Source organism: Panthera tigris, chromosome B1, assembly GCF_018350195.1.
Source record: "Panthera tigris isolate Pti1 chromosome B1, P.tigris_Pti1_mat1.1, whole genome shotgun sequence".
NCBI lineage: Eukaryota > Metazoa > Chordata > Mammalia > Carnivora > Felidae > Panthera > Panthera tigris.
The window spans coordinates 7,157,058-7,278,953 of record NC_056663.1 but is presented as its reverse complement, the minus strand read 5'-3'; the positions used below and the strand labels follow the sequence as shown (position 1 = coordinate 7,278,953).

General features: G+C 43.0%; 4 protein-coding genes across 13 annotated transcripts; 1 reads left to right on the top strand and 3 right to left on the bottom strand.

The window, feature by feature from the left end:
• Nucleotides 1–3,045: 3,045 nt before the first annotated feature.
• DEFB109B (defensin beta 109B) lies at nucleotides 3,046–20,275 on the bottom strand. The gene is made up of 2 exons (XM_042982889.1): nucleotides 20,016–20,275; nucleotides 3,046–3,251 (listed from the first exon to the last, which is right to left on the bottom strand). The coding sequence occupies exons 1-2, from the start codon at nucleotides 20,104–20,106 to the stop codon at nucleotides 3,046–3,048; spliced, it is 297 nt and encodes a 98-aa protein (XP_042838823.1). The 5' UTR covers nucleotides 20,107–20,275.
• An 8,215-nt stretch (nucleotides 20,276–28,490) lies between these two features.
• Nucleotides 28,491–94,390, bottom strand: DEFB108B (defensin beta 108B). The gene is made up of 3 exons (XM_042982771.1): nucleotides 94,355–94,390; nucleotides 87,235–87,311; nucleotides 28,491–28,650 (listed from the first exon to the last, which is right to left on the bottom strand). The coding sequence occupies exons 1-3, from the start codon at nucleotides 94,388–94,390 to the stop codon at nucleotides 28,491–28,493; spliced, it is 273 nt and encodes a 90-aa protein (XP_042838705.1).
• Nucleotides 45,023–76,825, top strand: LOC102972458 (zinc finger protein 705A-like). 7 transcript variants are annotated; one of them, XM_042982887.1, is made up of 10 exons: nucleotides 45,286–45,624; nucleotides 52,726–53,007; nucleotides 53,276–53,346; nucleotides 68,865–69,039; nucleotides 70,857–70,893; nucleotides 71,485–71,570; nucleotides 73,388–73,514; nucleotides 74,241–74,336; nucleotides 74,822–74,904; nucleotides 75,349–76,825. In XM_042982887.1, exons 6-10 carry the CDS (start codon nucleotides 71,559–71,561, stop codon nucleotides 75,991–75,993), a joined length of 963 nt encoding a protein of 320 aa, XP_042838821.1. In that variant the 5' UTR covers nucleotides 45,286–45,624; nucleotides 52,726–53,007; nucleotides 53,276–53,346; nucleotides 68,865–69,039; nucleotides 70,857–70,893; nucleotides 71,485–71,558; the 3' UTR covers nucleotides 75,994–76,825. The 7 variants fall into 7 exon arrangements, with proteins under 7 accessions (XP_042838819.1, XP_042838821.1, XP_042838820.1 ...); XM_042982886.1 differs by lacking the exon at nucleotides 68,865–69,039; XM_042982888.1 differs by lacking the exon at nucleotides 70,857–70,893.
• A 2,023-nt stretch (nucleotides 94,391–96,413) lies between the features above and the next one.
• Nucleotides 96,414–116,976, bottom strand: LOC102953395 (zinc finger protein 705A-like). Of its 4 annotated transcripts, XM_042982882.1 has the most exons (7): nucleotides 116,878–116,976; nucleotides 110,867–111,005; nucleotides 110,253–110,338; nucleotides 108,838–108,964; nucleotides 107,571–107,666; nucleotides 107,228–107,295; nucleotides 96,414–96,797 (listed from the first exon to the last, which is right to left on the bottom strand). In XM_042982882.1, exons 3-7 carry the CDS (start codon nucleotides 110,262–110,264, stop codon nucleotides 96,792–96,794), a joined length of 309 nt encoding a protein of 102 aa, XP_042838816.1. In that variant the 5' UTR covers nucleotides 110,265–110,338; nucleotides 110,867–111,005; nucleotides 116,878–116,976; the 3' UTR covers nucleotides 96,414–96,791. The 4 variants fall into 4 exon arrangements, with proteins under 4 accessions (XP_042838816.1, XP_042838814.1, XP_042838813.1 ...); XM_042982880.1 differs by lacking the exons at nucleotides 107,228–107,295; nucleotides 116,878–116,976 and adding an exon at nucleotides 114,827–114,866; XM_042982879.1 differs by lacking the exons at nucleotides 107,228–107,295; nucleotides 110,867–111,005.
• Between the last annotated feature and the right edge of the window lie 4,920 nt (nucleotides 116,977–121,896).

The window sequence follows — 121,896 nt, the reverse complement described above, 5'->3', positions numbered from 1 at the left end:
TGAATGGGCTGGAGAGTGGGATCTGCAGGCTAGTTATTGAGATCCATGTGTTGGTGGCTGTGAGTCCTGCAACTTCTCTTTGTCCTCATGTGCCCCTGGATGATGTGTAGATCCCCTCAGCATGCTGGGTGGGTCGAGACATAAATGGACCTGTCAGGCAGTGCCCCCAAAGCACTGGGAAGCTGTTGCTCACTGAACTACCTCCCCTATGAGAGAAATCAGAGGCTGAGGGCATGTCTCTCCATGCTGAGCTCTGCCACCTTGAAGCAGGGACGACAGGTGACAGGTAAAGCATAACTCTCCTTACCCTTTTCCATATGGCTGTTGTCACATTTTGTACAACAGTGGCATGCTACAATCTCTCATTGGGGCTCCAGAGCTCTCAGAAAGCTATTTTCATCCATGGCTGATGTTTCAATCAGTGTTTCTGTGGAAAGACAAGATCTGGGACCTCTTGCTCTGCTGTCGTACTTCCTGAACTATTTATAATGATCCCTTATAGTTCAGTATTCCTAGTCCAGTATTTAGAGCCTGAACGTAGTTGGAAACATGCAACATACACACACCCTCTGTCTCATGGAAGTTAGTCAACATATTGACTTGCTAAGCCAGGTGGGACATGTTCAACAATCAGAAAGGTTTAGACAGGATGTGGAGGCCTGGTGTAAGTTTAATATCAGAAGAATGTTTTGATTAAAATGATTTAAAACGTACCAAGAGACAGAAGATGTTATTACTGTACACGACTAATTAAAAGATACTTATAGGGAGATATTCATGACTTAGGAGATTATTCTTTCATCAGCAAGAGAGAACTAGGTGAAAGGTGGGCCGAATATATCAGTCTGTCCAGCAGCTTTCTGGAACCGGCCTCCAGGTTTCTTTCCTCAGGACTACAGAGTCTGATCATCTCGCATTGATGGCAGTTGTGATGCGGCCAAAGCCTATTGTTCTTACAAGGTTGTGAACTCTTTCCCGTGTATCTGTAAGGGTTTTATCTTTCTCTTGTAATCCTCCTCCCCCCAAAACTATGATTCCATCTCATTAAGATTCCATCTCATTAAGTCTCTTGGGTTTTTTCCTTAGTTATATGAGATGTAATGGTTCTAGGATAAATCAGAATAACAGGTAGTTTGGGTCGTCTCTAGCATGCCACTTCCGAAGTGTAAATAATGGGTGCCATACTGTTTTAAGTGAATTAAGTCAGATTAAGGGTGTCTTCTAAACTATTAGGCTGTGGAACACTCACAGGAAATTAGTCTAGTTGAGGAACAAATATTGTGCACCCTATTTTGTGGAGTCTAGGTATGGATAAGTAACATAGGATTATATTGACTTGGCTGAGAGGCTGTTTATCATATCACCCCCCAAAAAGGCCTAGTCTTTGTAAAATAAATGCAACTCAGGTGTGGTGCTTATCCAGTTCATCCCTGAATGGTGGAGAGGAGGGAAGGAGGAAGAGAGAAAGACAGAGAATCAGGGTCTGTCCCTGTTTACACAGTGAACAGATAACCTGTCTTATGTCTCCAATGTTTTAAGGTCAAGTTGGCCATAACGTGAGTCAAGACTATACCAAATGATTGTAGAAAACGTCCACACTCCACCAATGAAAAAACAAAACCAAAGAAGACTTCATAAATACTGCATTAAAGAAGAAAGAAGGGGGGTCCTACTACCAAACCATATCTATTTAGTTATCAAAATTTTCTACATGAGTGAAAAGGAAAACTCCTCCTGAGAATCTGCTTTGAGTTATGTAATTGGGTTGACATCTTCCAACACTCGGGACAGGAAGGTGAGACCTCATGACACTCGAGATGAAGACGAATTTATAGTCAGAAGTTATGCAGCATCAGGGGGTGCCTGGGTGGCTCAGTCAATTCAGCATCCAACTTCAGCTCAGGTGGTGCTCTCACAGCTCTTGAGTTCGAGCCCCTCATTGGGCTGTGTGCTGACAGCTCAGAGCCTGGAGTCGGCTTCAGATTCTGTGTCTCCCTCTCTCTTTACTCCTCCCCCACTCATGCCCTGTCTTTCTCTCAAAAAATAAACATTAAAAAAATTTTTTTTAAAGTTATGCAGTATTAGAATGTCTATTTAGAAAGGGATACTGACAGCACACTCTCAAAAGAGGTCACTATATTTTTACAATAAAATGTTTAGGTCCTATGAAAAGGAGTTATTTATCTTAAGGAGTAATAGCTGGAGACTCTCTAAATGATCATGATGTTTCTTGACAGGAGGGAAGCATAAACGTCTCTTTGTTGGTTGAGGTTTTACCTTTTAGTGTACATAATACACATTTTTGTTAATCTTCAAGCTCTCATTTTCTCTCCTTTCTTGTTTTCATTTCCTTCCAATTATCTGCCATATAGTGAAAATCCTTGTGTATTATCCCAAAATGATTTTCTCCTGCCCCATTCCAATTTTCCACCTTTGCCCAAGCCACAGCTCTTCCCACCCCTGTTATTTTCTGTATTTCCTCTGTATTTTGCCTGTGCATTTTCTTTGTAGTCTCTGTGTGTCTAATTACATTTTGTATAACTGTATCTTCAGGTTTTGTTAACCTTTTGGTCTTTTGTGACAAATTCAAAAAACATTTTTGTTACATAAATGGGCTTTCTCACTTAAAATTTAAAAAAAAAATTTTATGTTTATTTTTGAGAGAGAGAGAGAGAGAGAGAGAGCATGAGCAGGGGAGGGGCAGAGAGAGAGAGACAGAGAATCTGAAGCAGGCTCCAGGTTCTGAGCTGTCAGCACAGAGTCCGATGAGGGGCTTGAACTCACGAACCATGAGATCATGACCTGAGCAGAAGTTGGGCGTTCAACCAACTGAGCCACCCAGGCACCCTGGCTTTCTCGCTTTTAAAGAGATTGTGTGAATCTGAAGATGAGTCACAAAGAAGTAGTATCTGGAGATTTGAAACCCATATTTATTTGTTTTTATTGACAAGGGATAATAGGAATTGGTAATAAAGCTGGAAGCGTTTATGTATATATTCCAATGTTTTAGATGCAGAAACTTTCCTTCTGATGCTTTCCCTAGTTTCATTTCAATTTATGCTTAAGGGGTGCTTGATAATCTGAATAGATAAGTGGGGTTGGAATTGGAACCAGAATCCACCAAGATCTACAGCACTTCCATCCTCTTTTACAGGCTCCAATCTGATCCTCTGTGATTTTGCAGATGTCTCTTCTGCAAATGCCAGACAGATTTAGACAATGGTTTTCAGCAGAAGCCATACCACTTCTTACTGCAGAAGAAGAGAGGCAGTGAAATAATTAGTTCACGAGTGGAGTGTAAGACCCTGAGCCCTGTCACGTGTGAGGGTGGACGTATTCTGGCGGGACCAGTTCTGTGTGCAGAAAAGAAGCTGGACAGAGGACCTATTCAATTGTCCCATCACCTTCACTGTCCTTTTCTACCCAACAGCCCAAATGTTAACAACCCCCTCCTTCCTTCTCTCATAAGTTCCTGGCATTGCTAGTTTTTGCTTCAGTAAGAACTTTGGTAAATGTCAAACTGGAACAAGGGGGTGGGCAAAAATACATGTCAACATAAAATTGTGAGGAGGCAAAAATTAAGCAAGAGAGTTTATATGGGATCAGAGAATTGTAGTTTGGGGTACACAGATTTGAGTGGCAACTCAGAGAGTGTCCTACTAGGAAGCAAAAGTTCTTAAAGCAAAAAGGTTTTTTTATTTTTTTATTTTTTTAATGTTTATTTATTTTGAGAGAGAGAGCATAAGAGAGTGCACAATTGGGGTAGGGGCAGAGAGAAAGGGAGACAGAGAATCTGAAGCAGGCTCTGCACTGTCAGCACAGAGTTCGATGTGGGGCTCAAACCCACACACTGTGAGATCATGACGTGAGCCAAAATCAAGAGTCAGACGCCCCACTGACTGAGCCACCCAGGTGCGCCTAGAGCAAAAAGGTTCTCAAAGCAAAAAGGGAATGCGTTATATACGTCGTTCACAAAGAATTTTTGATTGGTGTTGGCGGCAGCAAAGCTGATCTTGACTGAATATGGCTGGTTGCTAAGGCCATCACTAAGCAAAATCGCGTTCTGTAGCCAGGTGTTCGGGCTGAGTCCGTGGAATATTTGCGACTGGCCCAGATCAAAAGTTTACGGCTCCGCAGGTGAGGGCGTGCATACAGCCCACCTCCTAAAGGGCCTCCCGGCTCCATTTTAAAACCCCTTAACATAAGTGACCCCATTTCATTTCCCTTTCACATATATGTTCTAAACACACCGATTCCTTTGTTGTTGCTCCTTTATATGGATCTTCGACAAATATTTGCTGAGCATCTTCCGGTCACCAGATATTTTTCTTTGCACTAGCAACAGAACAGTGAAAATGGAAGAAATGTTTCTTATTCTTACAGGACTTAACTTCAGTGAATAAAATCTGACCATGCAAAATTAGGTTGCTAAGCTAATTTAGGAAAGCGGTGTTTAGAACAAAATAATACAGTAACTGACCAGATATCGTCTGGAGGATGCAGTTAATGGAACGGACAGAGAGAGGCTTTCTGAGGATGTTGCATTTGAACTGAGGTCTGAATGATGGGTGTGAAGAAGCCAAGCACGTATTCGTGTGAGGGCATGTTAAGCATATAGAATAGCTAGGTCCCTTCCTTAGTGTATTGGAAAAACAGAAAGACCTGTGTAGGTGGAGCACTATGGAAAAAAAAAAGGTTTGGTAAGAAATGAGATGAGATAAGACAGAATGAAGATCATGTGTGGTTCACAGGCCAGAGTAAGCTTGCAGGTTCCTGGACCTGATGCAACAGCTGCCTTAAGAATCTGTATGCCCATTCTCCTTTTAAAATGTTGTTTTTTACTTGGGGCACCTGGGTGGCTCAGTTGGTTAAGTGTCCGACTTCAGCTCAGATTATGATCTCACAGTGTGTGAGTTCAAGCCCCGCGTCGGGCTCTGTGCTGATAGCTCAGAGCCTGGAGCCTGCTCTGGATTCTGTCTCCCTTTGTCTCTGCTCCTCCCCCACTAACACTCTGTCCCTGTCTCTCTCAAAAATAAATAAACATTAAAAAGAATTTTAAATGTTGTTTCTTTACCGTTCCCATCTCCTTCTTTCTCCTATCTGTTTAGCTCGGGGGTAAGGTGAAGTTTCAGGAAAACAGATCGTGTGGATCTGTGGTGGTACTCGTCTATTCTACACACACCAGTTGACTCTAAAAAGCTGAAAATTTGTCATCATGTCCAGGCCATTCTTTTCTCCAGATGACTCACATTAGAGCCAAGTTAATTTAATAGGAAACTCTCTAATGGTAGAGCTGATGACCTGGCAGTACAATACTCAAAATCACTGTCCAGTAGAAAAGCCACCTAAGGAAGAGGTAGGAGAAGACAGTTAATAGCTCCAATTGGTTTCACCTCTGTATTGAGAATTTGCATAGTGTCAAGGATTTCCCACCCATGATGTAACTGAAGGTCCATTCAATAATGAATAGATCCCATCAAATAAGAATTTTTCAGTTGTCACATTACTTTTATTTATATTTGCCTATTGAGGCCATTCCTAGCTAAGAATGGTAAGACAGTATTTTTAGATTAAAATTTGGTGATAATGTCCCTGTTTACTGTAGCAGAATGACATATACAATATACCCAGTGGATCAAGTAATTTAAATATGTATTTGGAAGGAGAGAATTGAAAAGAAAATCAACATTGATTTCTGATAAACATTATTTTAAAAATAGGAAGAGGAGAATATTACCTTAACCAAATTTCGATTCATCTGAACATAAAAAATATCCATATAGCACTTCATAGTAAAATACTAGCCTTAGTCCCATGAAAATCAGAAGGCAAAGAAGAATGTCCACTGTTGATAGTGTATTAATATGTGGTAGGGGAACAGCCCCTTCCTCAGGAATGTGGTGGAGGCCTTCTCAAAACAAAGGAAGGCAACGTAGCCCAATCAACTCCTATACACATATCCATAGCTCTGACACAACTCAGTAACTTTGCCTGTGTCCATCCAGACTGTATGTCTGTATGTGACATTCCTCACGACCCTGTGACGTAGACCACCCAATCAGATAGCGTGTCTGTATGTTACCATGGGCGGGAGACAAAGAAGTAGAAATTGTATGAAAGGCCACACCCCGCTGCATTCGGGGCTCAGCCTTTTGATTCTTAGCCCACTGAGCCTGTGCTAGCACGAATAAAGCTGCTTCCTGGAAGGAAAGGCCTTGATGTCCCATGAGAATCCTGCTACAAATAGAGTTCTGAAATTTGTGGACAACACCATCAGTGATAAGAGGTCAGTGATGACTTGAGCATACTGGTTTTGCTCTCCTTCTATTCCTCCCCAGATGCTATTGGAATTATGTGGGTAGCATTTTGAAAGAATCTGTAGGAGTGCCCCAAGGCACAGAGTACCATCAGTACATCAGAAACAGAAGTTCCTGGAAGATGCAGAACAAATATGATGAGACTGAAAGAACGATTTAGGCTTTTGGCCACAATTGCAAATTAGATACTCTCAAGTGACTGCCGTCATGAAACAAATGGATCGTAGTATCTCTGAAACACCGCTATTCTTGAAAGTGGTAGGCCAGTGTCCTAGACTACTCACTCCTTCAGGAAAAACAAGTCTTCGAACTGAAGCTTGAGCAGTGGGGCTCTGCACTGGTCGGCTGGCTGGGGTGGGGTTTCTAGAAGGTCATTACTACTATCAGCAGTGCTGACGGCGGTCCTTACTCCTGGAATAGCAGCAGTGGCAGTTTGTTAAGCCTGCAGCTCCTGCACTGAGAAGATCATGGAGGAGGTTTCATGGTGGTAGCTTTGGATGGTAACAGAGACACATTCTCAACTTAGATCCATAGGATACTGGTGGACTAAGGACAACCAATGACTTCACCATGACATGATCAGCAAGGTAAGGTACCATGAGCAAAAGTGAATGAAATAAACAACATATTTGGGCCCTCAAGGACTAAAAGTATTGGCATGACCAATGTGACAAATAATTAAACATCTATGTATCACATTGTTTAAAGAAATAAAACCTACTATCACAAAGCTGTACGAGCAACAAGGAGGTAATATAGATGATAGAATAAGTGGGCAGTTTCAAAAAATAGAAACTTCTAGAAGTGAAAAAAAACTTTTTTGAAAAAAGAAATGAAGGTATTAATGACCAATTATTAGACACAAGTGACAAGAGAATTAATGAATGAATAGATACATCTAATTTATTTACCCAGAACTTAGTACTGATACACAAGGTCTCACATTTATTAAATTAAAAGCCGAGACAAGAGAGGAATAAGAGGAGGAAGTCTTAAAGAGATTCTCTGGAAATGATGGAAAAAATACAAATCCACAGATTCAAGATAAAAAAGCACTCCTAACTGATAATATAAAAGAGATTCACATTAAGTTATAAAACAAAACAAATGGTAGATCATAAAAACTTTGGGGAAAAAAAGGACAAAACACTTAAAATGAAATTAAGCCTCTGACTCTTAATTTTGGCACAGGTCATGATCTCACGGTTTGTGGTTCGAATCCCACATCAGGCTCTGTGCTGACTTGGCTGAGCCTGCTTGGGATTCTTTCTCTCTCTGCTCCTCCCAGGCTCACACTCACTCTGTTTCTTTCAAAGTAAATAAATAAAAACTTAAAATTAAAAATTAAAATAAAAAAATAAATGATAAGCTATGGCAGTAAAGTGAAAGTCAAAGAAGATGGACTGTGAGAAAATACCTGCTGGGATGGAATTGTGTTCTCAGACATGCTTTCTTTCCAGAATAAGGATAACATTTACAGATTCACACATAAAGACTGAAATGACTCACCACCAATATATCTACCTCTAAGGAAGTTCTAGAGGACATACACTATGAAGAAAGAATTTAACACAGACAGAAGGTGGCCTCAGAGCCAAGGTAGAATTCTAGTAAATACCATGAAATTGATGACAGTAATAATAATACTCTCCAACATAGGAGGTTTGAAAAAGGACAGGAGTGAACTTCTACTTCTGTTTAGGATGTAAAACGTTACAAAAGGAATTGCTCTTTTCCTGAAAAAGAGAGCAAGCTGGATAATTCATAGATCACAGTTTGTTAAAAGCTCAGCCCAGAGCTGAGTGCTCAGAGAAAGCTAATTAACTAAAATCCAAAGTGATAAGGCCCTACTGAAAGGGGAGGGAGTGACATCACCACGGTGGGGGTGTGGGAGAGCCCAGCTTCCGTCCCCCCATGAAGATGAACAATTAGCTATCTGTGAGCAAAAACCACCCTGGAAGAGCTCTGCCTGTGCACTCAAGAAGCCACAGAGCAAGACAGCGAAACAAAACCCTGAGAATAACGTACACGAAGGGAAAGAATGGCATCAGATTACTTGTGCCATCCCATCCCCAAGGTCAGCATGCTCAGCCCCAAGGGGGATGTCCCCATCTAGAAAGAGCCCCCCTATCAGGGAAGGGAAGAGGCAGGTGAGCCACAACTTCCCTAGCCTTTGGGGGGCCTCCTGAAGGAGCTGTTTCAGTTTTACCCCACCCAGACTGGCAAAGCCGTGATGTGTGGAGGTGGCTAGGAACAGAGGAGAAAAGCAGGGGCTACCATAACCACCACATGCAGCTGGTGACTGCTGTCCCCAGTGACTTGCTCTGCCAGGACCCCAGCAACTTTTGCTATAGAAGAAACCAGTGGCCAGAAGAAACAGAACCCTGAAGTTTCACCGGGTTTTCACCCCACAGAGGTCCTTGGTCACTGATGCCAGCCACTGAGTCCCTTCCTACTCCTTCCCCTGCCCTGCCCTGCCCTGCCCTCACCAGAGCTGGGAACCTGCACCAGCATCCAGCCTAGGCCTCTGTGGCTTCTCTAGTGCAAGACATTAGCGTAGACCCCCACAACTGACCCCCATGCCACGTGTGCACTTTGAGGCTGTGCATTTGCACACCTCTGGTCCGATGCCTGTTTTTGGCCTCCGTTGCTGTGTCCGCTGATGGTGAGATCCTGCAGTCATGAAAATGCACGCCAACAGTCAAGGGCCCCACAGCAGCTTACAGACCTGGATTTGAAAAGTTGAAAAGGAGGGGACACTCCCAAACTCAATTGACAAGGCCAGCATTATTCTGACAACAAAGCCAGATAAGAACACTTTAAGAAAACTACAGACCAAGGGCGCCTGGGTGGCTCATTCGGTTGGGTGTCTGACTTTGGCTCAGGTCATGATCTGACAGTTTGTGAGTTCAAGCCCTGCATCGGGCTCTGTGCTGATAGCTCAGAGCCTGGAGCCTACTTCAGATTCTGTGTCTCCCTTTCTCTCTGCCCCTTCCCTGCTCATGCTCTGTCTCTCTCTCTGTCTCTCTCTCAAAAATAAATAAACATTAAAAATTAAAAAAAAAACCTGCAGACCAATATTCTGGATGAAGATAGATACAAACATTCTTAACAAAATACAGACACACTGAATTTAACAGCACATTAATAGGATCATATACCATGATCAAGAATGACTTTTCCTTGGGATGCAAGGATGGCTTAGTTGATGCAAATCAATCAATGTGCTATTCCCCATTAATAGAATGAAAGGTAAAAATCATCTGATTATTTCAATAAGTGAAGAAAAAGCATTTGACAAAATTCAATATCTTTTCATGTAAAAACACTCAATGAATTGGGTGTAAAAGTAACATACATAAACATAATAAAGGTCAAATATGACAAACCCACAGCTAACATCATACTCAGTGGTAGAAGTCTGAAGTCTTTCCCTCTAGATCAGAAAACAAGCAAGGGTTTCCACTGTCAATACTCCTATTCAACATAAGTACTAGAAATCCTTGCTAGAGCAATCAGGCAAGAAAAAGAAAAAAAATGGGTCCAAATTGGAAATGAAGAAGTAAAATTGTCTCTGTTTGCAGATGACATGATATATATATGATCTATATAATTAACTCAAAATGGATTAAAGACTTCAGTGTAAGACCCAAAGTTGTAAAAGTCCTAGAAAAAAACAGGAAAAAATTTGCCTTGACTTTGGTCGTGGCAGTGGTTATTTGGATGACACCAAAAGCACAAGCCACAAAAGCAAACATAAACAAGTGGGACATTAGCAAACAGAAAAGTTCCTACACTGCTAAAGAAATATTCAACAAAATGAAAAGACTACAGAATGTGAGAAAATTTTTGCGAATCATGTATTTCATAAGGGATTAATATCCAAAATATATAAGGAAGGCACATAACAACTCAAAAGCAAAAAAAGAAACCCCTCAAGTAATCCAATTAAAATATGGCAGAGGACCTGAATATACATCTTCCCAGAGTAGACTACCAAATAGCCAGCAAGTACATGAAAATGTGCTCAACATCACTCATCATCAGAGATATGCCAATCAAAACCACAATGAGATGTCACCTCATACCTGTTAGAATAGCTATCATCAAAAAGACAAGAGATAGTAAGCACTGGTGAGGAAGTGGAGAAGACATGGCCCACTGGTACATGTTGGTGGGAATGTAAATTGGTGTAACCACTCTTCAAACAATTAGAGAACTACCATACGATCCAGCAGTCTCACTTTTGAGTGAAGGAGATGAAATTACTGTCTTGAAGAGATATCTGCATTCTTATGTGGATCAAAGCATTATTCAATTCACAATAGCCAAGACATGGAAACAATCTAAGAGCCCATCAATGGATGAGGGATGATGGATGAGAAATCTGTTGTGTATATAAATATCGAATATAATTCAGCCAGACAAAAAAGAAATCCTGCCATTCATGACAACATGGATGGACCTTGATGGCATTATGCTGTGTAAAATTAGAGAAGGACAAATACTGTATGATCTAACTTATATATGAAATCTAATATCAATCTCATAGAAACAGACTGTGGAATTGTGGCTGAGAGGTGGGGAAACGGGAAGATCTTGGTCAAAGTGTACAAACTCTAAATTATAAGATGAATTAAGTTCTGGGGATGTAATATACAGCATGGTGACTATAGTTAACAATTCTATATTGTATACTTGAAAGTTGTTAGGAGAGTAGAGATTTAATGTTCTCATGGGAACAACAACAAAATGGTAATTATGTGAGGTAAAGGACATTACCTTACCATGTGTGATAAACGATTCACAATATTAACGTGTATCAAATCATCACATTGTTCATCTTAAACTCACACAATGTTATATGTCATTGACATCTCAGTAAATCTGGAAAAATTAAAAATTAAAAGAAGTAAAAGGGAGGGGGCCCACATGTGTTTTTATGTGTGGATGCACGGAAAGAGGAATCAGCCCCTTCAGGAGATAAAAAGGAAACAGCTGAACTTCAAACAAATGTTTAAGGTCTGAGTGTGGGCTTTTGTAGCATTATGGTATCACTGGGTCCCAGATACATCAGACTCACTCTTTTGTCATGCCATTCCATTGAGTGTTTTTTAGAAAATCGGGTGGAGAGCAACAGGTCTGTGACCTGTTGGAGGGACAGGCACGTAGGGGCTACTGAAATTTGAACCCGAGCAGAATTGTGAAGTCTCACCCTAAGGCAGAGACTTTGTCCCTGAGACAAAGTCTTGCCCTGCCTCGTACAAGGCAGCAGCTGTGTGAAACTGTAGAGGATGTGGGGAAGGTTAGAGAATTTCCTCACAGGTACACAAGTAGAGAGTCTAATGCAGTCTGATGCATGGCAGGGCAGGGATGCCAAGGGAGATTCTGGAGACACTCTGACCTTTCACTGAGTATGAAGCAGCTTCTGTCCAAGGCTAGACATAGACAGGAGCCCTGAGGGGGACCTCCTAAGGTGCACATGTGGAGGCCTACTGAGGGTGGAGGGGATGCATCAGAGCCAAGAGTAGGTCCATGGAGTGCCAGCTACGGCACCCTGTGATGGGGGAAAACTGTATGGAGGGATATCAGGAATTCAGATTTGGATATGTTACCTTTGAAATTAAACCAGAGATAGAAATTATGCCATTGGATATTTGTTACAAGTCTGGAGTTGAGAAGAGAAGTCCAAGAGGAGAATTTAAAAGGATGGGACTAGCCCCAAGGAGTAGATGGGGAGAGGGAAGAGAAGAGGCCCAGGAACTGAGAGCTGGGTCTCCCCAATATGGCGAACACTGGGACAAGAGGTGGGAGTAGCTAAGGAAATGGAGGAGGCAGGTCCAGGCTGTGAATCAGGTGAATGCACTACCCCGGAAGCCAACTGAAGAAAGTATATGATGAAGGAGTGAGCGACCATCTGTTTTAAATGCTGATGATTGGCCAAGTAAAGTCACAACAGTTGGTGACCATTAGATCCAGCAATGTGGGGACCCTTGGTGACCAGCAAGCACAGCTCACATAGCAGGGAGAGGGTTGGGAGAATGTCTGCTCAGAATATACTTAGGGATTCGAGAAGAAGGACTGGAGGTGGAAAATGTGGATGACTATCTTGAGGTGCTTTACTACCAAATGGAGCAAAGAAAGAGGGTGCTAGCTGGCATTGGAAGAAGAGGGGAAAAAAAGTTTGTTGTTTTTTTTTTTTTAATAGGAGAAAGAACAGCATGCTTGTATGCTAACAGTAACAATCCAGCAGAAATAAAATTGATGATATGAACATGAGGGAAGAATTGCCACTAGGGATTGGTTTCTAAATGCACAAGAGGGAATGGGACCCAGTGTGCAAATTCATCCTACCCTTTCCTTTTCTCTGGCTGTCTGGGGCATCTGCTGTGATTTCAGCCTGTTCAATCCTGAGGTGGTTACTTTAAGTATGTCTCATTTTTTCTTGATCAGTGTCCCCAGATTATTAGTCTTTAAAACACCAACTTTTTGTTTTGGTGATTCTTTTACCTATTTGTGTCTCTTTCATGTGTTTCTCTAAATTCTAACTTACCTTCATGTAGCTTATTTCAGTGTAATTTACTTGGTAATTTTCATATTGATGTTTCCTTTGATGCGTGCTTTTTGTAGAAGTATATTTCTGCATTTCCAAATATTTATATTTTTGTTAATGATTTCTGGCTTAAACAAATTAGGTTCAAAGAAGTTGTTCCCCAATTTTGCAAAATTTTACTATTTTATTTTTTTCCAGCTTTCCTGAGATAAAACTGACATATAACATCGTGTAAGTTAGAAATGTATAATGGTGATTTAATATGCTAATAATTTAGATTTTTTAAAATTTTGATGCTTGCTTTATGTTTGAGTGTATGGTCATTTTTATAAATTCTTTGGCTGAACTGAAAAATGTGTATTCTGTAGTCGGATGTAGTGCTTTCAGATTCTTTCTGAGAAACCCGAGGGAAGCATCGGTTCCATCTCATTGGTTTGTAGATGGCCATCTTCTCATTATGTCCTCACACTGTGTTCCTTCTGTATGTGCCTGTGTCCAAATTTCCTCCTCTTTTAAGGACACCGGTCATATTGGCTTAGGTCCCACTGTAATGACTTCGTTTTAACTTAATCACTACTGTAAAACCCCAGTCTCCAAATATGCTCACATTCTGAGGTACCAAGACTTAGGATTTAACATACGCAATTTTAGGGGTGCCTGGGTGGCTCAGTTGGTTAAGTGTCCAACTCTTGCTTTCGGCTCAGGTCATGATCTCATGGTTCATGGGATCATTCCCTGTGTTGGGCTCTGCACTGACAGCGTGGAGCCTGCTTGGGATTCTCTGTCTCCCTCTCTCTCTGCCCCTTCCCCACTCACATGTTCTCTCTCTCTCTCTTTCTCTCTCTCAAAACAAACAAACAAACAAACAAACAAACAAACACCAGGGGCTCCTGGGTGGCTCAATCAGTTAAGCATACGACTTTGGCTCAGGACATGATCTCACAGTTTGTGAGTTCAAGCCTCATCTGGGGCTCTGTGCAGACAGCCTGTGGAGCCTGGAGTCTGCTTCCAGTTCTGTGTCTCCCTCTCTCTGCCCCTCCCCCACTTGCTTGCGTGTGGGGGCTCTCTCTCATAAATAAACATTAAAAAAAAACTTAAAAGATGCATTTTTGGAGGGACACAATTTAGCTCATAACACTCTCCTTTTCTTTCTAACCTTTATGATTGCTTACATTGTAGGTGTTTTTGTTTGTTTTTTGTTTTACTTTAGTACCATGTAGTTGAGTTTATTTTTAAAATAAGCACTGACCATCTTCGATTTGAAATAGAAAAGTAACCTGTTTGCATTTTAGTGTCATCACTGATATATTTGAGTTTATTTCTACCATCTTTCTTTTCTGTTTGCCTAGTCTCTGTTCCTTTTCTCTCACTCAATTTCTCTTTTCTACTGGATTGTTTTTAAGCATCACATTTTTTTATTAGTTGGGAAATTAAGCCTTTGTCCCCATTCTTAGAGTAGTTCTCATAGAATTAAAACTTATATTCTTGGAGTGCCTGGGTGGCTCAGTTAGTTAAGCAACTGACTCATCATTTCAGCTCAGGTCATGATCTCATCGTTTGTGAGATGAGCATGGAGCCTAGGCATGGAGCCTGCTTAAGATTCTCTCTCTCTCCCTCTCTCTCTGCCCCTCTCCCCTGCTTGCTCACTCTGTCCCTCTCAATAATTAAAAAAAAAAAAAAAAAAATATATATATATATATATATATATATATATGGTCTTAATATAGCAAAGTCTAAATTTAATCAAAATATTTACCCTTAAACAATACAATGACTTTACAGCTTTGTCATCATCATTGAACTCCTCCCGATTATTTACTTTTGTTGTCAACTATTTCAGTTCTACTACTGTTTTTAATTCCTACCACTTTCAAACACTTAATGGGTTTCTAAATTTGTTCACCCCAGTTTGAGAAGAGTATATTTTCACCTAGTAAAGCTGAGGATTCATATCATAAGATTCCATTCTATCCCTAAGATGGTGCTCCAGGGAAACCAAGACATATGTGAGAGAATTTTTAGAGTAAGATTGTTTATAATAGCTAGCAACTAGAAAAAAAAAGAAGAAATTTCCATCAAGATTGCAATAGTTAAGTGTGTCATTACTGTTGTGTCAACTGCAAATAAGAATAGTCAAGTGTTTTTCATTTCTAGTTCTTCTACTTCATTCATTTTCTTGTCTTATTGATTTGTCATTGTACTTTATAATAATTATGAGCATCTGTATATAGACAGGCCATTACCTATTTAGCTGTGTTTTGATTGATGGGAATCAGGTATGGGATCTCCAATCTTTTGTTTTTATAGATAAAGTTGTGATGATTAACATTATACACATGCTGCTTTCATATAGATGATACATATATATATATATATATATATATATATATATAGGTGATATATATATATAGATAGGTAGATATATATATATATATATATATATATATATATATATATGTGATATATTCCCATGGGAATGGATTGCTGGGTCTAAAGCATTTAAAAATTTTGTTGCCTGTTCATCTTTCATCATGTAAAAAAATGTTTAGATTCCAGTACTGTTCACTTTTCATTACTTCTGTTTTTGAATGAGATGGGTTTTTCCCAGACCTAAAGCTTTGTGTGGCATTATGTGCCAGGAATTAATTTGTGTTAACTCTTACTTTTATTCAGACCAATAGAGATAAGCAAGTATAACATTACTCACAATACAATGTCTCTCTTACCCTTCCAGATTCACCTATAGATTATGTATTGCATATATATAGCTTTTTTACACCATTCTTGGTTTAATCTGAATTATCTGTTTGTCAAGTCCACTATTGGCCCCTGGGATGCTCTCACTAATAGCCCGTGAATTCTGTTTTTGTTTTGCTAAGGAATGTTTTTGAGTTTGTTCTTAGGGTGTGCCCTTACCTTCTAGAAGTGTTCTTTGCTGGAACCTCATAAGAAATGGAGACATATGCCTCTTTTTCTCACATTCCATCTATATCCTAGTTTACTTGAAGATGCTATTTTCAATTCTTTTTCTCATTCATGTTGTTTTTTGGTGATTTCTAAGCAAAAATGATGGGAATGCTGAAAGTCCTTTTATAGGCTCCATTTATTAGAATGTTTGTCTTACACTCTCTCAGGAACCTCCAGAAGGTCTTATATTTATTCTTAGAAGAATAAGCTATCCTCAGTTTCCAGGTTATCTTCAATTTCTTCATTAGTTTTATAGATACTTCTCTTTAAAGGACTGGAAAATGACAAGATGGATCACAACTCTTGTTAGCCTTATGTGAAATAAGAAAACAAAAAAACTATCCACACTCTTTTTCTTGTTTATTCAGTGTTTACTTATTATTATTTATTGAGCATGTATGTTTGACTATATAGTTCATTCCTGATTGAACTGCTAGCATGAACCACATTTTCTTCTAAATAAGAGTTCATTTTCATACCAATCAATTTGACACTCAGAATACTAGTTTTTGGGTTACTCTGAAGGACTCCAGAGCTGTAAGCAAAGGGAAGAAAGAGACTGGCACACTGTCACAAACAGGGGACTGATGTTTGTGGGCAACGAAAATGGTGAAAGCATCCCAGCTTCCACATATGTATATTTCCATGAAAACTTATGACCTCCCCATTTCCTTCACCCCCAGCTCTTGGGAACCACCAGTCTACTCAATGCTTCCATGAGTTTAACTTTTTAGATTCCACATATAAGTGAGATCGGGCAGCATTTGTCTTTCTGTGTCTCACTTCTGTCATTTGGCATCACGTCCTCAGGTTCCTCCATGGTGTTGAAAATATATGGATAAATCTTCATGCTGTACACCTTAAATATATAAATCTACACTTGTGTATCATACCTCAAGAAAGCTGGGAAAAACTTGTAAAAATAGCCTTGATGACCTTATTTTAGTTCCAGCTTTACCAAATCTTCGGGTGGCATGTGATTTCTTGAAAGTCTTGTTGCTGTTAGTTGACATGGTTTGATGTTCACCAGCTCAATATTTTAAATTCACTGACAGGCTCCTAGCAACTTTTCTCCATTTGCTCAGTCTGTGTGGTGTTTTTTCTGGTTGTTTCAATGGTATTCTCTTCCTTTCTCTTCTCCGATTCTGTCTTATTCTCTCATGTCCTTACTTCCATTTTCTTATCTTCTCTATTTTGTCTTCTCTTTTCATGCTACTGGCTTCCCCTAAGCATTACCACATACCCCTGAAGATATAGGCACATATTACAGAACAGTGACATGACTCATGCAGGGATTTCACATCTGAATATCAGGCCCATGTCTTCAAGGTTATATGCTTCTACCTGGAAGATGCCTAGGTTCCTAAAACTCAAGATGTTGAATCTGGTCCTCATTCTGTCCTTGTCTGAGCCTCAAAAATGAAGACACATGAAAACATCCTCCTCACTGTATTTTCTTTCTGGATTAACACCCTTTGACTTTATCCAGGAACCCAAGAATTATCATTCCAGAGCATTCATTTATTCATTAACTATAATCAATGATAGCTCTTTCACGTTCCCTCCACGTGTCCCTTCTCTTCATCCAGAGTTATTGCTCAGTTGTATTCTCTTACAGGTAAAGTCCCATGATCATTCCCTTTTAGGCTGCCCCTTCCTGTTCATCTTCATTTCTTAAAGAGATGTTTCTAAGGGTAAATGAGTCTGTCCATTCCATTATCAGAGCCACACAGTACATGGCAAGCCCCTCCTGCCCCAGCACGTGGCGCTCTGTAGGCTGCCTCTGATTCTCTTTGCCAGCCTTCAGTCACAGTCACTTTGCCTCAACATCCCTGCGTGCTGAACCTGTAATACACTGTGACCATCACATCTTGGTGTCTTTACTCATATCCATTCATGTGTCTGAAGCCCCCTGCAGTCCTCAAATTCACTTTGCAAATCATCTTTCATTTGCAAGCATATACAATCGTGATTTCTTGTTAAATCAATGTGGGCTTTTTTTGTACTTTGACTAATCTCACAAAAATAATTCATTCACTTCCTGTCTAACCTCGTGTTCCGAAACATCTATGCTTTAACTTTTCACTTATTTTGTAATAATTTTTTTTACATTTTTATTATTTTTGAGAGACAGAGCACAAGTGGGGGAAGAGCAGAGAGAGAATGAGACACAGAATTAGAAGCAGGTTCCAGGCTCTGAGCTGTAAGCATAGACCCTGATGCAGAGCTCAAACTCACAAACTGTGAGATCATGACCTGAGCAGAACTCAGGCGCTTAACCGACTGAGCCACCCAGGTGCCCCATGGATGTACTCTTCTTGATTCAGCCTATCCTTAGAGTTGTCAACAAATTTAGCAAAGGATAAAAAGAGCAGTGTGTGGACAACATGGGAGATTAACATTGGAAACTCCATCAAAGCAGGAAATATGTCCCTATTTTTGTCACAGTATAGTTCCTCAGTGGACACGATAGTCCACTTGATATATTATTACCTAATATGAAATTTAGAACAGTGCCTGGCAGTTAGTATATCCTAAACAAATTCTCCTTTAATGTCAGAAGAAAGTATTTCCAAGTGCAAACATACTGATTATTTTGTCTGATATGTGTTTTCTTTTTTTTTTTTAAACATTTATTTATTTATTTTTGAGACAGAGAGAGACAGAGCATGAACGGGGGAGGGTCAGAGAGAGAGGGAGACACAGAATCTGAAACAGGCTCCAGGCTCTGAGCTGTCAGCACAGAGCCTGACGCGGGGCTTGAACTCACAGACCGTGAGATCATGACCTGAGCTGAAGTCGGCCGCTTAACCGACTGAGCCACCCAGGTGCCCCTGATATGTGTTTTCTAAACATGCTTGGTCCAATTGATAGCAGCTCATCTTGTATGGCATACAAATTATTTAAACTCTTTCCACATAGTTGATTATCAGCCTCTGCAACTCTGACATATTCTTTTCAGATGCATGTATGAATACTTAAATTATAGAATTGTGAAGTATTTCTATGGACCTCAGTCATCTCATCTGAAAATGATGAGTTTGAACCTGATAACCTAAAAAAAATTTTTTTAATGTTTTATTTTTGAGAGAGAGACAGAGAGACAGAGAGAGCAAGCACGAGTGACAGAGGGGCAGAGAGGAGGGAGACACAGAATCTGAAGCAGGCTCCAAGCTCCGAGCTGTCAGCACAGAGACTGACACAGGGCTCGAACCCATGAACCACAAGATCATGACCTGAGCTGAAGCTGGATCTCCTTAACCGACGGAGCCACCCAGCCACCCCTGATCCTGATAACTTTTAATTTCCATCTTAGCATTAAGGATTTATGATAGCAGAGCATCTCCTTTGGTGTTACTGTCTCCATTTCCCAGCTCAACCATTTCTTCCACACAGCTTGTGGATGAGCACTCCAAAGGATGTGCTCCTCCTACTTGCTTCATTTTGGGGACCAGATATATGCTTTGGCACCTATATTCTTTAGCAGATATATGCTTTGGCAGACCAGTATTCGGTCTTCTCAGTAACCCTTCCCTGGGGACTGTAATCCTCTTTCTAAAACCCTATTCTGGGTCTATGCCATTTATGCAGAATGACCCTGTGGCCAGTTTGGCTGGGATAGTCCTAATTTCTGTCTGCTCTTGTGATACAGTTATAACAGTGCTCCATTTGCTTTATTTTCCAAAAGTGTCTGTTTTGGATGAGAAAAAAAAAAAGACATAAGATCAACCTAACCTTACTTTTACAACTATGAACATACCTCTCCCATAATGAGAGCTGTGTATCGTTACTTCATTTTGACTCTGAATTCTTTTGGGAGCCAAATACTTACATGACAGATTCCCCCAAGAAACACCCTTAGCACTAGATCTCATTGATGGGATTCCATCCTTCTCTTCCTCTGACCTCGTGAGTAGATCTAATGGTAGATGCCTCTGAAATCCAATCCTTTTAGATCTGCCTGTCTATGAATCAATTGTCATGCCTCACCAAGGTGTCCTAAGTACAGAGTAAGGATAAACAGAATGTGACTGCATCAGGCAAAGGAATTGTCTCTTTCCTATTTCACCGCATTATCATCATACTAACGAAGCTGTTGATATCAGGTTTATGAATCTTGTCTGACCTGCCAGATAGCTTTCTAGATAGCAGACCTGAGCAATTAGCCACCACCTTACCTGGGGATAAGAGTGTCAAAAAGAGGAGTGTGAAGAGAAACACATGGAGTCCCATGGCTGAACGACCAGTGAAGAAAAGAGGCATCGACATGCTTAGAGCCTGGGGTTGCTGAGCCGGGCAGATCCATGGCTATTTATGATGCTTCCTGGGCCTGTGGTTTGTTCTTGGTTAGTAGAGCCTAACAAAAAGGGAATAAGTCAGGCTCCCACAGGAAATCTCCAGGGCCAAAGTACACAAAGGTGGTGAAACTCATGGACGAGAAAGCAGAAGGTCATACTGTCCATTTCCCACACACTGAGGACTTCCTCATTGTCAGCTCTGTTCTCCAGTAGGCTCCATGCATGCATGCATGTACAATCATCGATCATGCCTTATGTATCTGTGATGCATCAGGCAGTACAGCAAAACCCAGGGCTACACCAAATCCATCACAATCAGATAATGGGAGATGGAAAGTTAAGTGAGTGTGGGCAGTAGTCTAGGTAAAGGACACAACCCAGAAGAGACGGTGGTTATTTTATATAAATCAATAGTATTAGTTTCTACCAAAGGGTAGGAGAGGGGAGGGGTAACGAGAATGTCAGGAAAGGCTTCGTAACAAAGGTGATACGGAGCATGCTTCAAAAGAGTTCCGTGAAGCATGCTCTGTATCACCTTTGTGTTTCATCTTTATAGCAACACTGTTATGTTGAAAGCATAATCCAATCTCTTTTTATATGTTATATCCTTTTAACTTTTTAGTATTTTTAGTATTTATTTAAGTATTTGTATTCTAATCAAAACCTGAAATTGAATCTAGAAAACACGGAAAAGCATAAAAACATTAAATTGCTTGGAATTCCACTACTGAAATTCAATCATAGCTTAAGATTTTAGGAAATTTCTCCCAGTATAGGTATCCTTTGCTATCTTGGCAGAATAATCACTATGATAATTGTACTTCATTTTAAACTACATTGCACTCTGTAGATAAAAATCTACTCTGTTGGATACTATGATTTTCAGCTCCTCTGATGGTGCCCAGTGACCCCTGCCTCCTTTTCTTCATGCCTTTGTGCAGTCTCCTTTCCTCAGAGGAGGCTGGACATGGGAATAGGATACCGCAGAATGGATGGGATATTACTTTCCAGATTGGGTTACATTTTTTCCATCTTGGTTACCCTCTCTAACCCTTATTCTGGCTTATTCAGTTGCTCTGAGTAAAGCAGCTGCCATATTCTGAGCTGCCTTATGAAAAGACCCTTGTGGCAAGGGACTGATGACTCTAGCAATTAGCTAATGAAGACCTGGGCCCTGTCAACAATGACATAGGTGAGCTTGGATGCAGATTCCTCCCATGCACTCACAGTCCATCCTCCGGGTGAACCCCCAATCCGGGCCAAAAGCTGGACTGTGGGTGCATGGGGGCCTCCTCAGAGCCCTTGAGCCAGAGGCACTCACCTGAGCCTCACCACATAAATTGTTTACATAGTAAATTCTTGTTTTTTCAGGCTTCTAAGCTTGGGGTAATATGTTGTGCGACAATAGACAGCTAATAATACAACAGTGCATCTGTCCTCTGGCAAAAATCCTTTCATAGGGCATGAGTTCAGGTGTGAGGATGCCATACATGTCACAGTTGTGTTTTGGGTCTTTTCCAGCCACGCGTTAAAGAGGGGGACGTATAAAAATATGTAAAATCGCCATGCAAATGACCCTATCAACCTTGTGTACAATTAGGCATCTGAGTGTGTGTGTGTGTGTGTGTGTGTGTGTGAGAGAGAGAGAGAGAGAGAGAGAGAGAGCGCACGATGGGATGGGAGAGAGAGAGAATAAAGAAATACCATCAGGAAAAAATGATTGGTTCAGGAGTGTTCCCTGTGATAAAAAAAGCATTGCTGTTTCTTTTTCAACTTTATGTTCGTTGTTGAAAGAAGGAAGAACAATGAATACTCCATGATAAAACTGTAAGAGACATTTTAGATCTTGCTGAAAAAAAAAATCATTGCTATTGGTAATAACCAGAATAAGGAGGTGAGCAGAGACAATGACAGTGGTCAGTTACAAAGTCCATTTCATGTCACCAGGAGCTATATAATCACAGGGAAAGAAAGCACACAAATACCCATTTAACAGCTTTTGCTTCTTTGTTTCTTCTCTTTGCTTCATTCAGAGATTCAGACAGATCAGCGCTTATGGCCAACTGATTCTGAGCCAGCAAGAGCTATGAGTGCCAAATCCACCACATTTTTGGATTTGAACCTGGCGGATCTCACACATTTTCTGATTCCCTCCCAGTGTGGCCATTTCACTTTTGCTCGACTCCCCCTCCCTTAATCCAACCATGACTATTGTCTCACCCCCCTTCTCCCACCACCAAACCTCACTGAGCCACTGACTATTTAAAAATATTGTCTTGTTTATTTTTTATCTTGCTAAATATTATTTTCATTCGTTCTGTACCTTTACTGCACTGTTTTATTCTTCATTTACACCCCAGCACATATTGATTGTGGTGTAGAAGGAAACACAATTCCTGTAAGATTTTGTTGTGTTCTGTTACATATATGGACCTACCAGTGTGTCATATGTTAAATAATGAGGAAATTGACGTTTTAAGTCCTTGAAATTGTACTAAAACCCTTGGCGGATGTTTAAGTAGATATCGAAGAGGATTTTAGTGATGCTCTTCTGCTAGTGGAGAAGCAAGAAACACGAAAATTATGTTTCAGTGGATACACTGCAGAGCACAGTCACCATCAGAATTGTTATCACATTCAGTTGAATAACATTTTACACTTTACATTATTTTACATCATAATCCGGTATAGTATGTAAAAATGTTGGCTTCTCTGCTAGGTAAACCAGTATAAGGAAGATTTTCATTATCATTTCCTTTCTGGTTATTAAGAATGTTCTTTAATTATTTTATGCTTTCTTACCTTAGTGTTCATTTCGTTATTAAATTCCAGTTACACTGCATGAGGATCAAATGTACTTGTCTGTGCTATTTTCACTTAGAACGATTGGGGATCTTGGGTCAGTTCTCCTTTATGTTCTGTAGAAAGAGAAATTGAGAGGCGCCCCATTGGCTCAGTCAGTTGAGTGTACCACTCTTGATTTCAGTTTGGGTCGTGATCTCAGTTTGTGAGTTCCAGCCCCACATCGGGCTCTGTGCTGACAGCGTGGGGCCTGCATGGGATTCTCTCTCTCTCTCCCTCTCTCTGCTGCACCTCCCCAGCTTGCTGTCTCTCTCTCTCTCTCTCTCAACGCAAATAAACTTTAAAAAAGAAAAGAGAAATTAAATTATATCTCACATTGATAATGTTTAGAGTTGAACATATGTTTTCTAGATTTTACTTTACAAACTGTTGTTTTAGATCCTCTATAGTCTTAATGTATTTTTCACCTACTTGATCTATCAATTGTCAGTGATGAAATACAGCCTCCATTACGCTTTGTCTCTTTATCCGTTAGGCACCTAGACCTGTCTGACAGATTTAGAGGATGACGAGTAAGTAGCAGCAGCAACAGAAGGGCACAAGTAGTAGCCGTGACAGCAGGACTTATAGGAGCTGGGATTCAGGTGACTGGAATATACTAGTATTTTGAACAAATTTAAAACCAGATTGGTTGCACAGGTAAAGAAGGGCTCAAGAGAGGGCTGAGGTTACCCAGAGATGATGGCAGGCAGCAGGTGCTACCCCGCAGGGGGACACCAAAATGGAAGGAACCAAGAGCCTGCAGAGGGGTCTCCCAGCTCTCCAGCTCCTGAGGACGGACATGCCGCCCAGATGTCGTGGGCATCCTTGGAGCTCTGAGAAGAGACTTCTCTTCCTATGGAAAGGGGACAGGAACTAGCTGTTGCTGGTGTCTCTGTGTGGGCACGACGAGGTTGGCTCTGGCCGTGCCCTAACAAAGGGGACACTGCAGCTGAGTGGTTAAGGAAGCTCTTCCCCTCTTCTCCAGGCTCCAGCCTCCTCCCCCTCCCCAGTGCCTGATGTTTGTTGTGACTCAACTGGAAGCAGGTCAGCAAAGGAGTCTGGGAGGCGTAGTTTGCCAGCCGCTGTCCCAGCGTCACCGGATCACTCTGGGACACAGTGGTGCCACCGCAGAGACAGCATTCCACATTTTGAATAGTGATAATTTCCTCTGATGTGCAGATGTTTTAAGTGATTATGTTGTACACTCATTTATAATTGCTTGGATGCATTTTTAAGTCATCTAGGGAAACAGAGTTCCACGGCATCACACAAAAGATTAAGCATGGAACGGGGAGTGAATTCATCAGATTCGTTTGGACAATCAGACCTGATTCTGGTTGGGCCAGGAATCTGGTAGGCTTAGGAAACAATGGAGAAGCGAAAGCAAGGGACAAACAGTCTGTAAGAAAAACTATGTTAATAATGACGCTGGAGTGTCCAAAAATTTCTTTCCTATGCTGCGTGCCCATGAATTAAAGGCTATGCCTTTAATTCAGAAGAATAGATGTGGGAGTGGGTTGGTGCCTCATACCTACTTACAGGTGATCTGGGGTCTCCTAGGGAGGCCAGGACGTGCTCTTGAGGCAAGACATTGATCTTCTTCTGGTTCTTCTCATTGCCTCAAAGCCTATAGCAGTTTTTCAACCTCAGCACTGTCGACATTTGGGGACAGATAATTCTTATTGCTCTGTCTTCAAGGTCATCCCTGTCCACCATAGGGTGTTTAGTATCATCCCTGGCCACCGGCCATTAGACACCAGTAGTGCCTTTCTAATGGTCAGAACTACAGTGTCTCCAGACATCGCCAGTTCTGTGTTGGGGCCAAACCTTGTCCTGTCAGGACTTCTGGTTTATGACATCTAAATCCTCATGCAAGGTTTGTTTTTCTCTGGCTGTTTGGACCAATTCTTAGGGCTGAGGCTTGGCTCTAGCGTTATCAGGGTGCAACTGACTTTGAAAGAACCTAGGAAGAAATGAAAGTTACATGAATGTATCCGGAGCGGGGCCTCACGGGATGCTTTGTCTGCTACCCCGTTATCAGTGCACAGGGCTTTATACTTTGGACTGTGAGAGAGAATGAGGTGGGTTCTCTGCATGACTGGACCTCCTCGGGGTTGTTGTCTGCCCCTGTAGTTGAGCCAGGCCTCAAGAATCCAGGGAAGTTATGGGGATAGAAGCTGTGGTTACTCTGGAGGACCATGTTCTAGGTGGACAAATAAAACAGATTCTTATAAATGAATCCTATCATGGCACTGCTGCTTAATGAAAAGGAGGCACAAGTTATTAGAGTTATGTAAAGGGAACAGCAAAACTCTAAGACAGGAAGACATGATATTTGCTCTGTTGTATTTTAAGTCAGAATTATTGGGCTATCCCTTATACGCAGTAAAATTTTATTCATTAAATTTAGTGTACATTTCTTTCTTTTTTAAGTTTATTTATTTTTATTTATTTGTTTTAATTTTTGTTTTTTGAGAGAGAGAGACAGAAAGACAGAGTGCAACAGGGGAAGGGACATAGAGAGAGGGAGACACAGAATCCAAAGCAGGCTCCAGGATCCAAAATGTCAGCACAAAGCCTGATGTGGGGCTCGAAGTCATGAACTGTGAGATCATGACCTGAGCCATGCTTGGATGCTTAACTGACTGAAACACTCAGGTACCCCTATTTATTTTTTTTCTAGTAATCTCTGCACTCAACATGGGACTCAAACTCATGACCCCGAGATGAAGAGTCACATGCTTTTCTGACTGAGCCAGCCAGGCATCCTGAAATTCAGGGTACATTTCTATGAGTTTTGAAAAATGCATGTAGTCGTGTAACCAGCATCACAATCATGCATTGGATGGCTCCCTTACCTTTCTTCCTCTCTTTGTGCAGTCAACGGCTCAGGCCTCCAGCCCTTGACCACCGCTTATCTTTCTGTCCATATGGTTTTGCCTTTTCTTCTTTCTTAAGTTTTGGTAGTTTGTTTCTTTAAAGGAATTTACCCTTTTCCACCAAAGTTGTTGAATTTAATGACATAAAGCTATGCCCAATAAGACCTTCTTATTGATCCAAGATGTGTTCCTTTCTTTTATTACTGATGTTGGTCATTTGTGTTTAGTTTCTCCCTTGACTTTCTCTCAGATCAGCACATAAGGGGTTTGTACATTTTATTGATCTTTCCAATGAACCAGCTTTTGATTTCATCTTTGCTTTCTGTTGATTTTCTGTTTAATAAATTTTTCTTATTATCCTTATTACTCTCCTGTCTTTCTTATTTTAGATTTTCTCTTCTTTGGCAATGTGAACATATGGATGCTACAATGTATTTCAAAATGCTAATTTAGCTTTATTCCACACATTCTGATATGATGTGCTTTCTTTTTTACTCAGTTCAAAATGCTTACTCATTTTTATTCAGAGTGCATTGTTTAATTTCCAAATATATGGGAATTTCCCCAATACTGAATATTGGTTTCTACTTTACTTTTGTTAGGGTTGCAGAACATACTTTGTATGATTTCGATAATTTTGTTTATCAAGACTTGTTTTGTGGTTTATATTGGTAAGTGCACACTTAAAAAGAATGTTTGGGGCACCTGGGTGGCTCAGTTGGTTGGGTGTCCAACTCTTGATTTTGGCTCAAGTCATGATCTCATGGTTTGTGAGATCGAGTCCCATGTCAGGCTTTGTGCTGATGGCATAAAGCCTGCTTGGGATTCTCTCACCCTCTGTCTCTGCCCCTCCCCTACTCACATGCACTCTCTTTCTCTGTCTCCCAAAATTAAATAAACAAACTTAAAAAGAATGTTTATTCTGTGGTTGTGTGAAGTTTTTAAATAATATTAATTAGATTAAGTTGGTGGTCATCTTATTCAGATCTTTGATATGCTTACTGAATGTCCTCTCATGTTACTGATAACCGAAAAAGAAAAATTTTTATTGAGATATAATTGATACATAACATTATATTCGCTTCAGGTGTACCACATAATGATTCAATGTATGTCTGTATTGTGAAGTGGTCACCACAGTAAGTCTTATTAACATCTGTCAGCACACACAGTTACAAAGTTCTCCTTGTGATGAGAACTTTTAAGTTTTACTCTTTTAGCAACTTCCAAACGTGTAGTAGTCGAGTGCTGTACATGACACCCTGAGGGCTTATTTATTTTATAACTGGGGGTTCATACCTTTTGACCCCCTTCATCCATTTCACCACACATCCCCCAACCCCTGCCTCTGGCAACTGCCAGTCTTTCCCTATATCAATGAGTTTGTTGTGATTTTTTTTCTTTGAATTACACATATAAGTAAACTCAGATGGCATCTGTCTTGCTGTGTCTTTCTGAATTATTTCGCTTAGTGTATGTAATGCCATCAGGATCCATCCATGTTGTCATAAATGGCAGGGTCCCCTTATTTTCGTGGCCGAGTAATATTCCATTGTGTCTGTGTGTGTATGACATTGACTTCATCCATCCATCCCTGGAACCTGTGAATATGTCACCTCACATGGCAAAGGAGGTTGCCCTGGAAGCTGGAACTGAAGATCCCAGTCGGCTGATCTTAAAATAGGGAGATTGCCTGAAATTATCTAGGTGGGCCCAATTTAATGACACGCCTCCTTAAAAAAGGGAAGGGAGAGGCTGAAGGTTAGTTTTGAGTGTTAGGATGTGAGAAGGATTAAAGCCTGGTGTTGGCTTTAAAGATGGGTGAAGATGATGGCCCATGATGCACAGGGACATTCCACCATTGCTGCCCTAACCATGGAGGAAGGGAGCCGTAGAGCTTCCAGAAGGGAACTCAGCCCTGCTGATACCTTGATTTTACCCCTTTGAGATCCACGTCCATGGATCTCTGGTTAGATTCTGACCGACAGAGCTGTCAGATAATGAATTGTTTTTGCTTTAACAAAACAAAGATCTGTGGTAATTTGTTAGAGCAGGCAGAGGGAGCAATGCAGTGGCTTACAGGATGGAAGGAAAGCTGAATGGCCATGCCCAGTGAAAGTGGGAACTTGAGAAATTCCATGGATCTCAGCCAGAAGCACATGGACAGGCCAGAGCGCTACCTCTGGAAAGAATGTAGAAGAGGTTGTCTTGTATCTGGGTGCTGCTCTGTCTGGGAAAATTTCCTGTACGTTGCCTCTTTGTCAGGGAAGAGATGCCATGAGGCTGCATGGAAGGAGGTAATGCATTTTGCCAGTGGGAAGGGGAGCGGTGCCCCCAGATGCTGGGTTCAGGGGCAGCAGTGCCTGGCAAAAGATAGGTATGATCACAGCTCCCCCACCCAACCCTGGTCACTTAACTAGAAGCTTGTCCACACCCGACAGAAAGATGGGGACCAAACAGTAATGGAGTGAAAATGTACAAGATGAACTTTTGAAGTTGGTCTTGTGCTTGCTAGTTTTGCTTTATTATTTACTGAGGACTCCATAAGAATCCCTGTGAAAAGACAGAAAGAGAGAGAGAGCACAGAAGAGAGAATAAAATGTCAAAAGAAACACAAAGCTTCAAAAAGAATTCATCTTTCCTTGGGTGTTGTAGGCTTGATGAAGGGCTCATTCCCCACAGGCAGGCAGCATGTTAGGCCATTTAAACATTGCCTGGCATGGACTTCTTTTTCAAGGCAAAATTCCTGGCAGGAGCCATTTGGGCGCTCACAGATCTCCTTGAATTTGCCCCTGGCTGTGCAGAAAGGAGGGTTATTGTAACTATTTATAAGACTCCCTGAATTAAAAACAAATTTTTTTTTACTATTTATTTATTTTTGAGAGAGGGGGAGGGGGGCAGAGAGATAGGGAGACACAGAATTCGAGCAGGCTCTAAGCTCCGAGCTTTTAGTACAGAGCTCAGCTCGGGACCCAAACCCATCAACTGCAAGATCATGACCTGAGCTGAAGCCCGGATGCCACCCAGGCACCCCAAAGGCATTTTTCTTACTTTTTTAAAATTGTTCTTTGCTAGTGAATCTTGTAGATTGCACAATGTCATATCTAGCTTTTTGCTTTCAAAACAGAAGCTAGAGTCACCATGCACACAAAAGAAGATCTGGTCTGCTTAGTCAACTTCCAGGTGAGGAAATGAGGCCAAGGGAAAAAGAAGCACCTTGGCCAAGCTCGATGATTGGGCGAGGGCGGGAGCGGGACAGAGGTGGAGCTGTGTTCTCGGCCCCATTGTATTTCCCCTTCATGCTTCCACTCGGTACCCCCCTCCCCTCTCCTGGCTCCCCAAGGAAAAGCTTCAGTCCCGCTGCAAACGACCCCTGAGGGCAGCAGGAGAGATCCCAGTGCACCCAGCACAGGTATCGGAAACGGGTTTGCCTCTGCTTTTCTAAACACAACACTACTTTCCTTTCTTTTGGTTGAGTGACTGAAAACAAAACAAAAAAGAATTAGTTTTCAAAATTTGGAAGCTGTAAGACTTCATTTCCTATCTTCCATGCAACCCATCTGGTTAGTGAGGATGACTGCTTAGTAAGTACCAATCAGACGGGTCTGTGGCAACGCCACGTGGACATTTTAAGCTGAAGTTCCCAGCTCTGTGTGCTCCTGAGTTAATGTCCTCGGATATGGCTTCACCTCTCACCAGGTCCGGGAGTCCGAGAAAGGAGGCAGGACCGTGGAGCCCTGGCGGGGAGGAGGTGAAGACCAAGCCTTGAGTGACAGCTCCCTCCTGCAGCCTGGGGGAGGCCCTCACTTTTTTTTTTTTCCATATATGTAGTTTATTGTCACATTGGTTTCCATACAACACCCAGTGCTCATCCCAAAAGGTGCCCTCCTCAATACCCATCACCCACCTTCCCCACCCTCCCACCCCCCATCAACCCTCAGTTTGTTCTCAGTTTTTAAGAGTCTCTTATGCTGAGGCCCTCACTTTTCACAGCCTTGACTTTTCCTCTATAAAATACAAACAATAGACTAGAACATCGAGACCTTGTCAACGACAAGGTATCTGCACCTGTCATACATAGCTTCTCTGCTCATTGTAACAAGGATAAATGCTCTTTTGTTTTGATAAGAAAATACTTCTGCATCATTTAAAAGAATACTTATTCTGGGGCGCCTGGGTGGCTCAGGTCATGATCTCGCAGTTTGTGAGTTTGAGCCCCACCCCACGCTGGGCTCTCTGCTGACAGCTCAGAGCCTGGAGCCTGCTTCAGATTCTGTGTCTCCCTCGCTCTCTGCCTCTCCCTCTGTCTTAAAGATAAACATTAAAAATAAATAAATAAAAGAATACTTATTCTTCCCTTTAAATAAGAGAAACATTTTCAAGTTAATTCATAATGAGCTCAGCCAGGCTTTTACATATTAGCTCTTCACAGTGGGATGGAGTAGCTTGACCCCAGACCCAGAGGTATGATTCCAGACTGTTGTTCCCGCCCAAACCCTTGTGCGTGTGGAACGGTGGATATACTTCACACACATGCACACACACAGATTATTACTAAGGGCAAGATGTAATGAAAGCCCTGGAGAGACAGCCTCAGACACTCCCAGTACCATACTGCTGCCGTGATTTTCCATCCAAAGCCTGCTTCTGCAGGGCGGGGGTCCTGAAGCATTCCAACCTTGTGTTGCCTTTGGCTTTTGTCACTCGTTTGGTCATGTCTTATTCCTCTCCCACCTCTCATTTAGGGAAGCTCTCCTTCATCCTGTGCCACAGCTCTGTTTTGGGGCTTGGTGACTCTCTCCTGGGCTATACAGCCACCAAAGTGACTGGCCTGTGACTTCTTGGGAATCAGGGGCCATCATATCTTCCTTGGCATGCCTGTTTCCTGGTAAGGGCCTCCCCTACTGTGGGAGCCTGACAATATCTGATAAACTGGACCGGCTTCCCACCCCCAGCCTCTGCGCACCCGAATCTCGCCCCCGCTGCTTCCTCCAGAGTAGCTCTCCTGGAACCGAGTTGCAGCCACTTTATAAGCCGTACCCTCCCCACCAACCTAAAGTACTGTCTACCTGTTCGCAGTAAGCAGTCCCTTAAAACCCAGGCTTCGCTGGGGAAGTCGGGATTCACCGAGACTAAGCGTGCCTCCCATTATATTTTCTGGTGGAAATTTTGGGAAGCATCCTTTTGCAAACAACATAAAACGCAGGAGTCAACAGTTCCCTGACAAATAAGAGGACAGCCCAGCTCCTCTTATCTCTGCCTGTTTTCCTATCCCTTCCCGATCCTCGAGGCCCCGAATTGTCAGGAGCAGATGACAAGACATTCCACTTGATGGAGAGCACTACGTTGCTCGTGCCTCCTTGGAGCTACAGGTCCCGAGTTTTAGGGAATTTAATGATCCATTTTGGGTATCTGGCCACTTCCTTGGGTGAAAGCGAGGCGTGCCCATCCAATTACATGTCTGTGCAGGGCGCCTCACACCCGTGACCCATGTTTGCACGCTGAATGCAGGAAGATACACTCCACTGGGGTGTCGTTGCTGATGCCTGTGTTTAAGTTTAACTTTGTAAGACTAGATGTCGGAAAGGGGGGAAAAAACTAGGGGTTGGGGTGGAGCCTCAAGGGACAGAGTCAAGCACAGGACACCAGCAGCACTAAGGAGCAAAGGATTGGACATTTCTGAGACCAGAGTGAGCCTTTCGAGGAGACCCCCTTGCTCATCCCTCTGCCAGGGCCCATACAGCTCTGGTGGGGCTTTTACGCCAGTACCTTGGAATACCCTGGACTTTTGCTGCAGGTAGGTAGAGGACCTTGGAAACCAACAATTATTAGAAGAATGCCCCATTTGGGGGGTTATGTGGATCTAGAAAATACTGGTAAACTTGCCTAATTAAATCCATCTTCAGTGGTGGAGCAAAGAGGGTTTCAGACACTTAAAGCACCCCGACTTCCCTTCATCTGACTGAGAGCTGCTAGTGGGGACTGATGAGTCAGGTGACTGCAGGTCCCAGCCACAGGGTCCTCCGGTTTCCTGCGAGCCCGCTGCTCGGGGTTCAGGTGACGGCGATTTTGCTCCAAGTACTGGATCCCCATAAGGTCTCAGGCACTCGACTCTTACCAAGACTTCGGCAAAGTTTCTTTTGTTACCTGGTAGAACTTGGCTCATAGACAACGGTAAAGAGGAGGGCTGGAGAGAGGAGAAAGCTTGGCTTCATTTCCGAGAGGCAGAGAGGACTTCCGTCTGCGGCTCTCCAGCACTGGCAGAATGTCTTTGGATGATAAGCACCCTTCTGTACCTCATTAGGGATATTCATGGACCCAGGTGTTCTACGCATACACAATTGCCTTCAAGGGAAGACTGGGCATCCTTGTTCGGTCGGACACTCAGTTCAGTAGCAGGACGTGGGTGCACCGTTTGATCAGAAAAGCTTATTAAATGGGGACAGAAGCTCCAAACACCTTGGTGGCAGATCAAAGTGTAGGAACAGAGCCATCTATATCAAGTTACAAGGAGAAACCAGTCGGGTTAGTGACTAGCCATTTTGTCGGTGAATGCTGCCCGGGCTTTCCTAATAATAACCACTTCGCTCGCTCCTGGTCTGAATGCTCTCGGTGCCCTGCTCCTGGGACGGTGCTTACCACCCTGTGTGTTAGTCTGCTGAACACACGTGTACCTCCCCCACGAAGGTGTGGGCTTCTTACTTGTGGGGATCACACTATGCTCCTCGAAGCGTGGATCACATGGTCATTTACTTTCAAACGCTCCTCATGAAATGGAACAATGCAGGGCAGTGACATGCCACTGAACGTGGAGACACAGGGTCTGGATGGAGGTGCTGGATCTCCAGACCTGCTACTGACTAGGTGTATGGACGTTGGCAGAAGATTGTCTTCCTCGGATGTCCACAGCGCCTGTACAGATCTGGGTCTGTTGAATCCACATCGGGGGTCTCTTAATCATTATTGTGTGTGCGACTAACAGGGAAAGTTGCCGTTTAATGTGAACGTGTAGATGCACTCTCAACATTTTCAGTGTGGTAGGGTGGGGTGGAGCCTGGAAGTCTGCTTGAACAAGGCTCCCTGGTAATTACTCTGAAATTTATTCTGGAATACTCATTGGAAGGTGTCAACTTGAATATTCTCGAAGCTTCTTTGTAGCTCCAATATCAGAAAATCCTAAGTTCGCTTGTCTTAGGATAAATCTCATGTTTGGGTTTTGTGACTGACAACAGTGCAGGACCAGAGCCCTTCACCCTCCGCTCAGTATTCTTCTCCTGAAGAGGTCCATGCACGGGTCTCTGTGCTCACGCATGCCCGCTGACAGCTACCCTTCCTCCTGTGGCTCACATGTACAACCATGGAACACAGGGAGTGGTGCAGTCTTAGGACTCTGACTCCAACCCACCCCATATGCGTGCCTCGTCATTCACGTAGAGGAGGATGTACCATGATCGCTACCTCCTTAGTTTAATATTACTGTAACTACTAAATTCATTAGTATTTCTGTCACTTTGTTCATTATCATGATAGTTCTGATTGTTATTCACCATTAATTTTTATTAATTATTACCATTCTTACTGTGAGTCATTTTTGTGTGGTTATGCAACACTGAAGAGAGGCTGACTGTTGATTAAGGCTGCATATTTACTGAAGAAGATTTCAGACGCGCACAATCCAGCTGCAACCCTACTCTCACTCCACTGCCTGGGTATCCTTGCACTTCCAGAGCCTCTGGAAAAATGTGGCAATACCCCTGAGGACCCAGCAACCACGTTTGCTGTCCTGTCTCCTTGTCACATCCAAGTCAGCACTAAATGCTCTAAGCTAACTCTGGGGCACAGGATCCACTCCTGCAGGCATGGATGAGTCACGAATGACATCCATGGCATTCCCAAGACTCTTCTGTAGGCAGACAGGGTGTCCAGGGGGAGTACTCTTGATCTGCTGAACCTCTAAAAATTTGCAAGTCCCCTCACGGTGCCAGCACCTCTTGTTCTGGCATCGATGACCCAGGAAGATCTATCACAAAATTTTCTTCTAAGTCTACTCAGGGTCCTGGGAACTGCCCTGTTGTCCTGGGAAGGATGGACAGGGTGTCTATACCGGCATGTGCCTCCTTAGAATTTGATGTCTGCTCAGAGCCCAGAAACTGCCATTGCCACACCCGAAGAGTGTCCTAGGCCTTTCTGAACCTCTGGAAATAGTCTAAGTACCTTCAGGTGTCTTGGAAATGCAGGTACTGCCCTGGAAGGCACAGAGATGATGACCCTCTGGCCTGAGCAAGGATGGCCTTCATGAAGTAGGTCAGGGCATCCTTGAACTACTTGTGTTGGTCTGTCGCCCCCTGCTGGTCCAGGAACAGCATTGAGGACACCTTCTCACAGCCCCCCTGCAGTTGCCCTGCGTGGCCTCCCCCAAACAAGTCCCCCAGGGTTCTGTGGGGAAGAGCTGTTGGAAGGGCATCCAGGCAGCGAGAGCTGAGGCAATGCTGGGACATAACGTAGGTATAGTTGGGGCCTCTATGTGCAGAGGGTGGGTCTGGCTCCTGCCTTCCCTGCTTGGAGCCCAGACCCATCATCCAGAAGGCGGAACTTCTGAAACCCGGTGGGTGTGCAGTGATGGGCAGGCCCAGGACTGAAGTCCCTCTGTTTTCCTCAGGACACCCCTCTGAGCTTTGTGCACGGAGCTCCCAAGTTCACTCACATCCTTCTCCTCGGCTCTCTCTTTTCCTCTGCTGCTACTTTCTGCCTTAATTTTTTTTCTTTGTTCAGACCTTGGACTCTGGCCTCAAACTATCCCATGAGGCCAGAAACTGGTCCCTTGCCATTCATACAGGGGAGTCTGTACTCTCACCTCCCATTACCTTAGGTTTATTGTTCTTGTCATTAGTAGTGGTGGTGTTATTATAATCATTATGTTGATTATCATTTCATTTTCATTGTTAGTCATTATTATTCTTACGAGTATTTTCTTAGTAACAGTATTCATCTATTTTTTCTTATTGATTATGATTTTTTAAGTTTATTTATTTATTTTGAGAGGGAGGAGGGGCAGAGAGAGAGGAAAGAGCGAGAATCCCAAGCAGGTTCTGCACTGTCATTGCAGACATGGGGCTCAAACTCACAAACCATGACATCATGATCTGAGCTGAAGTCAGATGCTTAACTGACTGAGCCACCCAGGTGCCCCATGGGTTATAATTTTGTAGTCAACTTATAGGACACTGAGGGCTTCCTGTGGGACTTAGAAAACCCCAAAGTCACTCAGGCAGGCAGGTGGACATTCCTGTGCCTTCCAGCGTGGTAACAGGATTTCTGGGGCCACTGAAGGGACTAGGAATGCTTCCAGGAGCTTGGGTGGTCTTTGGGCGCCCTTGTGACACCTCAATTGAGGCAGCTGTGTGTCTGTGTGTCTGTAGGGGACCCTTGTAGTCGTGTCTGGCAGCCAGATGCCCTTCCTGAATAGAGAAGCTATATGCCATGCTGTAAGATAGAATCACATTATAATTGGTAATAACAATAATAATCGGTCATAATAAAAACCGATGCGTATCAGCAATCATGATGATAAGCATGTGATACTGACACTCATACCTATTGACTATATTGACAATAATAGTAAACCTATGGACTTGAGACACAGAGAAGAGATTTCCCTTAGTGAATGTAGGTACAGATACTGGGCCTCATGAGGTAGTTTGGAGTCCTAGGAGGCAGAGGTGACCAGCCAGAAAGAGAAGAAAATCAGCTGGAAGTAGGCGTGTGCAAACACGGGGAACCCGAAAGGAACCCCAAGCCCTGAGCATCCAGGCCAACCAAGACCCAGCAGCTTTGGGGAGATGAGACAGCTGGCTGATGGGGCAGGGCCCCGTCCCAAGAAGGCAGGGCTCCAGACCTACATATGGCGCCCAGAAGCACGGACTCTGACAAACAATATGCCCCTAGCATTGTGTCGTCCCAAACCATCTGGCTGCCCTTCTGCTGTCTGCTCTTCCGTGGCCCTCCATGGCTGGGACATCTGGGTACTTGTATCTCCTCCAAAGGCTGCTGGAGGGGTTGTCACCCTCCATTCTCCCCTACCTGCAGCGGCGAGACAGACAAAACCAGTGGTTCCCGGCTTTGCTAGAAGATTCTGTGTTTGCTCCAACAGGCCAGTCACCTGCTCAGTGCATTTTCGTATAGCTCCAGCCATCCCTGGACACCTGAGGAGACTTAGAAAATTTCCAGAAGCTCGGGAATTCTGGAAAGCACTCTGTGAGCATCCTTTGCCTGTGGCAGTGGATCCATGGGCTCCTGAACAGTCTTAAAATTTTTTCGGAGGCTCTGGTGAACACATGGGCCCGTTCCAGTCACAAAGGGGTGTTTCCTGGGCCCTGAGCTGATTCCCCCTGGGATCTCAGTTGGGTAACAGAAACTGTTCACGACCCATCCCTGCTGGCATAAGGGGCTTGTGGACCTGAGTTTATTTAGAGAAACTTTAGGTGGCCCAGTTGATGCAAGGAAGCCTTCTCTAGGGGCTGCAGGTCTGCATATAGAGTTGCTGGCATGTGGACGATGTGTCTAATATTTTCCAGAGCCTAAGATAAGACGAGGGTGTCCTTTCCAAGTCCCCCCCTGCTGGTATGGGCAGGTCCTTGCATCCAGAAGGAGCGTGGAATATTTCAGGGGGCCCATCCTTTGAACTAGCACCAGATAAGACAGTACAGGAGCCCCAAGGTGCTGGGTGTATGTACGTCTTCGGGTTACTCTTCTAATCATCTGCAGTAGCCTGGACAGCTTTCGCAAACCGAGAAGCTTTACACAACATTACATAACAATCACAGAAAAGATCCATGATAACCATAATAATACATGGCGAGTAACAGTAACAATCACAGGGATGATCCTAATGACACAATCATTAGTCATTTCAATGAAGATATTGTTAACGTAAAGAGACGGAGATTGAGCATATATTTCTTTGAGTATCTGACAACGTACTGATTGATATAGGGCCCTGTGGTGTAGTTTGGAGGCAGAGTCCTAGGACCGCACCGTGAAATGTGATCCTGGGAGGGCAAAGAAGGGCAGTAGCAGGGAAAAGGCAACAAGCCACATGAGGCCACGCGTGAAAGCGGGGCCTCGCGTACCACTCTGGGACGCATTACTGCCGGGCATTGATGAGGGACACTGGTCCAGATCCTGCCTGCCACAGGCCACTCAGAGGCTTTCATAGTTTTGCCACATGGATGGCGGGGCAGCGCTCCAGTGAGAAAGCAGTACCAGCCCCACATTGTCCCCTCCAGGTCTCAGAAGCTCTACTTACAAGGGGCATCAAGCCCCCAGCGCTCCATCAGCTCTCACCCCCATGGCTAGCCTGCTGCCATCTGGTTTTCCCAGCCCCATTATGGTGAAGGTATCTCCATACCAGTATTCACCAAAGCCTGGGGAGGGCATCATCCTGTACTTCTCCACCAGCAGGGGCAAAACAGGCCAGCACCCATGGTTCTGGAGCCTCCCTAGAGGACTTAGAGAATTCTGAGGTTGCTCAGACGGGCAGATAGCCCTCTCTGAGACTTGCAGTGGAGCTCCAGCCTTACACACCTGAGGGTACTTAGAAAACTTCCAGAGGCTCATGCAGTCCTAGGACAGCCTTTGTGCAAATCAAATGCATACAGTGGTGGCTCCTTGAAGTCAGAAATGAACTTAGGAAAACCTGGGGAGTCTCTAGAGGAAGGAGAAGAACTCTGCTGCCATTCCAGAGAGAAAGGAACAGTTTTGTTGCCTGAAGGACACTCCTGCGTCCAAGTTCTTGAGTTGGAGGAGCACGCGGAAGAAACAGAAACCAGACGACTGTGCCTTGGACCAGTGGAAATTCCTCCAGAACAATCCTGGCCAAAGCCTGAATCCAACCTCAGGAAAACAGAATTCCCCCTGCCTTCCAATGTTGTCATGATTCACTAGCCGAATACAGCACGGGAATTCCTGAACGGGAAAACCACCTGCTCAACCATGCAGGTATGTACAGGTGGCAATACACGTTGGCAAGTCCCGTGTCAGGAGGAGCTCCAGGGGTAACAAGAAGAATAACAGGTCTCCAGATGTATCCCAGTCATCTCTGTCCAAGTGTTGACACACGAGCATATGCATGCGCGCACACGCACAGTTACTCGTGGATGAGGAGGTGAAGACAGAAGGTTTGTGGTTGTGCCCGCAGGTAGCGGAGACAATATTCCAGGTGAGCTCACACACAGGACGTATTTTGTGACATGGCTTGTGGTTGTCTAGGCAGGCGGGGTGCTGTCTTTCTGCATATGTTCATGAACATCGCATGCAGCATGCATAAGTGTTTACTGGGTATTGGGCTGTAGGTCTCCACGGCAGGATTTCTGGAGAGGAGCGGGTCTTACTTCTGGGTCTGAGGATTTGCCAGTTGTGGTGTGTGGAAAGTCAGCTGATGATGGATGGGGGGGCGTTTCCATTTTTGCAATATGTGACCCATGTTCAGGGACCTGGAAGAACTGCATTGGGAATGGATTTGCCTGATGCGTGGGTAGGTTTTTCTTTTCACCCATTTCCTACTGGTATTTAGTGTTGTCAAAGTAAGTTCAGTTTTTGGCAGGTTGTCAAAATAAGTTCAATGGTGCGTTCTCAAGGAGCAGTGGGCTGTTCCATCTACATAGCTTCGGGCACGTTGATCACACATTTTGTGGTTCATCTGGTGGGTATATGGGGTAAGCATGTGCATCTGGGACTGCAGGTGTGTGTGCACATTGCCTGGCCTTGGTCAGATTTGGGATTCATTTAATTTGGGATTAAATGGATTCAAAAATGTGTTTGTGTTCTATAGAAAGATGATATTTGAATTCATAGACCTTTGTGGTTAGAGAGAGTGCAGGTAAATGGTTTATTTAAAAATAAGGAGCAAGTGATCCTCTGCCTTAATATTGGAGGTTTTTATGGAGATGTAAATGAGTCAGGAATAATTTTTCCTATGTTCTAGGCTACGTGGTATTAATATCTTATAAAGTTGTCCCAATTGCCACTTCTCACAGAAACGTTATCTGCCACCTTTCATTAGATGAATAGCAAAGATGATTACTGAGAGCTCCCCCCACCCCCACATACACACCCACCATCCCTGCAGGTGCCTGTGCTGTGAGGTGTGTCCTGAGGGACCAGGCACATTGTCCTGGCTGCAGTGACCCAAGGAGGCCATTTCTGGCCCTCCAGGGCCACTAGACTTTTCCACCTACATTTGTGGATGTAGGAACTGCTCTTGTCCTCCTGAAAAGGCTGGAGATGGTGAACTCTTGGGGCCAGGAGTTTCCTCAGAGTTGTCTGCATCAGCTTAGAGTCCAGAATCTGACATTTCTGACAACTGAGATCCAGTAACAGTGTTTTCGGCCCAACTTGACACTCTGGAAATATTCTGGATCCCTGTTGGAGAGCTGGAAAGGTGTGTGATGCCCTCGAAGGCAGCTTGGCGACCCGCCCTCCCAGGGAAACTGCAGAATTTCCTGAGTCCTTCAGGAAACCCATGGACCTCTCACACGTGCCTGTTTCGCCCCCTGCGACACACTGAGATGCATGAACGCAGACATCTGGGATTTCCAGGCTGGAGAGGATCAGGAGACAAGCAGCCAGACATTAAGGGTAGCAGTAATGCTTGGAATTGGAGTCTGTGCGAAAATGCCGGAGCGTGATGGTGTGGGCATCCTGGTCCTTAATTTCTGTTCACATTAACAACGACATTTGCCCGGCAATACCCATGGCTACAATTCTATTGGAAGGGACATGGAACTTTACCAATGTCAGCTAACAAGGGCTAGAAGAGAAAAACCCAGTGCATCTACACAAATAAATAGTAAACCTCGGTGAGCCTTAATGAACCAGAGCTACATGGGCCCATAGGGAGATTTTTCAGGAACAATTGTTTGAGTCAGAAGGTAAGGTGCAGAGTGAAACATAAAGCGTATTAACAGGGGCGCCTGGGTGGCTCAGTCAGTTAAGCGTCCGACTTCCACTCAGGTCACGATCTCATGGTTCGTGACTCTGAGCCCCAGATCGGGTGCTCTGCTGTCAGCACAGATCCTGCTTTGGATCCTCTGTCCCCCTTTTTCTCTGCACCTCCTCCACTTGTGCACGCTCTCTCTCAAAAATAAACATTAAAAAAAGAAAGTGTATAACAAATGTAATGTTTTTACTTACATAAAATATATGTTGTTAAAAGTTTACACACGTATATATTAACATTTTTCAATGCTTATAAATGGTGAACAATTACTGTATATTTTTTCCAGAGAATCCGATCAGATGTGATTGGATCCCATAATTATATTATATGGAAGTGAGTTAAGCAGGCTCCAAAAGGTAGAATCCTGTGTATAAGAATGTCTTATAAATTATGATAAATCTTTCCAAATTGTCCATCAAAACACATTAGTCATCAAACTGCCTTCAAAACAGCATTAACTGTATACAATTCCCCAAAACAGTATATACAAGAGTTTGCTTCTAATTAGTTAACAAAAGACAATATTAAGAACTTTTACATTTTCCAGCTTGGTAGAGAAACTGTATCAAATTAATATTATAATATCTGTTTTCCCAACCAGCACTGAGACTGTTTGCTTTTCATACCAAAATGATCGTTCATATTTCTTTAACTGTTAAATTTAATGTTTTATGTTCCATGACTTTTTATTTGGTTCATTTCTTTTCAATTTGATTGAGAGGAAATCCTACTATATATTGTATACATGGCATCTTCTCCTACAGCATCCAAGCAGGTGGATGTGCCTGTGAACAAGGAAGAAATCTGTTCTAGAAGCTGTTCTCACAAGTCGGCCGCATGAGATCCCCTGCCCTATGGTGTCTCCCCTGAAATGACCTGAACTGACTTGCTCACCTCATGGACAGAATAAAATACAGGTAAGGAATGTCACTGAACCCCCCCCCCAGCCATGTTCCAAATACTTTAGCCAGGACCCCTCCCTCATTGTCAAGGTAGCAGACGGCAGGCCGGATGTCGGCTCTCAGGATGTTCCCCAGGCTGCCATTCCTCAGTCCCCAGGAACAAGCCAAGTATCCTGAAATGAACTCACATCCCAGCCCACATCCTGCTGCACATAAATTGGGCCAGGACTCCAGACTCAGCATCAAGGCACCAGGTGAGAGATCTGCCCAGATCCCCATCCATCCAGACTTGGCAGAATCCCTCAAATAAATGGAGTCCCAGCCCCTTCCAGACCTTCAGTGGAGTATGATTTTGGGGGGGCTTTACAGACTTTCCAGTATCCCTTCAACAGAAATGGATTTAGTCCCAAAGACCATGAGGACACTTGCCCAAATGCCAACCCCTGACCTCCAGGCTCTCCTTGGGAGACCTCACCTAAATACTGTCCAGGCCTGCACTGTGCCCCATCCTCCACTGTCCAGCTGTGTTCCAGGCCAGTTCCTCCAAACAGGCTTCCTGAGATTAGACAATGAACAGTGGAGCCTCAGGTTCACAACAGCTCCCTCATTCCAGCCTCCTGAGAAGCCAGCCCCTCATGGTCAGAGTCCTCACATCTTAAAGAGTTCTGAGGAACGCTGTCCCTATATCCTGGTGTATCCACGTGCGGTACCTTTTGGTCAACTCTGCCTCTGAGCAGAGTGACCAGGGGTGACAGAGGAGACAGCCTCCAGACTCAGGTGTTGTGGAAGGGACTGTTGGATTGAGGAGGGAGGGATGAGAGGAACACCTAAATACCTCCCAGAGTCCTATCCTTCCTCCTCTTCGTAGATGGGACCCAAATGATGGTCCTACCCTCCGTTGGTTTGTTGGTTCACAACCTCAGGAGTTCCTGGGTAAAATTTGAAGCTGGCCTCCACACATGGAGGTCAGGGAAAGACCGAAGAAAAGAGAAGACCACTCCAGATTGGTAGGTTACAGTTTTAATAAGCAAAGGGAACTTACATGCAAGGCATGACTTGGGAAGCTGCAAAATGAATCAGTCTGAATACCAGCCACCAGGATCTTTGTATAGAGGCCTTAAAGGGGTTCAGTCACATTTACCATTGGATGGTCTCAGCATGTTGCACTCTCAAAGCTGCATCCTTGAAATAGTTTCTAGTATGGGCACAGTGGGCAGAACATACACTCCAAGGACGGGGAAGGGGCGAGGAGCTTTCTACAGCCTGGATCATGTCCTCTCAGTGACCTCCTCCAACACCCTCATGACCTCACCTAACCCTAATTACCTCCAAGAGACTCCATCTGTAAACATCATCACACTGGAGGGCAGGGCTTCGACATAATGAGTTTGGGGAAGAGGGACACAGTTCAGTCCATAGTACCATGTCACTGGTTGAATGTTCTAGAGCCCAAGTTAGTGGAAAAACCATGTGGTTGCTGAAGAGAGCGGAACTGGGGCATGGGGCTCTCCTAGGGAGACCTTGGGCACACGTGCATGGTTTCAGATGGAAACTCTTCTCGTACATGTGCCAGGTGGGGCAGAGATTGGTTCTGTGAGGGGCACAGGCCAGTCAGTGTCCTGTGCCCATGCATGGCCAATGTCACTGGGCATCACTGAGTGTCCACAAATCAGGTGAAGACTCAGCCATCAGAGTGTGCTCCTCAGCGATCCCTACACAAAACGATGCTGACTCTAGCTCTCTCTGACCACCCTGACCAGAGGAGATATGCAGGCATTTAATGAGGAACTGCAATGTGACATCAGTGTTCGGGTGAGCCAAGCCTCACATCCAGGAGAACAGACGCAAACACCCTAAAAGGAACCCATAAAACTTGACTATGCTCTCTGGAATCCTGACACTCTTAAGACAATTCCAGAGCCAACCTTCATTCTTTCCTCCATCAGCTAAAGTCCTTCTTCCTCCATAAATACCGGAATGAAATGATCCCTGACTGAGCAGGCACTCATACTTTCTTGGGAAGAGAGCTCCTTCAAAGAGTGACTGTGAACTTCCCTCAGGAGTATGCAGGCATCCTGATCCCTTCTCTGAGGACTCCGAACAGAGACATGGCACTTAAGACGAGAACCTGGTGTCTGTGGGTGAGTCTGTGTTGCCCTGTGCATGAGGACCTGCCCTGGAAATGACTTGAGATCCCCCGGGACACAGAGCTCTGGGGCCTCTAAAATGTGTAACTGAGTCTGGATGTCAAGTCAGCAGCCCATGGATTTTCATCACAAACTCACTCTTTGCATTCTTCATCCCCCACTTTCTACCTCTGGGTTGTTGTCTTCACTTTCAACATGGCATGCTGAGAGTATTAATGTACACATCCACACATGAACATATTTTCATCATGAAAGCAATGAGACAAATGGTATTTGAGCATTCCAAAGGCCTCAGCAGAACCTCAGGACAAAAGGCTAACAAATGTCTCAACACTGGGGGGCACCATATTCAAACTTCACACATTACACCCCCTCGTGTGCTCACATCCCCACGCGGGAATCAGATTCTCCAAGCTTAAGCTCCTTCATTCCACCACCCTAGAGCCAACAGAACAACTGCTCCATTCCACAGGAGCTCCCTACTTTGACTCATAGCACGTCTCTACTCTCAGCTGGAGGCTCCCAGATGTTAGGACATTCAGGGTACTTGATGGGCAAATGTACTAGAACCAGAGACATCCCCAGAAGGGAAGGCATCATCATCCCTGGGATGATGTGGGCACAGGCACATGCATTCCAGTCTAGAGGGGCCACCTACCCACCAGGCCATCAGAGTGACCCTCATCAAGATTCTATCCTACAGTCATTATGATTACATAGGGTAGTGTTTCTAAGGAATGCCTGGAAAATGGTTTTTTACTGTAATAATAATGAAAACAGAAATAGAAGAAATTATACTTCAATTCAGTCTCATTTCTTCTTTTCACTCCTCAGCTTTCATCAGATCTAATTCCCAGCCAGGGAAAGAGACTCAGAGGTGTGGGAAGACCTTGTTTTACTAAGACACCATCTTACGGGCTCAGCTTTTCATAAGGCGCTTCCAAATAATACACATCGACATGTGCACCCAAGAAAAATCACTTCAGTCGATTTATGGCCTCCCAAAGCACTCCGTATAAAGCAGAACACAGAGGATTTGATGGAGGAGGTGGCTTGGAGGCTGGATGGCTTACACTGGTGGAACTGTATCACTTGACTTCCATGTAAAGAGAGAGGGGGATAAAGAAAGACTAAATGGGAGAGAGGTTCATGTACCGGGATTCCTTGATCCCTTCTTAATCTGTGCCCAGCTCCTCACAGGTATGAGAGGAGTGAGGTGAGTTCAGATTAAGTAATCTCTGCCCTGGAGACCAGGAGGGATTGTGGGTAGGGCTCCCCCAACTCGCTCCATATGAACTCCACAGTGTTTACTGTTGCCCTGCCTGAGAACGTTATCTTCCAGAATTTAAACCCATTTGAGTCCAAATATTTAGTATTAAAAAAATGTAAAACTAGAGAAATAGGTGTTACGAGAAAACCAGAAAGGTTCTTCTCTGGAAATAATCTTTGAGAAATCCTGCAGCCTGAGTAGTTGGGATTTAGTCTTGCCAAATTCCCTCTAGCATGAACGTCAGAATTTACAAAGGAAACAGATTAAGATTTTCACTCACACACTTTCCATTAGAATTAAGGGTATAAATGAGGGAACTAAACTCTGAAAATCCAGTTTCACTATGCTTTTTGGTGTTGTCAAAAAAGAGACATTTCAGTGAGATCTATACAGAAATAATGAAAAATTAATACTTGCCCATACTCGACACAAAACATTGGGAGACAGAAAAAAACACAGATTAAAAAAACCCTGATTTTTCAAAATTAAAAAGGCTCTTTCGGGTAGTACCTCCGGAATAAAGAAAAATGTGAAATTACAACAGATTCAGGAAATACTAACTCCGGCAACTTGCAGAATGTCCTGCACATCAGTCTTAAAGGTATGTGAATTTATAAACCTCAAGCCCCGCGCAGTAACACGAGGGCCTCAGCCGACCATCCTCACGGCCCAATCCTGGGCCCGTGTGTCCCTCTGCCTCCCCGCGAACAGGGAGGAGAAATGTTAGAAATGTTAGCTACCCTCCGCGGTGGTCCCGCTGAACCCCTGGGTTCGCACAAGTGAATTCGGCGTTCACACTCGTTCTACCGGAAAGGAAACCACAATTTGATAGGCGGAGCCGCAGACGCCCCTGCCCCGCCCACGCCGCCGCAGGGGTGTCCCCGCAATCGGAGGGCCTCTCGCGGTCCGCCGGACTCTGGCACGCACGAAGGGTTATTTAAGCCGTTCTCACGCTGTTGCGAAGGAAACAACTCCGCATTCGGTATTACCGGCGCGCCAACGCTAAGCTTTTCCCTTAGCGTATCTGAGTCATTTAACGTGGCGTAGGGTGGGCAGCCCGGCGCCACAGGCCACCCCGCCACCTGCAGGCAAACGCCGGGACCCAAGCTCCGGGCGGAAGAACTGGCAGGACGGAAACGCCCTGGGGGCGGGGCGGAGACTTGCATAAACCACACCCAAGCCCTTCCTTCCAGACCCCGCCCCGTCCGAGGTCCCCGTTTCCGGCCGACCCGGATGCAGATTTCCCGGACGGAAGGGCTCTTTTTCCCGGTGCGGGTTTCAGCGTTTCTAGTTGCAGCTGGCACGTTCATGGTCTGGGTGTTGCGGCCTCCACACCCGGAGTCCGGGCCCTCGCTAACTTGACAGTCCCCGCATCCGCCAGCCCCGCCCGCGGGGAGCCCGGCCTGGTCGGGAGACGTTGTGCTGCTGCACTGGATCTGCGTCTGTTTCCGGTAAACTGGCTCCCAGGCCGTTTCGCCCGTTTTTCTGCCTCCGTTCTTTTCACCGTCTCTCCCTGGCCCCTGCGCGTGTCAAGGCCCCACTGGCGAGGCGCATTCTCGCCCTTCGCGGTACCGAGGGGGCAGCACCACGACGCCCTGCTCTCCGGATCCTGCAGACCCCAGCCCCCTCCTGAGTTCCTCTCTCCCTTCTCGCGTCTTTTTGGGGCCGGCCCTGCTGGTCCTTGGGCTCTCCACAGTCACTTCCTCAGGGAGGCCCTGAGTCCCTTGCTGGGGCTTTCACCTGCCCCTGTCCTGTGGCACCCCTTGTTCTGTCCCGTCCCATCCTGTTGGCTGTGCCTGTCACGTATTGTTTACATTCCCGATGAGCCACCACAAAGCGTGCTTCTGGACAGGGGCGTCTTCATTCTGTTCCTGTGAATGTGGAGGTGGGGCCGGGGGATAGGGGAAAGAGAGAGACCAGGGAGAAGCAGGGAGCTACAGCCAAAGAGAGTGATGAGAAAAAGCAGTTGTGAAATTGAGGAGAGGGAAGTGGGTCCGATGGGCTTTGAAAGACCAAATAAGAGTGAGAGCGTGACATGAGCTAGAAGCAGTGGAATAAATGAAAGTGGCAAAAAAAGGATCAGAGAGATGGAAAAGAGCAGAAGGGAGAGGAGTCGAGCAACAGTAGCAATGGGGGCAAAAGAAGGGTAGATCCCAAATTCATTAGAATTTTGTTTTTAATTCCCAATGTATATTCTCTCTTAAATATGTCAGTCAGATGATGAGGTCTTAATGGTTTTATGGTCTGTTATTATATGTTGAAAGTATTCTTTGGTGCTTAGTAAATAATTGTACACTATTTCAGTGTGCCCTTGATTAAGGATATTGGCAATTTTTTATATTAACAGTCAAAACCTAGTTTAACCAATTAGTCTAATATTCCACATCTTCTCTTTCTTCTTATGTGATCTTTTAACCTAGTGGGCTGTGAACTAGTTCCCAGTCAAGTGTGTATCTATTTCCTTTGTCCTTTCTCTGGAAATGACCGAGGATGGGTTGGATTGTTGTGGGACTTTGTTGAAAGATAGCCCATCTGTTCATAATTGGATAAATTACTCAGCTGCTTCTATTGACCTTCTTCCACGGTTTTCAGTGCTACTAATTAGGTCTTCTTAATTACCTATTTTTTGGTAGTTTAATCTGATGTTCTGGAAAAGAGGAATTATATATTTGAGATAGTGATTAAAACCATGAAAGCAGCAGCTCTTGCTCAGGTGTATGATATGTGATCTGTAAATTTTAGGGGTAGGGGTGAGAAGTGCAAGCCTTACCACTGTCCCATCCAGGCCATGTCTTTCCTGTGAGGAGAGTTCCACTCTGCTGGCCTCTCCCACCGACCCCTTCACCTGCCCCAGTACACATGCAGGGAGTCACGGGGCAGTTTGATGGGAAAGGGCCCAGGCTTTTTTTTGTCTTTTCTTTTTTTAAGTTTATTTATTGTGAGATAGCACATGAGCCCTTGTGAACAGGGGAGAGGCAGAGAGCGAGGGATAGAGAGAATCCCAAACAGGTTCCACGTGCTGTCAGTGCAGATCCCACACGGGGCTCCATCCTCCAAACCTCGAGATCATGACCTGAGCCGAAATCACGAGTTGGACGCCCAACCGACTGAGCCAGCCAGGCGCCCCCGGACCCAGGCTCTTTTAGCCAAATAGAGAACAAAAGCATCTCTCCAAGGAGGAGGAAGGAGGAGGTGCTTTGCTCTGTGAAGGGAGCCTGTAGAAGGAATTAGAGTGCTCTTTGGGGAGTTAGGGGTCCTGGAATGGGGGAGAGTTTGAGAAGCTCTGACCCTGTGCTCAGCAGGTATTAGCAGAGACTGGGGTCTTTGTCTTCAAGGAACCGTCAGGCCAGTGCGTAGACTCACCACTGCCGCGGACCGTGTGGGCTTCACTGGGATAGGAGAGTGTTCTGAAGAAATGAGCAGAAAAGCCCGACTGTTGATCTTCACGGAGGAGCGTAATCCTGCTGAATCCCTGTTATTTCAGCGTGCAGCAGAGGACTGGCTTTGCCACAGAGTGAATGCCTTCTCCTGGGTGTGTGTCTGCAGTGCAGGGAGGGGCCGTGCTGTTTCGAAGCCCCGAAAGCCATCGCCACGCTCAGGAGTGAGGGAGTGACTTTCAAGATGGATCTTGGCTGAGAAAGAAGTTTTTCATGTGTTCTTTTTTAATTCCTGACCTGAGGAATCATGTGAAATCATGACCTGAGCCAAAATCAGGAGGTCACTTGACCAATGAGCCACCCAGGTGCCCCTGCTTTCTTTTTTTATTTCAAGATGTTTAATCCAATCAAGATAGGAAGATACTGCAACGTTTAAGTTCTGGGAGGATCAAATAGAGAGGAGTAGTGGAAGTTATTATTTTATAAGTAATAACATAAAATTCATGATACGGCAGGAAATAACATGACCCAAACATAAAGTTGGAGGTAAAGAACCTAGCTAAGATTAAAAGTTATTCCTCACCTTTTACGGAGAAGATGGCATAAACACCAGATACGAGTGCAGGAATACTTTACAATTTAACAGTTGAGGGGCACCTGTGCGGCTCAGTTGGTTACGTGTCCAACTTCGGTTCAGGTCATGATCTCGCGGTTTGTGGGTTCGAGCCCCGCGTCGGGCTCTGTACTGACAGGTCAGAGCCTGGAGCCTGCTTCAGATTCTGTGTCTCCTTATCTCTCTCCCCCTCCCCAGCTCACACTCTGTCTTTGTCTCTCTCTCTCCTCTCCCCCTCTCTCTCTCTCCCTCCCCCCCCTCAAAAATAAACATTAAAAAAATAATAAAATAAGATGAAGAGTTGAAAGCATCTACCTCCAAAATTACCTACCTTATTTGTGAAATAAGTTACCAACCATCTGATGAATGAAAGAGGAAGGACAAGTCTATGGAAATTCATCTGTCATAGCTAAATTTTGAAATAGCATTTATTTTGCATGGGAGTTGGAATTTACATGCAAGACCTAACACGATTGCCAGGTATTTTTGAGAAATGACCAAAATGACCTGAGATACAGTTGCATATTTACTGTGCTGTCTACTGGAATTATTTCATTGTGAGAGGCAGAAATTTTCAGCCAAAAGATTTTCTCTGCAGACATAGAGATTCCACTTAAATGTATAATTCAGTTGTGAATGAGATGGCAGTGAAAGTATTTACTGCATTGTGCTCTGTATTAATATTTTATTTATTTTCCCATTAGCCAAAAGATAAAGTATAAGGCTGGCTTCCCATTTTAATTATAAATTAATAAATTCGTAACATGTTCTTGAAAGCCCCCTCACACTCTCCTCCTCCACCCTAGTAACATAGTTTATGTTTGCTGCATCATAATATATTTGCAGATTTTCATCTTATCTTTGAGCCCAGATTTCCCCCAGGGAGTTTGTGTCCATAGAATCCCAGGGTGTCTGGTTCCCTCCTGTATCTGTCTTTAGACATTTGTTGTATCAAAGCAGCATCTTAAATCTGAATTTTACTGTTAGCAGTAATCAGTCCCCCATTCTCATGTCCTGTTTTTGACTATATGTGTCCCTTTTCCATTTTTGTCTTTAATCTGTTTCATTATTTTGACTGCCTACTCCAAGGTTTTAGAGCTTTGCTATCCAATAAAGTAACCACTAGTGACATGTGCTTATTAAATTTAGATTAATTACAATTAAAGTAACTAAACTTAAGACCCTCAGTAATGCTAGCCAGATTTCAGTTGGTTTTTTTTTTTTTTAAGTTTTAAAATTTTTTCAAAAGTTTATTTACTTTTGAGAGCATGAGTGAAGGAAGGGCAGAGAGAGAGGGAAACACAGAATCCGAAGCAGGCTCCAGGCTCTGAGCTGTCAGCACAGACCCCAATGCGGGGCTCCAACCCGCGAACCGCGAGGTCATGACCTGAGCCAGAGTTGGATGCTTATGTGACTGAGTCCCCCCAGGCGCCCCAGATTTTAGGTGCCCTTTAATGACATGGATCTGATTGCTGCTGTGTGGATAATGTAGATAACAGAGCATTTCCTTCAGCACAGCAAGTTCCACCGAACTTCTTGTTCTACATCTTATGTTTTTACTGGACTTTTTTGGCTTATAAGTAATTTCTGCTTCTCCCTATTCCCTTTTATGGGTTTCCTCAAGTAGTTTTTTCATTTTATTTCTTTTCTTGAGGTAGGTGCTTATATCATTTATTTAATCTTTAATTAATTAAATATTTAAGATAAAATTTTCTGTGATTATTGCTTTAGTTTGTTCCATTGGTACATTTATATATGTATAGGGACATTGCAGGTTCCTTTTTTTTTTTAATGCGAGGTTTTCCTCCATCCTTGTCACAAGCCCTTTGTATTCAGGGACCGTTGTGCACTGGAAAGGGAGATCTTCTCTTTGGGAGTGTGATGCTTTCATATATGAAATTCTAGAATAATTATAAATTTCATTCTATTTTCACCTTTTCTGAACAGCTTTGGATGTACTGGATGTTAAAAATTATGAAAGGTTGGATTTTGATTTGTGATCAAATGAGCGGATAGGTTTTTCCATTTACAGTATTAATTTGAAAGATACAGTTGTTCTAGTTTTATACTTCTTCATATGTAAAGCTATTTTCCTGTACTCTGTGCCTTTGCTTTCCAATCTGTGTATTGCTAGAAGGTCAGAGGCAAGAAGGCAAGACTCTCTTGGTTAACCTGTAACCTGCCGTCTCCCCAGCACCTGGAATAGCTTGGCCCATCACTGGTCTTGGGATTTGAGGGAGCTCACTTAATAATATCATTTTTTCAGACTGCACTTCGGAAAGAAAAGGAAACACAGGTGAATGGGAATAGATACCAGTCATTTTTTTGACACATCTGTTGGAGAACCTGGTTTTGGAATGGAGAAAACAAATGCTGCACCCCAGACCTAAGCGGCTATGTTCAGATAGCCTGGGAAGGACTGGGAAGTCTTCATGGTTAGTTAGCAGTGCTCTAAAAAATAGTGAGGTGATATTGAGGATGCAGAAGGCCTTCTTCCCAGTGACCCTTTAAGGGATCTCGAGGGAGGGGCTGAACCGTGTAATCACCATCCTGAAGTCACCAAAGACGTGTCACTATTCCCGGTTGGGTGGGAAGTTGGTTAGTATGGTGTTGTGTGAATGAACGGATGACTTGGAACTGCTAAATAGGTTTTATTGGTTCTAAAGTTGGCTTATATAGCTATTTTATTTATTTATTTGTTTGTTTATATTCATTTTTGAGAGACAGAGAGAGACAGAGTGTGAGCAGGGGAAGGGCAGAGAGGGAGACACAGAATCCGAAGCAGGCTCCAGGCTCTGAGCTGGCAGCACAGAGCCTGACCCGGGGCTCGAACTTGTGAACTGCGAGATCATGACCTGAGCCGAAATCCGGAGTCGGAGGCTTAACCGACTGAGCCACCCAGCTGTTCCCGTCCACGAATCTTTCTTAAATCCATCTCTTGTGATAGTTGAGGAAGAATTTACTTGGTTATAAGGTTAAAGGTCACAGTTGGTTCCCCATTTTGTTCAGTGAATGTCCTTTTATACCTCACTTGAGTTTTTACTATGATCCTCAAATCATCTTCGTCTATGAATTACAGACTCTATGGGGACGGGGGCACTTTTGTTTCGTATTGCTGTATATATGTTTTTCCAAACAGTGCATTTTCACGCACGAATTGCTTTTTTGTATGTTTTAATACTTCTTTATTGAAATAATTCATAAAATTATTTTTTGTCATATTATTTCATTTGTTATCTTTACCACTAACATGGGTTTTCTAGGTTGTGGGCTTGTATTTCACAGCTTTCAGTGATTTTTTATTTAATCCTTTTACCTTTTGCTCATTTTAAGCCTGTCTATGACATTAATGAGTGACTTTTCAGCACTGTGTCTGTTCCTTTCTCTTCTCTCCCAATGTAGTCTGTTTTATTTTTTATTTATTTTTTTTAAATTTTTTTTAACGTTTATTTATTTTTGAGACAGAGAGAGACAGAGCATGAATGGGGGAGGGTCAGAGAAACAGGGAGACACAGAATCTGAAACAGGCTCCAGGCTCTGAGCGGTCAGCACAGAGCCCGATGCGGGGCTCGAACTCACGGACCGTGAGATCATGACCTGAGCCGAAGTCGGCCGCTTAACCGACTGAGCCACCCAGGCGCCCCTCAATGTAGTCTCTTTTAAATGATTTTTTTATTTTATTTTTGAAAGTTTTGGAGTTTTGCCAAGTCATTTCCTTCTTCCCTTGTCTTGTAATCTCTTTCATCCTAATTCTGCTTTGAAGTCCTATTTTTAAGGTTTCTAATGATTTGTTGTCTATCCATTACTAAAATTATTGGATAGCTTCTAAAGATGTTTTGCTCCAAGCCACGGGATTCTTTGAATATTAATATTCAATTACTTTTTCACTCCTGCCTCTTTCTTTTTAATAGCTACTGTGTTGGTTACTTTTTTCATGTCATTTTTATGAAGTTGAATTCTTAAACCCAATGAATTCATGGTGGTAGTTTGCAGAAAAATAAATGTCGCGGTTGTGCTATAGGAGGACCTCTTCCTGGCTCAAAATAATGACTGTTTAACACAGGACATTTGGAAAGTTTGTGGGACCTAGTTGGGAGTTTTCATAATATAAGAAATAATGAGCTACTGAGCTGCTTTTTATTCATGGTTCTCATTCATTCATGTCCCTCTTTGATGCCTACCACTTGGAAACACAGACAAAACACAGTGATACGTAGGTAAAATTTTCCTTCCTACTCATAGGACTTTCCTGTTCATATGTGTAGGGATTCCCTGGATATCCCTAGATTTCCTTTGAATAAAAATTCTAAAGGTAGAACATAATTTTACATTTCAATCTAAATTTGTCTTGAAGGCAAAATCTAACATAATCCCACGGCCAGTGCGTTACTAGTTTCCTGAGATCTTCCTTCTCTCTCTTTGGACTCTCCCATATGCTCTGGATAACTCAGTTGGTAAACCATATTTATAGAGAATCTTTTGGGCATTGTGAAGTGTCCTGGATATTGGCTACCTTTCTCCAGTTATCAGATGCTTGCATTAATACAGAGTTTCTCTTTCAGATCTGAATCAAAGCTCTGTCCTCTCCACTGGGTGACTCATAGGAAAACAAGAGGATACAGTACCCAGAATCCAGCTGTCACCTCCCCAGAAATTTAAACACTTCTCCAGTTCCTCAGACCCCTCAACTTACCCCAGAAGGCAAAAGATTCAATTTCTTCATCATAGTACATGTATACAACGGGCAGAGAGCAAAGCTTGGTAATCACCTTGGCATTGCCTATCTGTGTGATGCTGAAGACATTCTCATCTCTGTGCATTACAGAAGAGATTCAGATTTCCAGGTGTGGACCAGTGTGCAGGGGAGGGGTGTTCCCACTGTTCTGAAGGGCAGGTACCTTGAAGCTCAAGAGAGGTACTCAGAAGGGTATAGAGTCTCAGTCCAAGTGCCCTAAAAGGGAAAATATTGGAATAAAAGCTTGGGGCACAGTTGGAACAGGATATCCAACCACTTTCTGGCCTCGTAGCCATGGAGAAGGACAGCAAGGGACCGGGGTGAAACTGGGGCTCTTGTCAGTCTTGGAGATGAATGCCAGTTTTCTTCCTCTACAGAGTTGGTAAGCTTTGGAAGATGCTAGTGGAGCATTCTGCACTATGGAGACTTGTACGTGACACCTTACAGGGTATGTATGGACTCTGGGAAAATGCTTGAGGGGATCCGCTTTATGTGGATGGCAGCTGGGATGGCAGTTCTTACACAAAACCCATCTTGGGCTCTCCAGAGGCTGTATATATGATGGGTCAGTGGAGCTTTGATACTGTCCAAGAGCCCTGAACATCAATCATTCCACTTTTTTCTTTTAATCTTTATTTATTTTCGAGAGAGAGACCGACAGTGTGCAAGTGGGGGAGGAACAGAGAGAGAGGGAGACAGAATCCGAACTAAACTCTAGTTGTATGTCGCATACTTGAGGAAACTCCCAGTCACCAAACTTCCCCAATTCCTGACAAGTCTAGAACTGCACAACTCTAAAATGTCCAAGTCTAAGTCATGGATCTTTGAGGAAAGTGACTTCTCTTCACTATTCTTCCAACACAACTTTGGCCTGGACCCTGTTCCTGTCTTCATGACAGGTAGGTGGTGACCTCGTCCAGGCTGAATGCTCTGCATTTCGTGGGAGTAGGGGACATTAACTTGAGTGTCAGGAAAGGGGCTCATGATGGCCCTCTCTGAGGTTGATGGGTTCCACCACCTAAAACTGGTGAACTTCTCAGCAGATGGATTCCTACAGGCAGTAGTCTGTATCTTCAGAAGCTTTAGAAACTCACTAGGAGGAGAGCGAATGGTCTCACAAGCCAAGTATTGTTTCAACTAGAAAGGATGGATTCACTGCAGCCGCTGGAGCCAAATACTCCTCCCACCACTGAAGCCTTGCCCTCTACTTCACACATCTGTGTTGGCCTCAGGCCCAGACCCCAAATCTTCAAGCTCCTGGAAGTCCATGCCCCATGTCAGAAGGGAGGATGCCAAGGCTTTTCCGCAGGAAGTTCTGCGCTACTCTGGTCCCCTTTAGTTCCAGCCCAACCTTATCCCGAAGGGTGGAAGTGATGCCACAAAAGGACTCGGTCCCATTTCTCACCACCCTTACTTACAAACCATATGCCCTTTTTATCCTTTCTCTTCCTGCAAGTGGTTATCCATCTGGGGTTCCTGTTTTTCTGAGACATTTGAAACCGTGAGGACATAACTCATAAACTGTGGTCAGGCAATAGGCTTTTGAGCCAGATAAATATGAGCAAATAGTTGAGTAAATTATATGCTGTATGGTTTTTGTCAGGTCATGTGAATCCTCTGCAAGCTGGCTTTCTAAGAGGAAAAGTGAAGATAATAATGGCAAACTTATAGGGTCTGAATAAATGGCAAGATTATAAGTAAATACCCGTCACCTAATATGTGATCAATATTGATGATGTATTTGGGCAGCTAGCTTCTTAGATCTTCCATGACTTGTCCATAGACTTCGTACAGAGCAGGGCTAGAAGATGTCACTGAGTTTAAGAGAATCAGTGGTCCTGGAATGGACACACCTCTGCTGGAATGGAGTCTGGGCTAGGGACCACAGCGCTAACCATGATTATCTTTGGGGACGTGGGTTTGGGGGTTATAGAAATTTTGAAGATTTTGAAATGTCTATTTTTCGTATTAAACACTTTTTAAAAAGTGTGTGTTTTAGGAATGGTAAAAAGCATGTTACTTTTAAAGTAATGTTACCAATTTTAAGTAAAATATGCAAGATTTTATATGGCACATGACGGAGGAAAGTAGTATTCTCTCAAGATGATGCCCTTGGAGGCAAGAAGCCACATTCTGTGGTCTTGTTGGAAAGGGAAACATACAGGTCAGTGGCCTCTGGAGAGTAGTAGTTAACTGACTCTCTGAAACAGACAAAGCACTGATTTATACCATTTGCTGGTTTCCTTGTATACCATGGCAAAATTCAAGCTAACAAAGGCTTTCCATCCAGTTTCCAAACCTCTGAATATTTTATAAGCAACTCTTAGGAGCCAGTCCATGCCAGATCAAGCATAACTACCAGAGGCATTGAAGGAATATATAAAAGAAAATTAGTAACTCTCTTTTGTTGCCCCAGGGTAGGAGTATAATGGTGGACTTGAGAAGAACAATCTCACTAGGATGCTGTGGCTTATGTTTTAAGGAAGCCAGGTAGGGTAGTTCCTCTTACCTCTGACCCAGTGACCTCTTGAATGGACCTAGCTTTTTGTAGTTGGGAAGAATAGAGAATAGAGTCCAGAAACATGAGCCCACTCCCTTATGAAACCAGCCCTGTCACAACTGTCACACTGTCACAATCGTTCTATTTGTTTGAAAAGGGAGGAGCTGCAAGGGTCTTGAGTGCTGCTGTAGTTGGAGCTCGGTGACGGTGAATGAACGAAGTTCCATGATTCCACACAATCAGGACCCAAGGGAAGACCGTGGTTGTGAATGACTTTCTTTCTGCAGTATTAGTATCATTCCTCTTTGAGGGTTAAATAGATCCGGCATTGGTTAAATCTTGGTGGAGTTCTGGGATGCTGCCAAGGCTGATGCCCCAGGGCAGAAATCCAAAGCTTAAGTGGTCCAGCCTCTTCAACTCTTAACGACATTCTACGAGAAGTTATTTTAACTTTCAGTCACTAGGTGTGAAGGATGTAAGCTGCTTTGGACATATCTATGTTCCATAGCTTAAAATTTCCCTAATGCGTAAAGAAGGTGTCTGGGGATGGGTGGATGGTAGTCCAAATCAAACTTCTATTTTAACTGTAAGTCAACACTATGGTCATTTTAAATTCAGAAAAGCGAGGTTACTGGATGGACTGGTCTAAGGAAGACGAATCCATCTACTTCTGGACTTAGTTACAAGTTATTTCTCTCAACAATAGGAAGAATATATCCTAAACCCAGACAATGTCATTACCTAATCTCAAAGGAAAGATGAGCTCCAGCACCATGTCAGAGCAGAAGGGGGCTTTTTATATACTCCAAACTCCAGGAATTTTCAAAAGGACAAGCTGTCAAAGGGAAATGTAATAAAAGTGCCAAAAGTGAAAAGAGAGTTGAGTGGGCACTCGACTACCTCAAAGCCTTTCCAGTGCAGCTTGGAAGTAGGTGCCTGGAAGTGATGAGTTGAGTGGATAGTTGACGTTTCTTGGATAAGCTGGCTTCTCTTTGCATCCATTTACTTCATCTATGAAGTAGGAATAGTACGGGGACCTGGCTGTCATTTAAGTCCAAAGCTGCTGATTCTGTGAGACTCCCTAAGGGTACATTTGGCACCCTTTTTTATTACCATGTTTCTGCCATGTGCTTTGTCACACCTGTGCCATAGTTCCCTCATAATGATGTGAAACATAACACTTTAATATTTTTTGAGTTTGATTCAGCACATTTAAAGTTCACAGATTCTTGCCTGGTGTGTATTAAAGCTCCAGTTAAGATTTACTTACTGATACGCTTCCCAAGACGGCAAATAAAGGTCAGTTGCCCCAGAAATTTTATTTAGAAAAGTGTATACGTGAGAAAGAATTGATCTAGTAATCCAACAGAGTGATCCAAGTGACTTGAATTATCTGGAATATGTAAGGGCAGTTCTTGATTTTTTTTTTTTTAATTTAAACTTTAGTTGACTTATAGTGCAACATTGGTTTCAGGAGAATTCAGTGATTCATCACTTACCTGTAACACCCAGTGCTCAGCACGAGCACCCTGCTTAATACCCATCTGTTTGTTCTCTCTCATTAGGTGTCTGTTATGGTTTGTTTCTCTCTCTTCTCCAGCCCCCCACATATGTTCTGTGTTTTGTTTCTTAAATTCCACATATGAGCAAAATCATACGGTATTTGTCTTTCACTGATTGACTTATTTCCCTTACTATAATATGTTATAGCTCCACCCACGTCATTGCAAATGGCAAGATTTCATTCTTTTTGATGCCTGAGTTAAAGTCCATGGCATATATGTACCACCTCGTCTTTATCCATTCATCAGTCAATGGACCTTTGGGCCCTTTCCATACTTTGGCTATTATCAGTAGTGCTGCTGTAACCAGTGGGGTGCATATACCCTTTCGAATCCATATTTTTGTATCCTTGGGGTAAATACCTAAGAGTGCAATTGCTGGATCATAGGGTAGTTCTATTTTTAGTTTGTTAGGGAACCTCAATACTGTTCTCCAGAGTGGCTGCACCAGTTTGCATTCCCACCAACAGTGCACGAAGGTTCCCCTTTCTCCACATCCTCACCAACGACACTTGTTGGTTCTTCTGACAGGTGGGAGGGGGTATCCAATCATGGTTTTGACTTGTACTTCCCTGATGATAACTGATGTTGAACATCTTTTCATGTGTCTGTTAGCCATCTGGATGTCTTCTTTAGAAAAGCATCTATTCATATGTCTTCTTCCCATTTACTGGCTTGTTTTTTGGGTGTTGAGTTTGGTAAGTTCTTTATAGATTTTTGGATACTAACCCTTTATCAGATGTGTCATTTGCAAATGTCTTCTTCCATTCTGTAGACTGCTTTTTAGTTTTTTTGATTGTTTCCTTTGCTATGCAGGTTTTTATCTTGATGAAGTCCCAATAGTCCATTTTTGCTTTTGTTTCCCTTACCTTTGGTGACGTGTCTAGTAAGAAGTTGCTCTGGCCCAGGTCAGAGAACTTGCTGCATGCGTTCTCCTCTAGGATTTTGATAGTTTCCTGTCTCACATTTAGATCTATCATCCATTTTGAATTTATTTTTGTGTGTGGTGTAAGAAATTGGTCCAGTTTCATTGTTCTGCATGTTGCCATCCAGTTTTCCCAACACCATTTGTTGAAGAGGCTGTCTTTTTTCTATTGGATATTCTTTCCTGCTTTGTCGAAGATGAGTTGACTGTACAGTTGTGGGTCCATTTCTGGATTTTCTATTCTGTTCCATTGATCTATGTATCTGCTGTTGTGCCAGTACCATAATACTTTGATGACTGCAGCTTTGTAATACAGCTTGAAATCTGAAATCGTGATGTCTCCACAGTTTTGTTTTTCTTTTTCAGGATTGCTTTTGCTATTCAGGGTCTTTGGTGGTTCCATACAAATTTTAGGACTGTTTGTTCTATCTCTGCAAAAACTTCTGGTGGTATTTTGATAGGGCTAGCATTAAATGTGTAGATTGCTTTGGATAGGATGGACATTTTGACACTGTTTGTTCTTCTAATCCATGAGCATGGAATGGTTTTCCATTTACTTGTGTCCTATTCAGTTTCTTTCATGAGTGTTCTACAGTTTTCAGAGTATGGATCTTTCCCTCTTTAATTCGGTTTATTCCCAGGTATCTTACTGGTTTTGGTGCAGTTGCAAATGGGATCGATTCCTTGATTTATTTTTCTGCTACTTCATTATTGATGTATAGAAATACAACAGATTTTATATTTACAACATTGATTTTATATCCTGTGACTTTGCTGAATTCATGTATTAGTTCTAGCAATTTTTGGTGGAGTGTTTTGGGTTTTCTCTATAGAGTATCATGTCACCTGCAAATAGTGAAAGCTTTACTTCTTCCTTGCCGATTTAGATGCAGTTTTTTTTGGTTTGGTGTCTGATTGCTGAGGCTGAGACTTCCAGTAGTATGTTAAATAGTAATGGTGAGAGTGGATATCCTTGTCTTGTTCCAGACCATAGGGGAAAGGCTCTCTCACTTTCTCCCCACTGAGGATGATATTAGCAGTGGGTCATTCATAAATGGCCTTTATGACATTCAGGTATGTTCCATCTGTCCCTGCTCTGTTGAGCGTTTTTATCAAGAATTGATGCTATATTTTGTCCATTCTTTTTCTGCATCCATTGACAGGATCATATGGTTCTTTTTTTTTTTTTAATGTAGTATATCGTGTTGATTGATTTGCAAATATCGAACCAGCCCTGTAGCTCAAGAATAAATCCCATTGATAATGGGATCAATGGGTGAATAATTCTATTAGTATACTGTTGAATTTATTTTGCTAGTATCTTGTTGAGGAATTTTGCATCCATGTTCATCAGGGATATTGGCCTGTAATTCTCCTTTTTAGTGGGGTCTTTGGTTTTATAATCAAGGTAATGTTGGCTTTGTAGACTAAGTTTGGAAGTTTTCTTCTATTTCTGTTTTTTGGAACAGTTTGAGAATAGGTATAACTATTCTTTAAAATGTCTGGTAGAATTCTCCTGGGAAGCCGTCTGTCTGGCCCTGGACTCTTGGTGGTTGGAAGATTTTTGATTACTGATTCAATTTCTTTGCTGGTTATGGGTCTGTTCAAATTTTCTATTTCTTCCGGTTTCAATTTGGTAGTTTGTGAGTTTCTAGGAATTTGTCCATTTCTTCCAGATTGCCAAGTTGGCATATAATTTTTTATAGTATTCTCATGATTATTTGTATCTCCCTGGTGTTGGTTGTGATCACTCCTCTTTCATTTGGGTCCTCTCTCTTTTTGATAAGTCTGGCTAGGGGGTTCAGTTTTGTTTATTCTTTCAAAGAACCAGCATTTAGTTTCATTGATGTGTTCTGTTTTTTTGTTTTTTTCCCTATATTGTTTATTTCTGCTCTAATCTTTATTATTATCCTTCTTCTAATGGCTTTAGGTTTTATTTGCTCTTCCTCTTCTAGGTCCTTTAGATGTAAGGTTATGTTGTGTATTTGGATCCTTTTTTCTTGAAATAGGCCTGAATTGCAATATACTTCCCACTTAGGACTGCCTTTTGCTGCATCCCAAAGGTTTTGGACCCTTGTCTTTTCATTTTCACATGCTTCCTTGTATTTTTTTTTATTTCTTCTTTAATTTCCTGGTTAACCCATTTTTTCTTTAGTAGGATGTTCTTTATTAACCTCCATGTATTTGAGGGCTTTCCAAATTTTTTCTTGTGTTTGACTTCAAGTTTCATAGCATTGTGATCTGAAAATATGCATACTTTGATCGTGATCTTTTTGTACTTGTTGAAGGCTGATTTGTGACCCAGTATGTTTCATGTGAACATGTTCCATGTGTACGAGAAGAGAAGGTGTATTCTGCTTTAGGATGAAATGATTCGAATGTATCTGTTAAGTCCTTCTGGTCCAGTGTGTCATTCAAAGCTATTGTTTTTTTGTTGATTTTCTGCTTAGATTTGTCCATTGCCATACGTGGGGTGTTAAAGTCTCCTTCTATTATTATATTATTGTCAATGAGTTTCCTTTTTTTTAAATTTTTTGTATTTTTTTTTTTTTTTTGTCAATGAGTTTCTTTATATTTATTAGTAATTGATTTATATATTAGGGTGCTCTCAATTTGGGGGCCTAAACACTCAAACTGTTAGATCTTCTTGATGGATAGACTCCTTAATAATAATACAATGCCTTTCTTCATTTCTTGTTACAGTCTTTGTTTTAAAATCTAGTTTGTCTAATAGAAGTATGGCTACTCTGGCTTTCTTTTGATGTCCATTAACATGATAAATGGTTCTCCATCCCCTCACTTTCAATCTTCAGGTGTCTTTAGTCTCTTGTAGGCAGCATAAAGATGGGATCTTATTTTTGTTTTGTTTTTTTTTACCCATTCTGCTACCCTATGTCTTTTGATGGGAGCACTTAGTTGATTTACATTCAGAGTGATTATTGAAATGTATGAATTTAGTGCCATTGTGTTACCTGTAGAGTTGGTGTTTCTGGTGATGTTCTCTGGTCCTTTGTAGTCTTAGTTGCTTTGGTTTTTTTTGTTTTTGTTTTTTTTTTTCTTCTTTTTCCCTCCAAAGAGTTCCCTTTAAAATTTCTTGCAGGGCTAGTTTAGTGGTCACATACTCCTTTAGTTTTTGTTTGGGAAACTCTTTATCTCTCCTCCTATTTTGAATGATAGCCTAACTAAATAAAGAATTCTTGGTTGCATATTTGCCCCATTCAGTACATTGAACATTTCCTTCCACTCCTTTCTGGCCTGCCATGTTTTTGTGGACAGATACGCTGCAAATCTGATCTGTCTTCCCTTGTAGGCTAAGGACTTTTTTTTTCCCTTGCTGCTTTCATGATTCTTATCTTTGTATTTGTGATTTTTGACTTGACTTTTATGACTTGGCGACGATTGGCTTTTGTTGAATCTAATGGGAGTTCTCTGTGCTTTTTGGATTTTGATATCTGTGTCCTTCCCCAGATTATGGAAGTTTTCAGCTATAATTTGTTCAAAGAAACTTCCTACCTTTCTTTCTCTCTCTCCATCTTCTGGGACTCTTATGATGCGAATACATTTTTAATGAGTCACTGAGTTCCCAAAATCTGCCTTTGTGGTCCATGACCTTTTTTACCCTCTTCTTTTCAGCTTCATTATTTTCCATAATTTTATCTTCTGTATCACTGATTTGCTCCTCTGCTTTGTCTATGCTCATTTTTATGGCCTCCATTTGGGATTGTATCTCGGTTACAGCATTTTTAGTTTTGGCATGACTAGTTTTAGTTCTTTTATCTCTGCAGTAAGGTATTCTCTAGTGTCTTCTATGCTTTTTTCCAGCACAGCTAATATCCTTATAATTGTTGTTTTAAATTCTAGTTCAGACAATTTACTTATATATGCATTGATTAAAATATCTGGCTGTCCTTTCTTCCTGTTCTTTCTTTTGAGGTGAATTCCTCGTCTTGTCATTTTGGAGAGAAAGAAAAATAAAGCAAAATAAAACAAAAAGTAAAAATTGAAGACAAAAAAAATCTAAAAAATACATGAAGTTAGATCCTAGGTGTGTTCTGATCTGCTTGTTACAAGAAGCTTGATAGGAAAAAGGTAGGAAGAAAGAAAAGAAAAAACTAATAAAAATATATCCAAAATAAAACAATTTAAAAATGATAAAAAATAAGATTAGAATGCTCTTTTTGTATCAAAAAATAAAAAGAAAGACAAAAACAAAAAGAAACAAACAGAAAAACCCCAAAGGATGCTAGATCTTTTTTCCTCTAGAGCTGAAGCTTTGCGCCAGTCTGATTCGTAGACTTGGTGTGGGCTAGGTGTTTCTGCTGGTCTTCTGGAGAAGGGCCTGCTGCTCTGATTTTCAGGTACAATTGCTCTCCTGGAGATGTGTCTTCAGGGTGCTGGGTGGGGGCAGGACTTGGTGTAGCAGCTCCGTCCTCCACTTGGTGGCGCTGTTTAGCTCACCAAGATGGATCAAGCTGGTGGGTGCGGGAGAAAATGGTTTCTCCCCATTCTCTTGTTCTCTCAACTCAGGAGCAGGAAGTGTACACCACCCCTCTTCAGTAAGCCCTCACAGACGCGCAGCGATGCCACCTGTGTCCCTGGTTTCCGTCATATCCCCACCTTCACCCCGTGTCCAACCTGTCCACCTGCCAAATAGTGCAGCGCTGCTGTGTTTTAAATCAGGTGCGGCTGTGTTTCAAAACCCCATACTTCAGAGACCCCCCACAGCACAGACCTGCACTGATCTTCTGGGGACAGTCACGATGACTTGCGGCTGGTGGTGCCAGTTTGTCACAGAAGACAGCCACAGGATCATGCAGATCAGAATTTATTGTAAATCACAACACACAGCTGGCGCCCGGGTTTGCATACCTCTCTTGGCTTCTTTGTTTTGGATGTTGCCTGCTGGGTCCTGTGTCCATTGAGAGGCCGAATCACCTCTCCCAGATGCACTCCAAGCAGCCAAACCGCTTCTCCCCATGTGATCCTGGGGATCCTCAGGCCTCCTGCCGTTGGGGCTCAGCTCTGCTGTCCCACTGCTCAGCTCCCCAGGTGCGAATCTGGAAATGTCACAGACCTCCGAAACTTAGGAATGTGTGCTCCACTGTTTCTGGAAAACTGGTGGTGTTGTAACCCTGTCCTTTTTCCTTGTCTGAGGTTTTGGGGAGTAATTTTCTTGAGCAGTCCCTTGTGTGTTTTCCCTCTTACATGCCCCCCCCCTCTTTTTCTTTCCCTCTCCCTCCTCTCCCTACTCCCACTGAGACCAGGGCTTCTTTCCCTGGGGAGCACCTGCAGCTCTTTTCTCCCACGAATTCTATGCAGTTCCTTCCTTCCATGGGTCATTTTTCTGGTTTTTAGATGTGCAGGTTTGTTCTCTGAGAGTTATGATTGATTTCTTGGGTGTTCAGAATGATTTGATATTTATCTAGCTGTGTTCCAGGGAGGATGCGTGCTTAGGGTCTCCCCACTCCTCCACCATTTTACTCCATCATTTTCTGTATCTTCTTAAGACAATAGATTTTTGAACTCCTAAGGTATTATCGTAACAGCAATATTGGCGCAGTGATTTTTATTTATTGAAAATAAGATAATAGCAAGAACAAAATTCACATCTACTTAATTTGATCAAGGAAATTTGCTTTTCACAGAAATAACAGGCACAAAAGAAAAGTATAAATGCTGATGTATGTTTTAAAACAATTTTACGAAACCAAATTTAAAAGTTGTATTTTTATTGAGCTCTCTAGAGAATGTTCAAGCATTTATATGTACTTGTCCGTAGCAAATGCTTTCTGGATGAAAAGTCATCGCTATATAATAATATTTTACTTAAATCTTTCTGTATCTAAAAACAAAGCCCAAGAATTTTCATGGTAAAACACTTAGGAGAATCTGCTGTTTACCCAGCATTCGCTCTACAGCTGTCCCAGATAGAACTGCCTCATCATATGCACACAGGCACCTGCACAGACTACGGACATGGGGGTCTCCAGTTTAATACTGCAGTCTGGCAGGACTGTCTACAGACATGGACGGCAGATAATTCATCAGCCGGTGCCTAAGTGAGATACCTCCCCCCATCTCCCAGCCACTTTCTGAGGACCAGTTGGACACCAGCCCTGGGCCAGCCCTGTGGATCCCAGGAAGACCTTCGACCTTAAGTCTCTTCAGCTATTTCTTGTGGAGGTTGATACTGAAGTCAGTTTGCAAACCAAGCTGTGAATTAGAGGAGGAAAAAACCCCCACAAATTCCCCAAAGAGGACTTGCCATCAGCGCAGAGGGGGGTTATTCCACTGGGACGTAAAACCCCAGGATCCTGAGCCTACGCTCTGGAGTGGAGCCTTCGTCGTCCATAAATTAGTCCCATCCCTTTGCGTTTCGTTTGAAGGCTAAAAGTGTTGTTTCTGGTAGAAGGGCGGAAGGCGAGAGTAGTGCCGCCAAAGCACTAAAGTTTAGTCCTGTGTTGATAGATCTAAAACAGAAGGCTTTGTTTATATGAATTGTTCTCTCACTACTTTTAACATGCATCGTATCTCTCCATATCCCATATAGTTTATGGGGACCCGGGGACAATAATGAGCCAAGCCAAGTGTTTTTGCTGTCCTCAGCTCACACAGCTCTGAGAAGGAGACAGTCAAGGTGGCAGTTGCAGGGAGGTGTCCTAAATGCCCTCCTGGGATAATGGGGAGGTTTGGCACCAACATTAGACTGAATGTTCAGGGAAGGGGATCCCATCTCCCAAAGGGGTATGATATGTAATCAGATTCTTAAAGGGGAAGTTCAAGAATGCCAAGTGGGGGATGGGAAGGAAGTTCTAGTAAAAGGGCTGTGCACGGGTGAGACAGTAAAGCCAGCTGGCCTGTGGCCCATGAATGAGACAAGTGCCTGTGAGGCAGATGATTTCAGTTCAACCAGGGATGAGTGAGTGATGAATCTGGCCGTGTCTTATGGTGACCTGAATCCATATTAAGAATCTGTCTTTAGCTTATTGGCCACTGTGTCACATTTTCAGGGTTCTACTCCTACATCAGGATCCCTGGTGTACTTGTCAAAATGCAGACTCCCAGTGTCCACCCCAGACCAAAGGGAAGACTGTGACTGGTGTTAGTCAGGAGCCCCATAAGTTTGGTGCTCATGTCGGGCTATTGTCTTCCTCACTGCTGCACTGTGGCTATTTAATTTTTTTTAATTGTGCTCAGAAAGTGCTATCATGGCATTGTCAGCACTTTGTAGAATATAAGGTAGCTTGTTTCTTTACTGCTTCCTCTGTGTTAACAGTTTGCGGTTATTTACTGGGCTCTATGTCTATAGAAGATCAGTCTATCCGGAAGACCATGAAAAAAGACAAATACACGTGGGAGATGCCAGATGTAAAAACATGGGCTCAGGGAGCTGTGGAGAGTGGTTCACATTTGGATCCAAAACCCTCCGCGCCACGTACTCCTGCCTACTTAGCTGCAGCTGGCCTTTGCTGCTCCCAATACAAGTAATTACAGCAGTGACTCAGTGTGAAAACGTTACACTCATTAACCCATTTTTACCTCTCAATAGTCCTATGAGGGAGTAAAGGCCATCTCAATTTAACCATCACCCAGCATGTGGGAGAGACTGGCTGGGGCCCCAGCGGGCTGAGACCAGAGCCTTGGCCCTTGACCTCTGAACAGTTTGGCTCCAGCAGGACCTGGTTCAACGTTCTTTTGGCCTTAGGACACTAGCTTTTGATGGTGATGATAATGCCAGTGATACTGATGACAAGGATGAAAATGACAATTTTTTCTAAATCAAATGCTTGTATTTAAAATGTATATTGAATGATTTTTCTTCAAAAACAATCTGTTCTTTTGGATCTCGAGATTTCCGTGTATCTTAAGATATGTCCTACTTCTTTGAAACTTATTTTCAAAAACAAAGCACATCCTATTTATAGTAAAATAAGTAATGAAGCTACGTTATTTATTCTAGAAAGCCTTAATACTTTGAAGCTTGTAGGGTTTTACAGTTGTTAGGCATCAATCAACTAAATCTGATGAAGAGACCTATGCTGATTTGTTTTTCTATTTCCTGACAGTAAAATATATACACTCTCGGTAGCCAAATATATATTTTAAGCTCAAATGTTTCATTTATCTGGATTCACCAGGAAGCTCACAGCCTGAGAGATGTCACATGATGAGTCCTCTTGAAAATAAAGAGCAGCATACAGCTCTCGCATTAGCTTCTCTCCAGTGTTGCCTGTAACAACCCAAATCCACAAGATGGATGAAGATTGCTTTTGAGACCTTTAGAAGGATGACGAATTAAACTATGTAATCTGTTGGTGAAACAGACAACTATATCAGTGAAACACAACAGGGAGCCCAGAAGTATACCCACACAAATACAGTCAACTGATATTTGACAAAGAAATATAATGGAGAAAAAAAGCATTTTCAACAGTGAGAGGGCAGGTAATAATTGAAATTCATATACCAAAAAAAAAAATCTAGACAGACATTATACTCCTAAAAAATTATCTCAAAATATATAACATCTAAATATAAAACACAAGACTATACAACTCCCAAAGGAAAAAAATCAAGGTGACCTTGAGTTTGGCAATGACATTTTGGCTACAACATCAAAGGCATGATCCATGAAAGAACTGATAAGTTGAACTTGATTAAATACTTCTGCTTCAATACTGAAGAAAATGAGAAGACAGAGCCACAAGCTGGGAGAAAATATTTGCAAAACACACATCTGATAAAGGACTTAACCATAATATAAGATACTCCTAAAACTCAACAATAAGAAAATGACCAACTCCATTCAAAAATTGGCAAAAGTGGGGTGGCTCAGTCGGTTAAGCATCCGATTTCAGCTCAGTTCATGCTCTCGCGGCTCTTGAGTTTGAGTCCCATATCAGGCTCTGTGCTGACAGCTCAGATCCTGGAGCTGCTTCAGATTCTGTGTCTCTCTCTCTGACCCTCCCCCCCAGTTGCTCTCTGTCTCTCTCTCTCTCAAAATAAATAAACGTTAAAAAGGGGGGGGGGATCAAAAGATCTGAACAGCCATCTCACCAAAGAAGATAGAAAATAAGCATATGAAAGTATGTTCAACATCATGTCATTAGGGAAATACAAATTAAAATAAAAATGAGAGTACCACTGCATGCCATTAGAATTCTAGGGGAAAATCCAAAATACCAACACCACCAAATGCTGGTAAAGATACACAGCAACAGGAACTCTCCTTCATTGCTGGTAGGAATGCAAACTGGTACAGCTGCTTTGGAAGATAGTGGGAGGTTTTTTTTTTTACAAAACTAAACAGACTCTTACCATGTGATCCAGCAGTCATGTTTCTTGTTTATCCAAATGAGTTGGAATACGTAGGTCCACACAAAAACCTACCCGTGGTTGTTTTAGAACGGCTTTATTTGTAATTGCCAAAACTTGGAAGGAACCAAGTTCCTTCCTTCAGTAGGTGATGGATAACCGTAGTATAGCCAAACTGTAGAAATTATTCAGTGGTAAAAAGAAACGAGCTTTTAAGCCAGTGAAAATGGAGGAGGTTTAAATGCCTGTTACTAAGTAAAAGAAACCAATCTGAAAAAGACATACTGTATGATCCCAACTATATGACATTCTGGAAAAGGTAAAACTATGAAGACAGTAAAACAATCAGTGGTGGCCAGGGATTGGGTGGTGGGCAGGGATGAATAGGCAGAGTACAGGATTTTTAGGCCAGTGAAAATCTTCTGATGATACTGTAACAGTGGATACATGTCATTGTATATTTTTCAAAACCAGTAGAATTTACAACACCAAGTGTGAACGCTAGTATAAAACTAAGGACTTTGGGTGATAATGATGTATCACTGTAGGTTCATGAATTGTGACAAATGTAGCACTCTGGTGGTATATTGATAGTGGGGAAGGCCGTTCTTTTGTGGGGACAGGAGGTATATGGGAACTGTCTGTATCTTATGCTCAGTTTGCAGTGAACCTAACATGAGTCTAAAAAGTATTGTTAGAAACAAAAAAAAGCATCATCTTTTTTTCCTTAACTGCATCTATATGATTTACCTAATTAGAAAAAAAACGCATGCCTCAATTAGATTTATATTGACTGTCATCCAGACTGGCCAGGGTATGTCTTTTGGTTTACGTTACTGATGACGTTGTCAACTGCTTATAAAGACGGATCACCATCGAAAGAGTGATCTGTCTAGAACTAGAAAGAAACTCTGAGGGTCTTTGTGTGGTGGCTGCATCCTCAAAGAGTTGGCTTTGTTAGCTTTTCCATCTGTTTGGGTCTGGGGAAGTACTGGAGAGAATTTATACCAGAAAAGACTGACTCCTGTATTTCAGAGAGGAATTTATAATCAGAAAATGATGGTTTATCTGACCACAGGCATTTGGGGGGAGGTTTCCTTACTGTGGGCATAGAATTTCTCTGTTTTCATAATTCAGATGTAACGATCAGAGGGGACTTGCCTAACTCTACCATTCATAGGTGCGTTTTTCCGCATTTAGACCATCGAGAGGACAGCATAAGTAAGTAAATATATAACAACAAATTTCATGAGGGACCTGAAAGGGCAGTAGTTCTGTTTAAGTCAAGGCGGAGGGCAAGGGAGAGGCTTACTCTGGTTGGAGTTTAGTGAAAGTGTCTGTATAATTGAGATGCAGACTGAAACTGGAGGAGGAGGAGTATGGGGCAGGACGTTCGTGGATGGAGGTGGAAATGAAGAATGACACCAGTGGCCAGTTTAGAAATAATAGCAGTGTGTTTGTCGGGTGGATGAAGGCATTTACAATACCAACACTCAGATGGAGCCATTAGCTAAGATTCAGACAGACGAGGAATACCTTTGATGTTTCGAGCGGTGGAGTTACTGTCCTGGGAAATATTTCATTTTAGGTGTATGTACGTTTGCAGGCAGAGGTGATCATTCAGAAATGGAATCCAGACAAGAAATTGGTTACTTTCAATTTAGGGACAGCAACAGAAAAAATGTGGAGCAGTTGAAGAAATGCGTGAGCCTACCAGGACATGGTATAAAAGGAGAGCAGGAGCTCACGTGAAGTCTCGAGACATTCCGACAGGATTGAGGAATTCTTTGCAGAGGACATGGGAGAAGGACCGATTGTAGAGGAGACTTAAAGTGTCAGGTAACGGCAGCAAGATGTTCAGAAAAGGAGGTCAGGGTTTAACTCCTCTCATTTCCATGTAAGGATTTATTTATGGAGACAGTGATATTAACAACGTGTACTTACAAAGTAATCATTGGTGGTCTTTGTAAGTCGGAGGGAGGGGACGATGTGAGTGAGGGACACCAGCACTTCCGGTTCGGCTCTGAAGGGAGGATGGAAGGCCAGGGGCTGGAGAGAAAATCCGTCCAGAGGAGATTTTTGCTTCAAGTTACGAGAGAGATAATGAGCGTCAATGAGGAGATAGGTGATTGTGGAGAGATGGACATGTTTTGGGGAAAGGAGAGTTCATAATATAGTTCTGAACAAAACAGGAAAAAGGAATTCAGTTGGACACACTGGACTTAGAGGCAACAGGACTTCAATTTGATAGAAAAAAATAACCAGTGGACATGAATGTAGGACTTGTGGGGAAAACTGAGGCAGAATGTCACTGTATGTAAATTCATCTCTGTTATAGGTTGAGTTTTGTGTTCCCAAAAGTCAAATGTTGAAGTCCCAACCCTAAGAATGTATTTGGAGATTGGGCCTCACAAGTGGTAACTAAGGGAAAATGAGGTCAGTGGGGCGGGCTCGGAGTCCGTTTGGTGTCTTTGCAGGAAGAGGGACTGATGTCACCGATGTGTGGCAAGCAAGAGTGTGGAGACACAGGGAGAGGACAGCTGTGAGCACACTGGGTGGGGAGGCCTTGGTCTCGTGCAGCGGCCAGATTCATGAGAAAATACACTTCTGTTGTTTAAGACCCTCGGTTGGCGGTACTGTGTTACAGCAGCCTGAGCAAACTAACACAGTATTGTAGTAGGGAAGAATCGTGTCTTTTGAAAGGGGAGAACGTGTAGATTGAAGAGCCTGCAGATTTGAAGTATTTATGGAGCGTGGAAGAATGATTCACTTCTCCAAGGTAGAGATGCCAGACACGTTGGAAAAGCCCTAGGAGTGGTGGTGCTGGTGTTAGGCAGGGATCGGCTTCTTTGCCACGTGGGTCACATTTGGCCACAGAAAAGGCAGGTGCACGGAAGTCACCTGCTGTCGGTTCCCGCACACACAGACCTGAGTGTGGGGTGTGTTTCTTGAAAAAGTAGGAAGAGGACGTTGTAGTAACAGCGGAGGGCTTCTCATTAAGTCAGAACTGACATGATTTTCCAGGTTAAACCCAGGCATGGGGTGTGATTCTTAAGGATTGAGCATGGGAGACAGGCAGAACAAGATTAAAATACAGAAAGTGTTTTGAACCTCTTCTCTTCGGGTTTTTTGTTAAATTAGTAAATCAATTAAAATCACCAGTTTATTGTGAGGATTAAATAAGTGGATCATGTAAATATCCAAGCAGAGTCACATTTGATACAAATTTCCTTTTTTTCCCTCTTTTTCTGGACCTCAGGTACAAATGGGTGAGTTATCCTATTTTTGCTTATGACACATTGTCGTCATTTTCCCATGAAATACATTTAATTATTATTGGTATTTTAGGGGAGAATTTACAGTTTATAAATGGCTTTCTCACTCTGTCTTTCACACACATTTGTGTATATACGTAAATGTGCATGTACGTATACGTGTATGTGTGTGTGTGATGCAGGATAGTGCAGCTAATGAAGATTCATATAGAATCGGATTTCAAGGCCTTGTGCTACCACTTAGCTAAAATAATCAAAGAGTAGCTAGATATCCTCCTGAACCCCAGCCATTCCAAGTTACCTGAATGTCCTTGACCTGGAGGGTTGGGACAGTACATAACAGGAACGCTCTGACTCCTATACTCCTCCTTTCTGATGCAGGGGAGCAGAATGAGTGCCACTGATCTCTCCAAATGGAGTAAGTCCTTGAATTGAGTAATCCTATCATAAAACAAACTTAAGTTTTTTGACATCCACATCTGGGAGGGGCAGATCGCAGAGGTGGAGTTGAGGGAGAGCAGAAAGGCAGTGTGGCTCCAGAAGGTTGCCATGGATGCTGGACAACCACTGCTTGTGTAGGAGAATGAGGAAATCTGAGAAAGTCGAGTATTTACCTCCAGATGGAAATCAAACTCGACGTGCGGCCGAAGTCCAGGATCCCCACGCTCCGGAGTCACAGAGGGAACTGAAGAACTCTGGATGCCGTGGGCCGATTGCCATATACACTCAATACTTTCAGTGGTCTTATCCTGAGACATCTATATTTGTATGTTGTTTTTTTTTTTTTTTTTGGTTTTTGTTTTTGTTTTTTTAGCAACTGTAGTCAGTCTTCTTAACTTTAGACCACGGGAGAGGAGGCGAGTCCTCTGCATTTCTTGTAGAGTGCGCTGCAGGTTGGTGGGGCTGGGTGGGGAGTGTCACATCCAGGTGAAGGTTTAGGGCTTCATGACAGTTTAGACTGGACATTATGTGCAGGACTGCATCTCATGGCTTCTTTCTCCGTCCTCAGCTTTGCCTGCTTAGTGCTTGGACTGCCAGTGAGCGAGGACCCAGAGAAAGACACCTGCACCTGGGTTATTGACAATGCAGCCACTGGTGAGTGGGGATCACCTCTTTCCGCTTACACCCTTGTGCCATCTGACGGGCGGGATTTTCCCATTGGCACAGATATTCCAGGTGCAGTCAGGAAGTATTCAGGGATTCGAGCTCCAGTGAAATTTCCCCAGGACTCTGGGATGGTTCTAATGGGTCAGGAACTCCTCAGTAACTAATAACCTTTCCACCTCACACTAGTTTACTCTCGCCTCCATTAAGCTTATGTATTTACAGAAAAGAAGAAAGAAGTTTTCTTTCTCTAACTTAGTCCATATCCTTACCGGGAAATGATTCCTTTCTCTAACTTAGTCCATATCCTTACCGGGAAATGATTCACTCACTGATCACGCTGTTGGCTATAATGGTCCTTTGTAAAGGGTTGTGATGAAGAGATGAGCCAGGAGGGCAACACTGTAGTCCAGTAGGGAGGTGGGTTCTGACAGTCCAGTGTTACAGGTCCTGGTTGGGGTCTTTGGGTGTGAAAGGAGCACGAGAAAAGTTTAGGCCAGAAAAGGCATGAAGAGTCACTCATTCTGTCCAGTTTTAAAGTTTTGATAGAGTGTATTTGTACTTTTAGAAACTTCTTAAAAAGAGAACTAACTTTTCACTATCATTCATGTTCCCAGTCACACATTTTGCCTTACTGTAATTAATTAATCTTTTAAGAAAATATTTCTTAGCTGCAATTAGTGTATAGAGAGTATTATTTCCATAACTGTGGCTATATACTCAGGACAAGGGAGTAAAGTACAATTTAAGATCCTGCAGAAACTTTTTAAGAATTAAATAAACCAAAACCAGTCAAGAGACTTCTGTTATCCTTTAGCAGAAGGACCAGATAGGAGACGGTGATAACTGGTGTCTGAGGTCCCAGAGAAGATTGGGATTGGGAGTCCTCGTGGCACAGAACCGGTCAGGCCAGGACTGTCCCCCAGCACAGCCATCTCAGAGGTCCCTGGCTTTGCTGCTGAGCCTTCTGACCTTGTCCTTTATTATGAATATCTGCGTCCCATAGAGATGAGCGAGACGACACTATTTTTACCAAGTTCTTTATGAAACCTGTTCATTTTTGAAGAATGCTAGAGACGGTTTCAAGGTTCTTGGGACAATGTAAGGCGTAACAGGCAAATGGCTTACATTTAATACACGTTTACTTAGATAGGAAGAACTTCGTACATTAGTTTATCAGGTCTTCCAGTACTCGTAACAGTTTATTAAATGCTTACCTATGGGAATGGCGTCATGGTTTAAAGAGACAAGTCACGGTTATTGTTTGCCTTACAGTGAGTTGGTCAAGTTACTTGAAATTACCAGAAAGTGAGTTTTAGTTATTAATTTTCAAGTGCCAGTTTTATAATCACATATCAGAAACCATCATTACCAGTTTTTATTTTAGATTTTGTCTTTATTTTATGTATTTACTTTTGTAAGTAGGCTTCACACCCAGTGTGGGGCTTGAACTCACAATCCAGAGGTCAAGAGTCACCTGCTCTACTGACTGAGCCAGCCAGGAGCCCCTAGAAATACCAGTTGTTGTTGTTTTTTTTAAAGTTCCAGGTAATATTATGTCACGCTTCACATGATACCCCCTTATAAAGAAGTTTTATTGCTTCAGACTGGATGTATCTCTGTGATGAATCTGAAAGGCAGCTGCCAATTCGGTACTGAGAATGAGCTGACGGAACCCCACGTTCAGTTTGATCTTTCGACACACCCGGCACCTCCGCCCCCTTCCTCAGAGCTGTCAGCTCAACCCTCCTACTCTGGACGCCTGTTGGGAGTGCTCGGTCTAAACGGGAATATCCATGATGTTTCAGGAATCAGTGACATTTGAAGATGTAGCTGTAGACTTCACCCAGGAAGAGTGGGCCCTACTGGATGCATCCCAGCGAAAGCTGTTCAGAGATGTGATGCTGGAAAACATACGTCATCTGGTCTCCCTGGGTGAGTCTGCCAGTACAGTACGTATGTGTGTATCTGTACGTATGTATACGTATACAGATGGGTGGGTCGGGAGGTAGTCCGTCCGTCCACAGGGATCTGGAATAGCTTCGACATACCCACTCCACACCCTTCCCTGAATCTTTCATAGACCTTCCTTGAAAAATAAGTTATTTCTTTGTATTTTGCTCCATCTAGTTTGTCACCCCACTAGAATGTAATCTTAGCCACAATTTAATGTCTTTGTTGCTACTCAGTCTCTAACACAAAGAAAACTGGGAACTCAGTATTTCTGAATGTAGAAATAAGCTGATTAAACATTTTCTAAATAATTATTCTGCTCTAGTCACTGTGGCAAGAGTTGAAAGCAGACTAATGAAAACAATAGAACTTGGTTATTCTTGTAGAGCTTATGTTTATTGGTGTCTGTTTGAAAATAATATTCAACCCACTCTGGAGATATTCAGTGTGTAATGCAGACTGACTGACTGGCGTTCTTTGAGCTTTGGGCACGGACATCAGCATCCAGAGGTCTTCACTGTCGTGAACACACTGTCTGGATGTCAGTGTTCTTTTCTATCCAAGTTGTGCCTGGGGTGAACTTCAGTGTTGTCCTTGTCCTTCCTCAGTAGCCTGTCCTGGACTTGATGATAATTACTAGCTTCGGGGAAGGAGAGGACTTTTATCAGCACAGAATTCAAAATCCATGTACCTTTTTTCAATGACCAGGGTACCAACATTGCCAGTCAGATGTGATTTTCCAGCTGGAGCAGGGAGAAGAGCTGTGGGCTGAAGGAAGCGGATCTCTCCAAAGCCAGGGTCCAGGTGAGCCGCAGGGACCTGTGCTTAGTAGGCGATGTGCCTACTCAGTAGGGAGCATGTTCCTGGAAATGCCAGCTGAAGGTCTTGTCCAGTGAGGGATGCTTCCTAAAATGCGAGGAAGGACACTGGGGCAGAATTCTTCAGTTACCATTATTCCTCTCATGTGACAGGCACGGTTCATGTTTCCTCCTGCCACTGTCTTTTTTTGGCTTTAGGGAGAGCATATTCATGTACTTATCGCAGTTAAATTTTCACACAGTAACTCACACTGCCTACCCAACTTCTCTCCCTTAGAATTTTTTTATAATTCAATTTGAAATCTTCACTTGCCAATTACTTAGTATTCCTGGAGTATTCCATCCCTTGATTTATTTGCCCCCATCAAAGTGCTGATTTTTGAAACCTAATCCCATGGGTCTTGGTACTTTTCAACATTTTCATTCCCCTAATGCCATTCGAAATATTTGTGTTTTTTTCAATTGTTTTAGGTGGGGAAAGTGCCCTTAAAGAACAAGACATGATAGCCCCACAGCGTATCAGCAGCAAGGACACATCTACGGTCACGCCAGAGGTGAGTTCCAGGGGTAGTCACCCAGCTCACTCAAAGACCTGGAAATAGGATGTTAGTAATTGAGCACAATAGCCTAATTTACATTAAATTGGGATTAAGCCTTTTGTTTTTGAGCAAAAGGTTTAATGAATCTGAGCTCAAATCCATAACCTGAGATCTTTAAGAAAAAGTTTTTAAACATTGATCAAAAGTTCATAAACACTGATCATATGCCTAGTCTTTGAAACATGTTAAGGTCTCCCAAATCCGGTAATAAGCTCTGCGGTTGGGATGCTACAAAAGGGAAAATCTTCATGTATGCAGGGGAGTAACCTATCATGTGTATGCAAGTAATACTGAATTTTGATTGGAGACCATCACTGAACGATTTCTATTCCTATAGAGAAGGGAACGTATGGACACAAGCAAAGCTTTACCAACCTTCCACCTCTTTCCCCAAAGCAGAAGTCTCCTTCGCCAGAGGATCCCTTTGAATGTAGTGACTTGGAAGAAGATTTCACTCGCAGCTTCATGGTGACTCGGCGTCTGTTGACTCCCACAGAAAAGACCCCCTGTGTCAGTAAACAGTGTCGAAAATCCGGTAGTGAGTCGTACCTTAATCAACACAAGCACCTTCACACTAGAGGTAGATCATGTGAGTGCCATCTGTGTGGGAAAGCCTTTAGCAATTGCTCCAGCCTGAGGAGACACGAGATGACGCACACCGGAGAGAAGCCCTACGAATGCCGTCTCTGTGGGAATGCCTTCATTCAAAGCTCTGACCTTAGAAAACACAATCTGACTCACACTGGAGAGAAACCGTACGAGTGTCACCTGTGTGGGAAAGCCTTCAGCCAGTCCTCCAACCTCAGACAGCACGAGAGAACGCACACGGGGGAGCAACCGTACGAATGCCACCTCTGTGGGAAAGCCTTCAGTAAATGCTCTGCCCTCAGACGGCACGAGAGAACGCACACTGGGGAGAAACCGTACGAGTGCCACCTCTGTGGGAAAGCCTTCAGTCAGTGTTCCGCCCTGAGACGACACGAGGGCACCCACAACGGAGAGAAAATTAGGAATGCCTTCGGCAAATGTCCTGACCTCACATGACCCGCGTGGCACGACTGTCACGAAGGCGGGCGCCACGTCCACCACAGTGGTTAACACTGAAACGCGCCACAGGACTCGCACGTCGTTCGGTCTCATTCGTCGGACTCACGCAAACTTCTCTGGGAGAAATCCGCCGTGTGCCGTCCACGCGGCAAGACCTTCGGTCAGTGCTCCGACCGCAGGCGACACGAGCGCACTCACCCTGTAAATGCGAGGAAGGGACAGGTTTGCGGCCACGGCTCTCGGCCTCGGCACCTCTGCACGGGAGAAGCCCGAGATCGGTAATCACCGTGCACGCCGCTCAGCGGGCACCGGGCCTGCGCCCAAGAAAGCTCAGTGAGGTCTGAGTAGACGCTCGCCCCAGATGGAAGAGGAGGAACGCTCTTGAGGAACACCAGAAGTCACACCGCGGTGAAGACTCACGGGAACCCTTTGGCTCACAGAGAAGCCCCGTGGCGCATGTGAGGACACAGACCCTACAGAGCAGTGTCACCAGCAGAGGAGAATCCAGTGGTCACTCCCTTCTTAGCCAACGTTAAAGTTCTTATCCTGAGGAGACATCAGTCGTGAAACCAAAGCGGAGGTAACTTCAGCTAGATTTCACATCAGAAAACTAAGTCGGGGGACCAAAACCTCTAAAAGAGCCTTTTGACGTAGAATTTAGCAAATAGTTCAGGATTTTGAGAAAATATTCATGGGGAAAATGTAGCATGTAAGTGCAAAATAGTAAGGTGATCCGGGAATACTGAATGCAGAAGTTTGTAAGAAATTAAATTTTTTCAATAGATTATTACTTGTAAATATTTAAACAATAAACCCTGTTGCTGAAAAATCTAATGTTGGTGAAGTTCTAGTTTTCTCTGCGCGGTTGTAAACAGGGGCTCGAGCCTGCGCCCCTCAGTACGTGGGTGAGACTCAGCAGGACTCCATGTCTCCCCCTTTCTCCAGCAGTTTTTTCCACACAGATCAGGTCCGCTCTTTCCAACGTGTCACCGTCAGCTGCCTCCTGCGCCCTGGTGGCACACAGCAGGGACACTCGGCCCGGCCCGGCAGGACCCTGCTGGACATTAGTGTAAGCTGCAGGGTTGTCTCCTGCCTGTGCCCCTAGGTGACCACATGGGGCCAGGGAAACAGGCAGTGGTCTTTCCAGACCAACGACATTCCTTGGAGTTTTTCTACGAAGATTCTTTGGGGGTAGGAGTTCAACCCACACCCATACCTAACATCTGCTCAAGTGAGTCCTGAGTTATGTGCCTACCTGCGCTCCAGAGCTACGGCCGTGTACCCCGAAACAGTCCTGCAAAGAAAACTAGTACCATAAAATCCCCTAACCTGTCAGACATCACAGAAGACTTTGGCATACATGTAACGTACTCTTCTCCAAACAAAATGAAAGTTCTCACAGGGGCCGTCTCCCCAGCTTTGGTCCCAGGCCTTGGAAATGCTCTGCCCTTCAACAAACCCTAATACTGGACCTAAACCTCAAGGGGGGATGTTCTCTTCCCAAGCTGCCACAATCCTAAAATCTTAGCCTGGGACCAATTAAATGAGCACATCTCTGGGTGGAACTGATCGTTAAAAAAAATTTTTTTGAGAGACAGGGAGAGAGGCAGCATGAGCGGGGGAACAGCAGAGAGAGAGGGAGGGAGACACAGAATCCAAAGCAGGCTCCAGGCTCCGGGCTGTCAGAATAGAACCTGATGCGGGGCTCAAACTCACAAACCATGAGATCGTGACTTGAGCCAAAGTCAGACGCCCAACCAGTGGAGCCACCCGGGCGCCCCAGATCATTTTTAAAAATTATCCACCAGTGATTTTACCCTGCAGCCAGGGTGAGTCATGTTCGAGGACAATAAGCAATCAATGTCCAACATCTTGGCACCCAGGCTGGAGAGGCAGGTCTGTGATCAGGCAGGGACACAGGGAGGTATGAAGGGGACAAATTAGTGATTAGAAATTCAGACCCTGGAGACAAACCTCATGGGTTTTCATTTCCATTGTCACAGCCAGTGAGATCTTGTTACTGAACCTTTCTGTGACTCATCAGTTCTAAGGCAGAATTAAGCTTACTGCTTTCATCTTCAGACTTACTGGAAAGACTAAGAACTCGGTTCTACATACACCAAGTTGTTATTACAGGTAATAGGTATTTTGTATTTGCCAGGAACATTGCATAAGCAGAGATGTGAATTTACCCCTCTGCCCTATTTTTATATTGAAATATTTCATAACCATTCTTAAAAATATAAACAGGTTGTATTATATGTCATCTGTTTATAACAATATGTACCTTATCCCCATGCTACAGTTGATTTTAGCTATAATCCTGAGCCCCAACTAAATTTGAGACCATTTCTGGTGGCTCGGCTGGGAATCACACACCCTCTGCCCCAGCGTGTCTCCAGGAAGGAAGGGATCCGTCCTGGTGCCTCCTGGGGGTGGGGCCTGTGCTAGAGTTGCGACCCCTAAGATTAACGCACACACCCCCTTCTGAGAGGATCTCCTGTTCCGAGGGGCTTTATCTCCACCGACCTATGGATGGAAGTGTGCTGGGCCGCTGTACTGAGATCAAGGGACTTCAGGGCAGATAAAGGAAAATCCATGACTACAAGGTGATGGAGTGACACAACTAGCTTTGCCTGGGTGGCACGTTGACAACTTGCTGTAAGGGGAAGTCCCTCACAAGTTGACTCCTTCCAGAGGAAAACCGTGTGGGGCCACCACCCAGAAGGGGAAGCTGGCAACAGAGCTCCGGGCGGGGCGGGGGGAAAGCCATCTTCGTGTCCAGATGAAGTCTCATTCGCATACGGGGAGTCCCCGGGTCACATCTACGGGGGGCTAGCAGCGCTGAGAGGATTGGACGGTCCATGGTTTACCTTTATGGCTAGTGGCTAGCAGGTGCAATGTCAGTATGCACAGCACGCAGGCTCTGAATGGTTAAAAATCTGCTAATCCGAGCTGTTTACAACAATTGGGTGTAAAAATGCGAGTTTGGCACTGGTGGGTTTTTAAGCTCATGGGCCTGGTCTGCTGCAAAGAAATAAAAAATACAGAGACCATCTTTGGCTCATTTATAAACAAGGTGGTAATTTCAACTGATTTTTCTTCGTGTTCACTGGTTACTTCTTTTGCCTGCTCAAATCCAGGGTTGGAGCCTTTTGTCATTGTACTCTTCGGAATTGTGCTCTTCGGCTCCAGAACTTCTATTTGATTCCGTCCTATAACTTCTGTCTCATTATTGAAACTCCCAACTTGGTGAAATAACGTTCTTCTGGTTTCCTTCAATCCTTTGAGCCTCACGGAGACACCTGTTCTGAAGCTTCTGTCCAGCACGTGCACGGTCTGTGCTTCCTCAGAGACCGCATCTGTCCGATCTTCTTTTCCCGAGGGTGGGGTATACCTTCTGATTTCTTCACATGACTCATAATTTTTTGCCGAATACTGGATATTTTGAATATTAGAAGCTGTCCTCAGAAATCAGATTCTCCTACCGTCCCAGGGTCTGTTGTTACTATGCTTGTTCAGTGATTTTCTCAACTCTTTGTAATGGCTGTTAGGCGTGTGTGGCCCTGAAGTCTGTTCTGTCAGCTCAGGGGTCACCTCATGACTTGAGACCGATCTCCTTCAACAACCGCAGCCAAAACACCCCGGTGCGGCGCCAGTCACGGCAGACTGACTCTGTAGGCGCTCTCCTCCAGGGCTTGGGCAGGACGTCGGCCCTGTCCCACCCTTCCCTGCACCTGCTCCAGTGTTGACGGTGGACTCTTGTGGTGCCCTCACACGTTTTCCCAGCACGTGTCCAACCGCAGGCATCAGCGTGGCCTTCAGATGCCTCGGCGCTCGGCAGGCTTATCTCCCAGCATCCTCCCTCGGGGGCTCCCTGGTCCGCCTGCCTCCCGCCCCTGTGCTCAGTCCCTGCAAGTGCAGCTAGTAGATTTCATTGAGACGCTCTTGACATTGCCAGCCAGGAGGGTCCTTCAGCCCCCAGGAAGTTCTAAGGTCATCGCAAAAGGAGAGCCCGTCCCTCCTGGAGCCCCCAGACGGGTCCGAACGCACAACTACGATTCCCTGAGAACGACGTTTGCGTTGCCCTGGCACCAGAAGGCTGCGTGGGGAACGTGGGCCACTCATGGCTGCCACAAAGCTGGGGAGTGTGGCAAAGTAGGTGGGCAAGTTAGAACATCACACTGCTGTTTTACTGAAATCAACTAGCTTTTGTTCTTCACGAAGCATCCCCCCAATTATTTGAACTATCAATAGCTCATTCTCCAACTTAATTTTGCAATTTTTGTTTTCCTAGTCCAGTTCTGTTTCCCCTGGCATTTGAAGATTTTAACTTACCTCTACTCTCTAAAAAATCTTACTAACATTAGGTAAATATGTAGAAGGAATGCTATCTGTTGTGTCCAAATTCCGAATAACCAACAATTTATCAAGGATTCAGTTTCATTTTATTACTTCCTGAAGACCCCAACTAACTGCCTTGTGTTTAGAGACAACACACATCATCATGGTATAACATATTTAAATACCCCTACCTTTATTTTCTAGACACACTACAACATAAAAAGTTATTAGCGTGCATTTCTCTGCGGAAAGCTTAATCTATGGCCTATAAGAAAGAATTATGGGAAATACCCTGCTGCCGCAGTTTTGGATTTTTGTTTTCTGTTTTCCCAGGACAAAAATTTAGTAGAACCCTAAACCTACTCCATACTTTAGTTACCTCCATTTCCAAAAGTAGAATACAAACTCCCAGAGGAACTTAACATTGTTTTCTCCTGGTATATTTTACTAACACCCAGCAGGAGAACTCAATTCAAGACTCAGAGCTTTGGCAAGGCTGTTTTCCACATTACACAAATATTCTTGTGGTTAATACCTTTCAAACACTGCTCACATGTCACTCCATAAAACTGGTCTTAATTCTATCAGCCCAAGTTAGGTCCTGGACCCTGAGACCTTTCACAATACTTGGCTTTCATGTCTCTAGTACAGGTTTTATTTCAGTGTATCACTTCTCTGGAGAATTCTCCTTGAGTGTTCATTTATTCATCAAAACCGTGTACATGAAACATACCAGGCACTGGTCTGAGAGCTCAGGATGCAGAGATGAACACAGAATTATTTCTGACTTCAGAGTCTGGTGGGTGTTATATCCAGATCTTAGCTTGAGAAGCAGCAGTACAAGGCAGAGGTTACAGGAACATATTTAGAACCAGACATTGTCTGAAGACCACGTCTACCATTTAGGAGCTGTGGGGCTTTGAGTAAATCATTTAACCATTTACTAATTGTGGATAATATTTCATAGGCTTTTTTGAGAACAGAATGAGTTAAATCATGTAACGCATTTACAAACATGGCTGGTCTAGAAGAACTCCATAAATATATATTTTTAAAAATTGAGATGTTTCCTTGGAAAGCTTTCTTAAATGTCTCCACATTGTTCAAAATACCATGCTAAAGCAACACATTATGCTAATTATAAATTTCTATGCAACTAATCGCTGTAGTATGGTATTCTGAACATACACATTTGATACATGTCACTAATTTGATAGACGCCATTAATCTGTGAAGGAAGCACCCTGACTGCATTTGGCTTGATCCCCCATCTTGTGTGTTTGTCAAATAGTCTTCAAACCCATGAGAACATCCCACCTGCTCACCAATTTCACACACAAAAAATGGGGACCTTTTGTTTGTACACTATTTAAAAAGACTACCCTACTTAAATGCACAGAATAAATTTTGCATACAAATAATGAGCTGAGCAGAGCACAGATCTCCCATAACCATGGGATGTGGGGAGACAGGGTGGTAACAGCTTCCACCCTTGCATACACTTGCCAGAGCTGCTCTGTTGTCATGGCTCATGCCAGGTACGCTTTTATATCAAAATCATCTTTCATTAACTTCTTCATAATAAGATCATTTCCAGCTTCTCTTTCATATCAGTAAAGTCAATAAACTATTTTGACTGTTGATATTTTATGATTATGTGAACATACCTTATAATCTAGTATATTGTTCATAATGAATGACTCCTGTTGCAGAATGGAAAAGCATGAAATGTATTTGGCTTCCTGTGTCCTTTTTTTAATATCTTTTTAATGTTTGATTATTTTTGAGAGAGAGAGAGAGACAGTGTGAGTGGAGGAGGGGCAGAATCGGAAGCAGGCTCCAGGCTCTGAGCTGGCAGCACAGAGCCTGAGGCGGGGCTCCAACCCACGCACTTTGAGATCATGACCTGAGCTGAAGTCGGACACTCAACTGAGTCACCCAGGTGCCCGTGCTTCATATGTTCTTAACAGTATTTGAGGCCTACTGTGATTTCCTCATTAGAAATTCCATTTGAATTTTGTTAAACATAACAGGCAAATCTTTTGTGATCATTAACTACGTTAGCTATAACAACTTAACAGTAGCTTGTAAGGCCAACTATAGTTACAACCATTTCTAGGGTTGGGCCTCCAATAACACTATGAGGTATTTCTTTCCCCCCAAAAAAACAGCATCTGGAAGCTTTTACAAAATAGTCTGACATTTTTACTTTTTGTTACTCTGCAAACCACCATCTACGAAACTCAGATGAAATGTTTTTAAAACTCTCCTGTTTGGGTAAGCACTACGAAAAGCTATCAGATCTTCATGGTGCTACATTCTGTTTACACTCTTACAAACCTTAACAAGTTTCTCTTAGTTGGATAGATTTGACTGTGCTAAAAGTGTGTATGGAAACACAGAAGAACAAGAATCCTTTGGAGTAAGGAAGCCAATTACAATGAATCAATTCACCATTAGAAGTGCTTGAAATCAGCCTTTGGAAATGTTGAGACAAGATATGACAGAGAATTTTAAAATCTGAATGCTGACCCTCTTAGAAAAGCTATTTTTAGAGAGTAAGACACATAAACTCAACTATACCAGAACCACATACACAAAAAAAAACATATGCAATACACAATCACATATTAGTTCTATTTACCCATCTATGTCAAAATTCTTCCAAATTAAAAACATAGATAATATGACTAGTACACTGTCAATTACGAGTTATTAATAGTAGGAATAATCAAATAGGTAAGTAAGTGTTAGAAAATTATAATGGAGTTTTAATAAACTTTTAATTTTGGAATAGATTGTATTCAGAATAAATTTACAGAAAATTTGCAAAAATATAAAGATATTTCCCATATACCTAAGACCCAGTTCCCTCTCTTATCATCTTGCACCACTATGCCATTTTTGACTCAATTTATGAATTAATATGTCATCAACTAAAGTCGATATGTCATTCCGACTTCTGTAGGTTTATCTTTACTGTTCAGACTCCCATCTAGTATACCACATCATATTTATTCATCATGTCTCCTTAGGATCCTCTTGGCTATGACATTTTCTTAGATTTTGGTTTTTGATGACTTTGACAGTCTTTAGAACTACCATTCAGGTTTATCTGATTTTTTCCCCCCATGATTAGAATGTCTGTGGTTTTTGGTATTGAGAGGAAGATAACAGAGGTAAATAGCCATTTTCATTACTTCTTTATCAAGGCTCTATGCTTTCAAAATGACTTAACAGTGCTGTCAGATTTCTCCACTGTGAATTTACTTGTTTTCCCGTCCTTACTATTCATACTCTTTGGAAGGAAGTCACTGTATACAGCCCACATTTAAGGAGTGGGGAGTTATGTTCCACCTCCTTGAAGAACAAAGTTATGAATCAGTTACTTTTTTGCTCTTGGTATGAGTACTATCTATTCTTTCCCATTCATGTATACACATCAATTCATATCTATAGATTTTATACTTTGAATCAGAACTCAATTCTACTTTATTTTGTTGTCCAAAGTATTTCAACTTTGGCATTAGGAGATCTTTAATTCGGCTCTTGTTTTCCTTTGGCTTAACCTCATCTTCATTTTTTGTTTTATTAACTAACTTCCTTTTTAGAAACTCAAGGTTCTTCAGGATTGTCTGTACATTTCCTGCCCAGTCCTAATATCAGCCATTTCTCTGAGGAGCCCTGGTTCATCCTATTGGAGACCAGTATTAAACCCAGGTTCTAGAGCTAAATGTGCTTGTTGCTACGGAGTGCCATTGCTTCTTGACCCTCTCAGTGGACAGTGCAAGGAACTGTGTGTGTGCACGCGCTAACCTACGAATATACACCCAACTATAAATATTGTTTATGAAAGCCATCTGTATCTGTGCTAAGCTAAGCACTAGTTCATAGTGATGTATCCAACATGGATTATTCTAACCTCCTTTCCATGCTTATCTCTAACTTCCTACCCTAAAAGTGAGGTACCTGGCTCCTGCTATCCACCATCCTTTTTTAATTGTTAAATTCCAGTTCATGTGTATAGTGGTTTCAGAATTGTTAACTAGTACCTCCCCGGGAAAGAACTTTATCAAGTTGAGTACACTGTTTATGTAACAATTCCTTTTGGTTTTGGTCTTACAGACTCCACTCATTCCAAGTTACTTAGGCCAGCCCCATCCTTCCTCCACCTACAGTTTCTTTGTTTCATACTTTTTAGCAAATTCATTCTGTAACATTCTTATTCCATTTTGGGATTAAGCTAGTTCCCAAAGGATTATTTTCAAATTTAAACTCATTACGATTCACCATTTTTGCTGTAAAATTGTAAGGGATTTGACAAATGCATAGGGGCAGGTAACCACCATTAAAGAGTCATTTAGAATGTTTCACTTATTCAATCTTCTCCTTTCACAGATCCCGGGAATCTACTCATCTATTTAGCATTTCTATAGTTTTGCATCTTCTCCAAGATCATAGAGATAATACAGTATGTGTCCTTTTCAGACTGGCTTCTTCTACTGAGAAATATGCATGTAACCTTCATCCATGTCTTCATGTGGCTTCATACTTCATTGTTTTTTCATCGCTGGATACTATTCCATTTCACGGTTGTACGTTTTGGTTATATATTCACCCACTGAAGGACGTGTTGGCTCCTTCCAGTTTGGGGCCATCATGATAAAGTTGCTATAAATATTGGTGTGCTGTTATGGTGTGGGTATAAGTTTTCAGTCCAGATGGATAAATATCTAGAAATACAATTATTATGAGACGAGACCATGTTTGCATTGTAAGAAACCTGCCAGACTGTCTTCTAAAGTATCTGTGTCACATTCCTTCCCACCACAGGTCCTCGTGGTTCCTCAGGCTGGTCAGCAGAATGTTTTGTGAATTTTTCTAAATTTTAGCATCATCTTAATGTGCAGTAGTAAGTGGTAACTCACTTAATTTGCTTTTCCCTAAAAGTGAGTGGTGTTGAGGATGTTTCTGTATATTAACTTGCTATCTAAGTTCTGTATTGGTATCTCTCCTCAGAACTCTACTCATTTTTACTTTTTTTTAAATTTTCTTCTTTTTAGGTGTTATGAGTCTTTACCATATTTTCCATACAAATCCTTTCTTCTGGTATCTGTTATGCAAAGATCTCCTTGTCTGCAGAAGCCTTTCCATTCTCTTAGCAGAATCTTCTGCAGAGTAACATTATAATTTTGATGAAACTCGCCATTATCGATGTTTCTCTTTCATGGATCATGCTTTTGGTGTTGTATACAAAAACTTACCTCTATGCCCAAGTTCAAGCAGGTATTTTCTTTTTCCAGAATTTTTTAAGTTTGCATTTTGCTTTCAAGTTTATGTAAGTTCTAGCGTGTGGTGGGTTTTCTGTTCATTTCTCCACGCGGCCGAACAGTTGCTGCAGTTGTTACGGAAAAGAATCTACCCCAGCCCCCCTCCCGCTGTACCGCTGTGCTCCGAAGGCCAAGCTCCGGTGACTATGGGTCTATTTTCAGGCCCTCAATTCTGTTCCATTTACCTATGGGTCTGTTCTGTCGCCAATGTCATTCTCTAATCGCGATGGCCCTTTGGGTTAATTTTTGGAATGAGCCGAAGGGGGTGAGGAATCTTCGACTTTCTCTAAGTGTGCAAGCTATTCTAACGTTGGAAACGGTTTTAAAAATCTACAACTTACCGGGATTCTGATTCAGATGGCATTGAATCTACTGACAAATAGGTGTGTCATGTTAACAATACTGAATTTGCCTATCATGAACATGATTTGTGAAGACTCTCTCTGAGGGGCACCTGGGTGGCTTGGCCAGTTAAGTGACGCTTGATTTCGGCTCAGGTCATCGAGGTCACAGCACCGCGCCTGCTAGGGATTCTCAGCCTCCCTCTCCGCCCCTCCCCCGCCCATGCTCTCTGCTTCTCTCTCAAAATAAATAGATAAACAAATTTTTTTAAACACTCTCTTTTATATCCTTTCACGGTGTTTCCGTTTTCGGCATGCAAATTTGTATTCATTTCGTTATATTTGAAATCTAAGCATTTCACTTATTTGTGCCGTAGAATCTGAATACACAATTGTCAGCAAATTTAAAATTCCTTGACAAAATAAAAGACGTTGCACCCGCCTGAGGAAAATTTTCTCCGCGACCCACAAGAACCCGGAGGGCAAAACCACCAAAACTGCGTCATTACTGGGCACGCGGTCACCACACTGGGGGGAACCCAGAGCCTCCTTCCGTCTCTCCCAACAGGAGCTGACTCACTCCCTTGTTACGTAGCTGATAACCTCACGTACTTAATAATCCAAAGGCAGGCCCTGCTTACACTGGAGGCCAATCAAGATGAATGTCATCATGGCTCCCTTCTTTAACAAGGGCTCTTCCGTCCAATTAAGCAAATCATTTAGATACGGCCTTTATCTCAGCACAGATTTAAGCCATTATTTACACTGAAAACCGTGGTATCAGGTTTAAGGCACCTACTTTGTAAACTCCCCGTATCTTTCCCCTGTGCTTTAATGCGTAGGACACACGAGGGGTTAAAACGTTTACACCTCACACCAGGCACCTCTGGCGCTCACCCCCAGCGAAGGCGGCAGGGTCCTCGTCCCGCCTGGGGGGTCCCGGGGCTGCGCGACCCCTCCCCACCGTGCACGTGTGCACCCCGGAGCCGCACCAGGGCCCCTACACCCCCCGAAACAATCCCGAATCCCTGCACCTGCCCACAGCATGCTGTGACTTCCACCCAAAGGCCCTGGGTGAACGGGCACGCCCGGATAATACGTCCTGGGAAAAGCCTCCACGCCGGGCGGTGCGGATAAACAACGAGCTTCTCTCTTGCTATTTAAGAGAAACATCCCGCAACAGCCCCCTCCCACCAGTGCGGCCGCACAGAGACGTCACTCACGGCAGATACCGTCCCTCGTAGTCCCTGGTGTCGCCTAGTCCATCGCCCCCCGAGGGAACACGTCCCCGAGCTAGCGTCTAGGGCAGGAGCGCGATGCGCAGATGCGCATGCGTTCCACGCGGGCCAGGGGCAGCGGGTCGGCGCGCCCCCTGCCGGCCTTCAGGGCGCAGCGCAGGAAGCTCTGCGCTCATGGATGGACAACAGCACCCCTGGTGATCATTGGTTATTGGTTACCTAAACGCAATCGGCTATTCCCTGTCACTTATGCAGCTGTTCACACTAGAGCCCAGATGGTGAAGAATAAACCGGCACTGCTTTCCCAGTAGAGAAACTGCCTTATCACAACATACACACCTGACTCGCATCAATGCTACATAGCGGCGCCACAGGGTCAGAAGCTGCCTTTTTTGTGTGTCCAGAAGCAATTTTGACGAAGTAGAATGGAGTGATTCATTGACTTTACTTCTATCATTGTTGCACTTGTGGCATATTTATGTTATTATTATACACTGTATATTACATCTGATTTTTTTCATGTCCTCCTATGCCACAAATTGAATAAACTGCTATGGACGAATATACTGAATATACTGAATAAACTGCTATGGACTGAATAAACTGCTATGGACATTACTGAGAATGTCTACAATTTATGATAAACCCTCTTCCTCTCCTGCTTGTCCTGATTTTTATTCCACCACCATTAGCCCTAAATCATAAAAGATTCGAGGAAGCTCCAAAGTGTCACACACATTCTCTGCCTGTCCTCACTCAAGTTCCCCTCCCCACAACGCGCTGTCTCCTTCACTGAGTCCCTGGGCGGGGCCTGCGGCTCCCCTGTGCTCTGAGGGGTCCTAGTTCCCCCCAGCACCTCAGGTTGACAGCCTCAGCCCCTGACAGCCAAACTCTCAGCTCCCTGGAGCCCAAACCCAAGGGTTTTGGCGTCACCTGCTGGCCATCGCGTATGCAACAGGTGCGGATGCTAGTGTGGTCTTCCTAATATTGAAAATAATCACGGTATTAGTAAAGCCTGTTAAAAACCCAAAACAAATGGGCAACAGCCTTGAAAAGTCCATGAGCAGACAACACCACGTTAGTGAAGCATGCTGAACTTAATTTACCTGATTTTTAATTTGGTCTAGTTATATCTTGTTTTTGCCTATGGAAATCACAAGCAAGATCTAAACTATTTCCTCAAGTTGATATGTGGTAACGAGCAACCAATTCCCATTATTTTAAAAAATGTAGTAGCACAATGTATCGCTATGAATCATAAACAGCCAGTGTCTCCCCACTACATAGTGTGCTTTATAACAACATACCCCTGTGCCTCCTTCTAGGTTGCATGCATGTAGTGCTCTTGGATCACAGAGTGAATATTTAGTGTGTGCGCAGCAAACTTGCTTATTACAACTCAAGGATTCATTGATTCCAGTTCTATTATTACTTCATTATGCATATATCTATGCATTATTTTATATATTATTATATTAAAGTCACATGACATAAGACCTTTTTATCACTCTCTCCTTTGTCTCCTGATAGGACGCACTGACATTGGCGATAATTTTCACAGAATGTTTGTAATTAAATCCAGATCTTCTCTCCCTCTCCTCTCTGTCCTTGTATTTTCCCCTCTCCCCCTAGCCAATGAGCCCATGAAACGCTGTTTCCCTCCAAAGCACCATGCTCATCATCCTGTCACTTTCTTCACTCAACACCCCCTCCCCAGAATGTGGGGACTCCTTCAGTGAGTCCCTGGGAGGGGCCAACATGTCCCCTGGGCTCTATAGGGTCCTGGTTCCCCTCAGATCCCCAGGCACTCTGAAATCAGCAATCCGGAGCCAAAACGAAGGGTCTTGGCGCCACCTGCTGGCTTTGGGGGGTGCATCAGGTGTGAATGCATCCATTTCTCCCAACAGTGATAACAACCACGGTAGGAGTAACGTCTGTTACAGTCAAAAGCAAACGAAGACTAGTGTTGAAAGTTCCCGAGCAACAGCACCAGTTTAGTCAAATAAGCAAAGCTCATTTGCCATATTTTCCAATGCCAACCGACCCTGGGTCTTGGCTTTTTCTGCTTCTGGAAATCGTAAGGAAAACATAGTGTTTCTCAAGGTTCAAATGAAGGATCGAGTAACCAGTTCCACATCGCTGAACATTCTTATAACCAGTCACTGTGCAGAAGAAACAGTCATTCTTCTCCCCGAATATAAGCTGGTTTATGACAATATATCCCTGAACCCATCCCATGTTTGGAGTACTTCAGGCTCAGAAAGTTTTTGCGTGTGTCCTGAATTTTCACCAAGTACTATTCAACAGTTTATTGGTGGTACTTCAGTATTGCTTAACTTTTCATATATATATATATATATATATATATATATATAAAATTTTTACTGTATACTCTATTAAAGCTACATAACATGGGTTCTTTTTATTACTCCTTTGTCACCTGCTCAGATGCATTGTTATGTGCCCTTATTTTTACAGAGTCTTTGCAGCTTATGATAAATCCTTTTTTCACCTCCTCCTTGTCTTGGTTTTTATTCCTACACGACTGGTTCATGAGCTCATGGGAAATGCTATTTGATTCCTAAGAATCATGCATCTTCTGTGCCTTTCCTCACACAACCTCTTCTCCCCAACGTAGTGCCTCCTTCACTGAGTCCCTGAGAGAGGCCAGCGGGTCTGACAGTGGCTGTGATCAGCTTCCTGGAACCAAAACCCCGGGACAGGGACTTAGCGCCACCTGGTGTCCGTGGGAGATGTAGCCGGTCATCCTTTTCATATGATAATGACAGTAGTATTAAAGTCTGTTAAAATCTAAAAGAAATGGAGCCCAGCTTTGAAAATTCTCTGAGCAGGGAAAACAAATTTAGTAAAACAAGCACATCTTAAATTTGGTTATTTTCTGAGACTCACTGGTTCTGTGTCGTATTTTGTGTGTCCTCTGTAAATCACAAGCAAAACTTGAACTGGTTCCCAAGGTTAACTGGCTTCCAAATAGCCAGGAAGCAATTCTTTATGATTAGAGAGTTATCATATTATTACCAATCACTGTGAAGAATAAACTTTCACTGCTTTCCCAGTATACAAGCTACTTTTTTTCTTTCTTACAAGCTACTTTATAACAATACAGTCCTGAGCCTCGTCCCATATGTGTGTGAGTCTTCCTGGGTCATAAGTCATGCACTGTTTTTCGTGTGTGCACAATAAACTTTTACTAAGTACTATTCAGTTATTCATTGCATTTACTTCTGTTACTGATACACTTGACATATATACATATTATTTAATATACTAGTATATTAAAGGTATATAACATGGTTTTTTAATAACTCTAATTTGTCACCTAAGATGCATTTTATTTTTATAGAATCTATTTTATAGAACTTATTTTATTTTTATAGAATCTCTGCAATTTAATAAACATAAATCCACCACCCCTCCTCTAGCCCATGAACCTATGGGAAATGGTATTCCACTCCAAAGAATCATGCTCCTTCTGTGCTTTTAACTCAGTCTCCCCTCCCAGAATGTGGTGACTCCTTCACTGAGTCCGTGTGAGAGGCCAGCAGCCCCTGTTTTATCGTGGGGTCCTAGCTCCTCCCAGACCCTCAGGTACCAGTGTCTGATGGCAGTTCTGATTCCTCTGCTTTTTGGAGAGGAAACCACGGGGTTATAGCACCACCTAGTGGACATTGGGGGAGGCGCGCAGCGGATGTGAAGGCTTCTTTGTTCACTTACTTGTTCATTCTTTTGTTTATTATAATAACGATGATACTATTAAAGCCTGTTAAAGTCAAGACAAATGGAGGCAGCGTAAAAAATTCCCTGAGCCGAGAAATCCAGTTTAGTGGGATAAGCAAACCATCATTTAGCTTAGTTTGCAAGGCAGATTCGGACTGAGTCATTTTCTTTTTCATGCCTCTGGAAATCAAAAAGCAAACTAAAACTGTTTCCCAAAGTTGATATGAGGTAACCAGAAAGAAATTCCCTACCATTAAATTTTTTTTTAATAGTATACCTAGTCACTGTGAAGAATGAGCAGTCACTGTCTTCTTATATAACCTGGTTTGTAACAATCTAAAGCCTCATTCCCTATTTGGTTTCTATGCTCCTGGGTCCCAAACTGTCTTTTTGGCGTCTGCACAATGAACTTTGTCAAATTACTACACTGATTCGTTGACTTTCCTTTTCCTTCCCTTATTTATTGCTGAACTTTTGATATAGTAATAAAATGTAATAGAATTATATGGAAGGTACATAATATGGCTTCTTAGCACTATCTTTTGTCACCTAAGATGCATAGTTACAGGCTGTTCTTTTAATAGAATCTTTACAATTTATGATAAATCCTTTCCCCTCTCCTTGTCCTGACCTGCATTCCCCCACTCCTAGCTCACGGGCCCATTGGAAATGCTTTTCCACTTCAAAACATCATGCTCCTTCTGTGTCTTTCCTCACGCAACCTCCCTTCACCAGAATGTGGTGCGTCCTTCACTGAGACACTGGGCGGGGCCAGCGGCTCCGCTGTGCTCTGAGGGGTCCTAGTTTCTCCCAGAGCCTCAGGTCTCTGATCAGAAACTTGGAGCCCAAACCACAGAGTCTTAGCGCCACCTGGTGGCCACGGGGGATGCATCAAGTGGGGATGCTTGTGTCCACGTTCCTCTTGGTTAAAGAAATGGGGGCGAGAGAGAAGGGAGGGCACAGCAGAGACCTAAATGAAGTGTGGAGACTAGAAGCAGAGCGGGGAAACCACAGGAACCTTCCCGCGGCCATGTGTGGGGTCTCCAGTTACTGAGAGATTACTGAAAGAACTCGGAGACGTTCCTTATTTAGGAAACCTAAACAAAACCAACAAAACAGAAAATACTAACCTTTTACACATCAAAAGCCTTTTAGAAATTACTAAAATAACTCGATAATAAATTTTTTTCAAATCACCTAAAACGGCCTTTACCAGAGTGCACTTTTATCCAACATTAACACTTACCACTCTCAAGGAGACGAGGAGGCAGCCAGAAAAAGCCCTTGGCCCACCAAGGGGAGGAAAATTGGGGCTGAGTTTTCTTCATTTCTGGGCCATTTGTTAAAATAGATGTGAATTTGGAGACACCGTGGCCAGTTCTGTGGGTCTTCCTGTGCCTTGACAATCTTTGCTGTCATCATGGTGCACACCTGGCTAGATCTGGTTTATATCTGGACACTATAACCTTCTCTCCAATGTCACGTCACTATTGAATTCCTTAAAGCATTTTGAAAGCCTGCTTTCCAATTTTTCAGAAATTGTTATTGGAACTGAAACACTTGATATATTTTCACAAACTGAATCCACTGCACTGGCAGCCAGACTAAGCGGGAGTCATGACCAGTATCTGCCACTCAACCCCTGCGCACGTGGTCAGTCTTCATCATCCCAAAGGTAGCCTTTCCCACCACTTCTGATGGCATGGATTCATTTTTGTCCTTTAAAACTTGAATTTATAGATCACGTGTCCTTTTGTGTCTGGCTAAGTCCGTAAAATTTGTTCTAATCATTGGTCGATTTGTAGGTCACTAATTCACATTGTTGATTATTCTGTTTAATGACTATTCAATATTTACTTACCTATTCTTTGTTAACGGGCATGATGTGAATATTGTAGGGGTTAACTAATGAAGGTGCTGCTGTGAACATTCTTGTCCGTGACTTTTGGAGACCATATATGGAAGACTTTTTGTTGCAGCTGAACCATGAATAGATACGTTAAACCATAGGATGCGCTTATGTGGATCTTTAAACTTCCAAACCACTTGCCCAGATTGTCCCAAGGCACACATCCTGGGTCATTCGACAGCTCCAACACTTAAGCCAAACAAAATTGACCGAATTTTCTGTTTTCTGTCACTCGAGTTAGCAGAATACACATCCTTCCCAGCTGTCTGGAGACGGACATAAACCATGACGTTGGATCTGGGCTGTGAGTCAGGGCTGCAGTAGCAGGGTTTCTGACCTTGACCGTGGAAAGGGGAACTCACACTTTCTTAGGTTGCCCCACACCTTTGTCACAAACAATAGGCATCCTGTGTCCATTTGTCCTTCAACTTGTAGGTCAGTCTTTTCTTTTTTTCTTTAAATTGTGGTAAAATACGTATAAAGATTTACCATTTTAACGATTTTTGAGTATATAATTCAGTGGCATTAAGTACATTCACATTGTTGGACAACCATCACCACTATCCAAAATTCAGAATGTTCTCAGCATCCCAAACTCCCCAATAACTCCTTCCCCAGCCCCCAGTTACTTCTACTTTCTGTCTCTTTGGATTTGATCACTACTTGTACCTCATGTAAGTGGAATCTCATGGTATTTGTCCTTCTGGGTTGGCTGAATCACTTGGCACAGTGATTTCAAGGTCTATCCCTGTTGTAATTTAATCTGTCAGAATTGCATTTTTTTCAGGCTGCACCTCTATACCACATTTTGTCTATCCATTCGTCTGTTGATGGACATTTGGGGTTGTTTCTACCTTTTGATTGCAAATGATGCTGAGTATCTCACCCCCCGCTGCTTTCAACGATTTGGGCTATATACCTAGGAGAGGGTTTTCTGGCTTGTATGGTTAATTCTGTGTTTAACCTTTTGAGGACCTGCTGAGCTGTTTTCCACTGTGGAAATTTTATACCATTTACACCCCTGTGGGCAATGCACAGGGATTGTGGCTTCTTCATATCCTTGACACCATTATTACTTTGTAAACAGCCATCCTAACAGGGGTCACGTGACATCTCATGGTCATTTCCATTTCATCAGTCCTTCCTGCCTAGTGATGTTGAACATTTTTCACAGGCTTATTGGCCAACTGAAGGTCTTCTTTGGAGAAATGTCTATTCAATCCTTTGCCCAATGACTAATGGGGATCATTTGTTTCCGTCTGTTACTTTTTAAATTTGAGAAATAATCCACGGTGACTTTGACGCAGGATTTTAAACAGTACGTATCTACCGGCATCCTTCCCCGTGTCCAGCCCTCACGCGGCCTCTGGGGTGAAGCCCTTGCTCCGGAAGCCGCACTCAGGCTGCATCACTTCCCTCCTCCCGCAGACACCAGGCCTTCGTCAGCGCTCCACTTGCCCAGATGTCCTTCCCTTCGTCCTTCTCCTTGCTCATCTTCACCCAACTAATTCTAGCCATGCTTTAAGATTCAGCTCAGGGCCATTTCTCCAATCCTCCACCCAAGCGGGCCAGGCTGACCCTGGTGGCGCTCCCGCATTTACCCCACTCGGCAGAGGTCTCTGCATCTGCCCCCTGAGACAGAGCTCCTGGGGTCTGTCTCCCTCCCCGGACGCCATCTGTCTTGGAGAGGGTGCGCCTTTGTCATGCGCCTGCGGCAATACCTGGCACGGAAGAAGAGCTCAGTGCCTAACAGAACTCGACTCTTGATTCATAGAAACTGCTACCAGAAAGGCTATTTTGTCAGGAACGCATGGCAGTACCTGTTTCGCTGCACCCTCACCTGCGCTGGGAATTACAGTATTTGCGGCCAGGCCTGGGGACGGGGCTCGGGGCAGCATGGCCCAGGGAGCGATGGCCCAAGTGGGACTTGGGAACCCGGGCTGGGGCACAGGGCAGAGGAGGATGCTTTGGTGCTGGGGGGACAAAGCTGCGCCCCGACTGAGGGTGGGGCTCAGAGCAGGCACAGCTCCGGCCCGTACGTGGTGAGGCACTGTCGTGCCCCAAGCGCCCCCATCCTGGGGGACGGAGCACAGCAATGACCAGAGCCCCCGGGGGCAGGTCTGTGCAGCAACCACTCTGTCAGCTGGCTCAGCTTTGGTGCAGACTGTGGGAGACCTTGGCAGCAAAGGCTAATAATGTGCCCCGAGGTGAGGTTGTCCTCCTTTCCCTTTCCGGTGGGCTGAGGCTCATCTGACGGACCGGACGCCGAGCTGCTCTGGACCGGGGATGGGGCTACACTGGTAAACGCTTCCCGGATCTTCTTATGGCTGTCCTTGGGTTTTGAACTCTGCAAGGTTGTTGCTGCTGCTCTGCCATAATCCAAAGCTTTCCCAGAGCTATTTTTGCCAGTTTGTAGTTGTTTATTGTTTTTGTGGGAGAGATGAGCATTGGGCCCTCCTACCCCTCCACCTGGCAGATGTCACCCCTCAGGTTTTCCTTTCTAGAGTTATTTTTTCTCACACTCAGAGATGGGCATGGTCATGTAAGAAGTTAAATCTAGTCTTCTCATCTCCAAAAGGAAAACAGAATTTCAAAGAAAACAGTTCCCCAATCTTGCCATCTATAATGTTACAATGATTTTCAGAGGCAGCTGCTTGTGTGACAGCAATAACACGCGGTTTCTCCCAGGGCCCATCACGATGAACTTGTGTCTAGGTTTCAGTGCGTGTTACTGGGGGACTGTCCACAGGAAAGGAAAACCACCCTTGGAGCTGTCGCCGCTTTAAACATCTCTGGAAAATGTGCTTAGTTTACCAAGAAAAGGTCCAAGCCGACTGACCAGCTTCAGAGCCGTGGCCACCTTGGGAGCCCCGACCGCCTGAGAGGTGCCTGTCTCCTCTCCCAGAGGTCAGACCCTCTTCCCTCAGCACTGTAGCTAAGGCCTTGGGGGGACAGGCGGTGGGACACCCTTGAAGACACGAGCTCATCTGTCACAGGTTAGGAATATTAACTGAACAGATTATCTGCACTCTTGTATGCTCATTACTGTGCATCTGTGACCATTCCTGTCACCTCGCTCCGGGTTCTCAGATGACCCACGGGAACCAAGTTTCTTTACCCCACTGGTGTCTCGTGACACTATAGTTGCACACGGACCAAACCTCCCAAATAAGAAAACAGGTGCTCAAATCCTTTGAAGACTTCCTCTGCAGGACAAGTGTAAGACCTGGAGACTCTGAAGCACAGAAGATGTTGAATGTGGAGCCATCTCCAGAACTGGTTCCGGAGTTCCCAGCTCCAAGAGAAAGCCATTTGAGGACATGAGTTTCCCTTACCCACTGCTCACTGACCCTCCCTGTCACCATACCCAGCCCAGTCCTAGTTCTCCGAGTACATCAGCCTGAACTACGGCAAGGAGAACGATCACCGAGTTTCTAGTCTTTTCCGTGGAGGAAAGCAATCTCTGGGTGATCACTGTGCTGAACTGATTAATATCACTACATTTAAAATGCAAAGGTAGCTTTAACTCAGTTTATTAGTTCCTAAAGCCAAACTGCGCAGCTCTTCTTTGGGGAAAACTGCAGCCCAGAGAAAGGTCACCAACTGTTGACTCATGACCACATATAGACGGAAGAGTTCTGAAAACTCTGGATTAAACGAAAAGAACTGTAGTTGATCTGTACCAATCTGCACTGCATTTAGTGAAGAGATTTTCACTGCATTTAGTGAAAATTTAGGGATTTTCACATTTTAAAAATTATTTTAATTAAAACATTAGAAATCAAATTATCAAATTATGACTGAGGTGAAAAAGTTACATTTCTTCCTGCAGCACCCAGGCAGTGAGAACCCTTAGATTTCAGAACAGTGGGATTCAATGATACGCTGACCGCAATCAAGTCTGAAATTCAAAAGAGAAACCAATGAGAAGACTTTGATAGAAGTAACTGTGATACAACATCTAATATTAGAATGGAAAAGCTACTTTAAATAATAAAATAACTGCAACATTAATGATAAATTAATGAAAACATTAAGTTTAAATTATAATGAAATAGTCTAAGGGTGTAAGTATCAATATCAATAACATTATTTATATAATCTGTGCTTAGACTACTAATACTGAATTATGCAGTAATTCCTGAAAGTAATTATACCTTATTAATACCAAATTATGAAGTAATACTAATATATTCTACATTACTAACTTATTAGTCTGATATAATACTTAATGTCAATAAAATTTTAACGGAATGTTTTCTAAGTTTCCCAGAAATATTTATATAGAAGTTGTGTGAGGTATTGTTTGGCCAACAAAGAAAACAATGTTTAAAGTGTTGGCATTTTCCAGTTAATGATTTTTTTAAGTATTTGTTTAGAGAAGTTTTAGGCTTACCACAAAATTGAGAGAAAGGTACAGATATTTTTCATCTATTGCCTGACTCTATACATGCACAGCACCCCCCCCCCTTATCAACACCATTTGCCAGAGGGGTACGTCTTTTGTTTTTTACCAAGGATAGCCCTACACTGACACATCATCACCCAGAGTCCACAGTTTACCTCACGGTCACTCTTGGTTGTACATTCTATGGGTTTGGACAAATGTATAATGACATAGATCCATCGTATAACATCATTCAGAATATTTTCACTGCCCTAAAAATCCTCAGTGCTGATCAAATTTTTAAAAACTGTGTATTTGCAAAAAAAAAAAAAAAAGGAATACCAGGAAGTTCTATTTTAATGTCCTTTCATTTTCCACATAATAAAATCATTATTATTCACTTTACATTAATGAAGAATTCCTAATATTGATTCATGTTCTCACATGAAGTGTTAAGTGGTTTGCACTATGGCATACTGTAAATATATCATTTTCTGCTAAAGAGCAGTTTATTTGAATATTCAAATAACTACCCACTAAACTATTTTAATTGAAAACATTCAGCCTATGCCATAAAATACTTGCTGTGTTTATACTAATTTCAAATTTCATATTAATTGCTTGCATCTCAATGTAATTTATACATTATGCCATTTTAATTGTTTTAGAAGTTTCCTCTGAACATTCACAGTTCTGTAGTGTTTGAGTGAGCCCAGCATGAAATGTGGCTAGATGACAGACCCTAAGATAGAGCTTAAAACAGAATTATTTTACTCTCTGCATGACTGGAACATAAGAATCTCCATATTTCATATGAACCAGCAATATACATCACGCATAAGTTACGAGACTCATCTATATTTTTACATTACCCTAGTTCTCTAAAAACCAAGATGTAATAGATTTCCAACATCAACTTTTAATATGTTTTTAAAATATGGTGATTCCTATATAATAGTGGCAATAACAAAATACCATTGTGTTCCTGTATTATGCTAGAGTGATCATTCAACAGGATTTAGTACTTACTCATATCTTCCCCTTGTTATTCTCCTGAATCAAATTAAAAAGCCAGAGGAGTCTGGGAAATAGAAAGGAGGTCTGTCTACTTAGAGGAGAAAATTGCCACTGAGCCCCAAAAAGCAGGAGAAAAACTAGTTCCGTGAAGATAAATGTAAATCCTACAGACTTTTCTGTAGGAGACTCAGCCCAGCAAGCTCAGAGGAGAGTGACTCCCAAGTCAACCTAGCATCCCAGGTACGTGACGTGGACATGCCCACGAGCACACCGGCTCCTCTGCTCTCTCCAGTCAGGGCCGATGTGCAGTGTCCTTTCATTCTGTTACATCATGTACAGTTTACCCATCAATTTTCAGAGTAAAAGCCAAGGTTTTTAGTTTTTATTTTGACTACTTTTCACTGTCATGAATGTTCCATACAAAATGATTTTCATGGAAGAAATCTTTATCAATTCACTTACTATTTGGAATATTCTCAAATGTAACATGGGGGGGGGCACTGTGACACACTGAGTGTAGCTCACTGCTCAGCCTTTCTACTTCCCACCCTCTCCAAGCTGGCATCTGGCAGTGACAAAGTCGCAACACCAGCCTTAAATCCCACAGCACCGGCATTTCAGGCAGTTGTTCGGGACTGAGCTGGTGCACAGAGCTGGCAGAGCAGAGCTGGAAGGCAGGAGCAAACACGTGCTCTTTTTTAAAACAATTTTTAATGTTTTTATTTTTGAGAGAAAGAGAGACAGAGCACGAGTGGGGGAGGGTCAGAGAGAGGAGGACACACAGAATCCGAAGCAGATTCCAGGCTCTGAGCTGTCAGCACAGAGCCAGACGCAGGGCTAGAACCAATGCACTAGGAGATGATGACCTGAGCCGCAGTCAGACGTTTAACAGGCTGAGCCCCCAGGCACCTCTCAAACATGTGTTCTTGACGCAAGGGAAGGTGAGGGCCACCAGGGAGGGATCATCCCTAAGAAGAACAGACCACAGCTCACTGGCTGCCTGGACACTGGCTCATCCCTTTGCTGAAGGTCACTGTTACCCCAAGGCCAGCTCCCCTACCCTTCAGTCAAGCTTACATGGCTCCATTATCTTCTGCCAGGTTTCATTCCACTTCTGTTTTTACCAGAGACCTAGAGTCCAGAACGAATAGCCTGAATGTTCCAGCTCACCTCTGCCCCTGCTTCTCTCTAAATTGTATGAGCAGGAAGCAAACCATGCCATCCCCAGACTGGTCTGGACCCTCAGCCAGGTCGTGGTGTGCTCCTGGTGAACATAACCAATCACGCAGAACAGCAACATCATCTCAGGCCATTATGTGACAAACCTTGATGACAGATCAAGAGGAAGACAATTCCACCCAGCTGTCATGTCCAGACACAAACTAGAGACATCATCCAAGCCACAAAATACCAACTCCTTACCCCTCTCAGCCTATATAAGTGATCGCTGCTTCTTTACAAGATACAGCTGTAGTCTTATTCTATTCATACCTCCAGAGAGAGAAGGTTTCATAAGACACCAGTTAAACAATTATCCCTGCTTTCTGACAGAAAATATCTAGATCTTCTTCTAACTTTTAACTGCCCCCCGAAATCAACTAACACAAGTGAAAATCAGCTCGTTCTAAGACCTTCTTATTGAGAATTTCCAAAGTTCCATTTTGAAACTTGTCTCTAAATGAAAGGAGTGACGAATCCAATTTTTGTTCAATTGCAGGCACGTTTCGGACAGTCTTTAGCTGGAGGTCACGGACAGCTGTGTATAAAGTATGAACATCTGCATGTGCGTAAAGGCATACACACTTTATTTTACAAACCCGGATCTGTGTTCTCAATGTTTAAACACACTATCACAATGCACGGTCAGTAAGCTGAGCTGAATGCCCCCCATGAGGACTGGCACAAAGACTGCCAGCCGTCGTGGGGCCACGATAAGCTGCTGGTTGTGGACGTGTGCGTGAGCAGTGGCGCAAAAACGTGGAATGGAGAATTTGCCATCATTAGTTGAAGCCCTGGAGCGACAGGAGCAAAGAAAAGGTGTTCACGGCCGTGTGTGTGCCACAGGTCCCCATCCATCAAGGCACTACTCAGTGAGGCAGATGAAGGGGTATCACGGTGTCAGGAGACCCGGAAGAAACTGAGCTCTTGCGAGGCTGTGGCCCCTGCCCGTGGGTCTTCACTCCCCACCCACGGTCCTCTGTTAGGTTTCCTGCCTGACGTCAAGTGTGCGACAACCCATCTGCAGCTGTGGAGTCTGAGATGGGATTCTCACAGAGCCAAGAATGGGAACCGTGAGGCAGATGCTCTTGGCTGAGGTGACGGATGGGTCAGTGAGTCAAATTTCAATCAGGCTGTTCCACAGGCTCCGCTTGCACCCGCATCACATCTCTGCAGAATTCAAGGTGCACCTTCCACGAGAGAACAGCCGAAAGGTGTGTCATGACTGCCTCTACATTTGGTAGCCATGCACACAAAAGATGCCAGTCTCTTAAGCAACTTCCCGCCAAATCCCACACATCCCGGTATTACGACCTTGCTCTCTGGTGCTGAGTCCCCCTCTGGCCAACACCTAAAGGAAACAGGCCAGCGAAAGGAGTTCAGGGTTGCTCCTGTTTTACTCACCCCTCTCGTTCCTGAGGAGGAGCCCCAGAGAAAAGTCCGATGCAATGACTTCAAGGAGAGAAGGAACTCTTCCGGGAGCGCTGGAGCAAACTCCCAAGATGAGGAGGGCAAGGCCGGGTGCACAGAGGCCAAGCCTGCTGCCCTCAGGTTCCTCAGCCCCACTGCTTTGTCTGCAGCCGCGGGGACGCTCTGTGTCCTGCTGAGCTCTCTAGTCTCCCAGGTCACAGGTCACCCCCAGGATTCGGGTTCTGTAGCTGGTGTCATCCTTTTCAACTGGGATACGATTCACGTTCCATAAAATTCACCCTTTAAACTGTGACTTTCTTTTAGCATATTCACTAAGCTGTGAAGCCATCACCAATTACAAAACATTTTTATCATCTGCCAAGAATCCCCATCCTCATTAGCAGACACTCTGCATCCCCCCTCCTCCCTGTCACTGGCAACCACTACTCCACTTTGTTTCCGTGGACCTGCCTCCTCTGGGTATTTCATATAAATAGATTTACATGAGAAGTATCTTTCGTGTCTGTCCTCTTTCACTTAATAGAAAGCTTTCAAGGTTCATCAGCGTAAGAGCATGTATTTAGCATTTCATCCTTTCTCAAATAGCTGAGTAACATTCCACTGTTCAAGTATGGCACGTTTTGCTTTTTCATTCAACTTATGGGCATTTAGGTTGTTTCCACTTTTCAGCTATTATGAAAACTGCTAAGAACACTCACACGTACATTTTTGCATGAACCTATGTTCTCATTTATGGATAGGTCAGCAGAAGCTGAAATGCTGAGTATATGGTAACTCTATCTTCTTGAAGGACAGCCAGGCTGTATTCCAAATGTGACATTCCCACTTGGAAAGGATGAGAGTTCAATGTTCCATATCCTCTCACTTTCCACCGTCTTTGCATGAACCATCCTAGTGGCAGTGCGGTGCTACCCCTTTACAGTTTTGATTTGCATTTCCCTAATGACCATTGACTTTGAGGATCTTCTTGTTATTCCTACTGGTTGCTTTTATATCTTCCTTGCAAAAGATCTATTCAAGTTTTTTGCCCATTTTTAATTTTGATTTCTAGATAATTTTTGAGTTGTACAAATTCTTTATGCATTCTGGATACTACTCTCTCTTCAGATCTCTGATTTGCAACTAATTTTCTCCCCTTGTGTGGGATGTCTTTCAACCTTATTAGCGTCCTTTGAAGCACATTTTCATTTTGATGAAGTCCAATTTATCAGTTTTATTTGGTTGCACATGCTTATGATACTGCCTAATCTGAGAACACAAATATATGTATTTTTAAGTTTATTTTTTTTAAGTCATCTCTACACCCATTGTGGGGCTCAAACTCATGACCTCGAGATCAAGTCACATGCTCTTCTGAGCCCGCCACGTGCTCCCAAGAACACAAATTTTTATGTCTTTGTTTTCTTCTAAGAGTTTTGTGATGTTAGCTCTTATATTTAGCTATTTTACCCACGTGAGGGCTTTTTTTTTTTTTTTGCATATTAGGTAGGAGTACAATTTCTTTTCTTTGTATGTGGATGTCCAGTTACTCCAGGACCGTTTATTAAAATAACTATATTGTTGGGACCCCTATCAAAAATAAATTGACTATAAATGTGAGGATTTACTTCTGAACTCTTAATTCTAGCCCATTAATCTAGAAGTCTATTCATACTCCAGCACTAGAGTCTTGATTAATGTCTCTTTGTGGTAAGATGTGAAAGTGGGATGTGTGAACACTCTAATTTTTTTTTTTCTTTCAAGGCTGCTTTTTCTGGGTCCTTGGATCTCCACGTGCATTTCATGGTCAGCCGAAACTGTGATAAAGATTACACTGAATCTGTAGGTCTGGGCGTGCTGCCATCTGATATTAAATCTTCCAACCCATAATCACTTTCAATTAGGCCATTTAAATATTTCCTTTTTTTATGGTCTATTTCATTTCTTTCAAAATATTTTGAGTACAGATCTACCTGTGTTAAATGTATTTTAAGCATTCCATTCTTTTGGTACTAACATAAATGTTATTAATTTTCCGCTCTCTAGGATTCAGTTCTGGCTCATGCATTGCTTTTTAGCTGTCTTAGCTTGCTACTTTCCTCAGCTTTGTCTTCTATGAAACTCATTTGTGTAGAGTATGAGCCACTTGTTCACCAGAATTCCCCAAAACGGTGTTTCCTTCTGTGTTCTAATGGTGGGATTTAGTTTATGTGGTATTATTCTTTTTGTTTTCATTTTTTAGGAACACTCCACAAGTGACGTTTAGTCTTTCTCAGTGATTTACACCAGGAACACATGATGTCAATGTTTTTCATTATGACGTCAATTATTTTTCATCGATGTTTCAGTTACATGCTTAAAGTGTTTACCTAACATTAACCTTTTTCACTAAGGTAGTTTCAAGTGGTGTTTTTCCTACCATTCCCTCTGCATTTTTTAGCCAGTATTCTACTGTGATGTTTCACTTCCTGCCACATATGAAGACACGTATGTATATGTGTATGAATATGTTAATCTTTCAATGTGCTAAAAAAATCCATTATTTTTGTTTTTTATTTTGATGATATGGTTGTCCCAAATGTGGCCATAGGAGCCCCTTCAGTCTGCCCCCTATTTCCTTTTCACCTGTCCACTCTCCTTTTGTACCTCCTTACTTTCCAGCAAAAGATACCTTAGACTCATCTGTACTTTCTCTACTCGATACCAATCTTGCATTTGCCCACCTCAATCAACCCCTTCTCCTAGAAAGCCTAGCTCCAATTAGTGAGAAGGAAATTTAGAAACCAGTAATTGAGTGATATTTGTCATTGCAACTGAGGTGTCCCTCCCTCCTTCTAGGCCCTTTCAGGGCACAGGACACATGTCTGCACACATGCACAAGAACACAGATTGTCAATTCATGATAATTAAGTCTAATTCCAATCCAAATGCCCTGAAACTTATCTTCTCCTTTCTCAAGTATCTGTATCTCCATTTTCTATTACCAGGTAAACCTTTGGCTGAAAAACACCTAAATATATTTAATCGCATACTCAGTCATACATTAAAAATAAAAACTTTAAAAGCTGCTACACTCACACCACTGAAAAAAATCATCAAATCAAGTAGGCATTAAGAATAATTTGCAAGTATTGTTGTATTTCACTTGAGTGTATAAAAACACTGTGCTCAAAAATTACTTGAATTTGGGTATTTTTTTAATTTATTTTCTATGATTATGGTAGTTATTTGATAAAAAGTTAGGCTCGTTTGTTTTCCAATTTTTCCCCACTCGTCCTTTTCACTTAATTTCCTTGCTGGTACAGCAAACGTTCCCAAACCAAGCTTCCAAACAGAAGTGTTCTCAGAAGTGTCTTCCTCCTCCTCCCACTTCCTCGATACTCCTCTCCACTCCCTATATTTTACTTTTATTAATTATCCTCCCTTCACTTTTTCAAGACCAGCAGCAGACTGTCTCTGGCTTCACGTCTCTCTGACATGCTGTTTCTGACCTGCAGATCTTGTTCAAAAAGGCTCACCTGATTAGGTTATGCTTATCCAGGAGAAACGTCCTTGGGATCACCTTATAGACAACCAATTCGAGACCTTAACCACATCTGCAAAACCCCTTCCCCACTGCCACATGATGAGAATGATATTCTATCACATTCAAAGGTCCAGAACAGAAGCAAAGGAAAGAAATTATACAGGTGGGAACACTAGCGGGTATAATCTTGGGGGCAAACTTTGAATACTGCCTCAAAATTACTGTTGATCCTCTTCCAACCCAGAGAGTCTGAGGCTGTAATATATAAGGAATAACCGCTTGGGGGTTTAGCAGAAAGTGCTGGGAGGGAAGAAAAAGACTTCGATTCCACCCAGACCATCTACCATGGTCCCAATCCCTCACCTCAGAGCTGGACCCCTATTTCCCCTCAGTGTATCCCATACTCCCCCATCCTATCCTTTAACCTACATTAACCCTCCCTACCTGGACCCTCTTTCTGAGACCTGTGCACACCGTGGATCACCAATACCTGTCCCAACGCGCTGCTCTGGTCACTTCCAGTGGCTTGGCCTATGACCTTGAGTCTACCTGGAGATTCCCTCTTGTGCATCCTCATTCAGTAACTTGGCTCTTACGCCTTTCCCTCTTTTCTGCTTTCGTCAACACCTAAGGCCACCAAATGCTCCCTTCAATCTACCCTGCTCCAACATCACCTGGCACCTCATATGCCAGCCATGCACCTATAGCTGCCTCCTCACCCGCTTGTACTCACTTCTCCCTCTGCCCATGTTTATCCTACCCCAACCGGGCCCTGGTCTCCTGGCCTCACATCCCCACTCTCTCCTCCTCTGTTCTGTTCGAGGTAAGAATGACTGTGGCTGTGCAAGTAGGAAAATGTGGACAGGTTGGACATTTTAAAAAGAGGAGTACTGTTTTAACACTGGACTTTATTCACAAACCAAATGTTTATTCTTGCATGTTTGTATTAATTTTTACCATGTACATGTATTTTTAAACCTGGATTTATTTCTGAGCAGCAGGCAAAAGTTTATTAGAGTATAAGATTAGAAAAGAAGAATAAAAGGAAAGTTCTCTTTATAGAGAGGGGACATTCAAAAGTGAATGCCCCTCAACACTGATACATGTAAATCACATTATTTTCTATTATGATCTTTCAGCGTATTTAGGTTATTTTATGATTGACTCATGTCTGTAATTATGGTCAAAGCTGCATAAAAATATAAAGTGAACAACATATTAGCCTTTTGAGGAACAATTTTTACTAATTTCAAGTACTGATCTATTGAAAGGATTTAATTTTTATTGTTACAAATTCTTCATTAAACATTCCTGGATCACAACACAAATCTCTATTTTCATCTTACATTGTTTGTAATAGGCCATCTGGCAAAGGTCTGAATACTCTGATGAAGTGTGGGTTATAGGTTTCTCTAGGTAGAGTTTTTTTGTAGTCTCTGCCGTAGCATTTGCTCATGGCGCTTAAAGAACAGATTGCGTGTGATGGCACGTCGTGAAGGCACAGTGACTGTGTGCATACAGTTCTCCCTCTGTGAGCTCTCTGGGGTGGTTAGAGTGGAGTACAAAGGCAGTCCTGCCTCACATTTATCATACGGGTTCTTTCATGCGAACTGAGGTCAGAGACTGATGAAGGCTTTTCCATTCATTCTATGTGATTATTTTAACTAAAGGGTAAGACGTTTACCTAGACTTTGGCCACATTCATTTCATACACAGGGCTCCTCTCTGGTGTAAAATTACTCATGCTGTTTAAGGTGACAATTTTGACGAAAAAATTCCTATTAGTTCTCTTCAGTTTGACTTCTTTTATGTTGACTGAAGGAGGAAGGATGATAGAAACTTTTTCCACATTTATCACAGATGTGGGCTTTCTCTCCCCTGTGACTTATTTTGTGTGAATAGAAGTTAGCATTCTGGCTGGAGTGTTTCCTATATTTGTTGTATTTATCGGGTTTCTCTCCTCTGTGGGTTCTCTGGTGTATATAAACTGAAGTGATCCAATGGAACCCTTTCCCACATTCTTTACATGTATAAGGTTTCTTTCCTGTGTGGATTTCTTTGGTGTGAGTCAAACTTAGCCTTCTGGCTGAAGCATTTCCCACATTCATTACATTTGTAGGGTTTGTCTCCAGTGTGTGTCCTTTTGTGCACAGAAAGCGAAGTCCTCTGGCAGAATTCCTTCCCACATTCCTTACATTTATAGGGCTCCCCCCTCCCCACACACCACCATGTGATTTAGCACATACTGAGTCACCATGGATCTGTAAGGGAAAACTTCCCCACATTCATCATATTCATAGGTATCCTTTTTAGTGTGAAATCTCCGCTGTTCGAAGATGAGAGGCTGTTAAAGAATTTCTCACATACACTCGTTAATTCTTTTCTCTACACACGACTCCTACTTTGACCATGCATGCAGTGAACATCTCCTGTTAAAATCTTCCCTGTGTTAGTTATAGAGGCAATGCCTATTATTTTCTGCAATACAAAGAGATTTCCTTTTTCATAACATCTCAACTGCAGAGATATCAGATTTATTTGAAAGATTTCATTAGTTTCAAAGACTAGATGCATGAGCCATGTTTATGTTTGTCCTTTTAGAAGAACTCATGTGGTGTCTTTGAGCAATACCTTAATTTTTTCCCTAATTTCAAACTACCCAAAGCTCTCTGCTGGGCAGCATTTACTCAAATCACAGTTGTGTGCTGCATTCTAAAATCTGTCAGTCCCATATCATTAATGTTCAGGGAGGGTTCACCCCCTTGAAACTTACCACTGACATGCAATTAGATGGGTCCTTCCTGCAGACATCTTCTTGCCTCATAAGGCTACTTTTTCTGTCTAAAATAATGTAAATAAAATGAACTGCTAGTGTGCCTTAGAGGAAGAAAACTGTTGAAAACATGCAAGGCCTGTGTATGTTTCAAATACTGACTCTTCCACAGGGGAAAAATGTGAAAAGAAGGAATATATCAGTGAGTTGAAAGGCATTTCAGGTAAGTGAAAACTATCAAGGGTTTTCAGGACATAAGATATCTGCTGTTGACATTTCCCTGTCCTGCTCTCCCTGTATCAGGATCTTCCCAGTGCTGAGCACACACAAGCCTGGAGCTCACCTGGAATCACGCCTTGGGGAAATCCTCTCCCTTCCCTCCACAGCTCCACTCCTTGCTGCAACTGGGAAATCACATCTGATTTGCAAACTTGATACCCTGTTTGTGGGGAGTAAAAGACATACCGATTTTAGATCCTGTACAGAGAAACATGAATGATCTTTAATTTCAGGACAGGATACCAAGGAAGAACAAGGTGAACAACAAAGGAGAGCCCAGGGAAGAGCACCTTGAACACTGAAAATACTAAGGTCCTTCACCATAGCAAGAAGAACATCGTGACACCATGCCAACACAGGGAGATTTTCTTGTTGCTGATTTGCAGGACCAAGATCAAAGACAGAGTGAAGAATCTTTAGTGTTTTTCAACAAAGGAGAAATTACATGTTCCCACAGTAGAGTTAAATTAATTCTGAAAAATAAGATAAAAACAGAGAAGGAGGCAAACTATAAGAGACTCTTAAATACAGGAAACAAACAGAGTTGCTGGAGGAGAGTGGGGGTGGTGGTGGTAGACTCAGTGGGTAATGGGCATTGAGGAGGGCACTTGTTGGGATGAGCACTGTTGTATGTAAGTGATGAAAAACTGGGTTCTACTCCTGAAACCAGTATTACACTGTATGTTAATTAACTTGAATTTAAATAAATAAATTAAAAATAAATAAAACAAGTACACAGAAGCTTCACCAGAACAACTTAATTTCTCTGAAAATAGGTAAAAGGCTAATAAAACATCGGGCACCTGAGTGGCTCAGGTGGTTAAGCGTCTGACTTAACTCAGGTCATGATCTCATGGTTTGTGAGTTCAAGCCCCACATCGGGATCTATGCTGACAGCTCAGAGCCCACTTTGGCTCCTCTGTGCCCTCCTCTCTCTGCCCTTCCCCTGCTTGCTCGCTCTCTCAAAAATAAACATTAAAAAAATAAGTAACAGGTATAATTTCCACAAATGGATTTTTAACTACCAGTTGACCATATAGAAAACAGTTATTTAGTAATATTTAGTGCTTTCATTCACTTAAAACATTCATTGAATTCCCAGAAGAGTCCTGGGCATTACAGACCTAGAAGCAAGAAAGGCACAAAAGAGGGGTCAGGAAAACTATATTCTTTTGGGGTGACAAAATAGGCGTAGGTAAGTATAAGAAAAAACAAATTACATTCAAATAGTGTTAACAACCATGAAAGAATCTGAATGAGGGCTGAGAGGGGAGGGATTAAGTGAAAGCTGGATACTTGCTGAATAAATTTATCAGTGTTGACAGACTCACCCACAGACACCAGATGACCGATGTTCTCCAGCATCACATCTCTGTACAGCTTCCTCTGGGATGCGTCCAGCAGGGCCCACTCTTCCTGGGTGAAGTCTACAGCTATATCCTTGAAGGTCACAGATTCCTAAAACATCAGAGACATTTTGGTGCAGCCAGGGCCTTCCCTATCAGGGGAGTATGCTGGACATGACAGTGCCGGAGATGAGTGGCTGTATACACAGAAACGTCAAAATCTGCCTGGGGTTCTAGTCACATGTTTCTCTATGCTGCCTCGTCATGTGTCTTTCACACACACTCACACTTTGTAAACATAACTTCATTACAAATGAGTGTCTCATGAGGTGCAGTGGAAATAACCTGGACACAACAGTGTCCAACTTTCTGCAGGACTGAATGGGGCTTCTAACAGAACTTGGACAAGCAAGTGTGGCCTCTCTCATCCCTACGCAACCCACATGCTCCTGAGAAGGCATAAGACATACAGTTCATAAGCAAAACCCCAAGGGACCTAAGACTGCTGTACATAAGGAATGTCCTACCCTGACCCTCCTGTGGTAAGGCTGTGCATTTCAATCTTCTCTGGGACCTCCGAGCCTTGGTTATCACTATCCCTCCGGTAACATGATCCTGTCTAAATGCTAATGGGTAAGGGAAGCCTCTCAATTGAACCTGATCTTTCTAGTCCTGCAAAATTTGCTACAGGACCCTAGGTTTAGTTCTATTATAATCCCTCTCAATGCACAACCCAAATTAGGAAAATATTCGCCAGAAATTTGTTTTCAAATTTGAACAAAGTTTAATTACAAAGAGGGAAATTGGTTTGTTTGGAAAAAAAGTGGTTAAGGAAAATTTTTCTATGCTTAAGTTATTAAAATGCTCAAGCAGAGTCTAGAAAAACTTTAGTAAGTTTAAAATTGGGGAAAATAAATAAATGATTGCTCATAGCTCTCTTGCCTCCCACCCCCAGTGTCAATGCTGCAGAGCCCTGCTCTGCAGTATCTGAAACCCTGGATGGATGGAACTCCCCTGAAGAAACACCTGCCTCTCTATAGGCCTGTAAACTTCTGCTCATTCTCATTTCTATCACCTGTATCACCACATGCCTAAGCCCACTGCAGACACTAACACACTTAATGAGTGAGTCACTTCTCAACTGAGGCCATGTGATGGATGAGAAGAAACAACTTTTCTCCAAGGACATACTTAAGGGGATGGGGAATGGAATACAGTAGTGCAATACTGGGTAGGGGATTATTTCTTGATCAAACCCGGACCTGCCACAAGCCTCTCTGAGTCCTGAAGTGTGACTGACATGGGGTGGGGGCACACAGAAGATCCAAGCCATGGACAGAAATCTGCTCAACCCCCGGAAAAACAGGTGTCCATGAGAAGGAAGAACAAGTCCTACTCACCTGTGGTTGCATGGTCTAGAACTCAGTCGCTCCTCTCTTCCTGCGTATTCTCACCAAGGGACAGTCCAGTAACTAAGCAGACAAAGCTGAGGAAAGAGAAAGCACCCACGAGACTTGTCTTTTCCAATACTCCTAGATATGCCCATCTTGCAAATGCAAATCTTCACACGGTAACGACTTCCCCCTCCCCCAACCCAGTTCAACTCACATGTACCTGCAGAGTAAACAAGAACAAACAGGGAAGGGGGCTCTCCTCTCCAAGAATCAACAATAAGAAGTCAATGATAAAGTCAACAATAAAGAAACTATTAATATCCCCGTTATAGAGATAGCAAAAGCATAGGGGTTTCTAGTTTAATTAGACTTGATACTCAGAGGTCTTAATTACATCTCTGGCACTAAAATCCTAGGAGATTCTGACTCCTGTCACATGGAGGTTGTTGTATCCAGAACTAAGGACACCATTTTGGAATTTCATATTTTATCATTCTTGGTGAGGTCCACTAGCATTGTTTTCTAACACCCATCTCAGCTCACGAGGGCCCCATACTCTCCCTCAGTCACCCTGCCTCCTCCACATGTGGGATTCAGGCAGTGTTAGTGCCTCAACCCACCTGTATCACTCACGGCCTTGGACATGTGGCGAAGCAACCATGGAATCTCTTTAAAGTTTGGCTGGAACACTTCAATGACCCAAGCCTTGTTCAAGTGTTCAGTGACTCTGCTATCATGCAAGTCTAACACATACAACCCCTTGCACAGGAAAGAAGCAGGAGTATATATGTCACAATGCTACACGCTACGGATTGCTGCACAATCCCCACAGACCAGATAGGCTCATAAAATATAGACTGAGGGGTTTAGTTTTAGAGGTATCTTATTGACTTCTTGGGGCCTTGAGTTCTAGTTATTTTTATCAACAAGATTATGTCTGCATTTCATGATGTAAGTATATAAAAGAATTTGTCGTATCTAAAGTGCTACCTAAAACGATGTTTATAACTAAATATACTGCATCCACATTCACAACACGTCCAGCAAAGGATATGATTAAAACCCACTGACCTTGAGGACCTGGAAAGAGAAAACATCTACCTGTATTAATTGAGACTCTGTGCCAAAGCATAAGAGACTCTTAAAAACTGAGAACAAACTGAGGGTTGATGGGGGGTGGGAGGGAGGGGAGGGTGGGTGATGGGTATTGAGGAGGGCACCTTTTGGGATGAGCACTGGGTGTTGTATGGAAACCAATTTGACAATAAATTTCATATATTGAAAAAAAGAGACTCTGTGAGTGGAATTTACATATATCTGCTTACATACATTGAACTTAATACTCAACAATAACTCTGCCTTTACAGATTACTTATACATTTAATGAGTTATATGCACCAGATTCAAAAAACTTTATTTATAGGACAAAACTACATGGCTACAAATTGACAGCTAGAATTTAAAATTAACTCTATATATGAATGTGAAATAACTAAAGAATTTCATCTTGAAGGACACCGGGACCAGTTTTACCTACGTATGTCACCGGTCAGATCAATGACCAGAGAGACTCTTCTCTCAAAACCTCCTCCTTTCAACTTGTTCACATAATTTCTCCCCATGCCCAGGATGTCCTACTACATGGGAACCTCCATCTTAGTGACCCTAATTTCCAAAATTAGCCTCCACCTCTAATTTGTATTGATCAGCGGAACATACACTTACTCATTCCAACATACACACACCAAGACCAACAATTCAAATGCCCTTTAGTTCTTTCCAACATCTACTACTCAAAACTCCAATTGCAGATGACTCCAATATCTCATAGTCTCGTGGCTGCATCTGTCACAGATCAGAAGGAGGTACTGAGCTGGTCTAAATACAGTGTCACAAATCTGCCAAAAGCTTTTTCTAAATATTTAGCACCTGACTTTGGCTTAACAATTGCTCTGCCATGCTTCATGAATGTGTTAATATTACCTGTGCTTTTCTAATCTCACAAAAAAGTCTCACCTTTTTCCTTAGTTTTCAAAAATGGTTTCATTTTATTCTACTTTATTCATTTCATTCTACTGCAGAAATGAAACAGATAATTTGAAGAAATATTTCAGCTCACTGGCAAGAAACCTACAATTATTTCCCGATTCCCAACCCATCGGTATTTCCACTCTTGTAAAAACTGAAAAGTCATCGCTATTCCTAATTAAATCCAACTTCTCCAATTGCATCCCCTTCTTTCCTACTTCCTCAAATATTTTATGTTCTTGATTATAAACCAAATTTCTTTTACCAGTAACCCCTTCATCACTTCCCCATCTATCTCCTTAAACTCATTTAGTCTCACCATTCGTCAAAGAAAAACATCTAAACCAATTTATATCTAGCTGCTGATACACGACCTTTTCCCTTCAAAATGAACCTGAAGAAATATTAAATATTTAGTAACAATTTCTTTACATTCTCTCACTTTGAATTACAAAAATTAGTTCTGATTTCCAAGTTAATAAATCTTGTTAAGATCAGTTATTCCCCCATGATTAAATCCAGTGAGTGTTTCTCGGCCTTTTACTTGGAATCAAAGCAGTACTGGCACATGACCTCTGTTTGGGAACTTTCTTTTTCTAGGCTTTTTTGACAATTCAGATTCCTAACTGCCTTTAAAACAGTCTAGGCACTCCTTCCAGAAGTCCTCTGCAAGGTGTTCCTTGAACAACAGTGTTGAAATATCTCCAGGTTCAACTCTACCCCCTTTCTCTCCTCTTACAATACTGTCTTGGAAATCTCACAACACTCTTTCACTTGCTTCAATTTCTCCCATGGTTATTTCTAAACTGAAAACTAAAAACATACCTAGACTCCACTGCTGTGCTGTAATCCCCACCTGCATGTACTGTACGCATGTAAAAGGAAACAGATTTTGAAATGAAGCCATCAACTCTTCCACAATAAAAATTTCTTGTCTTCTAGTCTTCCAAGTCCAATAACAAATCCACCAGATATCCAAGGATTAATCTTTGACACCACTTTTCAGAACCGCACAACTAAGCACTGCTATCATCTCTACCCTGAGCACTGTTATCTTTCATTCTACCCTGGTATCTACATATATATGGCCACTTCACACTCGCTAGGTTTCAAATTGAGATTAAATGCCATTTCTTCAGAGACCCCTTCTTTAAACTACCACCTAAGTTCCTTAGGTAGTTTTGCTGCCTTGAGTAGAACCTGACTTTGCTTCCTTCAGGTTACTCATTAATTTCTTACTATGCATTCATTTATTTATTTGCTCCTTTCTTCATTGCCAAAATTACCTGCAGAAAAATCACCTGCAGCATTTTAAGCAAGGGTCTCTTTGATTATGATTTGTAAATTTACATAAATAAACAGAAATTCCATGTCCTCATCACCTAACCTACCCTCAGATGTGGTACTACAAATGGCCCCTGTCATTATAAACAATCATATTCATAATTAATAATTATGGCAAAATAAAGGAGATTGGATCTGATGGGGGAAATTTTTCTTCAATACTCACCAGAACCTAAGCACATGGAAAACCTGGGATATTGTGTGGCTACTGAGTATGCCATCACCACAGACCCAAGCTCAGAACTTCACTTATTTTAGGAATAGACATATATTTATTTGTGGACTCACTTTGATATAGTTGGTAACTTCATCAGATTTATGATGCAATGGACAGACCTTGTTTACCTTGGATGTTAATCGAGATAAATATCACCAAAGCATAACTAGTTTAACAAAAAAAATTTCCCCTCTAATTAATTAAATAATTTAGATACAGTTATGAAAAACTGAGTCATTCTTAAACCCTGTTTGTGTTCTAAAGGCACTGAAAGGCCTCACTACATTGTGGGTTTGGGCCTGTTCTGGCAAGTGCTACAGGGAAGTTTACAGCAAGATAATCAGCATTCACCAGTGGGTTTAGCCTACCAAAATAATTCTAGGGCTGCAGGCTTCAATGTGGCAATTCTACTTGTGAGTATTTTACGTGAGGGAAACAAAAACACTAACTCAAAAAGATATATGCCACCCTCATGTTCACTGCAGCATTATTTACAATAACCAAGCCATTGAAGCAAACTTAGTGTCTACCCATGGGTGAATGGATGATAAAGAAAATGCAGTATAGATACACACAATGGAATACTATTCAGCCATTAACAAAAAGGAAATCTTGCCATCTGGGACAATGTAGATGAACCTTACCAGCATTATACTAAGTGGAGTAAGTCAGACAAAGAAAGACAGACCTCACTTATACATGGAATCTTAAAAAACAAAACAAAACAACAAAAACAAAAACAAAAACAAACAAAAAAAAACAAACCCATAGACACAGAGAACAGATTGGTCGTGGCTAGAGGCAGGGGGTAGGAGTGGGCAAAGTGGGTAAAGCTTGTCAAAGGCACGAAATTCCAGTTATAAAGGAAATAAGTAATGGGGATGAAATATACACCATGGTGACTATAGTTAATAATGTTGTATTACACATTTGGAAGTTGCTAAGAACAGATCTTAAAAGTCCTCATTATAAGAAAAAAATCTGGGGGCACCTGGGTGTCTCAGTCGGTCAAGCGTCCGGCTTCCGCTCAGGTCATGATCTCATGGCTCGTGAGTTCGAGCCCTGCGTCCAGCTCTGGGCTGACAGCTCGGAGCCTGGAGCCTGCTTCAGATTCTGTGTCTCCTTCTCTCTCTGCCCCTCCCCTGCTCACATGCTGTCTCTCAAAAAATGAATAAACATTAAAAAAAATTTTTTAAAGAAAAAATCTGTAACTCTGTGATCATTTTGCAATATATACAAATATCAAATTATGTCGTATACCTGAAATCAATATATTGTTACTCTATCAAGTAAAAAAAGAAGTCTGAGAGGAAGGCAGAAAATGAGCTCTAGCCTTGGCTCATCTATACTTCTTTGTCCTTGGTTACATCCCTAAACCTAGAGTGAATCCTTGTTGTCCCCTTACTAGTCAGAACAGGCCCTATTTTTGAGCCTGGAAAGCTCCTTTGCACCTCTAAAGCTAGACTGCAGACCTTTCGTGGCTGTCTTTGGCACCTGGGGGACACCCCACTCCCTGGGCTCGGGGATGCACAGCTGACCCATAAACTGTTGTGGTAAGTAGCTAATTCAGGAACCTGCTCCTGTCACCTTCCTAACTGAGCGCCACCCCACGAGGTTAAACAGGTTAAGTGGCACTTTTGCAAGTACAGCATTATTGCCTTTCTAGAGCACCTTTCTGAGCTGGCAGCTGGTCTCCTGCTGCCTGATTTGAACTTATTTTCAAAAATTGAGAAGCACACTGGGGACATTTCTGAAATTAAAATGGGGGGCGGGCATGCGACGTGTTTATTCTCACACCTCTGATATATTCAAGAATCAGAACATTTTGACGATTCACTAAGTGCATATTTTTTTAAGGCCTTCCATGCCAAGGGTGCATATTTCAATACAAAGGAAGAGAATACCAACCCAACGTGCAGCTCTCTGAGGCTATTTAGCTATGTCTTAAGGACTGTAAGTCAATACTACAAAATATTTAAAAATACTAGGACCTATCGGGATAAATGAGCCACAATTTAGAAGTGACGGGAGTAGAAGCACAATGCGTTTCAACGGATTTTTTTTAAAAAAATAAAATTTAGAATTCAGAGGTCTCAGAATATCTCTGCAATAAAGTAGAACAAACCATTCTGAAGAGATGGTAGGCGTCCTATTTTCATTCTGAGGACAACCTTTCCTTTCAAAATCCGTATTTTCCTTCCTTGCCTTTTTGTAAATATTGTATAAATTCGCCAGGGTCCTAGGCTTATTTCAGATCCACGTGTCACAGTGAGGTCCTACAAAAGACGTTTCGGTGACCCGACTTTTACTTAAAATGATCTACGACTGCCGCCGGGTCACGAGAAAACCTCAGTCGTGGCAAGACCTCACCCTGGATACGGGATAAGCTGTTTTAAGGGCGTTGTTTTAAAATAAGACACGGCAACTTCCTTGAGAGCCTGGAAAGTCCAATTATCATCAATTCTCACCCGGATGTGGACAAAATACTGACATTTAAAATAACAGTCGTGCGTTTTAACACACCGACCTTTCTACATTTCGGTACTTTTCGAACTATGACACTTTCACTTTCTACCACAAACCGCCCCCCCCCCCCCAAGTGAACGAAGGCCGGTGCAGCGTCGCACGCAGCACCCCATGCAGCCGCACACGGCACCCAACACAGCCTCACGCAGCCACCCACACGGCGCCCCACCCGCCCGCGGCCGGACGCGCCCTCCCCAGGCGCCTCTCGTGCCCCGGCCTCCGTTGAACGCCCCGACATTTTGTTCCGTCCTCTCCCCACGGCCCACGCGGTTTCCCCCTTCCCGGAGCCGCACCGGGGCCCCCCACACCCCCCGAGGCAATCCCGAATCCCTGCACCCGCCCACAGCATGCTGTGATTGCGACCCCACACGCCCCGGATGGACGGGCCCGCCCGGCAAACAGGCGCTGGGAAAAGCCTCCACGAGAAAGGGAAGAGGAAGGGAGACACGCGGGGCGGACAACAGCGAGCTTTTTCAGAGAAACTTGCCGCAGCGGCCGCACGGGGACATCACTCACGGCAGATACGGGGCTCTCGTCCTCCGTGGCGTCGCCTCCACCGTCGCCCCAGAGGGAACGCGTCTCTGAGCTCTCGTGCGGACGCAGCGTCGAGGGCAAGGGGCGCCACGCGCATGCGTTCCACGCTGGCCCAAGGCGGCGGGTCGGCGCGCCCCCTGCCGGCCTTCAGGGTGCAGCGCACAATGGAAGAGGGATCGGTCATTAGGGTGTTTGGATGGAGGGGCCAAGGGATCTCCAAGTTCAAGTGAAAATTCTTCTGATGTGTGCAGGGTGTGAATAGGATAGCAGAGTTAAGTGGAGTCCCAGAGAGCAGGGGTGGCCCCTACCTACTCGATAGGCTGAAGACCCCTATAGGCTGACGCCCACTGAGATTGAGACAGGAATGTTTTTGGTTGTGGTGATCCTGAGACCCAGACACGGAAAAGGCAAGGCAAGTGCAGACATGTGGGGATGCCCCAAAGCAGTAGGGCCCGTGGGCAGAGGACCGTTTCTGATCCCCAGATCTGTTCCTAATCAGTAGGACTTAGGACTCTGCCCAGGTTCCTGTCTCTTCCTCCACCATGACCTGAGATTGAGGGTTTGCCAAGGGCTCCAGGAAAGAGGATCATAGAGGCTAAACCAACTGAAGTAAAATAAACCCATTTTAGGATACCTTCCTTTAGAAAATGTCACTTTTTAACATGTTTATTTTTAATGTTTATTTTTGAGACAGAGGGAGACAGAGTGTGAGTGCGGGAGGGGCAGAGAGAGAGGGAGACACAGAATCTGAAACAAGCTCCAGGCTCTGAGTTGTCAGCACACAGCCCGATGCAGGGCTCAAACCCACGGATCATGAGATCATGACCTGAGCCGAAGTCAGACACTTAACCAAGTGAGCCACCCAGATGCCCCTAAAATGTTTATTTTTGAGAAAGAGAGATTGTGAGCGGGGGAGGGTCAGGGAGAGAGGAAGACACAAAATCGGAAGCAGGATCTAGGCTCCCTGCTGTCAGCGCAGAGCCCCACACAGGGCTCAAACTCACAAACCAGGAGATCATGACCTGAGCTGAAGTTGATGCTAAACTGACTGAGCCACCCAGGTGCCCCAGAAAATGTCATTTAAAAAAATGTCACGAGGAGGTTCAGGGATGGGTTAAAGAGGTGATGGGGATTCAGGGGTGCACGTGCTGTGATGGGCACAGGTGATGTATGGAAGTGTTGAATCACTATATTGTACACCTGAAACTAATATTAAACTGTATGTTAACTGAGATTAAAATAAAAACTTAAAGTAAAAAAAAGTGAAATAAATGTCACAAGGAAATTTGACTTTAAAATATATGTGTAGATTGGGGGTCCTTGGTGGTTCAGTCAATTAAGCATCCGACTCATGACTCAGGTCATGATCTCATGGTTTGTGGGATCGATCCCTGCATCGGGCTCTGCCCTGAGCATGGAGCCTGCCTTAGATTCTCTCTCTGTTTCTCTCCTTCTTTCCCTGGCTCACATTCTCTCTAAAAAAACAAACAAACAAACAAAATACGTGTAGATTAGTTTTCCTAGAATAAAGAACCATTACCCTTCACTCATGTCATTGCCCACTTGGGAAAAGTGGGGGAAACTCTAAAATGGTTCTGGAACATCTGGATGGTGCTGAAGGAAAATATATAAGCCGATCTTTCTTACAGAGGTATGGATCAAGTATTAATTGAAGTAACCAAAATGAAACCAGTAGTAGATTTAAAATAATTTATTATAAACATTTTCTAAGTAATGAACAAATGCTTTATATATTTCCTTATTTATTTGAAACACACCCCCCCCCCCAATTTGGAAAAAATAAAATGAAACTCTATGTGCCCTTAAGAGAGTTTCAAAAATTACCAACAATTAGCGGTGCTGTATAACTCATTCCAAACTCAGCTTGGTTGGTGAGTAGGTGGGGGGAAGAACCTAGATTCTTGAAAGCAAGCCTGGAATTATATTATTCTTTCCATAAATAATGCACTAGTGAGGAAAAAGTGATTGGATGTGAAAATACATCTGGAAAACCACCTGTCATTCAGGAACACTCTTAATATTAGTTCATTTGTGTGTGTGCGTGCATGTGTGTCATTCAGGGAGATGTGTCTCCTTGAAAGCCTGATGCAGGGACATTACCCCACTCCCCATCCTCTGAAGCCCCCGCCCTCATGCTTAACATTAAGGCTCTAGCACTTTCTCAGCCCTCCCTTCCCTGCTGCCCCTTTCGCCACCTGCTCTTCCCTATCACTTTCAGGTCACGATTTATGAGATTGTGCTTTTTAGCCTGGAGCTGTTGAATAGCACCCAAATCGGTTCCTCTTTGCTGTGCATGGTGCTTCCAGTCCAGTAAGGGCTTATACAGGAGGGCAGGAAAAGCAGTTCCATGGTTCTGGGGCATACCTAGAAATACTGCAAATGCTCCAGAGGGTGGGGACCTCCTCTCTAGCCTCCCATACTTGTTCCATCCATTGCTGGTTCTCTATGGGTCTTAGGAAAATTTTCATTGAGCCTGATGGGCCATGGCTGCCCAGCCCCCCAGGTCTTACAGACAGGCACAAGTGGCTGCTGCTCCCAGGAGTGACTCATAATGTTTCTCAGAGGCTCAGGAAGGCCAAGATACCCTCACCAAGCTTCCACTGTCAAAATGACTACTCCAGGACCCCGGAAGGAAACTTGGAAAATTTGTGGATGCTCATATCAGTAAAGGGCACCAGGAGTGACCTGGAAGCATCTGTCAATTTGTATGTATTTTTGGGAAATCTCCATCATCCTCTTCAGTAAACCAGACACCCTTCCTGGATAGAGGAAATTGACTCAGGGTTTTCTATCAGCAGCAGCAACAATAATAAATCATAGTTGCTGTAATAATTATGACCATGGTGATTAACAACAATAATGACAATAGTCTTTATAATGGCAGCCGTAATAATAATAACAACTAATAATAATAATAATTATATGGAAGAATAGACTATAAACCACCACAGTGTAGGAGAACATGAACTTTCAATGTGACAAGAAAGACAAAGACTTTAAGTAGTTTAAAATTACTTTCAAAATGTAAAAATGTTTCAATCTCCACAGACTGAAAACATGAGCCAGAGTAAAACTCCTCCTTGATAGGATGGTACAAGAAAATATCCTTATCTTGTAATCCCTATCAAAATAACATCAGCATTATTCACAGAGCTAGAAAAAACAATCCTAACATTTCTATGGAACCAGAAAAGACCCCGAGTAGCCAAAGCAATCTTGAAAACGAAAACCAAAGCGGGAAGCATCACAATCCCGGACTTCAAGCTGATTACAAAGCTGTAATCATCACGGCAGTATGGTACTGGCACAAAAACAGACACTCAGATCAATGGAACAGAATAGAAAACCCAGAAATGGACCCACGAATGTATGGCTAACTAATCTTTGACAAAGTAGGAAAGAATATCCAATGGAATAAATACAGTCTCTTCACCAAATGGTGCTGGGAAAACTGGACAGTGACATGCAGAAAAATGAATCTGGACCACTTTCTTATACCATACACAAAAATAAACTCAAAATGGATGAAAGACCTGAAAGTAAGATAGGAAGCCATCAATATCCTCGAGGATAAAGAAGGAAAAAACCTCTTTGACCTTGGCTGCAGCAACTTCTTACTCAACACATCTCCAGAGGCAAGGGAAACAAAAGCAAAAATGAACTATTGGGACCTCATCAAAACAAAAAGCTTCTGCACAATGAAGAAACAATAAGCAAAGCTAAAAGGCAACCAATAGAATGGGAGAAGGTATTTGCAGGCGACATATCAGATAAAGGTTAGTATCCAAAATCTATAAAGAACTTATCAAACTCAACACCCAAAGAACAAATAATCCAGTGAAGAAATGGGCAAAAGACATGAATAGACACACTTCCAAAGAAGACATCCAGATGGCCAACTGACACATGAAAAAATGCTCAACATCACTCATCATCAGGGAAATACCACAGTGAGATACCACCTCACACCTGTCAGAATGGCTAACATTAACAACTTAGGCAACAATAGATGTTGGCGAGGATGCAGAGAAAGAGGATCTCTTTTGCACTGCTGGTGAGAATGCAAACTGGGTCAGCCATTCTGGAAAACAGCATGGATGTTCCTCAAAAAATTAAACCTAGAACTACCCCATGACCCAGCAATTGCACTACTAGATATTCATCCAAGGAATACAGATGTGTTGTTTTGAAGGGGCACATGCTCCCCAATGCGTATAGCAGCGCTATCGACAAGAGCCAAAGTATGGAAAGACCCCAAATGTCCATCGATGGATGAATGGATAAAGAAGAGGTGGTATATACACACAATGGAGTATTACTCGGCAGTCAAAAATGAAATCTTGCCATTTGCAACTACATGGATGAAACTAGAGGGTATTATGCTAAATGAAATAAGTCAGTCAGAGAAAGACAAATCTCATATGACTTCACTCATATGAAGAATTTAAGATACAAAACAGATGAGCATAATGGAAGGTAAGCAAAACTAATATAAAAACAGGGAGGGGGACAAAACATAAGAGACTCTTAAATACAGAGAACAAACAGAGGGTTGCTGGAGGGGTTGTGGGAGGGGGGATGGGCTCAATGGGTAAGGGGCATTAAGGAATCTACTCCTGAAATCATTGTTGCACTATATGCTAACTAATTTGGATGTAAATTTAAAAAATTAATTAATTAATTAATTAATTAATTAAAAACAAAAGAAAAGTCTATCTTTCTTCACTGAGATGGAATATGTGGTGCTCAATTGGTTTAGCAGCCAGAGAGACTGATTCACGCTGAAAACACAAGCAAGCCCACAACCAGCAAAACACCTGTGACTCTCCCTCAAAATAATAAACCTACTACTAATTAAGCATATTGGACAAAGACATTCAGTTTGACATCATTGTAAGAGGTACAGAAAGGATACAAACATGTTAGCTGAGCACTGAGCAAGTAGTGAAATAATTTGAGGTTCACTTTTGCATGGCAACA

Excerpts from the sequence above, each read along its gene's own strand:
- LOC102972458 (XM_042982885.1), top strand. Across the intron at positions 73,515-74,240 it reads ACGTCATCTGGTCTCCCTGG|GGTACCAACATTGCCAGTCA; the intron begins GTGAGTCTGCCA and ends TTCAATGACCAG. Across the intron at positions 74,905-75,348 it reads CATCTACGGTCACGCCAGAG|AAGTCTCCTTCGCCAGAGGA; the intron begins GTGAGTTCCAGG and ends TCCCCAAAGCAG.
- DEFB109B (XM_042982889.1), bottom strand. The coding sequence starts at position 20,106 with ATGTCGATGCCTCTTTTCTTCACTGGTCGTTCAGCCATGGGACTCCAT. Across the intron at positions 3,252-20,015 it reads TTTGACACTCTTATCCCCAG|TAAGAAGTGGTATGGCTTCT; the intron begins GTAAGGTGGTGG and ends CTTCTTCTGCAG.
- LOC102953395 (XM_042982879.1), bottom strand. Across the intron at positions 107,667-108,837 it reads CGGTCATCTGGTGTCTGTGG|GGTATCAAGTTTGCAAATCA; the intron begins GTGAGTCTGTCA and ends CCCCACAAACAG. Across the intron at positions 96,798-107,570 it reads TCCCCAAGGCGTGATTCCAG|ACTTGATTGCGGTCAGCGTA; the intron begins GTGAGCTCCAGG and ends TTTGAATTTCAG.
- DEFB108B (XM_042982771.1), bottom strand. The coding sequence starts at position 94,390 with ATGAGCAAGGAGAAGGACGAAGGGAAGGACATCTGG. Across the intron at positions 87,312-94,354 it reads ACGAAGGGAAGGACATCTGG|ACGCTAGCTCGGGGACGTGT; the intron begins GCAAGTGGAGCG and ends CTCCTGCCCTAG. Across the intron at positions 28,651-87,234 it reads TACGAGGGACGGTATCTGCC|GGGCAAATTCAAGGAGATCT; the intron begins GTGAGTGACGTC and ends CTGCACAGCCAG.